Source organism: Cupressus sempervirens, chromosome 5 (assembly GCF_028749045.1).
Source record: "Cupressus sempervirens isolate cs-2001-9-10 chromosome 5, ASM2874904v1, whole genome shotgun sequence".
NCBI classification, from domain to species: Eukaryota; Viridiplantae; Streptophyta; class Pinopsida; order Cupressales; family Cupressaceae; genus Cupressus; species Cupressus sempervirens.
Genome location: NC_143122.1, coordinates 1,038,121,080 through 1,038,265,258, shown reverse-complemented (window position 1 = coordinate 1,038,265,258; position 144,179 = coordinate 1,038,121,080). Strand labels below are relative to the sequence as shown.

The window sequence follows — 144,179 nt, the reverse complement described above, 5'->3', positions numbered from 1 at the left end:
AATGGAAAAATGAATTTGAAACACCTACCTAATCAAAACTTTAAAATACCAAAATGATACAAAAATACCTAAATTCAAACCTCTAACTATCCATGAAACAAATAAATCCCAATCAATTCATTAACATTGGATGTTAGGTTAAACCAAATAGACTAAAATTGGAAATGCTTTAAAATTATGTGATTGCTCTAACTCAAATTCATACAATTTGAACAAAAACCCTTCTCATGGTCATGTGATGGTGTTATATAGTTTTTTTACACATGTCGCAACCTCTTATATGGACTCAATAACTAAAAATTGCAAGTTCATTCAGTTTCGGAAAAAGTTGATGCAACTTTTGCAAAATTGCTTGTTCAACTTTTGCAACTTTTTCCTCTGACCATGTATGGATCCAAAAACATTAAATATGGGTTCCATATGGTTCAAAACTCATTTATAAATTTTTTCTCAACATTAGATTTTTCGGTCAACCCTTGACCTATGCAAGCCACTATAAGCAATATTGGAAACCCTAAGACTCCTTGTTCATCAATCTATCTACCTACCCCTAATGAGACTATTGAGGCTTTATATTTATCCCTTATACATTGATGGTTGGCTAGAACCATCTACAATATAAAATATTTTAGGACCTTAACCTAATTCCTAGGTGCTCCTGCACCACTTTCTCATCATGGTGTGGGGATTTTTGAGCATTAATTACATAATTGTTGATTATAAATTTCACACTAATACAGACATTCCATCCATGTTTTATGTATGAGGGTTGTAGTTTGGTGACATTTGGTTACCAATTAAGAGAGATAGGAGTGGAGGCAAAGTCTTGATATCATCCTTCAATATACAAAACTAGGAAGAGGTTTTAATAATAAGTAGGGACTAGATATTGTCTCTAGGTATCCTCCATTCTTACATCTCATTCTTCTTTGATAGGATGGGGTGAAAAGAGAAGTGTGAAAGGTTGGCTCTTTAAATATGTGGAAAGTGATTCATGATTACAATACTAATTGGGAAAGGAGCATTCAATCAGGTTTTTAAAAAAAATTAATTTGATGTATCAATGTGTTGAAATTCAATTTGGTCAATTATTAGAGGGGGTTAATCCTCAAAAATTAAGGTGATTAGGGTGGTGGTGATGATGAAGGCCATAATATTGGTCAAGAGGTACAAAGGATAAGGTTTTGATGAAAATGTTAAGGAAGACCATGGATAAATACCATGGGTGGTGGACAAGATGGTGGGAGTAGAGCTAGGTGACAGACCATAGATTATGGGTGCGGTGGTGGAAGTTGAGATAATACAGAAAAAGAAACAATGTTGTACACAAGTAAAAGGGTGGTAGATCATAGAGTTTTGTCCAACTTTATATTGATATGAATATTCTTGGTGTGATTTCTCCACATTGTTATCATGATAAAAAAAATCTTCAAAACTGTAAAAAAAAATTATGAATACCCTAATTTATTTAGAGTTTAATTTTATGATTCTTATATGAATAGAGAAGTATTTGGATATGGGAGGTATCTTTTGGTCCTACCATAGGTCAGTATATGGGAGGGTGAATTATTATATTCACTAGATTCAAATTTTCACTCTCTACCATACTTCACACTTGTCTATGATTTTATGCTAGCTATAACTTAACTGATCAAGATTAAGAAAAAAAAAGGGACATGAAAATAGCAACACATCACATAGTATTTATCTCATGTAAAATTGGCTAGGGTAAAAACCATGGTGTATGATTCAAACCTCACAAATATTGCACTCTCCTAAAGTCAGTCCAGTCAAGAGTGTATCTATGTTAAAATTTTACAAAGACACTATTAGGTGTCACCCAATTAAGGGATTTTGAAAAGATATGTTAAAGTCTTGCCCTATTAGGAGAATCCTACTTTAAGGTAAATCATAGAAAAATTTAATGTGTTACCCTATTAGGGAATTTAGTACAAAGAACCTATTAGCCTGTCCACCCTCGATGAGATTTACTAATATTGATAAGTAGGAGGTAGTTTTCCACAACAAGTCAAATTGTGGCATTGCTATAAGGATTTAACTATGTAGTTTCTAAGTCAAACTCATTGGCCCATGTATCATGAGTATTGGTTCACACATGAATCAATCTCTCATGAGAATAAATGGAACACTTAGCACTCATTGTATCTAGCTGGTTCTCATAGAGGTGAAGCATTGAGACTTCCCAGGAGGTCACCCATCATGGTACTACTTCATCTTGAGCGTGCTTAACTATAAATTTTCCTCCATGGTTAAACCCACTATAATTGTAACCCCATTTTCAAAACCTTTACCAATTTTTGTTCCTTATGAACCATTCCTTATAAATCCCCTTAATCTCATCAATTGATGAGTAGGAGGTATTTTCCACAACAAGTCAAATTATGATATTTTTATCAAGGTTTAACTATGTAGTTTTCTAATCAAACTCATTGACCCATGTATCATGAGTAGTGATTCAAAATTTAATCCATATCTTATGATAATAAATGGAACACTTAGCACTCATTAGATCTAGGTGATTCTCACATAGGTGAAGCATCAAGACTTCCCAAGAGGTCACCCATCCTAGTACTACTCCATCTCAAGTGCACTTTACTACATAGTTTCCTCCATGGTTAAATCTACTCTTCTTGCAACCCTATTTGAAAAATATTCAAAAATTATTATACCTTATTAACCATTCATTATAAATCCCCTTAATCTCATCAATTGATAAGTAGGAGGTCATTTCCACAACAAGTCAAATTGTCATATTACTATTAGGAATTAATTGTATTTTTTTTGAGTTAACTCAATGACCCATGTATCATGAGTAGTGATTCACACATGAATCCATATCTCATTAGAATAAATAGAACACTTAGAAATCATTGGATCTAGGTGATGGTCTCAAAGATGAAGCACCAAGACTTTCTAAGAGGTCACTCATCCCAGTACAACTCTAGCTCGAGCATGCTTACCACTCTATTTGCAACCCCATTTGGAAAACCTTCACAAATTTTTTTACCTTGTGACATATTACAAAGATTAGTAAACAATACGCAATGATATAACAATGTATCTACTACACTTATCTTGAAATAGATCCTTCTTTTCTCTTCTGACGCATCTAGAACTATGCTCTACCTCCTCTTGGCTCTACAACTTTAGACTTTGATCACTTGTGTTCTTGTCTTTTCTTTCTCTTGCACATTATTATTATTATGATGTTTGGATTTATTGGCTTCTACAAAAAAAATCATTAAATCTTTGGTAGTGACTTCTCTTTGTAACTCTCCTTAACCTTGAGATTACACTTAGCTCAACTCATTTGGCTCTCTGGTTAATCACTTAGTAATCTAACATTTTCTCTTTCAACTCTATTTCCTTTTATAGTTCCTTCTTTCTTCTCTTATAATATCTAATATACAAATTCAAAATTTGAATTCTCACCCCTACTTCTAGCTCAACTTCCCATTGCAGTAATGTGTCGCTCTTGTCAGATGTAGCATGTTTGTAAAGAATTTCTAAATTTCACATATCCTTGATGGATTTATCTTGTTGGAAATAATTCAAATTTTAATTACTTTGATTGTTCCTCAATAATTTAAGCCATTACTATTAGCTTAAAATATGAATGCACTCTTACTCTCTTCATGACATGATAGGCACGGGTATCCTACTCCATGTTTTCCTTACTGACTTGGCCAAGCACTCTTGTATGGAAACTAGTCAATATGCTTTCCATTATTCTTGGAAACCACCTTCTCACACAAACTTCACTTGGAATTATTTTATATAAGTGAATCACCTCTTTCATTTCTTGTAATGGTCCCACACTTTTTCTCTTCTCTAATCACCCTTATGAGCTAGAGTCACACATCAATGTTCCTTGCTGGATTTTTATCCCTACTAGTGATAGCTCCTTCTTGTTTTTGAAATCAATGACATCTTTAATAACTAATTCCACATGTTCAAGAGAGTTATGCCAACAATCTCCCCCTTTGGCATTGATGGAAACACTTAGACATTTTATCATTGTTTTGGTTCCTTTCCTTCTCTCTATTTTCTACTTTCAACATCTCCTCCTAAGATGATGCATCTACATGATTTGATCATTCTTTGGCTCTGCTCATCTTCTTTCTTGTGCCTTCTTACACTTTCTTTTATTGTCTCCTTTTGTTTGGCTCACCCTTTGGTTTCATGCTCCCCATTTATGTCTCTTATTCTTCCCTTCTCAACTTCTCCCCCTTTGGTTCTATGCTCCACCTTTCTTTCTCTTCTTCTGCCTTTCTCAACTTATTTTCCTTTGATAGTAATGCTAAAGGTGACTATCTTCTTTCTTCTTTTCTCTTGACTTCTCCCCCTATGGATAAGTCATTTTCTCTCATCAATCCACCATTAGACTTCTCAGTTTCTTGATCATGGATTAATGTCTTCCTGTTTGATCTTAGTCCAAGATAGATAGGGGTAAGACCCATAAATTTTCTCTCAAATACTCAAAAGTATCCTTTTGAAGAGGATTTTTGAAAATTTCAACTAGTTTCTCCTCAGTTGGTGCATATTCCAACCTAAACTCTTTTTCTTGCTCTTGTTCTCTCATAAAATGGTACTTAATTGAGATGTTGATTGCATCACTAGCTTTTGGGATATGTTGATTGCACTATTATAATCATAGTTGATAGCTACCAGTTCCTCCACTTTATCTCAAATTCCTTCAAGTAGTTATTTGATCCAAAAAAACTTGAGTGCAATTAATTGTTGCAGCAACATATTATGCTTCAGCTCTTGACTGTGATGTGCATTTATACTTCTTGTTGTCCCATGCAACCAATCTTCCTCCAAGAAAGAATGTACCAAGAGTTGTTCTCTTTCCATCGTCTTTTTTCCCCGCCAAGTTAGCATCATTAAAAATGATAATCTCAAAGTTTCCCTTGTGAGGATCCCATAGGCCATACTCTTCATTACCCTTTAGATATCTAAAGACCCTCTTCATATCTACCAAGAGTGATTCTTTTGGGTTGACAAAAAAGCTAACAACTATTCCAACTACCAGTGCTATGTCTGTTCTATTATGCAAAACATATTGCTTTTGACCAATCATAGATTGGTAAAGTGTTTCATTCAATTTGGGGTTTTCATCTTCCTTTGAGAGCTTCCAACTGATCACCATTGGAGTTCACATCAAAAAAAATTCCTCCATACCAAACATCTTCAATATTTCCTTCACTTTTCTCTATGAAGATCCATCCTTTTGGTTGGGATACTTGAAGTCTAATAAAGAACTTGATTTCTCTGATCAAGGATATTTCAAATTCTTTCTCCATGGCTTTAACAAACTTAGCACTTAGCTTATCATCTCCTCTAGAGATAATATCATCCACAAAGATTTTTTCAATCAGTAAACTTGTTTAAGTTTCCTACTTCATGTATAGACTGCAATAGTCACCTGATCTTATGAACCCAATCTTTATCAAGTATGAGTGTAGTCTCTCATACCATGCTCTTAATGCCTTTTTCACTCCATATAGGCCTTTTCTCAGTCTATGTACTTTATTTTTTCTATGTTCATTCTCAAACCCCTTGAATTGCTCAATATACACTACCTCTTCTATAACTTTGTTTAGGAATATAGACTTTACATCCATTTAATACACTTTGGAGTTCTTGTAGGATGCAAATTCTAGGAGTATTTTGACTCACTTCCAATCTAGCTACTAATGTGAAGGTTTATCTATAGTCTATGCCTTCTTCTTGTGCATAGCCTTTATAAACCAGTCTGGCCTTGTTTTTGACTAGCTCTTCGTCCTTGTTCATCTTGTTTTGAAACACCCATTTTATACCAATGACATTCTTGACTTCTAGTGATGCAAGAGCATCATAGGTGTAAGATAAATCTTGCATCACCCAAAACTATTTTATTTTCAGTCTTTTCTATTTTAATAGGGACTAGTAGACAGGGTGGTTACTTTTTATGGGAACTTTCTATTTGTAGTAAGTTTGTCAATGAGCTCAAAATTTTCTCATTTTATATAGGAAGATTCATTTTAGAGTTATAAGCCGACCATAAAAATCTCATTGCTCAAGCTTAAGTATCAGAGAAGTTATTTCAAATTTTCAGTGAAAAATTTTATAGAAAAATCTGTAGGCTCGCCGTTGAAGGCCTTAGAGTGCCTAGATGAGGTTTGAGAACTCGATGGAAGGGTGCTAGCACCATTCTGAGCTTGTAGATCAAGAGTTGGTGTTTCTGAAAAAGTGGTTATAATAACCAATCGAAGCAACAGTTCATGAGTTATGGCCTTTCAAAGTTGGGCTACCTAAAATATCTAAAACAATTGTCAAAGATGTATTTGGCTGACTCTATATGTATTGTTAGGGTCTTCTAGCCCTAGGTATTAAGATTCAATGTCTAGAACCTTCCTAGGTAGCATAAAATTGCCTATTTAAGAAAGGCTTGAACATTGCTTAGAACAACTCTGGGTGATAGTTTGCAACTTAGTCTTGTAGATTACTATAATGAAGGTGCCCATGTGGGTTAGCATATTGTACTTGTGAATTCTGTAGTTCCACATTTGTGGCACAAATAAGAAATCCATATTTTGTTCTTGCATTTGATGTTGTTTCTTTATTTTTGTTATGTGTTTATGGTATAAAAGGGAGTACCCTTCATCAAGTGGTATCAAAGTCAAGTTCTTGAGTGTGTGGACAAATCACTGACTATGAGGCAATTTGCACTAGGACTATGGTTTGGGTTGAGTGTGTAGACAGATCACTAATTGTGAGGCATTTTGCACTAGGGTTTCAATAGAGGCGTGAAAATGCCTCCATGAAGAGAGCGTGGTGGAAGAGCTATAGGTGTTACACTTGAGGGCTTCCTAGACCTCCAAAGACAAATGCAAGCATTGGAAGAACAAATACACAGAGGAATAAATCTTCTCATAAGAGATGAAAGCGAGGATGAGGACGAAGTAGAAGAAAATGTCAAAGTGGAGGTAGTTCTAAACCCAGAGGAAGAGAGGCTTTTCAGAGCCATCTCCAAGATTGGAAAAAGACCTAAGTTTAAAGTTCCCACATTTTTGGAAAATCTTAATCTAGAGGAGCTAATCAATTGGATCAATGAACTAGAGGAGTACTTTGAGTATGAAGATATTGAGGATCTTGATAGGGTCAAGTTTGTGAAGGCAAAACTGAAGGGACATGTGAAGATCTGGTATCAAGAGGTTCAGTTGGAGTGAAATAGAAAGAGAAAGGACAAAATCACTAGATGGGAATGGATGGTTAGCTAAAATGAAGTGACAATTCATTCCTATGGATTATGAGCTTGATATATTGAAGAAAATGCAAGGATTGAAGCAAGCAGGAAAATATGTTCAAGAGTATACCGAAGAGTTCTACCAAGTTCTCATTAGAACCCGCCATGCAGAAGCTAATAAGGAGAAAGTGGCTCCTTATCTTTATGCATTAAGGCCAAGCATTTAGGATGAGTTGAGTCTGGTTTGAATGAATAGTATTGAGGAGGCACACCAATTTTCCCTAAAATTTGAGGAGAAACTAAGCAAGAATTTTGACAACAAGAATAGTAGAAGAGGTTGCAATGAAAGATCTAGCGGACGATCTTATGGAGGCCATAATGATGATCAAAAGAACAAGGATGAGGCTAGAAGTAGAAATTAGAACCAAAGGGGAAAAAATTCCAATCATTTCCATGATTAGAATAATAGAGATCAGAGAGGAAGAGGCAAAGGACAAGGATCTGGAAGAGAAGGCTTCCGTGAGAAATGTTTTCACTGCAAAGAAGAAGGGCATAGAGCATTTGAATGTTCTCAGCACCAAGGAAGGATAGATCAAAGAATAAAAGGCTAGGCCAAAGTTGCACATGTTGATGAAGATGCCAGATCATCACATTCTAAAGATGTTGAAAGAGGAGAACTCCTAGTTAATAGAAGAGTCCTACTAAGTGGTGAGAATGAACCTGATCAAAGAAGGAGCTTGTTTTGCACAAGGTGTAGATGTGAAGATAAGTGTTGTGATGTGATCATTGATGGTGGAAGTATGAACAATATGGTGTTAGAAACGATGGTCAAAAAGTTGAAGTTGAAGAGACAAAAACACCTACATCTATACCATATTTCTTGGGTACAAGATGACCACAAGTTCATGGTCAATGAGCAGTGCTCAATGAAGTTCAAGATTGGAAGCTATAGATGAGGTACTATGTGATATCATACCTATGGACATATGTCATATGTTGTTGGGTAGGTTGTGGCAGTTTAACAGGCATGTTGTACATGATGGACGAGAAAATACCTACACTCTAACCAAGGATGGAGTGAAACATAAGTTGAAACCATTGAAGGATAAAGAAGAAAAGGTATGTAGTGTTGCCAAAATATGTTTTGTTTATGGAAAAGAGTTTCTCAAAGGTATGACGCGTAAGCATGTGTTTTTTGCTATAATTTCAAACGATAGTAAAGAAGAAATAGAGGATGTACCTGGAGAAGTTGTAGATATGTTGGGAGAGTTTTTTGATATTTTATCAGATAATGTACCTGATGGATTGTCCCTAATGAGGAAGATCAATCACCAAATGGATTTGGTTCTAGGAGCTAGTTTTCCAAACAAGACAATACACAGAATGCCACTAGTAGAAAGTGAAGAGTTGAATAGGCAAGTTCATGAGTTGTTGCAGAAGGGGTTGATTCAAGAGAGTTTGAGTCCATATGTTGTACCAACATTATTAGCAACAAAGAAGAATGGAGAATGGAGGATGTGCACAGATTCTCACACTATGAACAAGATCAAAATCAAGTATAGATTTCCATTGCCAAGGATGGATGATATTATGGACTACTTGAGTGGAGCTATGTATTTCGCAAAGATAGATCTGAAGAGTGGGTACCATTAGATTTGTATCAGAGAAGATGATGAGTAGAAGACTACTTTCAAGACAAAAGAAGGACTATTTGAGTGGTTAGTCATGCCTTTTGGGCTAACCAATACACTAAGCACTTTCATGTGGCTCATGAATGAGGTAGTGAAGGATTTTATGGGTAAGTGTGTTATTGTTTACCTAGATGATATTTTGATCTTTAGCAAGACATTGGAGGAGCATTTGATCCATATTTGCAAGGTGTTTGATAAGTTAAGGGAAGAAAAATTGCTGATAAACCTAAAGAAGAGAAGTTATATAAAAAAGGAGTTGGTGTACATGGGATTTGTAGATTTAGTAGAAGGTCTAGAAATGGACCCAAAGAAAGTGAAGGCTATCCTTGAATGGCCTACTCCAAGGAGTACGATAGAGGTAAGATCTTTTCATGGACTAGCTAGTTTTTACAGAAAGTTCATAAGAGTTTTTAGCACTATTTGTGGACCCTTGACTAAAATAATGAGAGGGGATAGGAAAGAATTTAAGTAGGAGCAAATAAGAGTTTTAATCTGTTGAAATAGAAAGTTACTAAGTAGCCTATTTTAGCACTTCCTAATTTTAACAAGGTGTTTCAAGTAGATTTTGATGCTAGTGGTACTACAATAGGAGTTGTTATGAGAAAGAAGGTAGACTTGTTGCTTACTTTAGTCAGAAATTGAATGGTGCCAAAAGAAAATATATTGTTTATGATCAGGAATTTTATGCTATAGTTCAAGCATTGAAGAAGTGGAGACACTATTTCCTTCATAAGGAGTTTGTTTTGTACACTGATCATCAAGCTTTGCAATATTTGAATAGTCAAGGAAAATTGAACCAAAGGCATTTGAAGTGGGTTGAGTTTTTGCAGATTCATACATTTTTTTTGAAACACATGAATGAGAAGTCTAATAGAGTTGTAGATGCTCTTAGTAGAAGACAACTTTTGCTAACAAAAATGCAGATAGAGGTGGTTGGGTTCATAGAACTCAGTACTTTGTATCCAAATGATCCTGATTTTGGTGAAGCATGGAAGGCTTGTATAGAACCTGTTACACTTGATAGGACACAGTGGTTGGATTTCATGATCCAAGATAGTATGTTGTTCAAAGGAAGCTAGTCGTGCATTCCAAGAAGTTCAAGAAGAGAGAATCTCATCAAGGAGAAGCATAGTGGAGGATTAGCTAGAAATTTTGGTAGAGATAAGACCATTGCTTTGGTTGTTGAGAATTATTATTGGCCATAGTTATAGCAAGATGTGAAGAAGTTTGTATAGAGTTTCATAGTATGTCAGATGGCGAAAGGAGTGAAGTAGAATACAGGGTTCTATTAGCCATTACTTGTACCAGAGAAGTCATGGGAGGATGTCAGCATGGATTTTGTTCTTGGATTACCAAGCACCCAGCGTGTGCATGATTCTATTTTTATGGTGGTTGATAGGTTTTCAAAGAAGGCACATTTTATTCCTTACAAGAAAACTAGTGATGTTGTTCATGTAGTAGAATTGTTTTTCAGAGAAGTGGTGAGACTACATGGTCTTCCAAAGAGTATAGTTTCAAATTGAGATACCAAATTTGTTGGGTATTTCTAGCGTACATTATGGAAGAAGTTGAAGATAGATTTGAAGTTCAGTTCATCACATCATCCATAGACTGATGGATAGATAGAAGTTATGAATCACAGTTTGGGAAAACTTGTTGAGATGTTTGGTTGGAGGCAAGTCAAAAGGATGGGATATGATTTTACCATAGGCAAAATTTGCATATAATAATTCTATCAATAGGAGTACTGGTAAATCACCATTCTAGATTGTATATGAGAGTAGTCCCAAAAATGCTTCTGAATTAAGGCAGTTGGATAAAGGAGAGATAAGTAGTGTTGAAGCAGAAGAATTTGTTAAACATTTGAAGAACATCCATGAGGAGGTGAGGAAACACATCATAAAGAATAATACATAGTATAAAGCTAAGGAAAATGTAAAAAGGACGTGTAAGGAATTTCATATTGGGGATGAAGTCATGGTTCATTTGAGAAAAGAGTATTTTCTAGTGTGAACATATAATAAGTTGTACATGAAGAAGTTCGGACCATGCAAGATAGTGAAAAGGCATGATTCTAGAAATGCTTATGAAGTGGAATTTCTTGTTGAATTGAATATTTCACCAATATTTAATATTTCAAATTTGAAAAAGTATTATGGAGGTGATGGAGATGAAGTTATAGAAGCACAATGGAGTATTTCAGCAGCTAGTTCAACTACAAAGGAGACTGAGGAGATACTGGACAGTCATGTTGGTAAAAGTACAAGGAACAGAACTTATGAGAAATACCTGGTCAAATGGAAAGGGAGGCCAATAGAAGATTCATCATGGTTAGTAAGGGAGGAGGTTAACTGTCTTGGTTTTCCTTTGAACACTTGAGACGTGATGGAGTCACTTCTCAAATTACCCTGGGTGTCTGATGTAGAAGCATCCTGGGTGTAAGAGAAATCTTGCATCACCCAAAAATATTTTATTTTCAGTCTTTTCTATTTTAATAAGAACTAGTAGATAGGGTGGTTACTATTTATGGGAACTTGCTATTTTTAGTAAGTTTTCCATATGAGCTCATAATGTTCTCATTTCCTATAGGAAGGTTCATTCTGGAGTTATAAGCCTACCATACAAATCTCATTGCTCAAGCTTAAGTATTGGAGAAGTTATTACGGATTTTTGATGGAAAATTTTGTAAAAAATCTGTAGGCTCACTATTGGAGGCCTTAGAGTGCCTAGATGAGGTTGAAAAACTCGATGGAAGGGCACTTGCACTGTTTTGAGCCTGTAGATCAAGAACTGACATTTCTGAGAAGTGGTTATAACAGCCAATTGGAGCAACGATTCATGAGTTATGGCCTTTCAAAGTTGGGCTACCTAAAATATCTAAAATAATTGTCAAAGATGTATTTGGCTAACTCTATATGTATTGTTAGGGTGTGTTGGCCCTAGGTATTAAGTTTTAATGTCTATAACCTTCCTGGGTGGCATAAAATTGCCTATTTAAGAAAGGCCCAAACATTATCTAGAACAGCTCTGGGTGGTAGTTTGCAGCTTAGTCTTGCAGATTACTATAATGAAGGCAACCATGTGGGTTAGCATATTGTACTTGTGAATTTTGTAATTTCGCATTTGTGGTGCAAATAAGGATTCCATATTTTGTTCTTGCATTTGTTGTTGTTTCTTTGTTTTTGTTATGTGTTCATGGTATTAAGGGGAGCACCCTTCATCATCTACTCAAATGACTAAGGTCCATTTATCATTCTTCAATATTTGATCAATTTCCTACTCCATGGCCTTTCTATTTTCTTCATCTTTTAGAGCTTCCTCTATAACCTTGGGCTCCATGTGTGAGATAAGACAAACTATCTCTCTCAACTTTCTCCTAGTCATCACTCCAGCATCATTTTTTCTAATTATTTGTTCAGTTGAGTGGTGCCTTCTCGCATAATTTTCTAGCACTTACTTCCCCTTTAGGTGCTTTTGTTATGTGTTCTTCATGTTGAGATCCTTCTACTTGAGCTAGTACAACTTCTTGTACAGGTTCCTACTCTATTCATACTCTCTCCATTATATCACTTGGTGGGATGTATTAGGATTGCATGTAGTTTTTCACTTCTTTCTTTCTATCTGTTAGAATCTGAAAAGATTAATAACCCAAAAAACTAGTGCAAAGAGTAAATATCTAAACTATGAATGCAAATGATACAAAATCAAAATAGCATCATAGAGTTAGTCTCCAAGACAGTAATGCAAATGCTGGAAACAAAATAGCATTAAGAGGGTGCAAAAACAAGAGATGCAAATACAAGCCAGGTAGCATGCTTATATAGGCTAGGAAGAGGGAGGAGGTGGCAACACCAACCAATGAGGAGCAACCATCTATTGAACTAAAGATAGCAAAGTATCTTCCCAAGATAGCTAATGGATGCTCACATGTAGGAAGGTGAAACCTCACAACCATTCACCTAATAAGACATGCTTTATTAACCTAAGCGAGATTATTAAAAGTGTAGGAAAAACCTAGCAAAATAGGAAAAATAAAAAACTACACTAACACCTCCCCATAAGCGAAGCTTAGGTGGATGTAGAAATGGGTCCCGGCAAGTCAAGCCTGATGAGGTACCCATGTATATAAAATTCCCCCAAAAGAGAGAGAAAAGAGACTCCCCAAAGAAAATTAGGACTCCAAGTGAGAGGAAGCAGCCCCCCCAAAAGATGAAGCATCCCATACCCCCAGCAAAGCTTGCAAATTCTTTCTAGTAGATCCACTTACATCAAACAATTTTTATTCCCTTAGAAAAAGGGACAAGATCCCAAGTGTGGTTCCTCATCAAGGAACTATACTCTTCCTGCATAGTTGTATCCCACTCAGAAATGCCAGAAGCCTCATGAAAGGACTGTGGATTTGAGGTAGTAGCAATGAAGATATATAGAGCATCCTGGAATTCTGAACGAGTCTTCTTGGTGTCTGATGGATCCCCAACCCAATCACCTACAAACTGCAAGGTCTGTCTAGCCCAAAGTGGACCAGAAGATGGAGAATCTAGAGGAGAATCATCAACCTGTGAATGATGACTAGGAGAGGAAGGAGGTGAGTCCTCTGAATCACTCTCTACATCAAAAGTGGAGGTAGAAGACTGCTCAAGTGAATCTGACCCATTAGAAGATCTATCATGTATTCTAAGTGACTCCAATGTCAAAGTAGAAGGCAACCCTGTGACCATGCTCTGATGGTTAAGCTAATGCAAGTAGTGGAAGTTAAGATGGCCAAACTGCTCATGCCATAATCTGCTCACATTATTAGAGTGAGTGAGTGAAATAGTCAAAGGAGGATCAGGAACAAATTGAGAAAACATATAGAGTCGTGACTGATGATCTGCTCTCCCAACTGCAACTGTAGAATCATTGTGCAACTCACATATCTCCACTGAATTAGGAGTGAACTCAACCCACTTGCCTAAACTTGTGTGAGTGATCTGATATACCGATAGGAGATTAGTTGAAAATGAGGGTACACAAGGAACATCATGGAATGTCCCATCCCCCACATCAACAGACCCTCTCCCACACACCTCAACAAGAGTGTTATCACCCATCAACATAGAAGGCATAGTACATGGCTCCAAGGATGCAATTTCTTCCTTAGATGAAGCCATGTGGTGTGAAGTATCTGAATCAAGAACCCAAGTGGATGGTGAGGAAGCAACTGCAAAAAGAGCCTTGCCCTTTCCTTTCCCCTTGTTATTTTCTTTTTCTTTGTTAGACCCTTCATTAGAACTTTGTTTGATAGACTCAGGAACATTGATATTATTCTTCTCAAGAATGTATGTCAAGTGATCAAGTTGTTTCTGCAAACATTTATGTTCATCATGACCAGGTCTTTTACAATAGACACATTTGACCTTTTCTTTCTTAGGCTTATCACCCTTGGAAGATGGTGTATCAATAGTTTCTTTTGAAGAAACTGACATCTGATCCTTCTTCTCCTCGCTATTTTTTTGTTTCTTGTCCTTACTATTGTTGTTACTACTTTGTCCTTGTTGTTCTTTTGTGCCTTGGTTGGCAGCCAAGGCATGTGACTTAGAGGACTTAAGAATGCCCATCTGGATTAGCTTGTCATGTTCTCGAGTGAGATTGACAACAAAATCATCTAAAGATGGCATGGTGAATTGAATACCAAGTACACCCTTAGTAGCATAGAAGGTAGAGACAAACACAGAATATTCTAAACTTAGCTTAGAGAGAATACTAAGAATTAGTTGTTCATCTTTCTTTTCAATTCCACATTTTTTTAACTGCAGCCTTAGTGATTTCAATTTGGTGAAGAAATCTTGGATTGTGTTGAAATTGCTTGGACTCAAACTAATTAATTCATTTTCTAACATATGACCCCTCATTGAATCTTGTGTGCCAAATAGTGTTTCTAGCTTTGTCCATACTTCATTTGGCGTATCCAAACACTCAATGGGAAATAGCAAGTCAGGAGAAACAGACAAACACAATGTTCCAAATGCCTCATCGCATTTGTTAAACCACTTAGGCTTATCTTCATCTTTAGCAGGTTTAGTTTCAAGTCCCATAGTTATCCTATTTAATCCATCTTTCCTTAAGTGAATTTTTATGCGTGATTTCCACTCAAAGTAATTGTATGGAGTTAGGATGGGCATATTTGTTTGATCCATGATGAAGAAATGCAGAGAAGAAATGCTAGAAAGAAGAGAACCCAGCCACGACAATGCCCCCCCCAAAGAAATATGATTTGGCACTTTATTTTAGTGCATTTACAACTACCACTAGAAAAAAATACTCAGTGGTCTTGATTTCAATGCATTACAAACCCTCATGAAGAGCATATGCTAAAAGTGAAACTTGGGCACAATAATCAAGGAAAAAATAGCACCACTGCGATCTACTCAAAAAATTATGCACTTTCAAAAAAAGAATCGCCTCGATACAAGGTCGTATGAGAAAGTTATGATCCTCTGAAGTTTCCAAAACGAGAACTGTGCATAGTCATGACTGAGAATCTGCAATTTCTGAAGAATTCATGCATGAAAATCAAAAAACAACTCCACTAGTGGATAGAGCACAAAAAAATAGCCAAATTCATAACAAGAATCATCAAAATCGGAGTCCATATGAGCAAGAACGAGACATTTGAAAACTGCATTCAAATCTGCGACTGCCAATGGAGAGGGGTATGGCTATAGCTTTGCATGCTCGATTCTGCAAAATATATAGCCTGCATGCAAAATCTAAAAGATACCCAGATGGTTTTTCGGGGCTGCAAACAAAACTTTAGAAAGCGTTTTTCTTTCTAATGTACAGAAGATGTTGCTGTAGTGTAAATTAGATGCCTTTAACAGTAAAAAATGGCTCCAAAAATCAAAAAATGACTCCAGCAACCAAAATATGACATGCAAATGTTGGATCAACTTCCTAAGTCCATCAATGGCATGTTGGAACCTGCAATACTGATTGAAAACTCCAAATATGCAAGTTGGTTGTCAAATTTGAGATTGAAACCCCAGAGGAAAACCATTTTTGTCAAAACTTTTCTGATTCTCAGGATCATCCAAAGATGCAAGAGAAGAGCATACTTCATTTTTCAAAAAACTACAATAAATTTTATTTGCCCCCCCCCCCCCCCCCCCCCCCGAATCTCTCAAATAAGGAAACTAAAATCTACTCTTGCACATAGAAAAGCTCTGATACCATGTTAGAATCTGAAAAGATTAATAACCCAGAAAACTAGTGCAAAGAGTAAATATCTAAACTATGAATGCAAATGATACAAAATCAAAATAGCATCATAGAGTTAGTCTCCAAGAGAGTAATGCAAATGATGGAAGCAAAATAGCATTAAGAGGGTGCAAAAACAAGAGATGCAAATACAAGCCAGGTAGCATGCTTATATAGGCTAGGAAGGGGGAGGAGGTGGCAACACCAACCAATGAGGAGCAACCATCTATCGGACTAAAGATAGCAAAGTATCTTCCCAAGATAGCTAATGGATGCTCACATGTAGGAAGGTGACACCTCACAACCATTCACCTAATAAGACATGCTTTATTAACCTAAGCGAGATTATTAAAAGTGTAGGAAAAACCTAGCAAAATAGGACTATCTTCCTTTTTCTTGTTTGAGAATTCGCCCACCTTCACATTGGCAGATTTTACAATCTTGTTTGTCCAGAGGTTCAAACATCTAGATGCTCTAATTTTAGCATAGTATCCCATAAAGATATCCCCATCACTCTTAGGCTTAAACTTTCCTTGGTATTCATCTATCTTTATGTATCATTTTCTTTTGAATACCTTGATATAATTGACGAATGGTGTGTGACCAAACCACAGCTCACAGGGAATCTTCTTTGTTCCCTTCTTCACTTGTATTGTGTTCAATAGTTGTGCTTATAGCTTCACTCTAGCAGATCTGTGCAACATTATTTTGAATCATCACTATTCTAGGATGATCTATGATGGTTATATTTCTTCTTTTAGAAACATTATTCTGATAAGGTGTCTTGGGAGCTAACATTTATATTTTGATTCCATGTTTCTCATAGTATTTTTTAAACTCTTGTAAGGCGAACTCACCTCCTCAATTTGATCTCAACAACTTCAATGCTCTACTAATTTCCCTTTCCACTTTTTCCTTATAGAATTTCAACATGTACAAGGCTTTTGACTCTCTTTTTTAAGTAGACAATGTACATCATTCTCTTCTTTGTTCTCCTATAGCTAAGAGTTTTCCTTGTCTTGTCAAATATTATGCAAGACCCTTTATTAAATTCAAACTTATAACCTTTTTCCATCAACTGGGCCATAATCAATAGGTTATATTTCAATCCTTCTACTAGATACACATCATTAAAAGTATTGGATTCATTTAGGGCCACAATACCCTTACCTATCACTATGCATGGTGAGTTATTTCCAAACTTCACTATCCCTCTATCGTAGGCCTCAACCTTGTGGAACTTGCTTCTATCACTAGACATGTGGTATGAGAAACCATTATGTATTATCCAATTCTTGTGGATATTGAAATGGTCATCAGGGCTCTCTCTACCCTTTCTTCTATGATAGCAACAAAGGATACTGCATCCTTATCCTTGTCATCATGATTGGTTGACTCTTCATTGATCACACTTTCTTTGACAATGTAGCACCTTTTGTTCTCCTTCCCTTTGAGGCTTTTGCACCTTTTTTTGGTCTCCTTATTCACATTCTTAGGACATTTATCATCATAATGTTCTACCTTTTTGCAATTAAATCATTTTAAAGGAAGCTTATCTTTGTAGTTCCATTTTCTTATGACCATTCTCTTCACAAATAGAGTGTCCAGCTCTTCTTGTTCGACCTCTTCATCATATAGGCTCTCTAGTTCTCTTTTGTATCTGGATGTGCTTACCTCCCCCTTCTTTTTTGTGTTGCATCTAATACAACTGAGGCTTTGAATAAAGTTTCAACATTGGGTAGTTAACTATTGTCGAAGTTGCTAAGCTCAAATGTAGTGAGTTTTCCTACCAAGGCATCAAGAGATACCTCCATCTTATCTATTGTTCTAAGTTCTTGAATGGATGAGACCCTTATGACATATTTTGGTTGCAAGGTTCTCATTATCTTTCTCACACACTCATCTTCTTGTAGTACCACTCCAAGTTCTCTGATGGCTAGCATTATTAGGGTAATTTTCATTTATGCTTATTAATTAAATCATATTGATTTAAATACATAAGTTTCTATTACTCTAGTTACTAAAGCTTCATTTAGGTGCATTATTAATTAATTATTAATTATTAATGTGCAACCTAGTTTTTTTAGTTTAGGGTTTCTATCTCATCTTTATAAGGTTGAGCCTTGTACTTTTCTCATTATCTCTTATGCATTTTCCCATTTGAGAGCAACTTTTCTTCTGTCTCCATTATTCTTCTCTTGTGACAGGTTATTGGCTAACAAGTTCTTCTTGGGTTGTGTAGAATTGACATTAATCAATTCTTTCAAGCATTACTTCCTTCACCTGCTTTTGATAGGCCTCCATATCTTCGATTCCTCTCAAGCTTTTAGCTTTAGCATTCATGACATGCTTATTGCCACCATAGACAATTTTGAGCTTCTCCCACATCTCATATGTTGTTTCTAGGTCTTCAACATCTTTGTATTTAGAGTGGTTGTGTGTATTTCTTTCTCCTTTAACTAGTTTGGATTGAGTTGGCCAACATGTTCAACATATTTAACCTCTACATGGGTCTAGTAAGCATCCCCAAGAGTTCTTGCTAGAGAAATAATAATGTATTATTGGTTTGATTATTTTCCTACACCATGAACTATAGTTTTCCTTGAAAATATTTGATGCATCTCTCTTAAACATATCCATCTTTTCCTCAAGTTGTTAAACTCTCTACTTCAAAGGACCTAGGCTCTGATACTAGTTGTTGGTCCTACCATAAGTCAATATTCCAAGAGAGGGGAAAAATCAGTATACTCACTAGATTTAACTTTTCTCTCTACCACACTTCACACTTGTCTACGGGTTTGTGCTAGCTATAACTTAACCAAATAGGATTAAGGAAAAATAAGGAACATGAAAATAACAACACATAACACATTATTTATCTCATGGAAACTCAGCAAGGAAAAAAACCATGGTGTGTGAGTTAATCCTCACAAAGCTTTCACTTTGGTGAAGTGTGCCCAGTCAAGAGCTTATCTCAATTAAAAGATTAAAAAGAAATGGTTAGGTGTCACTCAATTAAGGGATTTTGAAAAGACCTTTTAAAGTCTTTCCCTATTCGAAGTAGCCTAGTTAAAGGACTTTTGAACACAATTTAATGTGTTAACATGTTAGGGGATTTTGTACAAAGAACCTATTAGGGCCCACCCTTGACAAGATTTACTATTGCAAAGATTAGTAAATGATAGGAAATGATCTAACAATGTAGCTACTAAACTTATCTTGAAATAGATCCTTCTTTGACTCTTCTGACCCATCTAGAACTATGATTTGCCTCCACTTGGCTCTACAACTTTAGACTTTGATCACTTGTGTGCTTGGCTCTCCTTGCTCTTGCACATGATTATGCCTGTGATGTTCAGGTTTACTAGCTCCTTCATAGCACAATCATTAACACTTTGACAATGATTTCTCTCTATCAATCTCCTTCACCTTGAGATTACACTTAGCTCAACTCTTCTCAATCTCTCAATAATCACTCAACAATATAACCTTTTCTCTTCTAACTATGTCTCCTTTTATATTTCCTTCTTGCTTTACTTAGAAGCCCTAATCTATGAATTCAAAATTTGAATTCTTTCCCCTACTTCTAGCTCAACTTCTCATTTGAGTAGTGTTTTAGTCTTGTTAGTTGTAGCATATTCATACAGGAGTCACAAGTACCATGTGTCCTTGATGGCTTGCTCTTGTTAGAAAGAACTCAAATTTAAATTATAATTATTCCTTTATAATACAACCCATCATCATTAAGTGCAACAATGAGTCCACTCATACTCTCTTCTTTCTCATGGTGGTCACACGTATCTTGCTCCATGATTTCCTTGCTAACTTGACCAAACCATCTTGTATGGCCAACTATCTGATCTTCTTTCCTTTATGCTTGGTATCCTTCTTCTCACACAAACTTCACTTAAAATGCTTTTATGTAAGTGGATCACCTCTTTCATCGCCTCTGTTGAGCCCACATTTCTTCTCTTCTCTAATCACCCTTGTAAACTAGAGTCACACACATCAATGTACCTTGTTAGTTTTTGTTCCCTACCAGTCTTAGCTCCTTCTTGTGTTTGACATCAATGATAAAATCTTTGATGATTGAGTCCATTGTTTAGTCTACTAGGCAATCTTCAAGGTTCAAGATGGTTATGCCAATAGTATCACCATAGTTTATAAAATTGCAATTATTCATGATCGACTATTAGATTTTGCTAGGATGGGGAAGCATGGATACTTGTAAGATTTTCTTGCAAGTTTCATGAAAAATTGGGATGCTTGAATTTCACAAACTATTTTTGAAATATTAAGCAGCCAAAACAAGGGGGTTGGCCCTTACAAAACAAGTTGGCAAACTACCAACAGATTACTAACCACACAAAAAATCACTCCCTAACATAGCTTAACACACCAAAAATAACATATAAAAGGGCATAAAAACTACTAGGCATCCTACTATGGTAACCTGTAACCACACTACTTAAAAAGTAAAGAGTTTTTAAATGAAGGCAACATTGTCGTAAAATTGACCAAGTCTAAAATTCACCAAAAAAACCAAAAATACATAACCAGAAAGGAGCAAAGCACTAATTAGGCTTTCCATCATCTTTCCCTTTAAGAAGGATATTCGCCAAGTCTTATGCCAGGAACCCGAACAACAACTTGGAGTCCTCCTGATTTAGATCTTCATCCTAGTTATCCGTCAGCAAATGCAGGATAGTAGCTGCCACATGAGTCACCTTAATAGTGAACTTTGATAAAAGACCCAACCTTTCCTCCAAGACCTGTATTTTCTCCCTCAGCTCCTTTACCCCCAAACATCGAGACTCCACAGTTTCCTCTAGATTGCCACTCGACTTTCCCTTCTCCATGTCCACGTTGTCTACCTACAAAACTAGTGAGTTGGAAATAACTTTTCCTATAGGAATCACCCAAGCTAGGGAGGATACCGTCATAGGAGAGGGGGCCTTATCCACCATGTCTAGGAACTGATTTTGCATGAGGTCCATTGTATTCATCATAAGTGACATAGAGACATGAGTCACCTCCTTACTCTCCTTTTCCTCCCCTCTTGAACCTGACGTAGAGGAATTTGGAACTTCCACCTCCATATCCATATTGTCCTCCTTTCCTGCTCTATAATTCAATGTCTTATGTTTCATTGTTTGCTTTGGGGGGGGGGAGGCATTTCATTAGAATCTGACTCATCCTCCTCCTACGAGGCAATGATTCTCATTTTCCTTTTATTTCTAGTTCTCACAAAATGTTGATACTATGTAAAATCATGTTATAATATTAATTCAATTTACAATTTATAGAACAAAAAAAAACATTTTAGGGTGTATTTTCATTCAAGTTTGTAATAGTGTGATCTAGGCATGAGTAGTGAAAAATAGCCATGGGTTATTTGGAGATCAAATATAAAAATATAGTACACATAACATCTACCATGTGAAATTTTATGTGTATTTTTTATACTCTTATTTAAGATATTCAAAAAAATATAGTTAGATTAATGAGCATGGAGGCCACATCAAATACATGAAATGATTAATTAGAATCATCAAGAACAAAAGTGTCTTATTAATAACTTAGGGCTCGTTTGGCTGCAGGAATATAAAAATGGAAATAGGAATACTTATTCTTGAATAGAAAATGGGGCTATGTATTCCTATTCTTGTTTGTTTCTCCCAGAATTTGATACAGAATTCACACACAAAAATTTATGTTTTCTAAAATAAAATACAAATTGGAATAGGAATAGGAATACATATTCCAATTCCACCTATTTAGGTGGAATAGAAAATGCTTATTTTTGGGCCAAAATTGGAATATGTATTCCAATTTTGATTTGGTGCATCCAAACAGAGAATTCAAAATTTTAAGAATATACATATGCATATTCCAATTGTATTTCCATTGCCAAACAGGCCCTTGCTCTTTCAACCATTTACCTAAAAGAATTAACTATGATAGCTTGATAGTGCATCTACTAAAGAGATGTTTCTCGTTGAACCAATAAGTATAAAACAAGTAGCTATACCATTAATACAATTAGTATTTACTTTTACGTTAAACTAATTTTGTAATAGTGTATAACATGTTATATTCATTCATCAATTCATGTTAAATCAATTCTCTTATTATAAATTTTTTTTAGAGAGAACTTTAAGTTTTTATGTTCTTTTGTAAATATGTTTCTATTCACCATACTATGTTAAATTATTTTATAATTTTCATAGAAATATTTTAATGATATTTTATAGCTCTTTATTTATTTGTATTTTGCTCCCTACTTTATATCAAAAAACAAAGTTACTCCAAATATTTTAACAACTTAATAACGTATAATATTTTTCTTCATTACATTTTATCATTTTTTTCTTCCTTATTACACTTACGCTAAATTACCACTAATGAGCATCAATATAATTACTATATTTTGTTTTAAAACATCCACTTCTAGCTCCTACTCTTTGCCAAAGTACATTTTTACCATAGATTTACATGCACAAATGCAGTTTAATCATCAACTTGTTGGCATTTTTATATCCCATAAAATCACATTTTAAAAAAAAAGGAAAGGTTTCATGATTGAGATGCCTTTGCAAAAAAGGTATTAAGATCTTAATAATGGTCCACTTTGAACATGCCTTATTTTCCTCCAAGATTCTCTCCACAATCACCCAATTAACATCATAACTCATTATAATAAACTATTAATACCTTGGATTGAGTTGTGAAGGTTGTAATCAATCTATACACTTGATATTATTTGCATATAAATTAAGCTACGTTGAGTGTCCTTTTCTCATACCTAATCAAGATGTGTTTGAATATTAAGTTCACAAAACAATGTAATATTATTTAAACAAGATGGGCTTTACATGAATCATCTTTATACACCAAGCAAAATATCCATTTTTGTCCTAAAGTAACATATCTAATATAAAATAAAATAATTTGGTTGCTTAAACAACAATTCGATTCAACATGAATCAAATGAAAATCCATTTAATCACGTGACAATTGCACCCATTTATCGTATCAAAGTTTTTCCATTGACTTCTAAGTGACTTATATTTATCGAACATCGATGAAGATTTGAGAAGATTAAATATTGTATTTGTATTTGAAAAAGTTTAAGGTAGCTGTTGGAGAGAATCGCTCTTTTATAAAAGTAGAGATTGACTAAAATCTTAAGAATTTAAATAAACTTAAAAGCCTAAAGTTGGGCCATTCATTAGATACCAAGAATCTATAATTACACAATTATTTTAGGATTACCAGAGGATAGGTATAGATTTTAATAATTTAAAAAGTTAAGAATATATAATAAAAAATTAGTTGAAAATATGATGTAGATAGATTGTGATACATTGTTGTAGATGATTTTTTAATATTTAAGAATATAAAATTACAATTAAGTGAATATCTTAAAATTTTAAAATTTATTTTTTTGTTATTAGAAGTCTTTTTTATAACTACGATATTGGTTACACATCATACACAATTGATTTGACCTAGTGGGCATATCTAATCTCTATACAAAATTGATGTTTGTTCTTAATTCATTTTGATTCTTGTATCTTGTTATCCGTGAAAATGAAGCTATGAGTGGTTGGGAGTTTGCATATGACAAAATATGTCTCTCAGTCAAACTCATTAGATATTGAATCAATGTCTTTTGGAAATGATTAAAGAGGACAAGCAAGAATGCAATAGATGCCTACCATGAAAGTTGTATATCAAAGAAAAAATTAAATATACAATATAAAAAAATATTTATTGTAATAATTATATAGAATAACGCATATAAAATATGTCCACCTAAATCAAGATAAAATCAATATGCTATTTAGTATCATCACCCATTTAGATAAAATGGTGAATCAAAGGAAGAGTTGTTAAACAATAAAAAATAACTAAATCATTCTCTTTTCTTATATTATAAAAACTCAAGAAATGTAATCTAATGTACATATTTGCAAATTAAAATTGTCTCAAGAGGAATGATTTTTTTAATATTAATGAGCCTATTTTTTTTATGAATAGACCTTTTCCATTAATTAAAATTTAAAGATACATATTCACAAAAAAAGGGGTTGGGAGATATTAGATCACCCCGCAAGTTCAAATGGCCCAAGGCCGAAGATCAGTTATTCATCAAAAAAACATATATAAGCAAAATTATAAAACTTCAGGCTGCAAGAGAAGTGCCTACCGAAGGAGGGTCTTTATCATCAAATCCCCAGAAATCCTCGAGGTTATTGGTTGGTTCAGGAGGAGCCCAACCGTCAACAGCAACATCATCCTTATCAGCATCCTTGTCTTTACCTTCCTCATCCCTAGGAGGAGAAATGGCTAAATCCAGCCTAGGGAAAGCCCACTTGGCGTCACGGTGGGCAAATGGTCAACCTGCATCGGCAGTAGTAGGGAGAGCCACTAGGGACCAGTCTGAGCCCAGCCTCCAAGGAGGCGAGGCTAAGCGGTGGCGGCCATGAAAGCCACCACGGGGAGAGTTGTGACAAGGCTACAACCTGGGGGTCTGCGAGCGATGAGTAGAACTACTCTAGCCCCACCAACGACCACGAGGAGTAAATAGAAGACAACACAAGTGCCACTCAATGGCTTGTATTTGCCAATACATTAATCTAGAGCCAATTTGTTTAGTAGTAATGATAATATAATTATAATTCGATTAATATTTTTCATACTATTCTAGATGAAACTTTAACATAAAAATTATAATATTCAATTTAAAAGATTAAAAAACATCTTCATTCTATATTTATTAATTATTTCATATTCAAATAATATAAAAATAAAATAATTAAAAATGATTTCTAACTCATAATATAAATGTAATGGTATTGAAATTGGATTCAAAGAACAATAATTTGAAATTGCATTCAACATTCTATACTTTGGTTATTTTTGTAGGGTGCATAAGTCTATTAGAGAGTGTAAAGGATAATAGAGAAGAAAAATAAAGGATGAGGCTTTTTTGGTTTGATTAATTCTATATATTTATGATTTATTTTGATAGTATGTTGGTATAATTAGGAATAAAATGTTGGTATAATTAGGAATAGGTTACATTATGTTTTAAAAATTCTAATGTTTAGCTAAATCAATTAATACACCCCTAGAAAAGAAATTGATAAACTTTTGTGTTATTAAATGAAATTATAAGTTACCTATTTGTTTACTCAATGTAGTAACTTCTAACAGGTGTTTGTATTTATTTTAAAATTAGATCTATGAAAAGTAAAAATAATAAATGTAATATAAAAGTTGTGATATCACTATCAGGATTTAACTGTGTGATTTTGAGTCAAACTCATTGACCCATGTTTCATGAGTAGTGATTCAACATGAATCCATCCCTCATGAGAATAAATGGAACACTTAGCACTCATTGGATCTAGGTGATGCTAATAGGTGTGAAGCACCAGGAGGTCACCCATCCTAGTACTACTCCAGCCTGAGTGTGCTTAACTACGAAGTTTCCTCCATGGTTAAACCCAAAGCTTGCAACCCCATTTGCAAAACCTTCACCAAGTGTTATGCCTTATGCACCATTCATTATAAAGCCCCTTAAGCGCATCAATTGATAAGTAGGTTCATAAAACACAACACTTGGTGAAGGTTTTGCAAATGGGGTTGCAAGCTTTGGGTTTAACCATGGAGGAAACTTTGTAGTTAAGCATGCTTAGGCTGGAGTAGTACTGGGATGGGTGACCTCTCGAGAAGTCCCAATGCTTAAAAAAATAGGAAATTTATAAATATTCATATGAGAATACAAATAAAATATGTTTATATACATTATAGAACCTTAACATATAACATTTGTGTTAAATCATTCAAATTAAGAGTTCGCATGAGAGTGAAAGTCAAACAAATTATCTAAATTCAAATATTAATATTATGGGACAATAGAGGGACTAGTTTATAAAAGTTATGGGGTTTCAGAGATACTTAAAATTAAAGTTACTTACAAAAGTAAATTTTCTCGTCAAAAGAAATATATTTGTAAATTAAAATTAAAATTTACATGTTTATACATATCTATAATAATGAAATAATTTAAAGATAGTCAATGGGCCCTTGGTCTACTGGTGAAGTTGAAAGGTTCTTAAAGAGCCTAACGGAAATATAAGAAATATTTATGTGTTGTAATGATTAAATTGTGACGTCCTCATTCTTCTTATCAAAGTTCAAATTCGATAAAATTTTACCATTCAATGTTTTAATAAAAATAAATTTTCCTATAATTTGACTTTAAATTATCAATTTTTAAAATCAAACACATACAAACTTGTGTATAAGCTACAATGAGAGGAAAATTCAAAGCATAATAAATAAATAAAGCTTTAAGAGCAAGAATAGCATAAAGACAAATAGGATAAAGAATCTCAAATACCAATTATCAAATTTCCCCAAACCTGCCTATTAATAGGGACCGTGATCCCTCATAATATGTACCCTTCCCTAATATAGTGGAAGAAGGAATCTCATACGTAGGTAGAAGAAACCTAAACTAAGTATGAAAGGGTGCTAGAAGAAACCTAAACTAAGGAATAAATAAGCTTGGGTCCCTACCCCATGTGTACGAATTCATCTCCCAAGTACTATTGGGATTGCTTTAACTCCTCGAACTTAAAATGTGTCTCCACCATAAAATGAAATCAAACAAGTTAGGAAATAAAAGAAATAGCTAAGTGTACTCACATTAATCACATAAGTTGTGGCAAACCCAAAAGGAATGTTTGTTTATTAAGTACCATATAATGTCTTCCTTCCTTTGCAAGTGAAATAGATAAGGTTGGCATGGATAAAGCTCTAAAGTCTAGGAGGAACATAACATATTCGTTTGGAGCCACTTGTGGAAGATAAGATTGAATGTAGCTCACATGACATGGCAATATGGGAAGCTCTCAACTCTAGGAGAAACATAAACATATTCATGTGAACACACTTTTGGGAGATAAGATTGATTCTAGGGCACATGACATGGCAATATGGGAAGCTCTGAACTCAATGAAAGACCAAAGTGTGGGGAGATTAAAGTGTAAGACACAGATGACAATGGGGAGCATGCCCATCAGTTGGCTTGTGGAACCCCACATTTGGAGGGTCCCAGTGAATTGAAAATGTCTGGAACCACCATTGACAAAAGCTTTTGTAAAGGGCAACCATGTTAATATAAAAGGTTTGGAGTAATGGGAAGTTTGAAGCTCCCATCAAAGACAACTGTATATCCCCAAGGGGGGCTAGGGCAATTGCTCCATGTTCCCAAGTCAAGAAGAATCTCCATCCATGTCAATGTCCCTTTTGCAATGCAAGCTAAGATGTTGTTTTCAAATTTCCTAGGTATGAGTTATGGCTTACATTATTGAGGCAGCCCAAAAACAAACGGTAGGAGGCATCAAATTCAATTCATGACTTCAATATTTAATAAAAATTTCATAACAAGACAAGGAAACGAAGAATCTAAAGATACAAGGCGGGACCCACTCAACCGGCAGGTCAAATCAAGGCCTTTATCTAACCACAGAAAAAATAAATCAGATCGATGGAGCCGTCACCATCAAACGGAATCTTATTGGAACACGCGTCCACTTCTCATTCCCTGCAGGCCTTCTGCCAAATCACGCGTGTCAGAGTTCCTAAACCGCCGGTCTCGGATCTGAAATTCCGGTCCATTGAATACGCGTCATTATCTGGTTGGCCCTACATTTCCCGCCAATATGGATGACTGGGCCCACCGGTTTTTTTCCTAAATTTAATTTAATTGCACGTTTAAGTTCGTGAGATAAGCCTCGACCCTTAAATATATACATTTAACTGAATCAGGTTTTTTTTAAAATATTTATTTAGTTTTAAATGGTTTTTTATTCGGAAATTGATTTTTCATTTTTAAATTGTGGGGCCCACTTCTTATGCAGTGCATGTGAGGCCACGTGGCGGCCTTAAATCTCACTTTCAATTTGCTATGCACGTTCCTCATTCTTCTTTGGTCTGCTTCCTTGGACTTTGCAGTGTTGGAAATTTCTTATTATTATTTTATTAAAATTCCCCTGCCATGATCTACTTAGTTTTGCGTATAATGTGTTCCTCATTAATTCTTTTATTATTATTATTATTGTTATTGTGATCTCACAACATTACAACAATCAAGTTGCAGACAATGCACGATTCTCTATCTTTGTCCCCCCATTTCTTTTTAATGTTTTGAAAGATTGGCATTGACTCTAATGCTACACATTCGTAATTGGTTTTCAATTTGTTTATTCAAATTTCAGTCGGTGAGGTTTGGTAATCTAATGGTTTCAATATTATATTCATTTTTACAATAAATCAATCCAAGCTTACAAATAGTAGAGCTAATATTTTATATATTTGGAAAGCAAAAATGGTAGTATTGGAGATGAGAACACTAGCTCACAAATGCAGAGGTGGAAAACTCACTAAGAGCAATAGAGTACTAGTTGTTTAATGAGTTAGAATGACATTACATCACGCGATTTATGAGAACATTTAGAGCTACTATACACCTATTCTAAAAGTCGAAACTATATATTTTGTTCCACGAGGAAGGATTTGTAAAGATGACGTATTACCCATCCAAAAAAATTGATCAGTTTTTTAATGATCATTATGTCGTCCTCGATTCTACTAAAAAAACAATTGCTCGATTTTTACTTCCAAAATTTATTTGTTGATTTGTTATCAATTTCAAGTCCCATAAACTATTTGATCTCTTAGATGTCATTTTAAGGATCTTCCATCCTCCTATCATTCACTTGCATATTTACCATTTACTAAGCAGCAATTGGGGGCATGAAAAAGGTGGTACTTTTTAGTCCAAGTCTAAATGCACGAATGTGGGGATGCTTGGAAACTTGACCCACCAAAAAATGCATGAGCACTAATTAGGTAGGGTAAGAAGTGTTATAATAATGTATTAAAAGAAACAAGTGGAGGTTCCAAGACAATAAAGTGCATCTTCTCATGTGAGAATATTTGGAAATCCCAACTCAGTAGTGTAAAGGGCAATGATTTTCTATGATCACAAATGTCTAAACCATTCAAAACTAATAATATTATTTATTACCATCAAATCTTACATCCTCCAATCATTGATAGCATGTTTAAAGATCCGTAGCCTATCTTTGTAAAAGTGCATGGGTAGTGTAAAGAGTCAAATCTTGGATAACTATAAATAAATTAACATATTACTGCTGCTCTTTCATTCTCAATGGTTGAAACATTAAATTGCTGCAAAAGAATATATTTGAATTCCACTCACAACCACCTTTCTAAATCTGACACACCATAAAACATTAGTTGGCAAATATGTGGTATAATAGATATTAGAGTCTATCCTTCCAAATGCAAATATTTTTTGTATATGGCATTGACTTATTGTCCCACCATGTGCAACCTGCCTCTTTAATTTTCTAGTGTGACATCTAAAGTGACTTGTGATCCAACTAATCTTAGATTGAAATTGTCTTATTATGTGAAGTCACTATAAAATCAAATTTTCAATCCATTTTTATTAGTGAATGCCTAGGCAAAAATCAGTCTATAACTTATAGTTAATTGTTTTTTATAATAATTAAAAAGCCAAAAACTAGGGACTGGTCCATTAACAAAAATAATTAAGTTAATTGTTGTTTTCTTGTTCTTTTTTTCCCCTCTCTTTTTAATACTCTTTTTCTTCTTTTAAAAAATTTGTATGATGTATATGTTAGTAACAATAATTAAAAATATACGAAGAGAGTAAAGTTCTAAAGTGGTAACAAGTTGATAATAGTTAAAATATTAATGAAAGTTGATATAAGTAAATAATAGTTAAAATATTAATGAAAGTTGGGACAATAATACTATGGATTATAGTTATGTAGGAATAAAAAATTTGAAACAAATATGCAATTTAGTGCCTATATAAGGATTTTGAGATTAAGATATATCAAGATTTTATTGTACATATGAGGATCTTATGAAAGAGAAATATAAAGTTTTTTGTATAAATGTTGCATAGATTGACAGTTGATTACAACTATATGATTGGATATAGGACATTATATCTTTTATCTAGTTATTCATTAAGCTCTTTAAAAGGGCTCTCTCTCTCTCTCTATCTCTCTCACACACACACATGAGCTAGAATGCTTTTGGTAAAAAAATTGTGATTTTTACATTATTATTTTGTTTATAAATATAATACCATAGTTGTGTGAGAGTTTTTGCATAAATATTTTGTTCGTAGTTGGTTGATTTTTTTGAGTCATGGACAATGTTGATTTGTTCCAACATTGAATAATTATTCTTTATTCTATTTCTTCCTACACAACTTTCTTTGAGTTGCATTCTTTTTTATTCTATTGTAATTATGCCAACTTAAGTTAATAATAGAAAAATAAAATTAAGATGAGAAAAATAAATTTGTCATTTAATATATGTAAACATACTTTTTCTTCTTATTTTTAGACTCCTTAAAGATGCTAATATGAAGTTTCCTTGGGTAAGGACGAGTGATCTATAATATTGTGATACAAAATAATAAACTTGTTTGAACAAATCAAGTTTAATGAATAAATATAATCAAATTAACTTAATTTAGAGTTGTGACAAATTCTGTTATAAAATTTGTAAATATAAAAATAACTTGTAAAAAAATATTTAGTACTTTAGTTCTTTAGTTCTTTTTGGGATTGATTTAGAATAAATCTTATTGGCAAAGTTTAGTTGATGAAATTTGTAAACATTTTACAATAAATACTAGTTCAACTCTATTATACATAGTGCACAAAATTCTTCATTTTCTTGTCCAAGAATTGCTTATATGCTCTTTATTTTTTTAATTTATATTTCTTCTTGACATCTATTTCATTTAGACAAGTATTTGTTTGTTGTAGTATTGTAAAATTAATTTAAATAAAAATTTATTTTTTGTATTTTGATATGCTTCAAACAAAAATGATAAAACTCAGCAATTTGAGTTGACATGATGATAAAGATGGAAACAGATACAATATCCCTCCCCCTTCCCGCCAAGAGCTAGAGCCACCTATGATACAAAATTTTGAGAGAACCATAATGTTGAATATGAAAGGCAAAGATTGCAAGCCTAAGCGTTCTAGTGAGGCAACTCAAGTCAAGGGTCAGTTAGACCCCAACATATCATCATATTATCAATGTTTACCAAGGAAGGGGCTTCCTCCCTTAGAAATTGAAGACATTTTTATGTTGGTCATCAATTAAGGAGGCTTCCTCCACCTTCTCTTGTATAGACAATATCATATCATTTCACTTTCTAATTGCATTAATTAACACCAGAAGTACTAATTGTGAGTATCAAGTATCCAAATTGTTGACTACATCCAAGGCTTCCACCAAATAAGCCTTGGAATTGACACCAATTTTGGGCTCATCCAAAATCCTTGAACCAACTCTTTCTAACGATTGTTCATTTTATCAATTGGAATATAGGGCTCGATCATTTTGTTCAAATTTGAATTGGGAATGTCAATTTATTTTATCACTCCTACTATCCTCCCCAACCTTAGTAGCCAAAAATTTAGGAATTGGCATTTTTTATTTTTTCTCTAGAAAGATTTAGTTCTACCCTCAATTTTGCATTCATCTTCAAAGTATGATCAAGCCTTGCATTGAATACATAATTGCTTATCATCCTCAAATTTGATCAGTTGGCTCCATTTAACCCAATTGACTATAAGCTCATTTGATGATGGAATAGTATTGATTGCAACAACCTGAAAGAGAAATTTTCCCAAGTCATCATCAAAAGAGGATGTGTCCAAATCAATGAAGGTTCTTAATTGATGCAACTCAATTTTAATCATAAACTAGATTTATAAGAAGATTAAAAGAAAAAATACTATAATATTTTAGAATTCACAATTCTTCTTCATTATAATTCGAACGTTTATGTTGCTACAATGAGAGAAAACACTAATTAAAGTACAAATCCAAAATTACCATTTTTTTGTATTTTTTCATAAAACATTTTTTCCCATTTTTGGTAATTTTTAAAACAACTCATAAAAAGTTTTTTTTCTTTTTTTTCTTTTTTTTTCTTTTTTTTCTCTGTGAACCTTCCTAAAATAAGGTAAGATGAACAACCAATTAACATTCAAAATTAGAAATATGATTTCAAAGTTATTAATAAAAACCACTTTCTAAAAAAAACTAAGAAAACAATTGAAATCTTAAACAACCACAAAAAGCTTCTCATTCTCCTCTAGTTGAATCTCTGCAATTTGTTTTTTGAACAGATTTTTATTTATCTAATCCTTCCTATTGTACAAGATATAAATTTCATTAAACCGGAGAAAAGGAAATTCAAGTCTTCTTGATGTATATTTCTCCTCCTTCGTGGTCTTCCAATTTTTTGAGAATTTGTCCTCCATCTCTGCAACTGTCCCTAGATCCCTCTTCCTCTTTTTTTCTTTAATCCACATGTTATTCAATATCCTCTAGCCTTTAGATTCTAAAATCTCATTTATCTTGTATATACCTCTGTAGCATCATCATTTATCTCTTCAGCATACAATATATCAACATATTCTCCATTGCTACAATTTGCATAGTACTCTTGCAAACATGCATATACCTCATTAGCAAACAAAACTAAAACATCTTCATTAGCAATCATTTTATTAGCGAGTGTTTCCACTTTTTATGTTTGAACTTTAGATTAAGTAATTCAAAATGTCAGGAAGACTCGTCTGGAATTATGTTTACTTTGTGTTCTTCAATGCTTGGTGTCAAAAGAGTTATAGGTATATTTACCTTTTCCTCTATTGTTTCTACCCTTTCTTGCCCCTTCCTCTTTTAAATAATCTTTCAAACGAGCCATTTGATATTCTTCTTAACTAGTAGGTGTCATTTTTGCATTTCTAGTTCTCTTGGCTTTCATATTTGCCTATGTTCTTCCTTTATTTCTCTAATTTTTATCTCAGTATCTACTAGCCTCGTCTTTTTACCTTTTATTTTCCTCTCTTTATCTTCTTATTTTTTCTCATTTCTTCTTTGATGAATCCTCGTCCTACAAATACCTCTTCAACAAATCTATATGTTCAAGCAAGTCCCATTAACCTTGCTTTCACTTTGTATTTGTCTTGCCTAGGTCTTTTCTCCTCTCTATCTAATCTCTTGGAAACTAACTTCTCTCATGGTTTGGACACGATGGCACCCTTTTTCTTAGGTTTCTCTCACTGGTTGATCGACTACAAGCTCTCAGGGCAAAGAAGAAGCTCTTCCTTCTTCCCACAAAGATATTTCTTGATGAGGACCTCACAAAATCACAGGTAGCTGAACTAAAGCACTCTAGGAGTCTTGTGGTAGAAGTAAGGAGTAACGGGAAATGGGCAGTAATAAGGAATCTAAAGGCAGTTATTCGTGACTCACCTCCCAAGGGTTGGGATGAGAGACATACCCAAGCCAAATGACACTCTGAGCACCAATACTTTGGCAAGTCTAAGCCCTTCATTGGCTCTTTGCTTGTCAACTGTTGGAATGGCAATGGTTCCCTGTGGTCTTTGCCAGGCTTACTTCATGATGCAGTTGGGGATGCTGATTTGTTAGCTGTTACCGAGACTCATGAGAGTCCTGCTCGGCCCCTTCCAGGTTACACAGGGTATCAGTGGCTTTCAGTTTGCAGAGAGGAGGTCTGAGCTTCAGATGGTGTGCGTGGTTCCGGTGGAGTTGCTTGTTTGATTAGAGATTATTTGTTCAGTACTACCACATTGGTTCTTTCTGACACTTATGCCAGATTTATGTGGATCCGAGTTGGAGGTACCAGTCACCGTCAGAAAGATATCTTCATTGTTGTTTGTTACTTCCCACCGACTACCTCACCTTACGCCATTCATAGTGTTGAGGATGGGAACCCTTTTTCAGACCTATTTGAGAGCATCTCCAAGTTTGGGGCTATGGGCGACATCATCATCTTAGGAGATTTTAATGCATAGACTAAAGATCTCCAGACCCCCCAATATGACCGTGGGTCCGATTTCATTTGTACTACTGAGAGGGATCTTACAAGTATGGGGCTTCAGCATTTATCTGAGGATCACAGTGGACCTCTAACTTGTTATGGTCGCCACCTTCTCCAGCTCTGTGAGTCCTCCAACTTGGTGATTCTGAATGGCCTCTCTTGTTTTTCGGGTTCTGAGCTTTTTACGTGTTGGCCTCATAGTGGGGGTGCGAGTGTGGTGGATTACATCCTCGTTGTTACTTCCTTCCTCCCCTCCATCAAAAATTTTACTATCTCTCGTCTTCCCTTGGCTGATCATGCCCTTCTTAGCCTTTCGGTATGTGTTTCTTCCCACCCTTTACCACCCATCTCTACTCACCCTGCTTGGTTCTGCCCCCACACTCGTTTCTGTTTTGAGGATAGTGATCAATACCTCTTCATTTTCCATTTGAGAAGATTTCTCTGCCCAACTAGCTTCACGGATCACAATCAAGTGTCCGCCATGTTTCACTCACTTGCTACCGCGATTTAGGATTCGGCTCTCCTCTCTATCCCTCACCGCTCCATTTCCAGCACTCATAGATTAGCTCAACGAAATACTTGTCCCATGAATCAGTGGTTTGATGATGATTGTAAAACTTTCCACCGCTCCTTGCGCTTGGATTTTGATACTCATTCCCCCACTTTCACCAATTTACGGCTCTCTTACAAACGCTTTCTTCGCCATAAGAAGCGATTATTTATTGCTTCACAGGGTAGATCCCTCCGAGACACGCTTATTCAGTATCCCAAGTTGTTTTGGCGCATCATGTTCCCCAGGCGTAGCCAACCCCAATCCACCCCCGACCTTCATCTCCTTGCTTCCCATATCTCCACGTTGTATGACATCTCGGGTCAGTTCACCCCCCTTCCCAGCCCGCTCCCCCATTGTCACTTATTCTCCACCTCCAGCATTTACGAGGCCATCAGACTTATGAGATGCAACAAGGCAGCTGATGAGGAGGGTTTTCAGGCAGAACTCTTCAAACTCGGTACCATGATCTTGGGCCCTTATCTCTCTACGCTCTTTAATAGAGTGGTTTGTTTTGGTTTTCCGGACTCTTGGTCGAGACACATTATTCACCTGATCCATAAGTCTGGGCTGACCTCTGATCCCGAAAACTACAGGACCATCATGATTGGACATACATTTGCCAAACTTTATGCTACAGCTTTGAATACTATTTTATCCAGTGAACTTGATAAGAGGAATTGCAGGGCTAAGGGTCAAGCAGGATTCAGGACAGATTACCAGACCATAGATCATATCTTTACACTACGAGCTATTATAGAGGAGGCTCAATATCACTCGAAGAAAGTCTACTATTGTTTTGTGGATTTTCGTAAGGCTTTTGATTCCATCCCTAGGGCAGCCCTTTTTTAGAGACTGAGAGATATTGGTATTTCTGAGATCTTATTGACGGCTATTATGAGGTTATATGAGATCGTGATTGGTAGACTCAGGACCACAGAGGGCCTCTCTGATCCTATCTAGAGCACCATTGGGGTGAAGCAGGGTTGCCCTCTCTCACCTACCTTGTTCGGGATCTACATTGATGAACTCGAAGCTTTTCTTAGTGACTCCTCGCTTCCAGGTGATGGTTGTCATCTACACCAGGTATTGATCTCCATCCTTCTCTTCGCTAATGATGTGGTTATTCTTGCTTCCTCTCCTGAGGGTCTTCAGAGGCTTTTAGATAGACTTTCATCTTTTTGTGATATGAGATAGTTGGTTGTGAACCTTGAGAAGACTCGAGTCATGCTCTTCAACGGTCTGAAGACTTCACATCTCCATTTTCACTTCCAGGGTCGGGAAGTTGAGATTACATCATCTTACACATACCTTGGGGTTAAGTTTTCTGGATCTCGTTTCAGCTTGAGATCAGCTATTCAGCCTCGGATCAGTAAAGGGTTGGGTTCCCTTCCCATGCTTGAGAGACAGTGCTTCAGACACCACTTTCAGGATACATCGTCTAAGCTATCCCTCTTGGATTCCTTAGTAAGACCCACAATGCTCTATGGTTCGATGGTTTGGGGGTCCTTCTCTTTTAGACTCGGATTGGGCCAAGATCGAGAGTACCCAGATTATGCTCCTCCGTCGGATTATCAGATGTCACGGTTCTACCCCCCACAGCATTATTTTGGCCGAGTTCGGTGCTCACCCATTCAGACTTGCAGCCATTTTTTATTTGATCTGGTTTCTCCACCATCTTCGTGGCTTTGCTGACTCGAAGGAAGGCCAACACATATACCCTCATTTAGCATATTGCTCTTCAATTGCTATTGCTAACTTCGATCCTGCCACTAGAGCCCGCGATTGGTATGCTCAAGCTACTATCCTACTGAGTTCAGTGGGGATCGACATTGATCATCTTCCTCCCTACCAGTTCTCATTGGATGCCCCTGCTCATCTACTCCCTTCTCGGCAGGAGTTGAATGGGCATGTCAGACTTGACATTTACAGGAAGTATATCACACGGACCTGGGTGGATCCTCTAGGGGGACTACGTCCAAGGATGGCTTTCTACGCTAAGCACTTCTTAGTTATCCGAGATGGGATTATTGTACGCCCTAAGTACTTACATAGATATTGGACTCACGCCCTGCGTATCTCCCTTGGCTCCTTTAGGGTGGGCTCGCACAAACTTCGAATTCAAGTCGATCACCATATTGCTAGAGAGGATCGGGTGTGTACACTTTGTACCTTAGCAGAGGCAGAATCTGAGATTCATTTTCTTTTCAGATGCCCCATATACTACGAGATTAGAGGGAGATTTTACTGTATGTTTAGAGATTGCAGATCCCTCTCAGATTTTTTCAGGTACACAGATCAGCGTTGCATTGCACTCTATCTCCGCGAGTCCTTACAGCTTCGTGACCATACTTTACAGCTTTCATTTCCTAGGAGTCAGACCCAGGCACAGCTTATTACGACCTTCTTCTCACCCTTAACTCCAGCTCAAGGTGTGAAGCGACTGTACAGTTTCCCTAGCACAAGCGGTTCCAGATCGGTGAGACCCCGCAGGGGACCTTTTTGCCAGCGACACTCCTCTCGTAGCACTCAACTTCATCACAGGGCTTCTGGTAGCCGCACAGATCAGTCACTGTTGGACTTTTTCCCTATGAAGACGGATACCTAATCTTTTCTGTGATGTTTCCTGCTTTCTTCTTTTGTTGTGCTTGTTCTTTCTTTTTTTGGACACGTTTGGTGTTTCGTTTGTCTGCTTTTTCCTTGTTGTAAGCTTCCAGTCCCATAGACCCACGTTGTGGTCTTTTGTTGGACATTAATAAATTTATCTTATCTTATCTTCAACCTACACAAACTCAACTACAAAAACATAAACTCCCATGCCTAGACCTTCTAAGCTTTGATACCGAATAATGCAGCCCAAGTTTAATCATAAACAAGAGTCTAGTATCCCTCCATAGGAAGGAAAGGAGGAGACATGATATCCCCTATAATGAAGTGTATTTGTAAACAAAGGATAATCCAATGCTTCCAACCAACATATCTCCCCTTAGGAAGAAACAAATACATCAAATGATGAAGAATCCAATCCTTTCCCAAAGGGTAGAATGAGGATGAAAGTATCCATGTATGCATCTTTGAAGATTGAAGAGGTGTCTCCAAGCGCAAAGAATCCATCACATCATCATGATGAACAGTGAAATGTAATAAACAAAGTGAACAAGAAGAATAAAGAATGCTAATCTCCAAAGAAGTTGAAGAACTATCTCCAACTCCAACTGTGATGAAACTATCATCAAAGAGATGAGAAACCCCCTCAAGTATGTCTCCCAAATTTGTGCTATGAGACTCAAGAAACAATGTTGAAATGGCATCTAAGTAGTGGCATCCCACACTGCAAGATCTAAAGCACTTTGATTTTCCTATTGAATAGTATAACTCAACTCCAAAGGGGTAGGAGATAGAGGCATAGGATGCTCAACACTTGTTTCAAGAACAAAATGATTTTAAGTGTCCAAAGTTCTCCTTACATACATATAATTCACCTTTGGTAAAAGGGTGGATACATCATGAACATCATCAAAAACAACAACAAAATGAGAAAGGGTATATAATCCTAAAGAATGATCAAAAACTCCCATAGATATGACATTGTTGGTCTCCATGTCCCTACAGTGGACAAAATCAAGAGTGAAATCAACAATTTTACCTTGTGCCCCTTGAGTAATTTGGTAAATAGAAAGGCTATTGGCGGTCAAGGATGATACACAAATAACATCATTAAATGTCCCCTCTCCCATAGGAATAGAACCCTTTCAACAAACCTTCATTTATGTGTTATTAGCCCTCAATATATTAGGATAATTACAAAGCTCAAAAAAGAAAACATATCCATAGAAGATGGCATATGATGGGAAGCACCTGAATCCATAAGTCATTTACCTTTCTTAGGATGTGTGGAAACAATGAATGCTTGACCTTTACCTTTATCCTTGGTTGACAGTGTAGATGAAAAAGTTGTCAGATGTGTAGGAGTGGACACTAAAGAGGGCAATCTTATATTGTTCCTGTGAAGAATTTGAGTGAGCTCATCAATCTTCTTATGAAATCATTTATGTTCATGATGTCCCTTTTTTAACAATATGCACTTTTTACCCTCTGTCTTCTAGATGATTCCTCTCATGAAGAGAACTTGGGTCCAGAGGTATATTGAGGAGAATCATCACCTTTCTCATGAGGCTTGGGATTCTTGTGTTGCTTCTTTCCTTTAACATTGGAAACATTTTGTCATTTGCAAGAAGTGCTTGATGCTTTGAAGGATTCAATTAACCTATTTGTGTCAACTTTACTTGTTCCCTTATAGTCAAGCTACAATTTCATCAAGAGAAAGAATTTTGTATGCATGACCAAGAGCATCCATAGTAGCATGGAATGTAGAACCAAAATTTGAATATTTAAGACCTAGATTAGAAAGAATAGATAAGGTTAATTGTTCATCCTCTTTAGTAATGTTACAATTAGAAAGATCAAATTTAATAAAATTGAGGAAAAGTCTTAAATGTTGTCAAATCTGCTAGGATCTAAACCTATTAGCTCATACTCTAATTTGAATTGCCTCATTCTTTCAAATTTACCAAAGAGACCCCCCATAGTTGTCCAAGTATCGTGAGCATGTGTGCAAGATGCAATATGATATAGAAAACTAGGAGTTGAATGATTTGAGAGAGCCAAATGCTTAATACCTTCAATAAAGCATTTTCTCCTTTTTGCAACACGTGGCTCACTATGGATCCTTCCCAAAACTAATTCTATGCAAGCCAACATGTAACAACTAATTAGCCATATTTTTTTCCATTCATCATAATTTTATGGAGTGAGGGGTTTTGACTTTTGAAAAATCCTTTATACAACCAAAGAATGATAGAAAACAATTGATAGGTAGCTCCTTCAAATCACTAATGCAATCAAAAAACTAATATCAACCAATTGCTTATATAGCGTCCAAATGGCCTATTTCATAAAGTGGTATTTCCACTCTAAATCACTACAAAATGATACCAGGTCTAGGAAGTAGACAAAGAATTATGCACTTTCAAAAATAATTGAATCTAAAAATGTTAAACAAAGCCCTTTAAGTTGCAAATGTAGGATTACACAGGTATAGTCATGAAAATCTATAGTTTCTTATCAATCTGGCTACCAAAATTAGAAATCACCTTCCCTGCCATATGTCATCCTTTTATTTATTGTAGACATGTTGATGTAGCAAACATGGTGTGGTAGTCTTCTATTGGCCAATGTGTTGAGATGGCAATGTTGCCTTATGGCATCTTCTTGTTGGCTCTAAAGAATGATGTGGCAATGTAGTTGATGTGGAAATTTTTGCTGCATCATTGCGACCACCTCTATGATTTGTCTATATGGACCAATAATTTTCCTCAATATAGGATGGGATGGACAGTCTGGAAGGAGGCGTTGCTTATAAAGGTGTTGCGGGACTATGTATTAGTTCCTCGTTGTGGGTTGATTGTATTCAATGTTATTTTTATAAAGTATTGGGCGGAGACAAATAGCCGCTTTATGGCCCCAAATCTCATGGTCAATGAAACCTCAAGTAATTTGATAGCAAATATTGTTTGTTATTGAGGTACTAGGAAAATGCTAAGTCGCTAGAAAATGTTTTTTGCCTTGTTGTTTTATGTATGTGATCTACCTTAGGACCTTTGTCCCATATACCCCATGGGATAACATTGTGCCTTTTTTATATGTAGATGCACTGAGAGTATTTTTTAAAAAAACCACAAGTGACAGTTCCTAGTTGGAAGTTAATAACACAAAATGGGGGTAAAATGCACATGGGCCTTACTAAGTATTACAATATTCATTGTCCCACAAAAATAGAGAATATTTTTTGTTGCCCTTTGTAAACACTGAAAAACCACCATAGATAGGGGATCAACCCCCAAAATCTAATTAAAAAATACAAAACATAAATTGGGATAGTTCACAAAAAAAAAAAATTAATAAAATCATACAGTAGAGGGGCGGATCATACAACTCAATGTACAATTTGTTTTGCCTCGATTGTTGTCTAAGATGTGGACATGTCCATTCTTGTGGATTGAATATCATTCAATGTACCCTGTCATCACCTTACATTATCATATTCCAACCCCATAACTCAAATAAACGTGTTATCCCATCACAAACTAGTCTTTCAAAATCAAGCAAGCTTCCTCCAACGTTAACTTAAAACCCCTATTATTTCACTCATCGACCTTACTAACTGTTAAAAAGTAAGAATTGACCTTATAATCATATTTTTGAAATCGCAAAGAATAGGCTGAAATTATAAGATGAACTTCTAATTAGAAAATCAATAATATTCCATATCCATATGATCTACTCCACTTGATTCCTATTCTATATGGAACCAGAGAAAAGACCAACTAAATTGAACAACATATTACAATCTAATCCCCTACATGTGAATAGGGTATGCTTGAGGGAACTCTAGTGTACGACCCCTATATTCCCACTAGAGTTCCCACTGCACCATGTCTGATGGTTTTTATGTATCTGTCAAGTCTATTCATTTCTTTGTCAATCATGTCTTCATGAGCAACATTTACTAAGAAAAATTAACTGGCAAAAGCATGACTTCATTCCATAAGCAACAAAATGCATCCAATTTGTTTCTCCTCCTTCACCAAGCCAATCAAAGACGAAGCTATAATTTGTTAGCAATGACTCGTCAAAGGATGAAGTTGAACATGAGAGGTGACAGATAAATACATCTTCCTTGAAATAAATATGTAATCAAAGCAACATTTAGAAATCCCTTAAAATTGTAAAATATCTTGAAATCAAAACTTCAATATAAAAACATTTTCTAAAATCTGAAAGGATTTTAAAAATTAAGAGTTCCCAAAATTTTAAAAATCAAAAATATTTTCCAAGTCCAAAAAAAAAAATTGTTTATGACTAAAAGAAAACAGGTTTTGAGGAGGGCCTCAAACCTAATTCAAGGAAGGTTTTAAACAAAGGGACCTGAAACCCATATCGAAAAATATGCAATAAACTCCACAAAGAAAGGACAGAACAAAGATAGAACAGGACAAAGACAAAGAAGGGGGAACCAAACAACTCACATCCCCACAAACACTAGCTGGAGGTCAAGAAAAGTAAATACAATCAATCATCAGACCACCCAAAAAAAGAAAAAACAACAAGATTAGTATTGCCCCTTAGCTTCGATCTTGTGGGATCTAAGGGTCATTTTGAAAGGAGACGGTTTTTTGTAATGTTTTCCTTTGACTTTAATCCATCCTTCTTCAACTTTGGTCACCTCAGAATGCCAAGCCAACAAATACACGGAACTATGAGAGTCAATAGAAATAGGCACCTAAACTACCATCTAAAGTAAGCACCGAAGGAGAGAATAAGAGTCCAGTCGCTCATTATTCCCCCACACTCAAGCCCACTGCAGGGCCACACACAAGCATCGCCACATCCCTAGCCTCAACAATCGAAGCCAAGGGAATAGCCTCCTTAGGGCTTACATCAAAGCAAGCAACATTCACCATTGTAGAACCTATTGTAGCATGCAAGCAAGGCACATTGTCAAAGCCTGCAAAACACAAATCACCAGCAAAAATCATAGATGCACAAACGCACTCAAGAGCCCCAAAAGCATTCAAATTTGGATGGGTGGGAATAGCAGCAGTACCCGTCGTAGCGTACTTGTTGGCTTAAGTGATGCTATTGAGAAGTTTTATCAACAAAAAAAAATGTTACTAAAAATCCTTACATATATATATCAAGTAAAAAAAAGTTTACAAAATCAAAATATATTCAAAGTTCCAAAAACATCAAATATATGTTTCACGAAATCGCAACACTACATCAAAACCTTGAACTCAACAAATCACGAACCATCAAACAACCTATCAAGCTAGCCTAAGCAACATCAGAAATCTCTATCAACTATCATTTAATTGTGCAAGTTAATAGCAGATCCTTTAGGTGGCTTCTTCCCTGGGATGCAAGAATTTGATTGTTGAAGAGGGATCTCAAGCTAAGTGTTGTATGAAGGACTCAACAAAACCATTTTGGAAATATATCTTCTATAATCTTCTAGGAAAGATGTACAAACTAGTTTTACAACTTCGTAACTAACACCCATGTCACACAGTAGATGAGATGTATGAAATTATGTAGTTTTACCTAAATTTAATTGCAAAATTTTTGATACAAAACTTGGGAGCTAAAACTCATGAGTACTGGTTCACATGAATTACTATTTTATTAGTGATTCAACAAATCTCGCAAGAGTGAAGCATCAGGATTTCAAACTATTTTTCAGTGAGCGCGAACTATATTTTCCACAAATTATACCTCAGCATTGGATCTCCGTCTATATGGAAATGCAATTCTTCCTGTATTGTTTTTATCAAAACTGATTGTGTTGCTTACTTGCATAGCACGACTCGGCTAAAAAGAAAATACAACTGCCTTGCAAGCAAAAGCATTCGCTGATGACATTTATCGTCTTAATTTCCATTTCTGCATACCACTGTTTGTTCATGCAGAAATAAATATTCGAATTGAAGGACAACAGATAGCTGTAGGAGGGAGTTTTGCTTCAAAGATACTCCTCCCAGATTGATTTATTTTTAATGGGCTTGTATTGTGTTAAATGCTAAAAGCTCAAATTATTTTTCTCATTGTCAAAAATAATAATAGTTGAAGTCTCCAATTTTTTAATTATTTAGAGATTGATAGAGGATGAGCCATATTCAACCATACTATACATAAAAAAATATGCATAGATCTTAAACTTCAATTTCTGATTTAAGTCAACATAATATTAGAAAAGTACGTGCTTTACAAAACCAGAACCCTGTATTATTTAGAACAGAGGGTTTGGTAATTATCTTTGACCGGCAACGTTAATACAAGGCTCCAACAATTAACTATCATTTACTTTTAATACTTGTCCACTAGTCCTGTTACATTAACCTTATCTGTAAAATCCTCCAAGCAAGCCAGTTAAAAAATCCACATCTGGTGATATGCTGTAATCTCCCCTTAATTCGCCATGTGTTCCAGCAACCAAATGGTTCTATTTTCATACTTGAGAGATCAAAAATCAAAAACCTGCACGAGGTACGATTCCTCATATTGTCTATGTAAAAGACAATTAAAATATATATTTGAATCTTCATCACATAGCTCACATGCATCTCCTTACATCTGTTTGCACTGAGAATTGACTCAATGTCTATGAATCGCTAATCAAATTAGGCAGTTGGACTTTCAAGTTTTAGAAAATTACAAGGGTAAGAAAGATAGAGAACAGAGAGTACCAAAACTAATGTTGAAAGTCTCAAAGTAATCATGTGAAAATTTTGAATACCCAATATTCCAAGAGCTTTGGAAAGCAACTTCAGTCTTGTATCAAACTGTATTTCATGCCAGCACTCAAGGAACTGCTGAAGGTGAAGAACTAGAACCTAGGAGTAGAAAATTTCCGATTGTGTGTTGGTAACCCACACTGACTGCTCAAATAATGTTAGTGTTGATGCGACTGAACAGCATTCAGGAAGTCACTGTTTCCTCTAGGGTGACCTTCTTCAAGCCCGCCATGTATGTAAGATACACTGTCCATATAAATGCAAATGAATTGCTTACTAGAGGCTGCATAAAACATGTCCACAAGTTTAAGCTTCAGTAATATAAAAAACAATAACAATAATCCACAGCCTTATCATCAAAATGAAAGAAGTCATAACACAAATTTTGTATGTTCTAAAGAAACTTAAGATCAATTTACACCTATGATACTCCAGCAATTCAGAAACAGACTGCAAACATGAAGGGCTAATTAATCAACAAAACATCATTTTAAGAATACTACAGGTGTTGCTATTGCTTAAAAATATTCTAAGAAACACCATTTTGAAATACAATACCAGTAACAGGAGTATCCTAAATCCCTATCATAAGAATAATTCTGATGTGTCCTCACGACACATTACCAAGCCTTCAGAAAAACCTATTACATAAATCAACCAGTGAAGAAGTTGCATAGTTTAAAATTTAAATCCTCCTTCAAAAGCCATGTCCATTACACTGGATATCATACGTTAATGCAACCATACTTCTGATTTCCAGTTCTTGTCATCAAGCAATGCCATTTTGATTGTAAGGCAGAGAATATACTGTACTCCTAGTAGTGACACACATGAAATTGGCAACAAATTCTTTGTCTTGCTATCTTAAATAAAAACTAAATTTATTAATCGTCAAAGAGAATTGTTGCTTTTCAGTCATAGTTTAATAATAAATTTCTCCCATCTTCTATTCATTTACAGCTTCCCTCATCATCATTTGACTTCAATTCAAAGCATTAGCATTTTCTGTATATTTTTTCTATTTTTGTGGATTGTTCCTCGAATGAAGGTCCCAGATATACAAAAAAATAACAAAAGATCACAATAAGTTCTCATCCCAACAGCATTTCCAATTTATTTGGATAGAGAAATTACAAAAACCTAGGTAATTCCTAATTATTTAAATTCAAACTCATTGTTTTAGCGTGGACTTGTAAATCAATTTGATTTGAAGTTCTCCAAAGCAAATGTGTCCAGGAAGGACTTCATAATGTTTTTATCAGTTGTGGAGCTAATTATTTTGACAGTTAATTTGTCAGCTTCAGTTTAGGTGTTTTTATTTGTAATGGTTCCCACCAGCTTTGTTCTACCCAAAACCATAGGTTTCCTTTAAATTGAATAGTCGTAAACAAGTATGTCTAATTTTGGCTTGGGCTTTTCTGATCTACATGTATATACACAAACTGTATTTGATAAATTCTTTTGTGTTATTATTATATTGCTCTATCTGGTATGCTTTATTAGTTTCTACTACAGTATGCAACTGATCGTGTATCCAAATGCAAGTAAATGTTAACACCATTGCCTACATTAAGTGGGGTCAATACCAATTGACAACTCTATTGACAAAATTAATGCCGTTATGCCCAATAAAAGGCAGCAAAAAGAACAAGACCCAAGGTGAAAGCCCAAGCATGTCAAAGACATATTCAAGAAAGATGTCATGACATCCGACTGACTGCAAACACAAAGAATGGATCAAGGTTGCTAGACAAATTTCCCTACCTTGGGAGGGTTGCTGATCTCATAGGTCAAATTTAACAAGTCAACATAGCCACCTCAGTCTGAGGAATCTTTGTCCTATGATGCAGTCGGATGATGACATCATGAAAGGACAGACAAAAGCAACACTCATGATATCAAAAGGAGTATGTCAAAAGGATTAGAATGGAGAAAAGTGAACTTGAGGCTAATATGAACAGGCAGCACTAAAATCTCTGGTAGAGTTGAGGATTCTCACATGTTCAAAAGTGTTAGTTGCTGATTCGGGCACGTGAATTGGATTTGTGGATTCGTGATTTTTTATTTTTCCCATTATGATTCATGAGGATTCATGTGTGTGTGTGTGTACATTATATATATTTATTCCAAATTTGGCTTGTGGGTCCTTGGGGATTCATGATGGATTCGTGTGGATTTGTGTTGGATATGCGTGGATTCATGAAAGATTTGTGCAGGGTTCAGATTTGACCCTGTGGATTCGTCCAAATTCAAGGTGCGCGGATCCAGATGGATTCATAGTCCAAAACAAGGATCCAGACCTGGACCTGGACCCGGACTCAGACCTCCCAGGCATGAATCCAGTAACTTGGGTGTTAGGAGCACCAGAACATTCAAATCAAATGTTTCTTGAGGAGAAAGTTCTAAACACTAACTTTTGCATGGACATGCCATTGTGACTCCACAAGTGACCCCAACTGTTGAGTGGCAGAAACCACCCAAGTTCATGGTGGATGGATTTAAAAATGCAGTAAGGCATCTGCAAAACTTGTGAAATCGTTTGGGCAGCAAGTAGGGTATAATAATCAAACTTGTTGGCTGTGACCATTCCCAACCACCCTTAAAAATATGGCAATTGACTGGTACATTGAATTGTGCAAGAATTATGAAAAGCCTTCCATCAGGAATTCAGATTTCTCTGAGAATATATTCGTTATGAATATGTACCATCTCCATAAAGGCAAACATAAGAATGAGGGAGCTCATAATCAAAGGCTCACAGTCGAATAATAGACCATCCAAGGAACTTGAAAAGAAAGAGAACATAAATCTTCGTTATGCCCAGAGAGCAGTCTATCTCATCCAATGAACCACTAATGCTGCAAAACAGCAAAAATGCATCTCCTAGGAGCTACTGAAATCCAGAAAGCAATAATAATACATTCAATAGCAATAACATTAGTGAGGGAAATAGGACGGTCTCATGTAGCGTATTGCTAAACTTGAAGTTGGTAATTGACCACAAAAAGTATGGGGAGGTAGGATTCAAATGCAATATGATTCCAAATTCATCCTATCATACAGTGTTGAGTGCAATGAATGGGGCCATTTGCAAAGTATTGTCCAAGAAATCGAAGCTGAACAGAAATGCTTTGTAAATGGTGTGGATTTGAAGACTGTGATTCTGTTGGGTGCCTAAAGTAGATGACAGCATCAATATGATTGGTGTAGTGAGAATGGAAAGAAAATTATTATATTAATATCAATGAATAGCCAAAAGTAGGTTAATGGTACTCAAAAGTAAAGAACTTTACAATAGCAAGATCCATAAAGAGAAACCTACGAAGGTCCCACCAAAAGGAAAGAAGTACGAAACAAAGAAACCGGTACAAATGACCAAGAAAGGGGAACAATAACCCCAAAACAACTGTTAAGAAAAACTAGAGATTATCAAGTATCACTATCTAGATTAGGAATGGTGAAATCAGTAATACCATCATTGATCACTATGAAGGGAGTGATACAAGGTCCTATATGCTTATTAAGGTGTGTTGAGAAATGGAGGTCAGTCAAGGTTCTCCCCCGAGGATCTCATCTAACATCCAATGAGAGGGTAACTATCATAGTGGTGAAAAAAGCTTGTGACATGTACCTACCATCGTGGCAAGGGGGTGCCTAAGGAGGAGATCCATTCCAACAAGAAGATGAACTATGAACTCTAGTCAAAAAAAGACCACGATACTAAGGACAAATATGTTGAGGTAGATGATGTGAAAAACATTGTCTTATAAGTCTACCTATATCTATAAAAGTAGCAAAATCCAAAGCCTATTTAGAGCGACCAATCTTACTGATGTGCAAGAAAAAGGAGATGCATGACCAAAGGGCTCTTAAACCCCATTTGAACTCAAGTACGGATTTGTGCCAAAGGATTATTTCCTCCTAAAGATAAAAGGAAACATTGTAGTCTAGGAAAAACAAGAAAACGATAAGGGAAAATGTGTTGAGGTAGAAATTGTGAAAAACATTGTCTTACAAGTCTACCTATGTCTATAAAAGTCATAGTTGCATGGAGACGGGGGTACAGGGGTACTTTGGGTACAGGCACGGGTACGGGTATGCAATTTTTCAAAACAGGGGACGGGGGTATGGGTACATCAGTATTGTTATTATAAATTTAATATTTTATAGGAAACCTAAAAATATGAGTCATGAAATTTAGAGTTTTCAAGAACAGTGTTATGTTTGCAGATGTGTAAGTTTTCACTGTTTCAGTTTTAAATTTGCAATATGTTTGAAAGAATATATATGCTATCTGAAAATATAAAAATTGGAAATCTTATATGTTTTGAATCTCAATGCATAACAGTGAAGGAAGACTTTAAATATGAACAGCAAGATCATAAATCATTTAACAACATATTGTAAATGATAAATATTAAACTTCTAACCTGAATAGTGATAAAGTTTAGCAGTTTACTCTCCAGTGCTAATCAATTGACAATATTGTGTCATAGTTTGAAACTGATTACATATTAAATTATGCTTCATAAGCAGCAAGCCGCGAAACAAACAAAAATCCGGCATGGACAAAATTTTACTATTTTGCCCACAAAAAAATTAACGAGTGTTGACATGGCGTTCTCCCATGCAGGTTAGTACCACAGCAAGTACCCGGTATGGGAAACATGTCCCAATACCCAGTACGTGTACTAGGGGTCTGGGTACGTGCACCCGTGCAACTATGATAAAAGTAGCAAAATTCAAAGCACGTTTTGAGCGACCAATCTCCTTGATGTGCAAGAAAAAGGAGATGCATGACCAAAGGGCTCTTGAACCCCAAGTGAACTCAAGTAAGGATTTGTGCCGAAGGATTATGCCCTCCTAAAGATAAAAGCCAATCATTGTTCATCTAGATATCTTAATAAAGTTAGAGAGATGGTTATCCATGTGCCCACAAAGGTAGTAGTATCTCCCCTTGATCTCGTAGCAAATGAGGCATCTAAAGATGAAATGTTCCTTGACCTCCAAGATCTGACCAAAGCAAGTAAATGATGCAAAAGCATCCCAATGCAGCTTACCACATTTCACAACATAATCTCATTTCAGCTGCAGCAAGGAACCAAAGTTCTATAACAGCTCACACACATCATATCCAATTTTTTAGAGCTTTGAATCAATTATTGAACAGCTATCATCACCAAAAGCAACTAGGGGTTCTGAATTTTAGTGTGTCTAATTTGGGGGGCCTTCCAGTAACTTGTGAAGATCAAATAAACATTCACAAGGTAGTATAGGACCAGAGGCATCCAACTGGAAATGCATAAGATTTCATTAACTCTTTTAGCCTCATCATCTAATTTATGCCAGTCTAACACATTTCAAAAAACATCAAGAATTGGAACATTTTGCGACCAAAAAAAACATTTCCTAAAACCTAGAACATATATACAGATATCTTTTGGATTCATTCAAGCAGTTAAGTTAGAATCAAAGTTTTAAACCCTAAGCTTAGAATTCAGCATAAGAATTAGAATTAAATTAGAGGTAGAACATTTAAGATGTTCCCAATCGCTATCTCTACATCATATAAATCATAGTGAGCATGTGGAAAACCATGTACTATCATTCTGTGACATTGGATCAATAAGAAGTTGCTTGCTATTGTGTAATAAATTCATTGTGTTGAATCTAAGCTACATGACGAGTCAATCCTTTCTCTACACTCTCCATTCATGATTGCATTAAAATATGGTGATTTGTCTGAACCAATACCTAGTGGAAACACGCCATCGTTTAGCCAAGGAGAAACCTCAATGCATGCAGCCAATGATGTTGAATGTAGTTAGAAAAACATAAAATTCCTTCTCCACCTGTAAGCAATACTTAACATTAAAGAAAGCTTCGAACCATAGTAACACAAGGACACGTCCCCCCCTTTTGCCCCACGTCCCAAAGACGGGGACGCATTGGGGACTTGGGGACTTTGTTCCCCCATCCCCAGCGGCACCACCAAATTCCGCCACCTCCACCGAGGATGGGGGTCTTCCCAACGTTGACTATTTGCTGATTTTACAATTTATGTTCAATGTTTAATGTTCCAATTCAAGGCAATGTTCAAGTATTTACTCTTACATCTTTATATCATCTATTGCAATACATCTTTTCATAACTAGCATTTTAAGCATAGTTCCAAAAATCGCCATGAAATCGCCGAAATCGCCGAAATCGCGATAAGATTCATGGCTCCCGATTTTTTTGGAATCGGAAATCGCTGGTGGCGATTTTTTCGTGTGAATCGCCTGAATCGCCAAAATCGGCGATTCATGGCAAAAATCGCCAAAATCGCCATCGTGAATCTCCAAAAATCGGCCGCGGCAGCAAGGATAGAAAGTTCAATTTTTAAAAAAAAACACATGTTTTATTTGCTTTCTAAGTTGACTTTCCTCTTTGTTATAACCCTAAAGAGCCTTCTATTTGCTTAGTATGAGTAGAAGAGAGGAAGAGTGAGAGAGAAGAAGAGAAAAGAGAATCCATAGGTTTCCAACCGGCAAGAAGGAAGAGCACCAAAGAGATCAGAAGTCCATTTGGGGAGGCCATAAATTGCATTGGGAGCATTAAGGAGTCAATATCAACACTCCTCAACTCATTTGCAAGAGGTAAGTGTTGGTTTTTTTTTTACATGTTAGTGTAGTATGCATTTTTTGTTAAATTTTTTTAGTGTTCATTTGCAAATCTTGAATGTTTTTTATTTTTAGTTTTACTAAATTGCAAACTAGGGTTTGTTGTTTTGTAGTTTTTGTTTATTAGTTGCAAACTTTGATTTTTTACATGAATTTTTTTATTGCAGCAGCCCTTTGCTTTCATTTTCCAATTTCCACAATGGGTAAAAAAGATGAATGCTGGAAATATAATGAAGAGTTTCCTGGGAGAACCAAATATCAAACAAAATGTATATTTTGCAAAGAAAAAATAAATTCGGGAGGTATCTATAGATTGAAATACCACATTGCTGGCATACCTGGCCATGATGTCACAGTTTGCACTCAACAAACCGCTGAGGCAAAACGCTCTTGTTTAGTGGCATTAGAAAAAATTGAACAAGACAAGTTGACTAAGAAAATGCAACTTGAAGGGTTAAGAGGTATTGGCTCCCGTGCTCCCACATCCGCAACCGCATCTACATCTGCAAGTGCATCTGCATCAGCTTCCGCATCCGTAGGTTGTGTTGGGGAGGGTTCTTCTAGGCCTCCTTTTCATCCTAGTGCTAGTGCTCATGTGAGTGTTAGTGGTAGTCGGTCTCATACTGAGACAGAGTCCAACACCAACCTATTGCGGCCTAGAGTGCGGAAAAGCAGAATGGATAGTTACTTTGTGCCCCGCACTACTCCTAGCTCCCAACCCACGCTTGAGGGCATGGGTTTGAACAAGGAGATTCATGATGCTGCCAGAAAAGAGATTTGCAAATTATGGTACTTTTGCAACATTCCATTTATTGCAGCCAGGTAATTGATTCTTTTTTCTTTGTTATCTTCAAAGTTAAAGTTAAAAGTAAAAGTAAAACTTTAATTATATCTACTTGTTTTATGATTTTAGTTTTTGACATCTAAATTTCTAATCAATATCATTATCTATTTGTGACAGGACTCCTTATTGGCAGAACATGATAGATGCAGTTGCCATTTGTGGTCCGGGGTTTAAAGCCCCAACTGAGGCTGAGTTGAGTGGATACCTCCTGGAGGAAATGGTTGAGGATATGAGGCATGAGCTTGAGGACAACCGAAAGGAGTGGATCGAAAAGGGTTGCACCATCATGACTGATGGTTGGATAGATAGGAGGGGAAGAACACTCCTCAATTTTCTTGTATCCTGTGGAGGTGATTGATCATTCTACTTTCCTACATACATAATTTTGAATCGTGATTGACTATTTCAAATTTTGATTTGTTGATTGCTAATAGTAATTATAATTCGTTGTTTTGTTACTTGTAGGATATACCATGTTCCTCAAATCCATTGATGCTTCTGCTCATGTAAAAAACGCCACATACTTATGTGAGGTTATTGAGGAAGTTATAGCAGAGGTGGGGGAACAACATGTGGTGCAAGTGGTGACGGATAATGCAGCAAGTTATGTTGCTGCAGGTAAACTTTTAACTTTTTAAGTTTTGAAAATAAATTTATTTGAATTTTGAACTTTTTCTAATTCTAACTTAGAATTTCTAAGTTTCCTAAGTTCTAAGTTCTAACATGTTTGAAATTTGAATTTCTAATTATCTTAAAATTGTTGTAGGCAAACTTTTGATGGAGAGGCACCCCACCATATTTTGGTCCCCTTGTGCAGCACACTGCCTTGACCTCATGTTGGAGGAAATTGGCAAACTTGAGTGGGTCAAGTCATGTGTGGAAAGGGCAAAAAACATATGTAAGTTTATTTATAATCATTCATTTGTCCTTAGCACAATGAGGAAGTACACAAGAGACAAAGAGTTAGCTCGTCCAGGGATCACGAGGTTTGCCTCGAATTTCATCACCTTGCAGTCCTTGTTGACATCAAGGGATGATTTGAGGAGCATGTTTGTTGGGCGGGAGTGGATTTCATCTTCCTATGCTACGACCACTGCAGGGATAGATGTGGTGGATTGTATATTTGATGATGATGGTTTTTGGAAACCTGCTAGAGAAATACTTAAGGTAATTTTATTGCAATTTAACATTTAATATTTTACAGTTTACTATGCTAATTGTTTAATGATTTAGTTTTACCTTATATTATTGAATTATTCTATGTTTAAGTTTTGACTCAAATTTTTGTTTTACTTTATATGTAGGCCACTGAGCCTCTTGTATCTCTCCTACGAACTGCTGATGGGGAGAAGCCCTCTATGGGCTACATATATGAGGGCATGGATAGGGCCAAGGAGGCCATTAGAGCTCAGTATGCAGGAGTGCAGGAGAAGTATGCCCCTATTTGGGACATCATTGATAGGAGATGGCAGAATCAGCTCCACAGACCCATCCATGCAGCAGCTTACTTTTTGAATTCGGCATTTCGTTTCCGTCCTGACTTCAAGGCGGATGAGGAGGTTCTCACCGGATTATATACAGTGATCCAGAGGTTGAGTACTAATGAGGATAGCAGTGCTGCAATTATTGAGCTTGATAAGTTCAATAATAAAGAAGGGCCACTTTTCTCTAGCAGGGTAGCCATAGATGCTCGGGAAACGATACAGCCAGGTAAAAATTAAATAATATATTCAATGTTCATGAATCTAGATTCTAAACTTAAAGTTGATTATGTAATTTTAGAGTTAACTTGTAATTTGTAATTTGTAAATGAGACTAATTATTTTTATTTTCCCTTATTTCAGATAGATGGTGGCAAATGTTTGGGGCCACAACCCCAAAACTTCAAAAAATTGCCATTCGTATTCTGAGTCAGCCAAGCAGCGCTTCTGGATGTGAGCGCAGTTGGTCCATGTTCGAGCACATCCACTCGAAGAGGAGAAACAGGTTGACAGTGCAGAGGTTGAATGATCTTGTCTTCGTTCATTACAACCTCCGTCTTAGGATCAGACAGATTTTGGGCACTGACTCCTCTCCGATCATTCTGGAGGAGATTGATCCAGAATCAGAGTGGCTCACAGAGGTTGTAGATCCAGTCTTCACTGAGGAAGACCGTGCGTGGATTGACCAGGTGGATATAGAGGCTAAGGCAGCTAGAGCACGTTCTTCAGGCATTGGTAGACGCACACGTGCACGCACAGACACAGGCCCTAGCGACATTCGTGAGCCCATCTTATATGCGGGAGATATGGCTCGACAGTCCTCTAGGACCTACATTAGACGCCTTGCTACTAGGCAAACTGGATACTCAGAAGGCTAAGGCTGAGGCTGTAGCCGAGCTTGAGGATGATGTTGAGGATGATGATGACTATGAGCCTGAGGCTTGAGCTGGAGCCTTGTTTTTATATTTTGTTTACAGATATTGATACTGAATCATTGATAAGACATATGTTTCAAAGTTTCAAACTTTCATGGATCTTCATCTTAGATTCTTACATAAATTTATGATTTGATGTCTTATGGGTCATCTTACATACATTCTATGATTTAAATCATTATGATCATTTGATTTCTATTTACGTCAGCTAGCCTACAATTTACATTTTAGAATCTTAGATAACATAGTTACGTATGTGATGGATTTTATGTTTCATGTTTATGTATGTTAAGTTTTAACTTCTATTTGATGATGTTATAGTGTGCTTAAGTTATATTCAATAAAGGGTGAATGAAATAAGTTTTAAATTGTTAAAATCTTTAAATTTAAAGGGTTTTTTCAAATTTGTCGATTCATCGCCGATTCATTGCCGATTCATTGCCGATTCACGATTCGATTCGGCCTTGCCGATTCCGATCCGATTCCGATTCACGTTTCTTTGATTTTAAGTACCATATGTACAATATATAAAACCCCCCTTGGTCCCCTACCACCATCCCCAAATTAAGGCTCCTTTGTCCCCGTCCCGAAAACTAGTCCCCTCGTCCCCTAGGGCGGTGGAACTATGCTTTGAACTATGTGGTACACGAAAAAAAAGGAGCTAAGGTGCATCCAAGGAATACATGTAAGGAGGTAGTCTATCGCTTAAGATGCCAATGGAAAAAAAAGCAAGCCAATATAAGAGTACCAACAACAATTACATGGGCATTGCAGCAATCATCTCAAAAAGAATGACATTAAGTAAGCCAAAATATAGTCTGAAGGCTTACCAATTGGGTTGCAAACTCAACCTAGACAATGTTTTGAGGTGCAATATACTTATACGGTTAAACCTAATAATGAACTGCAACATGAGAATTTGAACCCTCTCAATCTAAGTCTAATCAGAAAACCCCAAGGTGAGTCCCCAAACATCATAACCATAACTATAGAAAACTATAGGCTTGATGATGGTATCAAGGAACATATTTGAAGGGATATCTTGGAAGTTGATTTGGAAACAAAGGCATTCCAAGATAAACAAAGTGGCATATCCCTTGCAAACTCATGAATGTGAAGCAAGCTCCACTCTATAGGATATCCAAAAATTGGACCCCAAGTATGCACAAGTAGATGCGATCTCCAAAGCTTCCCCTTGGTAATGGAACTAGATTGAAGAAAGAAGACTTATAGGGATGTTGAAATCATTCAGTTTGAGAGCAAATGCCCACTACAGGCACCAACCCCTCATTCAATTCATAAGCACTAACCCACTACAGGTACCAACCCTCCATTCAATTCATAAGCACTCACCCACTACATGCACCAATGCCTCATTCAAGTTGTTTTCACATGAACTATAATTCTCTTCTTCAATCTACTCTATTCTCTTCATGAAACTTACTATAAATCTGTCACAAATTCTCACAAAAGTCTCTCCAATATGCTTCATAATTCTTCTCCAAAAACTTCATCTTTGCAGATACCCTTTATACAAGTCTCATAAAGTCTTCACAATCAGGAATCTGCTTATATAGTCTAAATTGTTGTCCATATATAATGAATACACATTGCATTACTTTAAAACATTTCACAAATCTCTTTTTATAGATTCACAGAGGAAGCAAAGACACATCTATTGATTAAGACTTGTTACTTTTTCTGTTCACGTGTAACCATTTGTGACTAATTCAAATAAAATCTCTGGCATGTTATCCTCCTTAATCCAAATAATATCAGATATATTTAATTACATTAAGGAATACATACTACACTCTTCTCTCATAAATCTGCAAATGATATTCTCAAAAAAAGTTGGTCTTGAAACTGTTTAATATATTATATTTTATTGTCTTCTTACACACAACACAACACATTTCTTTGTTTTCAATCTCTGTATGTATATTTACCAACGTATACATTTCCCTTTGAAAAAGGCATATGGACAAGCCCTGAACAGCAAGACTTCTTTGAAACAGATTATTTATTTCTAGTAATCGCACCTTTTGGATAAACTATTTCCTTTAAAAGAACAAAATAAATTTTTATTTTTGTTTTTAATCAAATCGCACCTCTTCATTGGTTATGGTTTTGCCTCAACAAATCAGCTAGCATTCTTTGCAAATGAAGTCATTGAACTCCAATGTTTATTAACATAATCATATTAACCTTGTTTCTTCTCTCAATGAATTGCTGCTTCATCAGTTTGTGTGTCTTTAATGGTTTTCTGACTTTACCACAGTTGCCAAAGTTCACTGCAAACTCTGACAGACGGACCCCGGAGGATTTTGGAAGAATTCGCAGCGAATTTGATGTGAAGCAGACAACCTGGGCCGAATTTAGTCCAAAAACAATTTTTTTGACTTTTTACAAAGATTTTTGTTTTGCCTAATTTTGAAATATTTGACCCTCCAACCCTAAAAATGACCACTAAAGAGGCTAAAAAGGTTATTTTATATGTCATTTGTACATTTGTGAATAAGAAAAGAAAACTTCTTGCCTCCATTGCTAAACTTTCTTGTTTGGTTGCCATTGCTCAATGAGTTCTGATAGGTGATTGTTGCATATGCTCTAACCTTGTTAGTGAGCTATTCCTACTTGGTTTGCGAATTTGGACAACTCCTAAAATTTAAAAGACATTGAAAAAGAAGATTTTTTCAACAAAATGTAGGGTTTTGCTCATTTTGTTTGTTTTTAATATTTTTTTGAATTATTTTTACAAGATGAATTAAACTCACAGCAATTACTCAGTAAACCAAAAGACAAAAGATTCTTCAATTTATCTATAAATTGGATTAAAAATGGTTACGGATAGGTTTTTTTCCTTAATTTTGCAGCAATTAAATCCTAGAAACTGAATTTTTTTTACTGAAAAACTACACTTTTACTGCTGATTATTTGCTATTGACAAATCAATTGGACCAATCATATGCAGAATTTCACAATTTTAATGAACAAAAATCATAGACGGGGCAACAGAAAATGAATCACAACTTACTGCACATTTTAAAAGATTTACGATTTCATGTTAATGCTTTACCTTGTCATTGTCAGGACACCTGGAATGAAAGTATTTGGGAACATTTAGTGACAAAACCTTGATGTACTTTATAATCTGACAATGAATTATCTATCTTTTGGTCATATCACCTGCAATGATTTGTTATTAATTCTATTTAGCTGTGGCAGTAGTTGGTTTTTGGTTAGCTTTCCTACCTATTGCTTTGACACAATGTGTCAAACTAGGATGCGTACATAGATACCTAGCAGAGGATAACTATCCATAAATTAGAAAATGTGTACTTGAAAATTTGTTTTGCTAGCTATTGGAATGCAGTAAATTTTAAAGTTTGTATTTAAATATTCAACAAGTTATATTTATTACTTTTTTTCAAATTTGTAATCAAGTTAATAAAATTGTATGTATTTTAGAACTCAGATATTAATTCTATATTTTAATTCAGTAATTGTCTCGCATTCCAGAAAATGCAAATGGTTTTTTCTTTCCCATTATCGAACTTCCCTGAAACTCAGAGAAACACTGATAAATACTCAGCTTGAGGCTGATACAAATGAAAATCGATTATGGCTGGTGACCTTTGGATGTTATCTGTAAATTTGTGCTCATACAAGAATGTAACTCGTGAAAACCTTGAAAGCCAACCCCATTTAATAAGAAACACAATGATCAATACACAATGAGCAACTTCAATTTCAAACTGCGCTAAATACACATATGTTCAGTACAGAACATGAATTGTATCCCCACTCTTACCAATGAAAAAAATCTAAGAATTACCTGAAGATGCACAGGGACATATCTATAAGTAATGAAATCACACAGAGGCCAATACATGGCACCACTTTTAATTGTAGGAAGAAAATCCCGTTTCAATCTTGCAAAGATTTCACTCCCATTCTCACCTGCATTTAGAGTCAGAGAAAGGTCAACTAACTAATTAAAAAAATGTTGAGCACATTCAACAGCAAAAAGCTATCTGAACCACTAGCATGTAGCACATACTGTCTCAAGTTACCTTTGCAATAAGTGAAATACACTATGGCAAAACATGATTGAGTTTGGCCCATTTTAAAAGATTGAAGTATGCATCCATGTTACTCCAAAGGTAAAATTATTTACAACAGATACTTAAAGGACAGATGTTCCCTAAATTGGAGAAGGAAAAAAGGAACATGGACCTGCATCTTAATTGAAAAAGAATTCAACATGTTTAAAAATATCCAAGCCAAGCTTAAACAAACAAAAACCAACTCTTTCTAATGTTTGCATATTTACTGAGCAGAAATATATCTTCTAGAAATATATTCTACTCAACAAAGATAACCCATTTTCCTAAAATAGTTTAAATTTAAACCACCGTTAGAAATGCATTAGAAACAGCCTCTACGTAAAAAAAAACCTTGTTTACGAGACGGGGACGTCCCTAGGACAGGGGAACAGGTATGGGACATCCCCCAGCCGTCCCCAAAATATCCAAATAAGCAGGGGGCGTCTCCGAAACTTGGGGACGCCTAGGCAAGATGGTATGGAAAGGGGACACCTAGACATCCTTCAACCGTACCGGGGATGGACAGCCGTCCCCAATTTTTTGCATGCATAAAATACAAAGGTCAACATTAAAACAAAAATTTAAGGCTCCCTCTCCCAACTTGGTCACCCAGGTGGGCCCCACCCCTCCAAATGCCCTAAAAGGTTAAAAGAGACCACATTTTGGTTGTTTTGTCATTTGTTTGGTTCTGCTAGTGAAGGTTGGAGTGTGTTGCAGCTGGCTAGTGTTTTCATTTTGCAAGGAAGAGGAGGTGATTTTTTTGCTTCCAAGAGCGTGACCAAGGGTTTGAGCTTCCATTTTGTGCACCAAAAGTATGGAACTCTTTATGCTTCCATTTTTCATTTTTAAATAGATTTGTTGCTTGAAAAGTCTGATTTAAAAAAAAAAAATCATTGTTTCAGCTCATATTTCCATTGCATATTTAAATCTCAAAACAAAGCACAATGAGTAGTAGTGGGAGTACTATTAGTAGTCATGATGAGGAAGAAAATGTGGTTGAGGGTGATGTTGCTAGTAGTGGGACTAGAAAAAGAGCTGATCCTAAATTTGATTTGTTTAAATGCCCTTCCACCATTATGAAGGATTTTGCAAAAGGTCATTTCAAAAGGAAAAAACCTCTTCTCCAACATGTCACACCTAGGCCAAAAGATAAAAAGAATTCAGGAGGGACTAGGGTGTGGGATTGTCATATTTGTCTTGATGATTTTAGGGGCAGCTATACAAGGGTGTAATCACACTTTTTAGCTGTTGCATGTCATGGAGTCAAAACTTGTCCTAACTTGACTGATGAACGAAAATTAGAATGCAAAGATTGCACTCAGAGGCGTAAATGGAGGGGCAAAATTTTACAATGGCATCACCATCTATTCTGTCACAATCATCTAAGCATATGTCATTCGCCATTAGTACTAGTGGCAGCCCTAATGAGTCTAGACGGAAGAGAAAGATGAGTAGTGGTGAGAAGGGATCGGTGGAAAGTATGTTTAATGCACAAGCAAAGGAAAAGTGTGAGGCATCCATTGGTAGATTCTAATTGTATCCCATATCATGTAGCCAGTTCCACTTATTTTCAACAAAAGGTAAAAAGTATATTGAATATCAATCCCTCATTTATACCCCCTGTTGAGCATAAGGTACAAACCACCATCCTAGATGAAGAGTACTCAAAGGTTGCTTTTTTGTTTGAATATATGAAACGAACTTGGGTTAGGACAGGGCTACTCTATTGTGATGGATGAATGGACCGATGTTAGACATCAACCACTTATCAATATCATTATCACATCCCCTGTTGGCTCTTATTTTTTGAAAGTCATAAATTGCTCAATAAAGAAGGATGCAGAATTCCAATTCACCTTTCTGAGAGATGCCATAAAGGAGGTTGGGTCATCTAGTATTGTATAGGTTATCATAGATTTTGCACCTATGTGCAAATCAGCTGGTATGATGATAGAAGGTGCTTATAGGCACATATTTTGGACCCCTTGTTGTTTTCATTCCTTGAACAATGCATTGAAGGACACAGGGAAGATTGAATGAGTGAAACAGGCGGTGCTAAAAGCTAAAGAAGTGCAAATGTTTATTTGCAACCACCACACTTCACTTGCTCTATTTAGGTCCCTCTAAGGAGTTCCTCAAACCAGCCCAAACAAGGTATGTCAATTTAATTATAGTTTACATTTAGTTTGTTTTAAGTTATTTTTATTTATAAGTGTTACAAACTTACATGTGATGTTTTTAATCATTAATGTTTAACTTTATTAATATTTTAATTTATAATTGTCGCTATAGATATTGCACATATTTCATCTTCATGGAGAGGATGATTGAGGTGTATGAGGCCCTTCAATTCATGGTGGTAAGTCCAAAGTGAAGACGATGGTCCAATTCTAAGTCCTATGAAGGAAAAACAATGAAGCAAAGGATCTTTGATGAGAGTTGGTGGTCCACAATGAGGTAAGTTTTTTATTTTTAAATTTAATGTTAGTCTTTTGCTTGCTGATTTGCATACTACCACTAACAGTCTTAAAAAATTTAAATTTCTAATTTCTGATTTTAATTTTTGTTTGCATCTTACAGATATATTTGCTCTGTCTTAGCACCCATTGTAGATGTCATTAGATATGTTGATATTGATGCTCCTAGTTTAAGAGAGATATATAAGACTATTGACAACATGTTGGGGAAGATGGAGATAAATGTTGCATCAAAGGATCCTACATTGGGGTTTTATGAGGAGCATATTAGGCCTATTGTGACGCGAACGTGGAACATGATGAATACCCCGCTTCATATAGAAGCCTTTGTTCTAAATCCCAAATGGTATGCACAATTGAGTGGAAGGGGCCTCCCATGTGATGATCCCGAGGTGTTGGATGGCTTCGCAAGGGCCATTTATAAGATGTATTCAACTCAAGAGGCCTCTACTCTTCGTGTACAATTCCTTGACTTTACCAACCTTTGTGGCCCAAACTTGGGTAAGCCACAAGCAAGGTTGGATAGAGTTATTTTGGTACAAAAAGATTCTATTGGATGGTGGACTTGGCATGGGAGAGATACCCCTATGTTAAAAATACTTGCCACTCGCCTCCTCACACAAGTTGCTAGTTCCTCAGCTGCAGAGAGGAATTAGTCCACATATTCATTTATCCACTCCATCAAGAGTAACAGGCTTTCTCTAAAAGAGCAAAGAAGCCAATGACAGTGCATCATACTCTTCGACTTACGGATCGTCAAACTCCAGAGTATAGGCAGACACCAGCTTTGCAATGGGATGTTGAGCCTGAAGATGTGGCCCAAATAGATGAGGATGACACAACACCAGGATTGATTGGGGTTCCATTAGAGGAGACCACTTTTTGTGGAGGATGATAGTGAGGACTTTGATTTTGAACAATGCATCATGCTCTTTGACTTGCGCATCGTCAAACTCCAGAGTATAGGCAAACACCAGCTTTGCGGTGGGATGTTGAGCCTAAGGATGTGGCCCAGATAGATGAGGATGACACAGGACCAGGATTGGTTGGGGTTCCATTAGATGAGACCACACTTCCTATGGAGGATGATAGTGAGGACTCTGATTTTGATGCCATGGAGGCAGAGGCAGAATAGGAGCAGCAGTCTAATTTATTTGTCTATGTTGAACTTGAACATCATGATGATACATTGATAGGTTATGGCAGCCCTCTAGCCTTTGGACATATTTGGATTTTCAGATTTTTATGATATTGTTCACTGCTAAACTTATATTTCAATATTTTTGTTCACATATTGATATGCATATTGACAATTGAGTACTGAAATCGGTTTATTTCCTAGATGGCATTCAAATGTTGTATTTTAAGGTTCAATAATGGTTAAATGACATGCTTTGTGCTTAGTTTCACATGAATGACGTGTGTATTTCAAATTTCAGCATATATTTTAAAATTTCCATATATATATAACCATCCCCGTTTGTCATCCCCCCCGTCCTTAAAATCGCCAAAAAAAATTGTCATTCCTGAAACTCGAGAGAACATAGGCAACAACCCATGTGCTTGAAGAAAAAAGCAGGTAAGATAAATATGAATAAAGACCAAAAAGAAATGGCTCAAGGTCAAGATTGTTATGTGCTTACTTGCAAATATCTTGTCTAATGAAGATTCATAGCGCAAGTATGATAATGCAATGTCCCCTACATAAACTTTGTAACATACCAATTTTCTTAATCAAGTTTCAATCTAGAAATAAACTGATTTCCTAATTCACATGACTAAGATTCCAATGGCTGTTAGAACTGAATTAAAATCTATTTATAATGCTGAATTTACCAAGAATACATAATGAGAAGATAACAATTAATTAACTTAATCAGCTGGAAGTAAATATCAGATGTAATTATTCAACTACTTCTATTTATTCAACTGAAAATTAAATAACAGATGTTCTTGAAAAGAAATATCTAACTTAAGTAAAGTTATTTGTAAAAGCTAATTAAAAAGTAAATAACTTTCATCTTGAAATGAAATAACTAAACATTCAGAGGTGAAATGAACATACAATGAATATTGTGAAGCTTCTTCTATTGGTTGTCCAAGCCCTGGCTTTGGTGAGAGAAGAAGCATTGACATAGGCTTAACCTCCCAACCATGGACCATTACTTATCCCCACTTATTCTAATTTAATAGAATGACCCTCCCTACCTCGAGGTCGGGCTTGGGATGTTCATTAATCCAGCAATCAGAGTATCCAGGTGGGTTGAAGTCCCAATAGTTATTCGACAAAATAACTAAAGCGTCTAACAATCCACAAAGATCACTTGTTTCGGCAAATCTGCCTAATTCCACCCTGGCCAAGGATTTCAAAATGTGAGTCATCAAACCTGATCTCCACCACTCGGCTTGACAATATACTTTATGAATAGAACATGCATGAGCTAATGCATTATTTATTTGATTCTAATGTTATTCTTGTTTTACAGGTATCTCTACACCTCCTCACCAAATTCAAGCCATCAAGCCAATGATTCCTTGGTGCTTTCAGATTAACTTCACTTAGATACTTTACACCTTCACCATATTCTGGCATTTTGCCTGGTGAATTCTTTGGTGTTCTGGGTTCAATATCTCAATCTCAGTTATCTAATATTATATTAGGTTGTAAATGATTTTATCTGAGATGATAGCTTTCAAAAGAAAAATTCAGTGAGATTACATAGTCGGATATCTAAAAGAAAACAATAGACTTGAGTAAAAATCATTGCTATGTTATTACATATGGCAATCGGCAAACTTTCAAAGAACGTGACAAACTTTAAAAGGAAAATGGCAGTATTCAAGCTTTTATCACAGTCATATACTACAAAGGAAAAACGATAATCTTTGTAATGAAATACGATGGTCTTATATACAAATCGGGTTTTACTTTCACATATTAATATTAAGTGAAACTATGATCTGACTTGTCGGCTCAAGGATTAAACTCTACATTCGTAATATAAACGGGAAAGTATAAATGACTATACGAGTTGAATTTAGATTCCTTATGTGACTCTCTCTCTGTCACCAACTTCTGAGAAGGTTGCACTTGTATAACTCGCCTGTCTCGCTCAGTGACCCATGGAAGTTGGTATTGATGTGAAGCAAGGCAAAAATATTATCTAAACTAGGTTCAGTCACTATTGCTAACAGGGAAACTCGACTACTGAAGAAATAGGAAGGCCGATGGAATGTGAAAGAATGCAGATAGACCATAATAAAGATTTTAGCCTGTCTCTACAGCTACCTTCGGTTACAAGATTCAAATCGATAGTCACCAAATCGACTTAAAAGAAAAAGAAAGAAAAGACAGAAAGGTGAGAAAGAAAGAAGATGAAAGGTTTTCATAAATTATTATTATTTTATTTTCTCATCTATGCTTATATGTACGTAATGATAAGGTGGCATCATTGGATTATTATTAATAGTGTAATGGTGTCATTTTATTATTATTTACATATGACTATTGTTTACCGTATGGGGTAAATAGATTAATGCACATAGACAATAGACAAGAACAGCAGTACTCCTTTTATTATTCGCATATGCCAAAGAGATTACATAATGCTTCTGATGATGATTACAATCCATCTCGGATGGTGTATATATACTTCCCGAAGAATCTTCCCGAAGGGGTTCGTCGGCTACATAACAATTACCGAAGGGCCCGTCGACTACATAACAAGAACCTTCCTGAAGGGGCCCGTTGACTGTTTTACAACTTTACTGACAACATCATTCCCCCAAAAAAGAAAAGTCATCTTCGGACGACAATACAACAAAACTCAAAACAACTAAAGTACATTAATACATAAATACTAAACAGAGGGATGCGTCCTTGGCGTAGTGGTCGTCCGCGCTCTCAACTTGTTCAGCTCCGCCCATAGCTTGTAGACTTGCTCTTTCCTAACCTTCAGTTGTGCTTCTGCCTCCATCTGAAGCTCTAGAGCTGACTGCATCATTTCTACAATTTCCCTCAACTCTTTCTCCTTTCCTACTGCCACTTGTTCCTTTTTAGCTGCCAACTGTTCATTTTCTGCTGCCAACTTTTGTAGCTGACTTTGTCTGTCTAACAGGGCTACCCTCTCGGATTCCTAGGCCGCCCTCTCTGAGACCAACCTAACAGCTGACTCCTCCCGAGCCCTCTCAGCTGCTACCTAATCTGCCTAAATCCTCCTAAGAGTGTAATATGCCTCCCTATATAACTTCACGACTTCATGAATCAAAGCCTTTACTCAGCTCTCCATCCCAGAATCTCTCGTCATGGCCCAGTCCCGTTGCACCTCTACAGTCTCCACATCCGACCATCCCCGCTCCTCAAAACAAACTGTAAAGGCAGTTGGGCATCCTAATCTCATAAAAGATATGACTCCCTCCAGCTCCTTCACTACTATGTCCAACGCCTAAGTCTCCGCCAAAGCTAACACTTGGCAAGCCCGCGTCGCTAGAGCTGCTACATTAGCAAGAAATGCCTCTCTCATCCCTATCTCCCATGCTACTAGATGTTCCTGTTGCACACCCATAGCTGTCTCTACTGCTTCCACCATACGCTCAACAACACTATGCGACGGTCCCACATCCTGAACTGGCTCCGCTACCAATGCCTACTGAGTGTCTTCCTCCGAAATGTCGTCCCGTGTTGGTGTCTGCATATAGGCCATCCGAGGGACTAGAGCATGGTGGAACCGTGTACTCAACTAAGTACTCAACCTTTGAGTTCTACTCTCCCCATCACGCTCAAGTGATGCTAAGAGTGTTGCATCCACCATAACTATTGCATCCGACCCTACTACATCCAAGTGCACACCAGGCGTACTCTAGCTCTCTACTATCTCTGGTACTGGTAGGTCGAGTACTTCCATGGCAGTCTCCTCTTCCCCCTCTGGTACACTCTGTATTGAAGGAGCCACAGTTTCGGCTTCTGGTTGTGCTTCGATAGGTGCCACAGTTTCTACTACCAGAAGTGCTTCAGCAGGAGCTGGCATACTCGACTAACAGGTGCTGCCACCCATGCAAATCCCTCGGCAAACTCAACTGCTACTCGGATTGGGGGAGGCCTTACCCCGTGCTGCCAAGGTGCTAGGGTGCTGCAATCATCACTATCGGCTGTCGTGTCTATCCAAACCCTAGTATATGCGCCATGTGTAGACCCGCTAGAACCAAATAGGACGTGGCAGATAGTGTAGGGCGCGGAAATAACAAGGGAGTGGCTGTGACAATCTCAACCTCTTCGTCATCGTCTTCCCTTTCGTCCTCACCCACATTGTTCTCCTCGGAAGATATCTCCTGCTGTCTGCTGTCCTTATCACCTCCTGTATCAAGTCGAGGTCTCTTCTGTCCTACAGAGCCCTTTTGCCCAGTGGTTGAGTCTAAGTGTCTCCACTACATGATAGGAAGTTCCTCGGGAGCTAATGGTCCAGGTCTCGCCTCCAACCTATCCTTTGGAATCATCCGTGTTGTAGCATCGAGGAAGAAACCTATGGCATAATGTGGCATATAAAATGTCTTATGCTGGAGAGTCATAAATTCATGCATACATTCAACCAGCGCAGATGCCCAATCATACACCTTCCCATTCATTATGCCATTCATCATAGATACTTGCGGAAAGGAGATATCAAATGCCCTACTTGATCCCGTAAGTCTGCTCTTAACTAAATCCATCAAGCATCGCCATGGTCCCTCCTAGATGTCCATTTTCTTCAATCCCCTACCTTTTGATGTCTCAGCCAACGCTTCCTATTCTGCTTCAGCCATGTCTCCACATACCAGTCTGATCAAAAATATTTTTAACTCCTTGGAAATCTTCTTCGCTTGAACCTTCTTGCCCTGTGGCCCTAGTATACCAAGCACCCACGTGAAATCCGTTGCTTTGAATGAAACTACCAAGTCTTTTCCCAAGTACTGAAATGTGCTCTTCCGAGAGCCCTTGCCATAAGTCTCAATCATGACACGCAGGAAACCCTCGTATTCTCGAATGCAAAAAAAAGGCATTCGAATTGCCCATTCCACTTGTGCCCTTCTGATGCTGGCTTTTACTGGGTGACTGTCTTGAGTTTCCTACCACCACTTCCTACAATCCGTACCACTCAATCCTTCAAATGCTATATCCTGTGGTGTGATCTCAGTGGTTGCAGGTGCCTGAGCCTTATGTTTCTACTTGCTGTTGCTACTGGTGTCTTCATTCAAGTTACCTGCGGTCAACATTTTCATGCCCTTCTCAGTTGTAGATTCTTCCAATAGTTTTTCCCACTTTCTCTTGCTTACAAACTCCATTTATTCTTAGGTCAATTATTTCTCCACACAATTTCTTTTCCCTCGAGTCCATACGGCCCTTCCTCAAGCGTCCTTGATATAGACTCTAACTTGTTCAGGTTAGTTCATCTAACTGGCCGCACAGCCTTTCCTTTTGTACCCTTTCTCCAGAATTACTCAGACAGCCGTAGTAGCTTTTGCTTGACTGCAATTTATTATCTCCTTTGTTGTACAGGAAAAATATAAGTGCAATATGGCGTACAAACAATGTGAAGACATTTAGAAACTGCACTGATCATACACGAACCAGAATGCAAGGAATTACCATACGAATTGTTAAACCCAATACGCTATAGCTAGAGAAGGAGCCCAAATAGATGGTGGTGGTCGAACAAGAATCGAATCACACATTGGAGTGGTTGAATGAAGCCCTAAATTACTATGCCGCCATGATGTTGCAGAAGGGACCGTACTAGTATAGCACGGCTTAAACTTAGACACAGACTACGTGTATCGTACAATGCCCAACAAACAATATAAAATGACCCTGCATTTGGCTGTATGGTGAGTGTCGTATCCTCCACCCATGTTCGCCGTATGCTGGAAGTACTTGGATTACCGTACAGTGGTCTTGGAAAGAGATCGTACGATGCCTAAAAGATGCTACACTAACAGGGTCATACGGTGATTGCCAGCTGAAGTAGACTACGTCCTACCAATTTGTCGTACGATGGAGCACAAACAGGGTCATGCAATGTGTTGCTACTCCCCGACTATGTGTTTTGTACTGATATGAGGAGCTCTAAAAGGTCATATCTGTGATGCATGGATTGCCTTCCTACCGTACATCGTACGATTTTCTAAAATTTCCTCCTTGCCTTGTTTGCCATACAGTGCATCCCTCTTTAAATTGCATCTTGTTTCCTTGACCGTACGGTGCTTAGTACTTTGTTGTCTTTGTCGTACAGTAATCGTACGGTGTCTAAAAACTTTATTTTTTAAATTCAGAATTCTACTGCTCCTTGATCTTCGTCAACGACAGAACCGATCATGCCTGATATATTTTTAATTTCGAACCATTCACCGTTTCCAGAATTTCCTACCCGTCCAGTGTCCACAAACTTTATTGCTCCGTTATCACCTAATTCCCAAATCTGGTATGGCCTGACCCATTTGACTTTAAACTTGCTTGGTTTGATTTCATTCCATCCATCATACTTCAACACCAGCTATCCCGATTGGAACTTGTTCAATTTCAGGTGTTTATCATGCCAAGTGCGCTTGTTCTCCGTCACCTCCGTAGCCCATTGTGCCAATAGCCGCTTCTCTTCAAGTTTGTTCACATTATGCAACCTTTCCCTCAAGCTTTCCATATCGCCCAACTTATTCTCCAGCACAATCCTAAGACTCAGTATCATAAATTCTACTGGTACCACTACTTTCTATCCAAACATCAACTGGAACAGTGTATGACCCATTGTCACCTTGTATGTTGTGTCGTATGCCCATAGAACAAAGGGCAATTTTTCCTCCCAATCTTCACCTTCGACCGCATATGACTTGTAGATGATTGCTACCAAGATCTTGTTCGTAGCCTCAACCTATCTGTTTGCTTGTGGGTAATACGGGCTTGATAGAGAATGATATATTTTAAATTCTATTGTTAACAGTTTAATGATGTGATTGACAAAATGCCCTCCACGATCACTCGTTATCTGAAGTGGAATCCCATACCGAGTGATTATTTGTTCATATACAAATTTTGTCATACTAACCGCTGAGTTATCAGATAGGGCCCATGCTTCCACCCACTTCATTAAGTATTCCGTTGCTACCACTATATATCGGCATCGGTGCCTTCAGCTTGCTCGCAGGGGTCCCACGAAATCCAATCCCCATTGTTCGAATAATTCTTGCGCGTGTGAGGGGTGAAGTGGCATAAAGTCTCTCTTCAGTGGTTTTCCGCCCCTTTGGCAAGTGTCACACCCGACGACCCATTCATGTGCGTTGTTGTACACTGTTGGCCACCATAGTCCTGCAAGTAATATTTTCTACGTTGTGGTATCAAGTCCCATATGCCCTCCTACTGGACCCTCATGTGCTTCCTTCAACACCCTCGGTATTTCCTCTTCTAACACACACCGTCGCAAGATGTGATCAGGCCCCATTTTGTACAGTAATCCTTTAATCAATTGAAATGTACGACTCCTTATTACTAACTTCCGCCTTTCATTTTGTGACCTGTCCTTCAGTGGCTGTCCCATGGAAAGATATTTTTCAATACTCGTGTACCATTTTGGCAGTACTGCAAGTTGATCGGGGAAATCATCATTCACTCCGTCCGACGGTTCACCTATGTTAATTTGCGACAGAGGATCTACACTAACATGATGATTCTCGGGCTGTACAATGATCTTGAAGGTGAATTCCTGCAACAACAGCAGCCACCGGCTAATTCTTCCTTGGATGATAGGTTTACTCACCAAGTACAACAAAGCTTGATGGTCGACATAAAACACGAACGATGTCGCCAACAAGTAATGTCAAAACTTCTACACTGTGTAGACCATTCCTAAGGCCTCCTATTCTATTGTACTACAGTTTTGTTCTACTTTTGATAGTAGTTGGCTAGAAAAATATATCGGGTGATCCAGTCCGTGGTTGCCTATCTATGCCAAAGTTGCTCCGATTGCATAGTTGGATGCGTCCACATGAACATGAAATTCCTTGTTCCAATCTAAGTACGCCAATATAGGTGTTGTGGCCAACCGTACCTTCAACCCTTCAAATGACTCATCCTGTTCTTTCTCTCATTTGAACAGTTTCCCTTTGCATGTTAACCTGTCCAGTGGGTATGATACTTTGGCAAAGTTTTTGATGAATCTTCTATAATAGCCTGTGTCCCAAGAATGACTTTACCTCCGTTGCATTTGTAGATAGTTGCATTTCCATTATCACTCTTTGTCCAGATCTGTTTTCAACCCCTCCTTGCAAACTATATGTCCAAGTAATTTTCCCTGTGGGACCATGAATCTGCATTTCTTTGGATTTAAAGCGAGGCGCACCCTTTGACATCTATCCATGCATTCGCCCAACACCGCTAGATGTTTATCTTCAATGCTAAATATGGACCAGTCGTCCAAGAATGCTTTGAAATTCTCGACGGACATTTTGTCAAATGTGCAATACGATTCTTTGGAACGTCACCAGCGCATTGCACAAGACGAATGGCATTTGATTGTATGCATACACCCCACCTTCTACCACAAATGTCGTTTTCAGTTTGTCTTCTTCTGCTATGCAAATTTGATTGTATCTCGAAAACCCATCCATAAATGAATAAATCTCATGTCCAGCTAACTCCTCCAATATGTTGTCCACAAATGGTATCGAGAAGGGGTCCTTTATTGTTACCGCATTGAGGCATTTGAAATCGACACATATCCTAATTTGGGTGGTATCCTTCTTCAGGGATATGACTATGGTCGACACCCATTCACTAGTTTGAACCTTAAAAACAATACTAGCCTCCAACGTTCAGTTAATTTCTTATGTAACCTGCACTGCGTAGTTCCTATTCATCCTGTAAGGTCGCTTCTGTACAGGCACTGTACCTTCGATCAACGGAATGCGGTGAACACACAACTCCAGCAGAACTCCCTTCAAATCCTTATATGTCCACACGAATACATCTTTGTATTCCAAAGATATTTTAAATGCAGTTGTTTTCAGTACTGGATCCCAGTTATCCCCCACCAATATGCTTTTTGGTTCGGCCTCATCTCCCAAATTCATGGTTTGCATTGTGGCTTCGTTATATTTGATCGGCTTCCCCTCAACAAATACATAGGCGGGTGTTTCATCCAACGGTGCATCCCCTTCTTTTATTTCCCTGAACTCCTTTGGCAATCCATCTCCGTTGTGCCCTTTCTCTATCATTAGCATGATGCAGCTCAAGAATAGCTCATAATCCTCCATCTGCTAGTGAAATAATCCGTTTACCAAATCCATATCATCATTCATCGATCGACCTTCCAACCGTAGGACTCCCTCCTGATCTAGTTCCATTCGTTGCTTCCCTTCAACCTTGTCTTCAGAATCAGATGATAGAGCTTCTTCGCCCACCATTTGCGTGTGTAAATCAGTAATGAATTTTTGTCCTTTACTTTCCAGTGATAATGTGTTCTTCTTCCAGTCATGCTTAACCTTTGCTTGTATGAGCCATCCTCGGCCTAGAATGGCCTCGTATCCCCTCCTCTTCAGCGAGATGATGACAAAGTCAAGCAAGAATGGTTGTGTTCCGATAGTCACTAGTTGTGCCATCAGGACACCAAGAGGTTTAATGCCATGTTGATCTGTCGTTAGTAATTGTAACGTAGGTGGCCACAACGTCGGTTGTCCCAACCTCTTCCAAGTATCCTCCAATAACACATTCATACCTGACCCTCCTTCCACAATTGTGTCTGTCAAAACAATCCCTAGAATTCCCATCTCAACGACCATCAGATGTTGTCCAGATGTTAGGGCTAGCAGCATGGGGTCCTCTACACTTGCTCCGCTTTCCTTCTCCCTTCCATGTTCTCCCGATGGTTTGGTAATTGGAGCGATGTTTGTAAGTGCTGATCGGAGTTGAGGCATTGTAAGCAGCAGATCATTTATTTTGACTAGTACTTCAGCTTTTAGTATCTGTCATATAATGTTCTATTCCGCACCTCTGAGGTACCGGTGGTGTCCTTCAAGTGTGCTTTCTCCGCCTGTGTTGCTTTCTCAATTTCCATCCGTGCTTCCTCCAGTCTCTTCTTTTCTCCTATCGAGTCGGGGTACAATTTTGCTTGTTTCCATGTGATTGCTAGAACCTCCTCTTCGTCTATCCCGATGGTGATCAAATTGACTCCTGATTATAGGCACTTGGCATCTTCATGATCTCCCGGACTGCACCATTGGCATAACAACTTTGGTGTATTTGCGGATGTATAGTTTAGTGCAAAGTGGCCCCACAAATTGCATGCTCGGCATTGAACCATCAGTCGATTGTTCGCATCGTACTAAATTCGGCTACGGCCCCCATTGTTATTGTTGGTATTGTTGTTTTGCCCTCTTCTATTGGTTTTGTACCCACCCGAAGTGGCACCATCACTATTGGTGTTTCCGCTTCCTCCGGACGCAAAAGCCTCCTTTGTCAGGAGCACTTCTTGAGGTCCTCTCGTTTTCATATTGAAGGGGCATTCTTTTATGGAATGTCCCATAATTTGGCAGATCTCACAGAACTGATTCTTCGGACAGGATCCCTCCGTGTGACCTTTTGTCTTGCATTCGGTGCACCATAGCTCATTTCCTTTCATCTCTTTCTACATATTTTTTAATTCCTTCATTATTCAAATCATATCCTTCTGGAGAGCTCGGACCCTTTTCGTCATCACTGCTATCTTCTTTAGCAAACATGTCATCCGAGTCAAATGAGCTACCTTTCTTCTTCTTTTTCGTTTTCTATTCACTCTCTAAGTCCATCGCCCAATTGTATGCTTCGGTGTATGATGATGGCGGCACAATCTTCATTTTTTTCCTTAACTCCGAGCGTAGTCCCTCAATGAACCATCGTTTTTTCAGCCCATCTGTTGGCTTACTTTCCATTTTATTTATTAATTCTTTGAGCTTTCGGGCATGTACACGAACGGTTTCATTTTTCCCTTGCTTTGTGGTACTTGTGTACCTGCGTTGTTCTACACACCTATGTTGTTTTGCACACCAGCGTCGCTCTGAACACCTGCGTTGTTTTGAACACCCGCACTATTTCGGATAGTAGTTTTATTTCCAACAGTTGTCCTATTTGGTGAAGAAGGATTTTCGTCAAGTGAACCTGTCCGTTCCGAAAGTGTATCTCAGACGAAGAGTTCACTCCACGCTCATGCTCCCTCGGCACTCCGAGCCATACGAGTTAATCCCTTTCCGTCTAGATTCTCTTCCCTCGGCGTATGCCGGTTAAGAAATTCCTCCCTTGCTTCTTCCACAAAATCCAACCATTGTCGAGTCTCTTCTAGCAATTCTTTAGTGCTTTGGTGTCCGTCGGCAATTTGCTGAAACTTTCATCTGCATTCGACCTATTCAATAAAAATTAAATTCCTTTGTGCTGTGCGTCTTTCATCTTTTTCCTTCAGCTTATTCTTATTTTTGTTCAGCTGATTCGACATTAGTCTTCATTCCTCTGCCTTAATTATAGGTCCATGGGGCAACGGCACCAAATGTTTACCATATGGGGTAAATAGATTAATGCACACAGACAATAGACAAGAACAGCAGTACTCCTTTTATTATTCACATATGCCAAAGAGATTACATAATGCTTCTGATGATGATTACAACCCATCTCGGATGGTGTATATATACTTCCCAAAGAACCTTCCCGAAGGGGCCCATCAGCTGTTTTACAACTTTACCAACAACCATATTTTAGAATGTAAGATAATAATTAAATAATGTTAATAATTGATAATTCTTAAAGATAAGAATTTATGTTTATTTTACATTGTTTTATTATAATCTTTCACTTTATAGCTCATGCGGTTCCACCATGAAATATGTTGCCAAGTCCTAATAACCTTGCCAAGATAGTTTTAGGTCAAACCTGTCGATTCTAATGACTAAACCATTCGACCATCCCCTTCCGATGACCTTGTTTCACAATGCTTCCACTCTCTCTCTAGTCTTCATCCTGTAATCATTCAAAACAACATTCTCGCCAAGACATCAATTCAAGATTTATAAATTGCTAATTTAAAATCATCAAGTGACTATTAGGAATTTGACTGACTCAATTTCACATGATCTTGAATAGATCGATACAATGCCTGTAATTAACTGACTTATTTCCATATGATAATTCAATCGATATAACGACTAAAATTAACTAACTCAATTTCACATGATCATGAAGATATAAACAACGGCTATAATTAACTAACTCAATTTCACATTGTTATGAAGAAATAAACAACAACTATATTAACTAACTCATTTCACATGATCATGAAGAAATAATTGATTCAATGGCTATAATTAGTTTAAAATTTTAAAGCAAAATTTAGGATGTAACAAACTTGACACCTAGAACTAGTCGTTAGCTCAAATCATTTGCAATCCCAAGTGGGCTAAAGCCTAGAACTTAATGGGATCATGGAATTAGCTTGATACATTATATGACCAATTTAAAAACTAAAAAATTAATAAGTCGCACTATGTTCATTTATGCCCACTATGGTATATACTATGAACGATAATTCCAAATATGTCTTTAGTCCAAACTAATGTGGGAGGCCACAAATACTTTCAAGAATGTTTCTCCTATGTGTGTGGAAAAAAATTATAACAATGGATACGAATGGTCTAGCATTACAAAGATGAATAGGGGTTGCAAGCAGTATTTGGAAGGAGATGGGGAGATTATCAAAGGCATTGAATAGAATGAAAAAAAGAGAAGAAAACACAAGTACTAATGAGGAACGTTCATAATTGTACAATGCTTTGAAGGGCGCCATACCTATCGACATGTAATAGATGGCATTGTAACAATGTTGTCCCAAATGAAGCCAACAAGCCCATGCCTTTTGCTATGCTGAAACATAGTTCCTAAGATACCCTCCAACCATTTGTTCATAAATGTCCATCCATCTATGAGTAGTAGCTCATGCTTGGCAACAACTCTAATCCGGCCAACTAAAATAACTCCATCCAAAAAGGGCTAAAAAAACTATCACTCACTATGTTCCAAGGAAGACCATGCAAGGGCAATACCACACAAACGAACAACTCGCCCACTTGAGTTGCCTAGCATCTAGAGCAAATGGCAAAGAAATGAGCATATTTGGTCAAACAATCCACTACGACAAAGAAGCAATCATTTCCTTCTACTTTGGGAAGCTCTATAATGAAATTCATCAAGATGCTATCCCACTTCTAGTTGTTGATTGGTATTGGCTAAGGCATACCAGCATGTAAGGTGTGCTTGGATTTGTTCTTTTGGCAAGTGGAACATTTACGCACACATTGTAGTACGTAATTCTTAAGGCCATTCTGGGAAAAGCCTTCTCAAATTTGTTTGTAGTTCTTTTGGTATCCTTGGTGTCCGTCCAAGGGCAAGTCATGTGTTTCTTTTAGAGTCTTGTTCTTTACCTTGGACTCAGGTACCAAATAGATTCTACCCTTGTAATAAATGATGTCGTTGACCACCTTTTACCTATCATCTTGCACATGACCATCCATCAATTAGCACACAACTGTGTTCTTTGGACTATTCAATGAATACATGTACCTTCCAGTCCACTGAAATCTAGAACAAAGAGCATATGGCAGGTCTTCTTGACAAAGCACCAGCCACCACATTATTTTTGCCTTTCCCATACTCAATGTCAAAATCAAATCCTTGGATTTTACTTACCCACTTTTGTTGTCATTCATTCAGATCACTTTGCTCTAGGAAATGTCTCAAGTTGTTGTGGTTTGTTTGCACGACAAACTTGGCTCCAAAAAGAAACTATCAAAACTTCGCCAGTACTTGCATGATGGCAAGTATCTCCTTGTTGTAGATGAAGTACAATCGTTCAGATCTTAAGAGCTTTTGACACTTAAATGCAATGGGGTGGCAGTCCCACATCAACACTGCTCCAATGCCTTCTCCCAACAAGTTGCACTCCAAGATGAAGGGACAAGTGAAGTCTAGTAGTGCCAAAGCTGAATAGGTACTCATGACTCCCTCAGTTTTTCGAAGTGTGTTGTGCTTGCTCATCACAATCATACCTTCTTCGCCAGATCTATCAATAGTGCACTGAGCTGTGATAACCCCTTTACGAGCCTTCTCGTAGTAACTACGCAACCCAAAGAATCCACACACATCTGAGCGAGTTTCAGGAGGCGACCAATCCAAAATGGCTTGAATCTTCTCATATACTTGAACACCTCGGGCATTGATGATGTGTCCCTAGTACAATACCTTCATCAATCCATATTCACATTTGAACCTCTTGGAAAACAATGATTCTAACTCCATGATTCCAAAAACTTCATCCAAAATTCAAATGCCTCAAATGCTCCTCCTACATCTTGTTGTATATGAGCATGTCGTAAGAGAACACCAACAGGAACTTGTGCAGTTGCTTGTTGAACATGTGATTCATGAAAGACTGGAAGATGGTCAGAACATTGGTCAACTTAAACAGCATGACGAAGAACTCATATTGCTTGTAATGGCAATGGAAGGTTGTCTTCTCCACATCTTCCTCCCTCATATTGATCGAATAGCAGCCAAAATTGAACATCAATTTTGGAAAAATAGATTACGCCATGTAATTCATCCAACTCCTCATCAATTCTAGGGATGGGGTACCTGTTTTTTATTGTCTTCTTGTTCAACGCATGGTAGTCCACACACATCCAGAGGGATCCATCCTTCTTTACTAGCACTATAGATGACTAAAAGGGGCTAGAACTAAGCCGAATCCATCCTTTGTTGAGTTCCTAGATCATCTACTCTATCTCATCCTTGAACTTCTTAGGATGGCAATCAGGTGTGGTGATGACAGGCTTGACTCCCCCTTCCAACTTGATTATGTGCTCAAAGCCATGGTGCGGAAGTATACCTAGTGGAATGTCAAAGAAGTATGGGTATCCAATACTATCTGAAGCTCAAAAGCTCAACTACCTGATAGTAAATTTGATGCCCTTGAATTGGCTCTGTTGAAACCAAGCATTGTTTCACCCAAACAATAGCATCATGTCTATAGGTTGCCTCCCTCAATTGTGTCAAGATTTCTTTCGAATCGTCATTTGACATTCCCCTCAGTACTACCTTTTTTCGATCCACTTAGAAGGAGAATTGAATCCTCTTAAAGCTTTGAGTGTACCCATCAAGAGTTTCCATTCATTGTATGCCCAATATAACCTCCCTCTCATCCAGATCTAACACAAAGAAGTCATTTGTCATCATGTGGTTCCCCATGGTAATGCTCAGTTGTGGGGCCAGATGGGTACATGGCAAGAGATTTCCTCCTACCACCTTGACTTTGAACACTTGTTGTGCCTCCATATAAAACCCCTTCAATTTACAAGTGATGAGTTGATGGAGTTGAGTGTGGTCCCGTTGTCAAGCATAACCATGACTTGCTGCCCCTAGAGTGTACCCTATACTCGAAATACTGAGCACCTCAGAGTACCAACAAGTGCTAAGATGGTGCCTCCTAGCTGTACCAACATGGCAATCCTCTCTATGTGGTTTATGTTAACCTCTTTGGAGGTTTGTTGACCTTCTCCTTTGGGTCAAGGTCCCCATGCTCCTGGTCATTAGACATCCCCTAACTGTAAAGAATTTTTTCTTTGCCCAAGCATTGGTGGCCCAATTCACTTGGCTCCTTACACATAAAACAGAGATTTCTTCTCTTGAGCTCCTATTGGTGGCCTCATGTTACATCCCAATTTTTGACCTAGCTTGAAATACAGCCGTTGAGGTTCACATGAAGTCAGTTGGCAGTCTAATTTGATATAATCTAGCGAAATGGTAAGATAGTTGGTTGTTATGATTTCAAGTGAAGATGACATGTTAGTTGATCGTTAATCGTGAATTCATGGAATTAAGATGAAAGGTTAACTGTTATGATTATTTATGATTAAATAGTTTAATTACTAAGAAATTCTTGCAAGGAGCATGTCGAAGGGGTGGAAGCATTGTCAGAAAAGAATTAGGCAAGGCATCACCATCACTGGGCAGACGGGTAAAAGATCTAGCCATAATACATGTGCAGGACTTGCATGAGTTATTTAATAATTTAATAAAAAATAATTGAGATAAAATATAAAACGTATCTTAAAGGATTTTAATTTATCTTTCGTCGTACTATTTTAATAATGATTTATATTCATGCATTTAATAAATAAAATAATTTTTGACACTATTATAATTTAATAATTAATAAGTAATGTTACAAATAAGATTATAATAATGTTCGATTTGTAATAATTGTATTATTATAATTTTAAAATTATAATCTCCCAGTTCTTCTTTCCAAATTCTTATTTTTCTTTTGTTCTTTTCATAATCGATTTTATATTTGGTATCCAAATGGTCTTCTTGGGAATTCGAAGGGATTCTTGTAGCTATTTGGGAAGTCGATTCACATCCCACTAATACCAATTTGCAGATAAGTAATCGGAAGGAAAAGAAATCCGAAGCCCTAATTGATTGTATGACAGCTGGAACCTTAAATAATTCAGTGGTATTGGAAGCCCTAAATTGAATCTATGGTTGCGGAAGCCCTAAAATGAATCTCTGGTATTGGAAGCCCTAAGTGAGATAGCAGTATCAGAGGCCCTAAATAAATCGAAGGTAAACAATGCCCTAATTGATACAGTGGTAAGTGATGCCCTAATTTAAAATAATAGACATTTAATTTGATTTTAAGAAAACAATTTTTAGATGAAAGTTGTCATATGAAGTCGTTATAGTGTATTTGTGGACTAACTTGGGTGGTTGCAGAGGCATCCCTAGTTTGATTCAAACTCAGTTTTCCGAGGTATGTGGTTTTCACTTTCTGTACTAATTTCATTTGATGGTAATTGAAGTCTTTTTAGTTAAGAAAATTTTGTATAACTATTTTTAACGGTAAATCATATTCACATGAACATGAATGACATCACTGCCTTCTTATGAAATCGAAATTATATCTATATTCCTTGAGTATGTTAATTGTAAATTAGACGGCGGAAAACCGGTTGTTACACCTCATCCAATGATGACTTCTTTGGTTGGATTTACTTATCTTTTTCCTTTGGAATGAGGTGTGTAAATAACTCTTGGAGAAGACAAGGATGCCGCCATGTCACATGCCTTCTTAATTGCTTCGGTCAGCATGACAGAGTTGAATCCCTTCACCCACCCTTTCAGAGGCTCCATCAACCCGTCCATTAACAAAACACACCCAAACGCCTCTAAGAGATATCTATTACCAGCACAAAAAACCTCTGGAATATTGTAATGTAACTAATGACTAATCCATATTGCTTCAGTTGCGCCAACTCCTTGAAATTAAGTTATGGATCCATCCAATCGAAGCAGTCGATCAACCTCTCCGTGAACTCGACGTATGAAGTCACTTAATCATAGCTGAGAGTGACCATTCCATGATTCCACTATTCGTAAGCAACTCCTTCCCAAGTGAAGGGCTACAAATATAATGGCCTCATCTTAAGGATTCAAGTTCAATTGGAAGTAAGTATATGTTTTTTGTACCAAGGCTCAAGTCAATGTTGCTCGAGACCCATCAAAGGATGACAAATTAATCTTGGCAACTTTCTGTTTGATATCATCAGTGTAGTAGCCTTTCCCTTTGCCTCCTAAGTATTTCATTTAGAGCTCAACATAATCCCTGAAGGATCTATCTCCCTCAAGATTCACATTTCTCCAATCTGCTTCAGCAACACTTGCAACTCCTAAAAAGTGGGACTCTTGTTCTACACGAGGTGCTTTTGTTTTCTAAGGAAATGTTGGCATCAACAGTTGGAAGTATGAGCATTTGAGATTTGACCTCCCGAACACCAAATTATTTCTTTATTTGTTCGGATCTCCATTTGTTCTCTCCAAGGACAATTGTCGCAAAGTGTTTCAATGAGCTTTTGTCGTTGTTCTCTTCTAACCATAGTTCTGTTGAGTTGAGCTTGACTTGTGGTTCTTTTCTCAACAATACAATGACTTCACTGGTAGGGTCCTAGGGCTCCCCCATCTTGTCAACAAAATTGTATCTCCTTCTGGTGTATACTTTAAGCACCTTATGCATCCATGACCCAACAAGCTAGCAAATTCATCAGCTCTAATCCCATTGTAATGTACTAACATTGCCCTACACAATGGCATATTGTGTTTGCACGCAACTACCTGGCATGGTCCTCAAACACTGCAAATTTTACAACAATATACCAATATTGGTGTCTAGCTAGAGTCTCCAATGCAAAGCCAAAACATACCTATTCGATCACCCTATGAACAACTAGGCCCATGCCAAATGTTCTCTTCCCTCGCGTACAGAGCACACCCTTTCCTAACCGTCGTATAGTGCTATTTGGTAGATTTTGTATAGCAATGTAAGTTGAGAAACTGTACAGTGTGAAACATTTCCTTACGATGCCCAATTGCACACCATTACACAGCCCGTGTGACAGGAATAAGTGACCCTACAAAGTCTTGTTAACTGTACAATACCCTTCTAGACTTAGCGTACGAACTAAGAGTTGTGTGACATCAAATGGCCCCCGTATCTATGTTGTTTACGGATGTCAACTACCAGATTCAACTTGTTTGCATGTTACCCACCTTGCAACTTCAGCAAGAAATCGTCAAATTTACATACTATGGAACACATAGTTACTAATTCTACATACGAGAATTCCAATCAAAATATTTCAATAAAATAAGAAAGAAATTGATTCATACCAATACCAAAGTAGGTAAATGGAACTCAAAAGTACACTCAGATGAGAATCAAGGCATTAAGTACCTTCCCCTAGTCTGTATCTCTAAATTTGCAACAAATATTTGAGTATTAACCTTGCAAACTTGCTTTAGTTTTATGTACATCTAAAATTGTTCAACAGTGCCTATAGTTTTACAACTTTCTTTCAATTTGCATATAAATGGTATCAACTATTTAATACCCACGATAATTGCACACCTAATATGCACTACACCTACTTATTATTACAATTATAAAATAATGCTAGAGCATCTAAAGCAAATTGATTTAAACTTATTAAAATAATAGCACAGAATATTGTTTTTATTATTAGAAAAAAATGTATATAAAATTATCTCAATGACCCTAATGAAAAATACCAACAAACAAAATATTTGATACCTTGCAGGAGAGCATTCAATGAGAAGAAGACAACTGTGACTATGGGGCCGTAAAGAATCTGCCCAAGAACCATTTTCTTAACTGTACTTATAATATCGGTCTTTGGTAGAGTTCTTGACATGAAGTTAAACCACAAATGCAATGTAGGGCCTGACAGGACGAGTCCATATGCAGCCATACGCATGGTCCTTTGCACATCAATCTCCAATTTGTCTGAAACATGAAAAGCATCTGATGCAGCAAAAGAAATAACCTGATGAAACCCCATACATGCCAAAAGATTTGGCAAACAATAATTAATATTAAGTAGAGATTCTCCAAATATTATAGTATACTACAAACAATGGACATTTTAAAATATAATATAGAATGCTGAAAAAAAAGATAATGTTATTGGGAAAAACAACAAGCAAATACAATCAAACAATTCCAAAAAATATTGAGATGTGCATTCAATTTAAAACATGAATCTAAACCTAAAAGAAAAGGTGCAAATCAAGGTACCAACTAATTTTCCAGTATGGAATATCAATTTAATGTCCAAGAATAATTTCCTTCCAAGGATTACATTAGTTTGACTCGGATTTTTAGAAGGCAAAAAATAAAATATTCAATATGTGAACATTAAAAGTTAGGTTAGATGTCTATACAACTTGCAAGTCTTGAAAATATTTTAGTAGTTTAATCTGCAGTAATTTTGGGTCCTCATTGGACGGGCCATACTTGGAAGAATTCATGAATTGCATTGGATGAACCAACTTGTCAGTTGGAATGTTAAAATGGCATGTAAGTTACTTTGTAATAGAATGAGGAAGGATGTTACAAGTAGACATGTAAGAGAATCTATGACAAAGAACAACTTAAATATGTTGGAAGGATTCTTGGAGATGAAGAATCCTAACTTGAGCTGTCACCTAAGTGTTGAAAAGTGGATGATTAAACATGAAGCTCCTTTGTATATTGAGTGATAAAAACAACAAAAAGATAAGATTTTGTATGGGGAGAAGTGCCATAATGCTGTTGAAATCCCTTAGGGCCCGTTTGGCTGTTTGGCTGCAAGGATTGCCCAATGCTGCATTCATCTATGCTGGAATAAACTCTCTTCTGGTATTCATGCATTCTTAAAATAAGTTCTAGAATATCATTTGGGCTTGTTTGGTTGACCTAGAAGAGGAGTTGAAATATGCATATTCTATGTTTGGTTGCAACAATTGAAATAGGAATTGGAATAAGTTTTGTTCTAAAATTTTAATAATTAAATTATTATTTTTAGTTTGGTAATATTTTAAATAAACAAGAGATTTTATTTATAAAAACTATTTTTTTAATTTTTTTTTAAAAAGCTAAATTATTTTAATTAGCCTTTATTTTATTTTTTATTAATTGACTTTATAAGTGATCGATATACCACAACTTTTGAAATTCATCGAAATTCAAAGGACTATATTATAAATTTAATTCTAAATCAAATCAAATTATTTTAATTACTATAAGATCAAAACTAAAATCATTTTATTTTTAAATATATTAAAGAAAATATAAAATAAAATAAAATCTAAACGATCTTTCAACATAGTTTTAAATATAAGACTAAACACAAGATTTATGTGTAAAGATAATTTTATGAAGTTTAGAAAAGATGTCAAATCTGATATTAGTCTTTTTTGTCATTTTAAAAAATACGTATTAAATGTTGAATAATGTTGACTTAGTTTATATCTTATGATGAATGGAGAGAATAGTCCAAAAATGCATTTGAGTGACAAAATACAATCAAAGGGCAAAGTCACGGACCCTACAACCCATCAAATTGGGTTTATTAAAAACTAGAATAAGACTAAGCTATTCTTATACCATCTTTTGTTTTACGAATTCCGCTATGCTCATTTTGGGGTCAAATTAGGACAGGCAAATTCTAATTCCAATTTTGTATTTTGCAAACAAACGTCAAATTGGCAAATGCAGGTATTTAGATTTTCTTATTCCCGCCCAATTCCTGCAACCAAACGGGGCCTTAAAGTTTCGGATATAAGAGCATAACAAATGCATGTAAAAATCTCATCATATTTGTATTCTCTCTATTGAGTTAACATACAACTGGTATGGGTTTGAGGATAAGTATTCTACCCAAAAGTGTTTCACTGGGATACATTTTTGAGTTGAAATTCCATATTATTTTCTATTTTCCATCCATTGCTAATCTTTGCATTAATTAATTATTATGAAGTTTATTTTGGTTGTGTATTTCTGTATTTGATATCTGATTTTGAAAATAGAATGCATGAAGTAATTAATATTATATTAACGGTCATTCAAGTATTTAGTATATTATTAAGTTTTAGATAGTTTCTAATTTCTCAGTTAGTTCTTTTAGAAAGTTCTTATTTTTATCAACTTTGGATCCATTTTGTAATCACCCTCATCTTATGAATTGATAATAATTGTAATATGGTATCAAAGCTAAAAAACGTTGGTAGTTCTCTAAAATTCATGCTCTCTACTTGGAAGTTTCTTTTTCAGAATTTTTTTAATCATTTTTTCAAATGTTCTTTTCGAATTCAAATTGAGGGCAGCTTTTTTCCGAGATAGTGTAAGAGTTTGAGATTGTTAATTCAACCCGCAATTTTTTAGAGAATTGCATGGTTCTTCATTGTAGTTGTTCGTCTTCTTCATTTTAAGGAGGAACCCAATTCTTAATGCTCGCATAAGTTGTCTACGTTGCCTTTGTTTGAAGGTTTGGCCATTGTTTTTCAAAAGTTTCACGACCAGCTCGACATTATTATTATTTTTAATTTAGCAATATGCCATCTCTAAGTTGTGTGTGCCCTATACTAGTTTCTGAAGGGTATTTGGCATTATGTGCTTGTGTACGACCCCAAATCCATTTTGCCTCCCATGCAAAGGTGTTTTTATCCAAACAATGTTTTTTTCTAAACCTTTGCGGTGTCCACAAACATTCTTCCTACCCACAACAGCATTTTTTGGGCAGTATCTTGTGTTTTTTGGGTTGTGTTTTTGGGTGCTGCAAATGTTTTTCCCATCCGCTTTAGGAAAGGTATCTCAAATGTTTTTCCCATCCGCTTTAGGAAAGGTAACTGAATGGGTTCTATCCATTTATTTTTTGCAATTGTCATGCTATGCAATTTCTAATTTGTGTTTTACGATTCTGATTTTGTTTTTGGTTGTTATAGTTTTTTTGTGCTAGGGTTTCTCGATTTTCCAAACTAATTGTGCTTTTCTGCAAAATGGGAATCTAGGGTTTCTGATACAATTGGTGCACTCTTTATTCTTTAATGATTATTGTTTTTGACTAATTTGTCCAATAAATCAAGGATTTTTTGTTTTCTAAGAGCTGGTTCAAAGTTTGTTCCAGCTCTTCAATAAGGTTTTTGAATGGTTTTTTAGCCAAAAAAGTCAAAGTTTTTCTAAGCCCACGTCTACCTCGTTTTTTGTGTCTAGCAAAACAATACGGATGGCATTGTTGACCAACATAATAGCAGGAACTACAATATCTAGAAGCAGAGGATGCTCTCAATTTTTGTGGTGCCTAGGCCAGCTTAACCTGAGTAACTTTAGTCACCCTACAAGAACGAACAAAAATAAAAAATGTATGATGAATGTAAACGAAAAGCAATTACATTGCTGAAGTTATCTGCCCATGATGACATACTTCCAAAAGTGCCATCTGGCAAGTTTGTTGTGGAGATTTTGGTGCGCTTGAAAAGTCTCCATGAAATGTCGGATAAAAGGTGAGCTTTCTTTATCAAGAGAATGTTGTTTTCCCTTATGATGCATGAGAAGATGCTTTTGTAAAAGCATTTTGTGAAGATCCATGAAATCTCAATCAAAGAGGCCATTGGTCGAAAGATGGAAAAGGTCATGGTGGTGATTACGATAGAGAGTCTCCCATGGTCCTACGAACACTTTATTGAGACACTCAACATTACCTCCGCTTAATAATGAACACTTTATTGAGACACTCAACATTACCTCCACTTAATAATGAGTTGTGCAATAAGCCATTACAACAAGTTAGATGAAGACTTCCATGCAAAGCACCACTTATCAATATTGTGGGAAGCTTGGTCATATCCAAAGGTTCGCCAAAAAAGCAGTTGGCCAATTAGAAGACCAACGAAGGAGCCTCTCGCCAAAAAGCTCAAGTAGTAGAGGATTCTAAGGAGTTAGCCTTCTATGCGTTCATGGTTGAAAATTGTGCTTTTTGTCTGGGCAATTAGCAAAATGACCACTAAGGGGGTAATAGAGTAATTAATATTTATATTAATGGTCATTCGAGTATTTAGTTTATTATTTAGCCTTTTAGGTAGTTTCTGGTTTCTCAATTAGTTAATTTAGTCAATTTAGAAAGCTTCTATTGTGCTCTTGGCTATTTCTCTTTCTAGGGAGATTTCGCTCTATTTTGTAATCACTCTCATTTTATGAATAATAATATTTTGTAGCACGCCATTAATTTCTTATATTTGGTACACAAGCTTGATTTGTTAAAGAGGGCCTACTCTCTAACTAGACAATTTTATTTTTGAAGCAAGCTATTTGGAAAAATCAACAATTCTAATCAAATCAAAGAGAGTAAACATGTAGAACTTCTATGACAAAATTTAGAGCTCTAGATGATAAACTGGTCAGCAGTAATTGTTGTGCAATATTTTTCATCCAAAAAGAAACTAGTTATGAGCAAAAGATGGCATGCATGTTAGGAATTTGCTTTGACTCTATCTAGCAAATCGAGTTCTAACTCCTTCAAGAGTATACACCAATAAAAAAATTAATGAAGTTAGGAACTTTACATACCAAACAATGTCTAGCTGAATAAACAAACTCTCTAGGACAAATTATACTCTCCACAAACAGGAAATGGGGATCCTCCAAATGAACATTCAAACACCTTGATTGTTATCAGTCAGCTTGCTTCAATAGACATAAAGATGGGTGAAGCAAACTAGTCCATTACTTATCTTTTATCTATTGCCAAATTCATGGGAAAACTTGGTTACAAAAAATCAATATAACCACTTCAAAGTTCAAACTTGATAAAGTGGTTGTATCAAAGAAATGAGGAGAAAAACCTAAGATTCTATTAAGACTGCTTTGGTTGTCAATCTTAGATATGGCTCCTTGATTTTCGCACTTCTTTTCATATTAAGGAGTAGTTCACTGTGTACGAGGATCATCTTTGAAAACAATAGATCACACAAATTTATTGGACATGGAAACATCAAGTTTGTGCTTTCAGATGAGCAAGAGAAAATTCTACTTGGAGTGTTGCACCATTAGTACAAGGAGTATTGAGCTATTCAGATTGTTATTCTTTTATCAACTAATTCATATTAAGGACGTGATATATAATTATAGGCACTTTTGAGGGATTATTTTTATGTTATAAGTTTATAAATTCTTTAGAACTTTGTATATTGGTGTTTCATTGTTTGCTTAAAATTTGGGATTGTGTGTTGTGGCAGCACCTAAGCTACAACATGCCTACAATGTATCCAAGCCACTCTTCTTGCAGGAATGGAACTTGTTGGGAGGTTTACACACCACCACAACAGTGCAAATGAGAATGCCCTATTTTTGCCTTTGTTCGTGTAACTTTGTATTTGAGAGCAAATTTGGCATGACTTTTGGGTCAAATTGGGGGAGGTTTAGAGGTTGAATTATCAAGAGAGATCATGAAATCAGATTTTGAGAATGAAAATCAGAAAATAGGATCTGACTTTACAATGGCACAAATCAGATTGGAGGAAGCAAAGAAATTGCCATGAAAACAACTCAAAAGGCTAGTTGCAAGTGAAGGGGTCAAGATTGGCTTAAAATTAAACTAATGAGGTATGAATTCTACGGCAATCAAGTAATTCTCAAGAGTTGAGAAAATCTGCCTACCTCCTAAGATTCCTAATCCTTGGAGATCTCTAACTTCTGTCATCTAGAGAGAGCTGGGCACTTTGAGGTGAGGTTTGAGAACACCATGTCAAATGAACTTAATTATAGGGAAGTGGTCAAGTGAAACATAAAGTGAAGAGTTAAGCAAAGCAAATTTATGAGTTGAAAAAAAATTTAGAATGATTAGAAAATCCTCAAAGGGGTGGAATTTTTGCCAAGGGAGGAGGATGAAGTTGATAATGAACTCGCAAAGCAACGACTTGGAATAAACAAGTGAAGATGAAATGAAGAGGAAATGAAGGCAAGATCGACAAATAAATTGGCCACCAAATGCAAGACATGCGTGAACCTAAGTGAAAATGGTAAGAGAAATTCCTTGAGGGATGGCATATCCCACCATCTCCCAAGATTTCAAAAAGCTTTGACCCCTCTAATTTCCACCTTGAAAGGGGGTGGTGAAAGCACAAACAAGTCTCCTCCAATCTACATTATGAGCAACAGAATAGAAGGGTGAAGAGTATAGGAGATGCACAACTTTGAGAAGGTAAGAGTAAGGACTCAAAATCCTCAATTACACTTGAATTCCACCCTACCCAAAATGGGCAATTTCATGACTTGGTTAAAGGGAAAAATCAGTCGTCGGATAAGGCAAGTCAAAATGCATAATAACACGAAGACGCGTACCCCACTTTTTGCACCATGTCTCAGAGACAAGGATGCACCAAGGACCTGGAAACTTCGTCCTTAATGGCACCACCAAATTTTGCCACCTCCATCAAGATGGGGAGACATCCCAGCATTGACTATTTGTTGATTCGCCTATTTATGTTCAATGTTTGATGTTCCAATTCAATGCAATGTTCAAATATTTACTCTTTTATATCTTTATATCTTATATTGCAATACATCTTTTCATAACTAGCATTTCAAGTACCATATGTATAGTATATACATATGAACTCCACCCTACCCAAAATGGGCACTTTCATGACATGGTTGAAGGGAAAAATCAGTCCTTGGATAAGGCAAGTCAAAATGCATAGTAACACAGAGATGCGTAACCTAATTTTTGCACCACGTCTCAGAGACAAGGGCGCACCGAGGACTTGGAAACTTCATCCTCAATGACGCCACCAGATTTCGTCACCTCCCTCGAGATGGGAAGACATCCCAGCATTGACTATTTGTTGATTTGCCTATTTATGTTCAATGTTTGATGTTCCAATTCAATGCAACGTTCAAATATGTACTCTTTTACATCTTTATATCTTATACTGCAATACATCTTCTCATAAATAGCATTTCAAGTACCATATGTATAGTATATACAACCCCCCCCAAGTCCTCAAACTAGGGCCCCTCTATTCCCCTGAACTAGAAACTTGTCCCCCTGTTCCACAGTCCCACCATTCCCTAGGGTAGTGTAGCTATTTCAAAATGAGATAAAATTGGAGACAAAGGGGGATATGAGGGAACATGGTCTAAAGATACAAAAGAAAAAGGAAGAATCGTCTAGCTATGGTGGATTCTACCAACCTATGAGGATTTTGAAATCCTCTTACCACCTCAATTCCCACCCCAAGTGAAGGGAGATCAAGACAACCAAATCAAGATCTGCATTATAAAAAGTGAAATCCAATATTGGCAAAATCAAAGAGGAATATTTAGATCAAATAAAAAATGAAACACTCTTAAGGCAAGGTGGATTCTGCCAACATTGGCGGATTTCAAAATCCTCTCCCATTGCCAAAGTCCACCTAGAATTCATGACAAGTTCGAAACACAAAGGCTCCAAGTTGTGCAAAAATGAGAGGAAAGTAACTGAGATTAAGTTTGAACCCAAGTAGAAGATAAAAAATCCTCTCCCAATGAGAGAGACATGTATTTGTGTGATGAAAAAAATTCAATTTGATGTGGGATCAAGTGAGAAATTGAAGAAAACAATACCCGAGCAGCATGTTAACAAGCAAAGGACATTTTGATTTTTGAATCAAGCGAAATTGGAAAATCCGAGAAGGGTGGCAACTCTGCCACCCCCCAAGGAATTATGAATCCTTACACAAGCCTAATTGTTGCTTAGTTAGTGTGAAAATCTTTAAGACACTCCTGAATTTTGCCATTGGAAAGACAGAGCTTGATGAGTTACCTTTACCAACCAAGTGTGAAAAGGGTAGAATTAAGGATGAAAGGGGATGAAGTGTACTCCTAATGAAGTGGACAACAAGTTTGCAAATTCAAGAACCAAAATACTTGAACTATCCTAATTTCTACCTTAGATAGCTAATGTTTAAATTGGGCTTTAATCTTCAAGTTTGTGCGATGAGAAAAGAGGTGAGGTGGAATAAGGAAGTTTTGGCAAAACATGAAGATCAAGGTTGAAGTTCAAATTAAATGAAAGGGATTCCTCGAGGGATGATGGAAGGATAAAATCCTCTAAGATATGAAATTTCCACCCCCAAATAAGGCTTGAACAAACAACATATAGTGGCAATGATTTTACTAGGGAGCGTTAACCATTTAAAAAATTCTTCAATCCAAAACAATAGTTAGTATGAAGAGTTGAAATCAAATAATTTTTGGGTGAGAAAGGCCAAGTCGACCTACCCAAAAAGATGTGTCTCTTCAAGTTTGAATTGTCTCTAAAGGGAGGAGATATTCAATTCATTTGACACCAAATCATAAACAATTGTCTCTGCAAATAGACGGTGAATTACCCCTTACTAAGCAGCAAATGAATCCTCATAAGACCAATGAATTGTTTCATAAGGAGCAACAAATCAATGATAGGAGAGAGATAAAAATCTTTGGGAAGACAATAATTCCTAGGCAAGAGAGCAGGTTTGTCTTATAGTCTTGAGGTTTGGAGGTAAATAGGGCAACAAAATCTGAACATGCCATAATGTAAGAAATTAATTTGTTGTTTCAGATTTTAATATATTTCCATTCTACTTCAAGTACACAATGCAGGGGCAAAATTATGTAAGTTTCAAATTTCTTCATATTAAAATGTTCAACATTTTATAAGAAAGGATATCTAAATTGCAATTGAAGTTGATTAAAATGAAATAAAACCTGATGGAAATTCTAAGCCAAATATTTAGAAATCCAATTGTCAAGTCTTGAGATACACCGCAAGTCCCTTAGTAATCCAACAAAGCATATTATTTCACTGAGTGAGTATCGGCAATTGAAGGAACCTTGAAGTGATTTAGTGATCTTACTTTGCAATCTTGGCATATGAAGTGACCTTATTCAAGGGTGAATGCGTATTTAGTGTTTCACTTTGACACATTGGGTGTTTGATTCTGCATATACTACTGGAACAACTCAAATCAACAGAAATTGGCACTAGGAGGGCCTTGATTATAGCTTTCACTATTAGAATAATCTTTAATGCTCACTATTGTAGCTTATTGTAAATATTAGAATATTTCTAATATTCAGGTATACTCTAGAATAGAATGTTTCTATCCTATTCAACTCTCCTTTTGTATATATAGATCATTTTGATCTTTGTTTAATTAATGAAGTATTCTGCCATTTACGTTTGTAACATGGTATCAGAGCCAGTGTTTCAAAAAATCTCGAAAAAATTTATAATTTCTTCTTGAAATTATTTGTTTAAATTTTTTCAAAAAATTTTATGTCAATTTCTCAAAAACCCAAAGAATGTGGTGGAGATAGCATCTTGTATTGGTTTGTCAAATTTTTCTTCATATCTTGATTCTCTGGTGATATCTTGTATTTCACTGTTCAACTCGCCCACTTGATTATCTTCCTCTTTAAGGATATTTGAAACATCTTGCGACCCATCCTCAAGAGTCACCCCTTGAATTATGCATGAAGGCTCACCAAAGAATTCCTCTTCATCCACCTTTTGATATTCCATTTGTAGTTCTTCATGTGTCATCACATGTTGACCTTTACCTATCATCTTTTCTCTTCCTTGGATAAATTCAATTGTTTCCTCAATTTTCTTGTCAACCTCTCCACCTTGTGATATAATGGGTGAAGGTTCATCCACTCGGTTATATTGAACATTAGAATCAACCATATCATCTTGATACATCTTATCCTCTTCATTCTTTGGTGTCCAACTTAAAAGCTGAGAGCAATGTCTACCACCCCCCACTGTTATTTCCTCATACCAACCCAATTGAAACTTGACCAAGTCAATGGTATCTTGGCAAGATGAGCAAGTAGATTCTGAATATGAGTAACCGTGTATGCTGCACCAATATCTTCTTCCACATATGTTTTTTGGTTCCCTACTGATATCTTCTTTGAAAACAAGCAAATCTTCCTCTAAATTGACAAAGACAGCAGGCTCATGTATTTGTGAAAAAGAAAAAATTTTCTCTTAATGCCAAGTCTACTCTTAAGAGAAACACCAAACAATCCAGCTCCTCATGATCTGTAGTGCCATGTATCCTACACTTCCCTGATGCTGCAAGTTGAGACAAATTCAATGGAGGTAACCTTTTGTTCAAATCAAACCAATTGGGAGAACGTCCACTCGCCTATCCATTGAGAAACCTTCCTTTCTTCTTTTCTTCCTTTTTTTTTTGAATTTAAATTTTTTGATTTTTTGATTTTCACTTTAAAAGAGATCTCTTATCTCAAATCTAACTTCGAAAGCCCATTCCTTCTAAATCTCTGCTCTGAATTTCCAAGCTGATCCAAGAATGAAAATCATTCAGCCCTCCTTCTAGCGCCAGATAATGTTGATGCGAGTTTTTGTATCACTTACATAACATATTAGTAATTGAATATCCGATACGAAGTATCAAACATACAATTCCTCTCTTGAAAAGCTATTGCTCATGGGATATGAGAATAACTCCAATGTTCCTTACTCTTGTGGATACTCGCTCAGTTTTATCAATGTGATTCACTGGTAATCACGTAGGCGGCCTTACGCTATTCATTCGAGGATGACTTGGACTTTGGTAGGATGAAGGTGATGGTGGTTTGGTTTGTGAAATATGCGGGGGCAGATAATGTTGGTGGTGATGATGGAGAATGTATCTGTCAATGATGATGTTGATGGGAAAGCAGTGGTGGTGATGGAAGGTGAATGGATGTGTTCTGATACTTGACTTACTTCTCTAACTTCCTTCTCTAAGCTTTGACTACCCAGCTACTCAATATTCTACTCTTACTCCTATGAATGGAAGGTTAGTAAATGGACGAGGATCGAATCTAATGAAGGCTAACCAACGGCCCCACCTCCATAGATGCAATGATTCTAAGGAAAATGAACTAGTTTACCACACAAGGCTTCTCAACCAACCGCTAGGATGCTAGTGGTCTAGTATTGATCCCTATCAAACATCTACCAATGCTACCATACAACTATCCATCTACTTTAACCTCACTTAAACAACTTCAAATACAACCAACTTTAACAACTTGAAAAAAAATCTAACTATTTGGAAGTAGAAACCATGCAATAAAACCCAATGTTCTTAATCACCATGCAAGTCACAACAATGAAAAAGAGAGCGATTTTGGTATTATCTTAGCAACAATTTCTCCGACACTTTACAAATGAGAGCAAATGGCCTTATATAGGGGCCAAAAATACAACAGACAGTGGAGATCAAAACAAGATCAATGATCCAGATGAGATCCTCAAAACCCTAATTAGGGTTGCCACCCCATCAGCCAATGAGAAGCTGCCACCTCATCAATGGGCCAATGAAAAAAGTGCAAAAAGTGGCAACTAATGAGAAGGCACCAAAATGGTGGCCAATCAGAAATAGACACTTGTCCTATTCTAGAAGAAAGAGAAATTTTCCACTTGGGCTTACATCAAATGACCTTTTAATATAACTCTTCCCTTTTCTTTCATTTCCTTAGCTAAGGCAATGAACTTAGCTAGCCTTTCATTAACTTCTTCCATAGGAGGACAAGGTGTGTGCTTCGCCCTAAGTTCCGCTGACTTCACCACACCACTTGCTGCTTGTAGTATCCTTTCATGGTCCTTCTCATATTCCTTCGCAAATCCAATAAAAGCATTGAGAGAGGAAAGGGTGCCCAAATGTCTTTTCTTGATAGCAACCTTTCCTAACTCATCCAACCTCGATCCAAAATCTGTCTCATTGATATCCTCTTTGCCAAGGGAGATTGTCCTTCCTTTAGTCTGTCCTTCATCCGTATCATGTCCACTGCACCAATATTGGTGTCAGTTATTCGCTTCATTTTCGAGAAGAAGGGTGTTTTGGGCATCATATCCTTTGTCTTTCTTAGTGTTTGTCTGCTTGGGATTCTTGCACTAACATCCTCCATACTCGTCGCCCTATTACGAGATGGTAGAGTTGTGGACCAGAAGGCAAGTAGAACCAAGAGAAGCAATTCTTAGACTAGAACGAAAGAAGGATGTCAACTTAAGGACCCCTTTCAACTCTAAATGATTAAAATTCACCTTAACCAATAATCGTATAGCGACTTTTCGGAATTAGGACTAAACCTCAAGAACTTCAAATCCACTTGCAAATCAAAAATTTATCATGTAATTCACCTCTAAATAAAATTACCCAATCTAGGGCCCAAAATCACAGCTTCTTGCAAAAAATCAAAATTTTATCTTCCACAAATTTTGGCTCCCACAAAATTCGGCTCCCACAAATTTCGGCCCCCATAAAATTCAGCTCCCACAAAATTCGCCAAGCAAAAAGAGTGTAGATCTGCTCTTGCAAAATTGCCAACACCTTGAGAAGGAGAAGTGAGAAGTGAGGAGGAAATGGGAGAGAGGCCTCCTCTTATACCCAACTTTCTTACTCCCTCCAAGCTGGCCGACTTGGAACCTGGGAGCAAGAAAAACAATAATTTATGCAAAATTATGGCCCACAATTAAATACTTAACCAAAATTAATTTTGCCATGATGAAAATTGCCTTTTAAAATTGCCATTAGTTCTAAATTGCAAAAACAAATTAAATAGTGCCTTGGAGATGTTAAATATTTCCATTTAATGAGGATTTAGTAATTAATACGTCATTAAAATTGTATTTGTGGCTAGCCAAAAGCCATTTTTAAATATTAAATTACTAATTTCATTAAAGACTAAAAAGTTTTCAAGGCAATTTTAATCCAATTAAAGCCAAATTTTGCAATTTTAATTCTAATCGATTTAGCTAAGCAATTTTAGCATTTTAACACAAATAAATCATTTCTCTTAGAGCCTAAAAATCGATTTTGCAATTTGATTTCATCATCACAAAATTAATCTCTCTTCACCAAAAAATTGAAGATTTTCCAAAAGACCAGATTTAACAAAATTTTCATTTTTTGAAAATTATCCAAATTTATACAATTATATCCAAATTTTCAAAAAAAAATGTCTAAGTACAAAATTCACAACTTTATCCTACCAAGAGTTGTTCTTTAAAATTTGTTCAGCCTAAGGATAAAATTGGTGGCTTTGGAAAATCAAGTTGAAACCGGGTGAAAATAAATCTAACCCTCTCCCCACTGGCCCTGAAGGTGTCCAAGGCGTGAAATCTTCAAATTTGAAACCTCTAGACCGAAAAATTCCTAAGGCCGAAAAATTCCTAAGGCAATCGAAAAAAAGGGGGTCCCCAAATTTTTGGGGCGATAGAGTGAAAACCTCACAACAACTATCAATTAGTGGCATTTCAAAAATGGACCATTTGTGGATTGTAACCAATTCTGGAATTTGTGTATCCAAGAACATTTTATAGACTATAAATGCAACCAACCCACTAAATATTTATTAATCCTGATAACTATAATTCTGCATTGGCAAATAACTCTTAAAACATCATCATGTAACAAGCACAAAGACCTATATTTTCCCAAACAAGAACAATTAAATTCAAATACAATTTGAAACCTCTTTAAACTGATGCAAACAAAATTTGTTCTTTGAATAATCAATCCTTGGTTCGATAACATAACAGTAATGCTATGAGATAGATTAGGCTCTTGAGCCTACAACACAACAATAAAATTGTGAGCCTCTTATCTGGGAGGTCTTGGATTCGAATCTACTCTAGATTAATAAATAATAATAATAACTAATAACAACACACAATAATAATTAATCTTGGCTTCAACCTCTTACAAATCCAAAAAAAATACCATGAGATAGCATTAGTAAAACCGCCAAGATCATTCAAATACTGTAACTGATAACTTGAGGGAGAAACAATTAAAATAGATGCAAACAAAACCAATCACCAACAAAAAACTTGATTGCTTGCATGCAAATGAAATGACCGCAATTACATCTCTTCAGTTGCAATGGTTCTTTGTACTTTTCTATTTTATAAATTTAGCAAATGTTAATTTACTGCATAATACATAAGCTTTAGACATAGTCCATTAGTCCTGTTTTGAACTCATCACAACATTGGATATAATTAAATGGTAAAATTATTATATTGTCAAGGTGCTCCTGCACCAGTAGCTATGATGGATTGCAAATTATCACAAAATCGATCCTTATTTTCCAACAACCCCACTTTACACTTCAAAAAACTAAACATAAAGAATTCCAATGTATCATAACCTTGTTTTCTTTTAAAGCTCATCTCTAATTACAACTTTGGACAATATAAAAATCCATCGAGCTTCCTTGTTACCATAGTAACAAAATATCTACCAAGTTCGATTCTTGACTTCTAAATTCCACCTTCCTAAACTCACAATCACAAATTTCTCAAATTAATAGACAGCAATCCATGCCAAGTTGCTTCCACAATGCTGAATCAAGTTGTTGTTTAAGTATCTCCACCTTCCTAAACTCACAATCACAAATTTCTCAAATTAATAGACAGCAATCCATACCAAGTTGCTTCCACAATGCTGAATCAAGTTGTTGTTTAAGTATAGCATCAATTGAAGTGATATATTCATTACATTGAGTATTTGTATTCATCATTTATATGAATATTGTTTGTCTTATATTATTGATAAGAATTTTATATATATATATATATATATATATATATATATATATATATATATATATATATAAAGGTGAGTTATACGTATAGTTAACTAAAGATGATTAACTATGGGAACATGTCTCTTGTAGAGACATGTCTCCTCTTCTCATATTTATATGAGATCCAAATCTGCATTTGGAAATCATCAATCACATTGGCCATGTTAGTACTGTTGGGTGGATATTTTGCAACCAACAGTTTTGGGTAAAAATCCAGTCGCAAAATAGGATGACCGGCCACAGCGTGTGAGACAGTCTCTCCTACCTAAAAGGGAAGGCTCCCCCTTCTCACTATTTCTTGAATCAACTCAAGGTAAGCAAGAAGTCGAGAGATTTTATAAAATGGATGTTACCAATATTCATTCTTCTTATCTTTCAAAAAAGAATCCACTTACTCATGGAACGAGTAATGGGCAAGGTGAATCTCTAACTACACTTCTATCAAGAGAAGGAAACAGTGATACCGATAAACCTTCACTAACTCAAACGCTAGCTGAAAATGTACTAGTTTGGCTCTAAGTCCGGTCGTACTTCTATATGGAAAAGCTTTATAATTAGGCCACAAAGACTCCTAAAAATAAAAATAACTCAACTATTTTGCGAATTAAAACAGGAGTATGAGCTATAGACAAAGCTTCTAGCTATACACTTTCACAATTGCTCTTGGTCAAAGGTTTAGCTTCAATTGCTTCTTAACTATTTTCTATTCAATTCACGAGATACAAGTACCAATAAAACAAGATAACATGAATCAAAGACAACTTGGATGAATTATAGACAAAGCTTACAATTCATACAAATAACAATCTCACTTAATCAAAGTTAAGTCTCAAGTGCTCCTTTGTAGTCACTTTCTCTCAAAATAGTGCTTACACAAACAAAGTTCTGCTGGCAAAATTTTTCCAGAGCTCTCTTGCATAAAGATAATGATGATTTTACAATGGAGTACTCCTTTATATAAGCACGAGAGTTGAGAAAAAGGAGACAGAAAAAGTGGGAGCAACTCAACCAACTTTGACCTAGTCTAACTACAGAAGAAAATAAAGAATTACATGCAACTGCACATGCAACTCACATTACATATTTTACATAAACATGTAACTCGCATTACATGTAATTACACATCTTCATGCAATGCATCCTCTCCAACTACAAATATGAAAAAAGAAGAAAGAAGACAGAAGAGAAGGAAACAATTCTATGGATTGTTCTCAAGGGCCTTGTACTTGACGATGCAATCCCAAATGATAACAGGATTGGGAGTTCCTGTATTTTGTACCACTGCATTCACCTTGATAACCATAGTGTTACGTCTTTTGATAGATCGACTCTCTTTGCTGAATTGTCCGTTGTCATGTGGAAACTTGATGTGATCCATCTTTTCTTGCTCAAGTTGTCGTAAATTCTCCTTTGTAGATTGACACATTATGGATTCTTCGACACTTTGAAAACCTTCTTAACGATGTCTGGATGTAAACTCGGAACAACTTTCCATTAACACTTTTACCTCTCTTTTTTTTTAAAGTAAAGTGCTTGGCGCATGGGAATGCGTGCAAATGGAGATTGTTGATTTCCAAAATGTGACTTGGGCTTTCAAGATGTCATTGCACAAAAAATGGATTACATGTAATGAGGAATTTAAAGTGAGATGACATGCGAATGTGGATGGTGGACGAGCTTTTACATTTAAGTGCAAATGGAAGAGATGCCAAGCATGTAATGACATGGGAAGTGGAAACACATTTATCTACTCACGGAGGCGTGAATGCATATGGAGAGGCGAGTGAAAAGGGAAGTGGAAAATGGGATTACATGCATGTGCGGATGGTGAATGAGATGAAAAGCATGTAATCGCATTTGTCAGATGAGATGCGATGTGTTGTGATACGGAAAATGGAAGTGAAACGTGATGATGCTTTCGCATGAAGTGAAGCAAAAACAAGTTCTTGGGAAAGAACTTGCAACTTCTTCAAAGTGGAGAAAACCGACAAGCAAGCACAATGCACAAAAACAAGCAAAAAACAAACACATGCCTTTGGCAAAAGTCTCAAAACATGTCAAGATGCAATGCACTTCAACACTTAAATTCGAATTTGGAGTTTGGGAAAATTCCAAAAGTGTGAAAATGAGTGAAAATGAGAGTTTTCATCATTTTTAAAGGCAAAATGCACTTTTCATGGCATATATATGGACAAATGTGCAATTTCAAGCGAAAATATGCATGGAAATAGCAAGATAAGCACAAATTAAATAGCAAGAAAGAAAGAGTCCACTTACATGAAGATTAAGTGCCAAAAATGAAGGATAAAGAGCCAAAATAGCAAGTTTTATAGACTTGAACACCGATTCTCCTTCAAATCTGGATTTTCAAACAACTTTTTTGACTTTTTCCGCACTTGCATGTAATGGACATTCAATGGTCAAATTTGACATGAGAAGGCCAAAAACGTGGTCTCCAAAGACAAGAGCATGCATTAAAACTCAAAAGTGACCCCTCTTGATCCAAATGTATGGGCTAAAATGCCATTTTTTGAGTTGGTTGAACAAAAACAAGACTTTTTTATGCAAAAATCTCAGCCGTTTTTGCAAAATGTGGCCAAAAAAATGCATGTTTTAAAGTCATTTTTGACTTGTGAATGCAAAAACGACTTCCCGAAACAGATATACATGGATCCAAATGCAAAATAGTGACTCCAAAATGCAAAAAAGTGGATAAAAACCCCAAGTTTCTGAGCATTTTTAGCAAAAACGTAATTCATAAAAGACATGAAATGAATTCATTTTTGGCTTCTAAGTGCAAAAATGTCAGCCAAGATGTATTACAAATGATTGAAGATGTCAAAACTCCTCTTTTCCTTGCAAAAACGTGATTTAAATCACTCAAAATGGATTTATTTGAAGATTTTTTCCAAAAACGTGCCCTTGGAGGGAGTTTGGAAAAACATTTTTTAGCAAGATAAATTCATTTTTGATATTAGAAAATCCATTGCCAAGCAAAAACGACCCTATTGGAGAAAATCTCATGCAAATCCATTGAGTAAAACTCAAGTTATGAGCAAAAATGAAGGTATTTGGAGTTTTTCTTTAAAAACGTGCCCTAGGATTGATCTCCAAAAACAATTTTCAGCATGCTAAATCCATTCTTGATGCAAAGAAAATCATTGCCAAGGAAAAGCGTCTTGAATGGAGAAGATTTCATACAATTCCACCAAAAAAATCTCAAGTTATGGGCAAAATCAAGTTCTTGGAGGTCAAATGCATGCTTTCCTCTCAAAATCGGACTTTCTGGGATGCATAGCATATTTTAAAACATGCTTCCCTTCCAAATCGGACCTTTTTAAGTGCAATGCATGTTTTAAAATATGCATCAAATGAAAATAGGACCTTTATGGGCGCAATGCATATTTTAAAATGTGCTTCCAAGTGAAATTCGGACCTTTTGGAGGGGAATGCATATTATTAAATGCATCTCACTTTCTAGATGCATAAGCATGAAAACTTCACTTTTCATGTCATAGCATCAAAAAGGTCCACTCATGGTAAACTTTTGATGTAATGACATCAAAAATGTCCACCAAAGTAAACTTTATATGCAATAGCATGTAAAAAGTCCAATTCTAATGGATTTTTCAAGCATTTACATATAAAATGTCCACTTATGAAGACTTTAAGTTATTTAATTCACTTAAAATTATAAAAATGTTACAAAATGGGTTATAAACAATATTTATTTATCATATTATGAAATATAATACATAAACATCATTTTTAAAGTAACATTTAAATAAGCATTTGATTTTTAAAATCAAAAATTTAAAATGAAACTATATAGTTATATAGTTACTTTAAGTGAAAAATTAAAAAGTAACTCAACTTAAAATTATAACATAAAGTGCACGATAGTCACTTTAAGTTATAAATTTAAAATAAAAGTAACTTGAAAACATAAAAAAAAAAGTGAATATAATATTATTATTTTCAAAAAGTGAATGTCAAATTGAAAATATAACATCATATTTTTAATTTGTGTTGTTGCATCTAAAATGTCCACTTTTGAAGCACTTAAATGGACATATCTTTTGACTGAGAACTCCGACTGACCTCTAGTTAGACCGAATCGAAGAGAAAAACAGAAGGCATGACATGAGCAAAACCAAAGGACTAAAAACAAGCAAACACAAACTCAAAAGCAAAGAAAAAAACGATGAAGGCCTCAAAAATCAAACATAGGTTCGACAAACAAAAAATCAAAAAAGACTTGACAAAGGCCTTTAGTAAAAGGATTCATTATATCAATTGGTACCGATTGGTTGATCAATACTAACCAATTAAGTAATGAACTAAACTCAGAGAAATGTGAAACTAAGCTTGAAAAAGTTTCATACTGTTACGAAAATTTTGTGGTGACAAAATGCAAGACAACAAGTACATTTGCAGAAAAGATCCATGTTACTTAACAGTTGTCTCATGAACTTGGTAAGGGTATAATACCCACAATCGACAAACTCCCAAGACATTTGGACAGACATCCATATTGATATTATGGTGTTCCTAAATTCAATTGTGTGAGTTTTTTTGCATAGATGCCTCAAATCACACTCCATCATCCATTATCAAGATGGCAAAAAACGTAAGAAAAGTGAAAAAAGTGTACAATGTTACACAAGTAATTGGTAAAATATTGGATGAATTAATGCATGAATGAAATGTACATTTATAGTCTACAAAGAGAATGTTTCTATTACAAAAGAAACATTGGCATTAGAGACATTCTTACAATGAAAGAATCATTAGAATTTGAAAGATGCTAATATTTACAAGATTTAAAATATTGACCATTAAACAATAATAAACAAATTATTACAGGGCTATTATTCTAATATCCTCCCCTAATAGACAACCTGTCAATTACACCAAGGGGCCCCCTAGACTTAACAAACTTCTCTAGAAGTAGGAACTTGGTGACAATATATGCAATCCGATCCACTGTCAAAAAAAATTGCAAATCCATGGATTCATCTTCAACTAGTTGGTGGATGAAGTGGCAATGAAGGTCAATATGCTTGGTCTGCTCATGGAAGACTAAATTTTTGGCAAGTTTGAGCACCCCTTGATTGTTGCAAAAAAGGGGTGAAGACCTTTGCTTGGGACATTTGAATGTTTGTAAGCATCCTTCAAAGTCAAACTGCCCAAAAAGATGCTTTGACTAATCCTTGATATTCAACTTTGTCAGGGTAAATTGAAGACCAAACTAGAGAAGTGGACATTTTGTCATCTCTAAAGCCTCCCCAAAAAGAATGTGTACCCGATGAGTCTAGGATCTTTGGTTCGTCCATAAAGGATATCAAAGTTTGATGTGCCCCTAAAGAGCAACTATTATTAAGCGGGATATGTAACTCACTGAAAAAGCTCAAATTAGGTCTAGTGGCGGTGAGCTACTTTAAACTCCCCACTAGTTACCTAAATGTTGTTTCATTCTCAACTTGAGAACCAAATTTAGCTAGTAACTTTAGACCAAATTTCATAGGTGTAGACATAAGTTTGCAATCCTACATTCTGATTTTGTCTAGTTGAGCCTGCGCATATTACTAAGAGATGCAAATGCTATGAGACTAATGCCAAACCTCGAAACCTAGGCAGCAGTGCAGAAGCCAAAGGTCGTTCATGTCAAAAGATTGGCATGAATTTTGTTTGATTCCCTAAATCAAAGATGTCAAACTTTCAATGATTAATCATCAAAATATACAACCAAAATGATGATATCATTGCTAGTAGTCTTGACAAACAGATTTGAGCCTCAATGACTCCTCTACAAACTCTGATTTGTGAGGACTAAAAGCTTATCAATTTTCATGTACCATGCCTAAGGAGCCTATTTTAGGCCATTGAGTGCTTTCACCAATTTGACTATCTAGTGTTCTTTACCAACAAAATTGAATCCAAGAGGTTGTGTCATGTAGACCTCTTCCTATAAATCACCATTTAGGGCAACAATCTTGATGTCCATTCATGGATTGTCTATCCGCACTAAGCTTGTTACATCCCAATTTTTTCATAGTTTAAAATTGTTCACATAGCCATTGAGTTTTCATGTGAAGTCAATTGACAGGTAAAATTAGTTATGATCATGTGAAAAGGTAAAATGGTTAATCGTTATAATTTCATGTGAAGGTGATATGTTAGTTAATCATTATGATGTTAGTATATTATTCTCATGAAATCTTGGAAAGTTGGTTATTCATTCATGGGAAGTGAAATGGTAGTTAGTCGTTACGATGTTTTATGAACAATAACTCGTTCTAGTAATTATGATTATTTGAGGAATATGATATTATCATGGAGAATTTCTTTTCTTGCAAGAGCACGTTGAAGGGGAGAAGCATTGCTAAAGAGGAATTGGGCAAGGGACGCCACTTCACCTAAGAATCGACAGGTATGAATTCTAACCAACAACGCTAAGGGGTAAACAGCTAGGTAAGCAGGAGGATACTATTGACTACCATGAGCTACCTGGTCAAAAATATTGTATTATTAAAAAGATCTTTGAACTTTTAATTAAAATTTGTTACCTTATGAATTGGATGATCTCAGAGCTACATGTGATTTTGCCATTCCTTAATACAATAATACCATAGTATCTACATAGGTTTGCATATATATTATACACATATATGTATGTATGTGTGAATTAGAATAAGATGTATGTACATGCCCACTTGATATAAGACGTATGTGCTAGGTACGTTGTTATAATATCACGCATATATACATATCTATATGTGTGTACATACATACACAAGTATAGATAGGTGGGGTATGATATTATTAAATTAATGTACTAGCATGGGGTAATTTTATTCTTTGGCAATAGTTTTAATGTTCAACTTGAGCGGCCATATTTCTATACTTCAGTGGCCACTTTTATATTAATGCCACATCGAGCTAATGGCCTTCTATCTTGTAACTCCTTGCCATCTTCACAATCTTGCTCGTAACTGAGCATGCAGCCGAGAAGGCAAAGCTTATGGTATGAAAGCTCACATAGAATAGAACATTCTTACTTTTGGCAGCAAACACACCACCTGAGATCAGAATTTCTTCTCATTCTTGCTTCACATTTATCTCTACGAGTTCCATACATTTATCTAACATATCACCATTCTACATTTAGATATAGCCTTCTTCAAGTGTTGACTCGATCATAATCAGAATTTCGGTGTCGAGTTTCCTGCACCAGAACAGCAATAGTTGACAGATACCTTCCTTGTTTTTCATAAGCATTCAATGATCGGGCTTTCCAGCATTGTTTCAAGAATTATCCAAGCCCGTGCAAGGACGACCTCCATGAAGAGCACACGAATATATTGAGGGGTTGAATCAGTATATTAACAATTTTGCCAATTTAAAACTTTTATCCAAACAATTAACTTTAAATGCTGAAATGAACAATTATGCATATAACACAATAACACAAGATTTGTGTGGAAACCCAATGCGGGAGAAAACAACAGCAATAAATGCTTTTATATGAACTTTGTTCTTTTACAATGTATTGTAGCCTCTAACCTACTAGAGGCTACAAGCTCTATGTTTATGAGCACCGACTCACTAGAAGCTCCAACTCCCACACTTCACAGGCACCAAACCCTACTGCTTGTCTTCGTGAGCCCCAACCCACTGCATATAAACTTCTTATCCACCTCAATAATGTTGCTTACTCGGCTGGTGATGGAAATCTTTTATCTATGAGATGAAGAATGGTTACGAATGGAGACGAAACCTGGATAATCTTCAGATGTTCGAGAGGACATGCAAGAACCTAAACCAGGAGATTAAAAAGAGTATAAAGTCAAAAAAGGACCAGATCTTCATGCTTTCTCAAAACCAAGAACAAAAGAATATTGTGTGGATGGAAGGATCGTTAGGGCTGGGTTGACACCCATGATGGCCTCTTGCACTAGTGGTCTCCTATTTCTTCTTTTTGATTATCATTAGTTTGTACATTCCGATGTAGTTTCTTTTTTGGTGGACCCGGGCCCCCTTTTGTGTAGTCTTCATTGAATCTAAACTGAACTGTTCTGGTTTCGTATTTTTTTTATCCTCTTATATTTTATTAAAAAAAATGGAAGCGATTGAAGAATATGAGAGAAGAAAAGCAGGGAAGGAAATATACATTCAGATTTATAATCCGATATACACAAATCCAAGCAAAAATGTATTAAGGAAGATATATTAGATATAAGAATATATAGAGCAGATCAGTGGAAGAGACAAGTGTAAAGATGAATACAAATTAATAGAGAAAGGTGTTAGGAAGAATATGAATATGAGTAGTACAGTAGATAAGTGTGTAAGAAGTGACAAAAGAAATATATGATTAAAGTACAGAAGATGTGTGAAGAGTAATCAAAAGAAGTGAAGCAAAATAAAAGTAGTGAGTGTGTAATAAAGAATAATATATGTGATTAGATTTTTAATCTAATTTATATATTTATATATATCAAAGATTGATAGAAAGCGTAAAGTGGAAGAAATATTTATATGCATATATAGAAACATATAAAAGGCTAACTTCGAGAAGAGTGTGTACAAAAATCAAAGATCTATACAGATATTAGAAGAAGATTTGGTTTTTGACTTTATACTCTTTTTAATCTCCTGGTGTAGCTTCTTGCAGGTCCTCTCGAACATCTGAAGATTATCTAGGTTTCATCTCCATTTGTAACCATTCTTCATCGCATAGATAAAAAAAGGTGGCATGTCCCTCTTGCAGCCCTCTTAATCATCGTAGTAGTGTGGACCTGTGAAAAGATTTTGAAATGAGTGAGTTTTTGAAAAGACTCAGTAAGAACTCTAGGGTTGTTCTATAACCTTTCTTCCTTCCTGCATTTCCAAATCTGCCAAAGAATATTACAAGAAATAAGATTCCAAAAAAGATTAGAATCATTTTTAATACCATTAATGTTACCAATAATAATTTCAAGAATATTCACTTGCATAGGGTAAGTGATACCAAACATGCCCTAGATCTCTTTAGCAAAAATACAGTCAAAAAGGATATGTCTACCAGTTTTCAAGAGTCTGCAGAGGCTGCAAAGATCATTAGTTGAAACATCTTTTCTTATAGTAAGTCTATCAAGTAAAGCCAACCATTTAAAGCATTTAATTTTAGGTTCAATAGAACATTTCCAAAGAATATTAAAGTATTTCCTCCAAAGACTGATATCAAGAGTACCACATTGAATTGACATGCTCAATTATAGACTCATTATGCCCAATAATATTGTATATGTTTTTAGCTTTGATTTTGGACAAAATGATCCCATCGGGCCATTTACATTTAAGATATCTATGAGAATCCACATGATAGGCCGTAGGCAGATCCTTGGAGGCCTTAAGAATCATATTGTAGGTATTCTTCTGAGAAGTAGGGATATCATATCTGCTTCTAAGCAAATCCCTGTTAATAAGCTTATCCTAATCAAAAAGGCCAGCCAATTGAGTGATGCCCAACTTAGACCATTGCCGAGTAGAGCAACCTTGGGAGAGGGCCAGGGGATTCCCATAGAGGTGCAAGTTCCACCAAATGGATCTTTTACCATATAGGTGCTTAGCATCGTGGAAGTCCTTGTTGGTGATATACATCCTGACATGTTCTCAGGCTTTCCATATGGATATACAAACAACAGAGCCTTAAACAACAAAGGGGAAGTTACCTAAGATCAAGTCATTGAAACGAAGGTTCTTCCAAGATTTGGCATTTTATGGGAAGCCCTTTTCAATGTTACGTCGAACAAGGACCTTCCAAGGATTTTTGCCCTCCATAGAGTAAAAAAATCCATTTGGCAAAGAGAGCAGTACCTTGGTTTTAAGATCTTTCAACCCCAAACCCCCAAGGAGCTTATTAATGTTGTACCAATCCCATTTGACAGCATGCATCTTCTTATTCCCTTTACCGTCGAACCATAAAAAATGTTTGATAGCTTTTTGAATTTTCAAAATTTGGTAGTTACTGAACATTCAGGCAGAGGAGTAAGAGATGTTGTAATAGGAGAGAATCTTTTGGCAAACTTGCAATCTGTCGGCTAAAGATAAAGATCTATTATGCAATTTATTCAACTTCATGGTAATTTTATCCTTAATCCAAATCCACGTGTCTTTGAGGGAGGGCTCAACAGAAAAGGGGATGCCAAGATATCTAACTTTTTAATGAATAAGCATAACTCTTCCTTTATATGTGATGGCTCTTCATAAGTAATTTTAGGAATAATAATAATAACAATGAGCGCTTTTGTTTTAATTAACAAAACATTTTAATTTGCCAATATGATATCGCTGCCTAGTAGATCATTTAAATAATATGTTTATTATTCAATATTGTTAATCATTGGAGTCTCCTGACAACATAAGTTGATAGCTTTCTATTTAGACTTGGCAACATATTCTGGATAGCATTCAACAAATGAAATCACTTAATAAAATATCCAAACGCGAGGTATATCTATGTATGTTTCTTTGACTATGTCATCAATATTCTTGGTCTAGATACTTGATACCAATGCATGTCTCAGTCTTGTCATAGTCCTTCTTTCGTCCATTATATATTGTTATTCCATTCTTTTATTCAAAGTGACACCTCTACATAGGATCACATAGGTATATACTTTGCCAATGAATATTCAAATATTCTAACTTGCCAACAATGCCAATGAACATATCCAGATATTTCTGCCATAGTCAAAATTACTGCATGTTGTGAGGTTCTCACACCATCGCCCCAAAATTTTGGGGACCCCTTTTTTTTTATCACCTTAGTGAATTTTTCAGAGTTGTCCAAAAGAAAAAAATCTTGAATTTGGAAATTTTACACTTTGGAAATCTTTGGGCCAGGAGGAATGTGGTTCGATTTGTTTTTTCACCCGATCTTGATATGATTTTCTGGAACGAGTAATTTTATCCTTAGGCCGAACAAATTTCAAAGAACAACACTTGGCATGATAAATTTACAAATTTTGGGACTTAGACGATTTTATTTTGAAAATTAGATGTAATTATATCATCTGTAGCATTTTAAAAATGAAATTTTTAGATTTAATTGTTTCCGAAATTTTTTTATTTTTTTGGGTGAAAAGGAAAATTTTGCGATAGTGAAATTAAATTTGAAGAGTCGATTTTGAATGCTAGAAAATGGTTTATTTAAAAATAAATTAAATTAAATTAAAATTGCATTGCAAAATCGAAAATGGATTAAATTGCAAAATTTTGCATTAAATTAGAAAAATTGCCTTAAAGATTTAAAATATATATATTAAAAATGATTGGTAAATTAAAATTGAAAAAATGATTTTAGCTTACTAAATCCGATTTTAAATGATATTTTAATTACTAAAACATCATTAAATGAAAATTTTTAACATCTCCAAGGCTTTCTTAATTTTATTTTGCAATTTTGGTCCTAACCAGCAATTAAATGTGCAAATTTCACTATAGGCAAAATTAATTTTTAGCTTGGCATTTAATTGGGACCATTAATGAAATGCTAATTTAATCTATTTCTCCTATAGGTGCTAGTCGGCCAGCTTAGAGGAGTGAGTGGAATGTGGTATAAGAGGGCTCATCCCTCTCCCATTTCTCCATTTCATCACAACCTTCTTCTCTTTGGCGAATTTTTTCCCCTTGGAGCAGCCTTCATGCTTGGCGATTTTCTCTTAAAGGAGAAAATTTTCTATGCTTTAGTGATTTTGCAAGGGCAGATTTTGGTGCTTAGCAATTTTCTGGGCAGATTTCAAGTGTTTGGCGATTTTCCAGAAGAGAGCCGTTCTGAATATTTTTTGCCCTAGGCGATTTTTTGGAGCAAATTCAAATTTTTTCTTGCTTGGGCGAATTTTGTGGAGGCCTAATTTTCTCTAGAAGGGCTGTGAATTTTGCACCACATCTGGGTCATTTTATTTGGCGGAGGATATGTGATAAAAAGTCTAATTTTTGGCAAAGTGTGGGCAATTTCAAAGAGATTAAAATTCTGATTTTTTTTGCAAGAGGCTTGATTTTCTAAAGTTTGATCTGAATTCAAAGAAAGCCTGGCTATTGGTAGAGGTAAAATTCAATTCATTTTAGAGTTGAAGTTTGGTTTAAAAGTGGATTCCACTCCTTGTTCTTGCTTGGTTTTGTTTCCTTTATGTTCTTCTTGCATTCATCATCCACCACTTCATCATCCCACCTATAGGTTGAAGTTTGGAGAGATAAGTGTAGATTCCATGATAGGACACTTAGTGAGGCAGAAATAAGCTAGACCACCCTAGGAATGAAGTTGGGAGATATAAGTGTAGTCCATCCTAAGCTAACGAAGAGACAGAAATAAGTGGTAGTCCCACCCTTAAGTTGAAGATTGGAGATTGATATATGTAGTGATAGGACTTAGCGAGGCAGACATAAGTTAGAATCCATCAATAGAAAGAAGGTTGGAGATCGATAAGGGTAGTCCATATCACTTAAAACAAAGGAGTAGAAATAAGTGTTTAGGATGGTAGATGTTAGTGCAAGCAAGAACCCTAAGGGAATGAATACTAAAAAAGACAAGGAAGACATGATGCCTAAGACCACCTTTTTCTCGAAAGTGAGGCGAATAACCGATACCAATATCAGTACAATGAACATGATAAAGCTAAAAGACAGACTGAAGGAAGGACAATCCCTCGAAGATTTACAAAAGTGGAATTGTACACACAGCGACCTTCCCTCCTGCCTTGCCTTGTCCAGAATTGGTCATGGAATGTGCATTCAAGTTTGATTTGGTTAGTAAATCTACCATTTTCGATGAAGGGAAGAGAGTGTTGGCCAACATCGACGGACAAGTGATCAAAGAAGCATTTAACATCCCTCAATACAAAAGCATGACAGTAGTAATGATGGATCAGGTGGCCAAGTCATTTCAAGATAACCACGAAACTTATTTCATTCATCTAAAGCAAGATTGGCTACACGAAGGCAAGAAGGGAGTTACCAAACCATTAAGGCTCACCATGTCAAACTTCAAATCGGAGTATGGCGACCTCATTATGCTTCTCAGTCGGCTCATGGGCCTGGCTCAAGGTATGCAATTTGAAAACTAGTTGTACTTCTTTATCGATAAAATTGAAAAATGAAAAAGAAGATTTGATTGGGCTAGGATCATAAGCGAGAATCTAGAATTGCAACTTAGGACCATGCAAAATCAAAAACAATTCTATATGGCATCCTATCTATTCTATTTGATTGCGAGGTTGTATGAAAATCTGGGACTTAAGGCCTTAGGAGTAATTGGTAATGGGTTGGGGCAATGTTTGGTGCATGAATGCTATCCACAACTTCACTTGCACAACAACAAAGACTAAGATATTTTGTAATGCCTTTTCCATGAAAACGATAAGGATATTGCAAGGGACACCTGCTAAGAGACTCTCCGTGGAAGCAGAAGCAAAAGTTAAGAAGTATGGGAGTTGGTTCATCCAATTTCCGCAATTCACTTATATTAGAGTAGCAAGAAGCATAGTATGTCCCAAGAGACTTCCAAGGTACTCACCCAACAAGGTAGTTTTGATGGAATTGGCTAGGCAACTTGAGCATTATGACAAAATGATAAAACTCAAAGGTGAGACAGGCATTACCTTCTCATTTGGAATTGGCAATGATAGTTGCCCCAATCCTATCGCCTTTGCAATTGTGGAGAAAGAATTAGAATGGTATCATCTAGCATGGTATAGAGCAAGGCAAGGATTTGATCCTAATGGTCTTATCAAGGCATCTCATGGAAATACATTCAAACATGTTCCTACCATAGAAGATTTTTGGGCCAATGCACAAGATGACTTTCACGTGAGGAAGCTAGCTTTCTCAAGATTGTCAATGAACATGATGAAGGCAATCAGATGGAGAGGCCTTGATATTCCCGATTAACTGGAGGATGATAAAAATGTGTTGAGAGAAGATTATGATATAGTGGAGGAAACAGAGTTGAATCCAATGGATTGGAATGATCACCAGGATCCTTCCTTGGAGGCAACTACAAGAGCAATTGATTTGCACACCGAGTCGTGGTACAATGGGAAGTTGAGGAAATTACAAAGTCAAAGAGTACACCTTACTTATGAGAAGATGAAGCCAAAGGAAGGTCCAACGGAATCAGTCGACCAATGGAGTGAAGGAGGTAGCCAGCAACAAGGAACAATTAGAAGCAAGAAGAGAGGTTTCGAGGGTGAAAAGGGTAAAGAACATCAAGAACCTCCAGCAAAGAGACAAAATGCAGCGCATCAAGGGGAAGTATAATTGAGGCTAGAGGTCAAGAAGATAACACAAGTAAAAAAGAGACCACGGTAGAGGTGAGCTCTGATTCAGAATCAAGTGGTTACAGTGATAGCATCAAGTACTCCCCTCTCTCAGAGAACCAACATGGAGAAGATATGATAGTCACTAGTGAAGAAGAAGATAGGCCAATTGATATTGAGGAAATAAGCTAGGCGCCCGAAGCCGTTGGCGATGCTTTGCTAGTTGAACCGAATCCAAATTTGGGGAGATGCACTGCACCACTATGGTTAAGGCAAATGCTTATGCCAAGAGGCGAGGTAGTGATTGTCTGAACAATTGAAGACATCCAAGGATTAGTAGAAAAGGGTGATAGCAAGAACCAGAGACAAATTGCAAAAGCAATGGCAAAGGTGATTGGGAGCGACAGCAATGGTCACTAAAAGGTTTAGATTGTTATACCAACAGTTAACAAGACATTAGATGAAATTGCGGCTCGGGAATACGAGATAGTAGAGCATAACTTGGGAAGAAACACAGATAACATGGAATGTGAGGAGATCCAAGAGGGCATAGTGTCAATTAGAGAAAGGTTGAAAAAGGAAAATGAAAAGATCATAAAGTTGGAGGCCAAGAACGAGTATTGGAGAGATTGCCAACCTATCCAATAGTTGCACCAGGCAACCCTTCCTCAAGACAGTGGAAGCAACATAGAAGAGATATCGGCTCAGCTGCGTGAAGTCAAGGATTGGATCCATAATACAATCCAAGAAGGGTGAAACTTCTTGCCTTCCTTTGTCTCAACATTCAAGTCATTAGTGACTATTAGAGATAAATTCAGAACATTTGAAGGTGAATTTAGCCATTCCCAGACTACAGGCATTCATTGAGCTACCAGAGAAATATTTGGAAAGAGCCAAGTTGGTAGATGAAGGAGGATTGAGTACGGTGGAGTCTTGGTTTGTTGCCTTAACTATCAGATTGAGAATACTTGAAGAGGTACAGAGCGAGATTGCACAGCATAGCCTAGACGTTGACACTTCCATTTCAACTATGATGAGCGATGTTGGGGCTGCACTTGATTTTGAAGATATCAAAGAGGAGAACATCAATGAGACAGATTTCCGATCGAGATTGGATGAGTTGGGGAAGGTTGCCATCAAGAAGAAACAGTTGGGCACCCTTGCCTCCCTCAATGCCTTTATCGAATATACAAAATAGTATGAGAAGGACCATGAGAAGACACTGCAAGCAGCAAGCAACATGATTAATTCAGTTGAGCTCAAGATGAAACACACACCTTGTCCTCCCATGAAGGAAGTTAACGACAAGCTAGCCAAGTTCATTACTTTGGCTAAAAAGATGAAAGAAAAGGGTAGAACTATATTAGAAGATCATTTGATGCAAGCCCAAGTGGCAATTTCTCTTTCTTCTTGGATAGGACAAGTGTCTAATTCTGATTGGCTACCATTTTGGTGCCTTCTCATTGGTTGTCACTTTCTTTCTTTTTTTCATTGGTCCATTGATGAGGTGACGTCTTCTCATTGGCCAATGGGGTAGCAACCCTAATTAGGGTTTCTAGAATCCAATCTGGATCATTGGTTTTGCCTCTTAATCTCTATCGTTGGTTGTAATTTTGACCTCTATATAAGGCCATTTGCTCTCATTTGTAAAGGGTTGATGAAAATTGTTGCTCAAGATAATACCAAAATCGTTTTTCTTTCTCATTGTTGTGACTTGCATGGTGATTAAGAACTTTTGGTGTTGTTGCATGGTTTCTACTTCCAATAGTTAGAATAAGATTTTCTTTGAAGTTGCTAAAGTAGATTTCATCTCAAGAAGGTTGTTAAGTAGAGAGAAAAGTAGATGGATAGTTGCATGGTAGTATTAGTTGATGTTTGATAGGGACCTATAACTAGGCCACTAGCATTCTAGCAGCTTGTTGGAAAGCCTTGTGTGGTAAACTAGTTCCTTTCCCTTGAATCATTGCATCTATGGAGGTAAAGCCGCTAGTAAACTTTCATTAGATTCGATCCCCGTCCATTCACTAATCTTTCCATTCATAGGAGTAGGAGTAGAATAGTGAGTAGTTGAGTAGTCGAATTTCATTCTAGAAAGTTAGAAAGGTAAAAGTCATCAGAAGCATTATTGCCTCCTAACACAATCAACATTTTCTGGCACTACACCCACCGTCACCATCACCATCTCCATCAACATCATTCAAAACCCATACAAAACCATCGTCACCACCATCCCACCAAAAGTCCAAGTTGTCCTCGAACAAATAGCATAAGGGCGCCTACGTGATTACCAGCAAATCACATCGATATACCAAGTTAGTATCCACAGGTGTAAGGAACATTGGAGTTTTACTTATGTCTTCGTGAGTATTAACTTTTCAAGAGAGGAATTGACGATTTGATATTCCATATCAAGTGTTCAATTGCTATATGTTATGTAGTGGTAAAAAACTGACATCAACATTGCACAATATGGTTGCTTCAAACATGACTCTGTATTTGGTGGCTATTTGAAAATAATCTATGCTCATTCGAATGCTGGTTCAAATTTTCTGAGCATGAACTGTCATCTACCTTCCACTCAAATTATGAGCATTTCATTGTAAAACTAGCCTGAATTAATCACTCAGCCTTCTTATTTCCTGATGTGGCCACTGCCAGTTTGACTTGCATGTTGTGAGAGTTTTTTTTGTTTATCACTTCATAATCATTGAAGTCACTGTCTTTCATATCTGACCTGACTTATCATATCATTCGTTCTGAAATCTTTAACTACAATCTTCAAAACAACACTCCATGTTTTGCTCTCATCCACACTATGGAAAGAACAAGACATATATATTGTTGCATACTTTGTCTTTAACGATGATGTGGCAGGTTTCATTTCATAATAATTTGGCAAGTTTCATACACATAATATTGTGTATTCTCTGCAACAATTTATCAACTTCCCAAAACAATGGCATCTCTATGTATTTGGCGCTGAGAGTCATTAACATCTCCTTTGTTGTTCTCATTTTTCGATCATCCACCATGTTTGTATACTAGTTGCCTTGCAAATACTCACTTGCATGTTTTAGTTGTTGTTTGTAATAGGTATTGATGTTTACTCCTCCAATGTCTCCATTCTCTTCAATTTAGGGGCATCATCTGTCTATCCAATGCGGCTATAGAAGATATATGCCTTTATATTTAAGAGGACATCAAACAATGCTGACTGGCCTGTTAATATGCTGACTACATTATTTTTGATTGCTGACCATATTTCTTATAGTAGTTAAACATTATTGTCATATAGCTCGATACTTTCACAAGGGATTGGACACTGTACATTTCTTTAATACATAGATTCCCAATTTCTCTTCTTGATATCAATATCCCGTCGTGTAACCTTCTAAGTATTAATACTCTTGTAGTCATTGTCTAATCATATACATAATGCTGTGCTATTTGCATCTCCTCTCATACATGCTGATAGTATATGTCTCTATTATGCTGAACATAGCCGAGCATTTATCTCTGCCATTTTAACTTATTTTTCTTTAATTACAGAGACTCTTGAATCTATTAGATTTATTTTATTGACTTCAATATATGTCTCATATATATGCATTTCTTTCATGCCTTAGTTATCTCTCATGTATTAATTATTGAAGTCAATATATAGGCCTCTTTTAATATAATCTCCTACATATCTATATATTTCAATGTCTTGATCAAAATAAGATAAGAAGCCCTTTTCTTGTGTCTTTCTTGTTCTTCACTATTACTTATTGCTTTGTTGACATCAATGACAATTTAAGTCAATATCATTTTATCTTTGACTTCAATGACAATTTTCCATCACTCCAGTCAGGTCATGGAATCCCCAGTGCTTAACTTTATGTTTTATTTACAAAATGATATAGTGTAGCATAGCCGAAACCGCTTTAAAAGTTTGAGTAATGTTGTTAGAACCGATCAAGATATGATCCAATGTTCTCTCTCTATGTTTGTATCACAAGAATGCTTCAAAACTATGGCTTTTACTCATATAAGAAATTCTCTTTTCAGAATCATGAGTGACTAGACTGCAACTTATACAGGGATATCAAAAATATATTTCCTAAGATAAGAAACCACACCTTGTGAATCAAGAATAGATTTTCCAGAATTCAAATTATCTTTTATAATGCCAAGGCCAGATCGGCCATTGGCTGTAAATATAAATGCTTAAACATTCAAATTATCTTTTATAATGCCAAGGCCAAATCGGCAAATGCATTGGCTGTGATTTCAAATTCTTATACACCCACCCAATGATTCATCCACAAAGATCAGCATGGTCAAGATGAAGGGTGTGAAATGGCAATCATTGAACTATGGTGCCTACATGATAAAAGAAAAGAACCATCAGTAACTTAAGCAAGTAATATAAGATGTTTAAAATCCGTGTCAGCTCATGATAGTCCTTGTCAGCTCATGATAGTCCTTAGTATAGTCTTGCTGTCAAGTCAAGCAGTGGGTGATCGAGTACATAGTGCCCTCACAAATTCTTGGCCAATGTAGGTTAGTGGCATGCTTGTTGCTATGATCACTAGAGATTAGGATTGCTAGCAAGTAGGCATATAGGTGTATGGAAGGTATCCTAAACCTAGCTAGTTGTTTATCCGACACTCTAACACCAGGATACTCAGTGGTTGGACAGTGGTGCCCCAAGCCTAATCCCAGGGTAGGGATCATTAAGGGTCAGAGATTATGTGGGGATCATTAAGTGTCTATGGTTGGGAGGTTAAGTCCTTGGCAATGCTTATCCTCTCCTCTCGTAGCCAAGGCTTGCACAACTAAAGGTCAAAGTCAATTTGCAAGACGTCTAAAATTCCAATAGCTTGCTTTATATTTATGTTTTACATTTTCAGTTATGTATTGTAGTTAGATGATATGGTTCAGATTAGGACTCCTTTATTTGATTAAGAAGCAATTAAATCAGTTATTTCTTTACTTGAATATGTATAAATTGAAATGAAATGATAACCACGCCTAGATGATACTCAGGAAGTTATAATTGTCTTTCTTGTTACCTTGAACGAAAATGTTATTTCTGGTTATTTCCAATTTATTAAATTAGTATTAAAATTTAGCATGTTACAAAGTTGCTATGGCTAAGACTAATTTGATGGTGCTCATCTTTGTTGTTGAAGCAAAAATTTCCTCATAATCAATTCCTAAGAGAAGCCTCTAGCAACGAGAAGAGCCTTGTGCTTAGCTAGAGTACCATCAACATGGTATTTAACCCTATACACCCATTTGCATTCAATGGGTTTCTTCCCTAGAGGAAGATTTGACAGAACCCAAGAGTTATTCTTTACCAAGTTGTGGTGCTCAATGTCCATAGCTTGTTTTCACGCACGTCTCTTTTGCCTTTGTGGATGTTTGAGGCTCATACACACTTAGTGTTTACAATAAGAGCAAAATTTACAAAATCAGAGGGTTCTCTTCTTCCAAGTAGTTCTACTCTTGATGAGCTTATCATCATAAAACTTGATAAGCATCTTAGACCACCATTTAGGTCTGACAGTATAAGTGCCAGCATCATATGCAAGAGGTACAACGTGATCTAGTTCATTAAACAAAAGATCAAATGAATCCTGAGGAAAATCCGGTGGTGCAACTACATGTCTATGTGATCCCGCAGGAGAAAGAACTGGTGAAGGTGTAGGATTTGGAACAACTAAAGCCCTCCCATTAGGTGGAACTCATACCATAGGTTGATGCATCAAGGTCGAAGGGTAACTAAGAAATAATAGTGCTAAGGGATGGGAATTGGAGGAAGTATAAACAAGGAAGCCTAAAGGGGAGCCGTAGTAAAAAACAACAAGGTTCAGAGTTCAAGGTTATTTCATGACGAGTACCTGAGGAAGGGAAATCTAAAAGGTTGACAAATCAAAGGGAATCAAAATTGGGCAAGGTGGAATAATAGGACATAGCTTTAAGGGAATTGAAGTTAGGCAGAGTAGATTGATAGGTTAAGAAAATTGAATTGTCAATTGCACTACATGCTACATTAATACCTAGTTCAACTCGGACATTTGAAACAAGATCTAGAAACCAATTACAAAATACAAAATGCACTAACAAAATACAAGAGCATCTTAATATCATTATTTCTTGATGTTTTCTAAGTTTTGGCAATGATTTCCTCTTGTTTGTCCTCTTTTTAATGGTTTTGTTTTGCTGATTGGAGTGTTGGATTGGATTTTATTTTAGTTTGCTTCTATGTCAGACCATATCTTCTACTTGTATCTCTCTTTGGGGCCTTTAGGCTAGCAGAGTGACTCGGCCTTCATTTGTTATTTTGGTCAATTAGGTGCTCACTTGCTATTTGACATAAACAATTGACTAGTTGACTATTATTTTGAGGCAAAGATTTATTTCCTCTAATTTCTAACTGATAAAGTGCAACTAAACCTACACCTACTTTTTATCAATAAAGTTCAAATCAGTCATGCCTTTTGGGCTAACTAATGCGCTGAGAATATCTAATTGGCTCATTAATGAGGTACTGAACAAATTTTTGGGTAAGTTTGTCACTATTTACCTAGATGATAATTTGATCTTCAATAAGACATTGGAAGCATATAATGCATATTTATAGGGTCTTTGAGAGGCTAAGGAAAGAAAAAATGTTGATTAGACTGAAGAAGTGCAATTGTGTGGAGTTAGTGTATATGGGATTTGTAGTTTCAGCAGTTTGAAACTAGACCTGAAAAAGGTGGACTACCCTCGAAAGACCTACTCCAAGGAGTGCTAGTGAGGTAAGATATTTTCATGGTTTGGCTAGTTTTTACAAATAGTTTATCAAGAGTTATAGTAGTGTTTGTGGACCCTTAACTAAAACAATGAGAGAGGATAGGAAAGAGTTTAACAGGACTAAAGGAGCAAACAAGAGTTTTGAATTATTGAAACATAAAGGAAAGAGTTTAACTAGACTAAAGGAGCAAACAAGAGTTTTGAATTATTGAAACAGAAAGTTACAGAATAGCCTATTTAGATAAGGTGTTTCAGGTAGACTGTGATGCTAATAGTAATGTCATTAGACCCTATTTTGAACCAAGAAGGTAGACCTGATGCTTACTTCAGTGAAAAGTTAAATGATGTCAAAAAAAAAAATTGTTTATGATCATGAGTTTTATGCTATAGTTTAGGCATTGAAGAATTGGTAAGACTATATGGTCTATTAAAGAGCATGTTTCAAATCGAGACACCAAGTTTGATGAGTACTTTTTGGCAAACATTGTGGAAGAAGTTAAAGACAAATTTGAAGTTCAACTCATCATATCATCCACAAACTAAAGTGGTACATAGGAGTTTGGAAAATTTGCTGAGATGTTTGGTTGGACATAAGTCAAAGGGATGGGATTTGATTTTACCATAGGCACAATTTGCATAAAATAATTATGTCAATAGAAGCGCTAGTAAATCACCATTACAGATAGATGATGGAAGTAGTCCCAGAAATACTTCTAAATTAAGAAACTTCGACAAAAGGGTAAGGAACTTCGACAAAAGGGTGACAAGTAGTGTTGAAGTTGAATATTTTGCAGAACACTTGATGAACATTCATGAGGCGAGGAAGAACGTTACCAAAATGAATACACAACACAAAGCTAAGGCAGATGAGAAAAGAAGACATAACAAATCTCAAATTCGAGATGAAGTCATGATTCATTTGAGGAAGAAGAGATTTCTAGTGGGAACATATAATAAGTTGGCGATGAAAAAGTTTAGACCATGCAAGATATTGAAAAAGCATGATTTGGGAAATGCCTACTAAGTAAAGTTGCCAAGTGAACTGAATGTTTCACCAATGTCCATTTCAAATCTGATAAAGTATCATGAAGGTGTCAAAGATGAGGTTGCGGAAGGACAGTGAAGTATTCTAGCAACTACTTCAGCTATAGAGGAGATAGAAGGAAACTTATACAATCATGTTGGCAGAAGCACAAGAAATAGGACATATGAAGAATATCTGGTCAAATGCAAAGGACGACTTGTTGAAGATTCATAATGGCTGACAAGGGAGGAGGTTAACCATCTTGGTTTTCCTCTGAACACTTAAAACGTGATAGGGTGACTTCTCAAATTACCCAGGGTGTCTGATATAGGACCATCCCCGGTGTAAGGGCAATCTTGCATCACCTAAAATTATTTATGTTTTGTCTTTTTGGGTTATTTGAGTGCAAAGTTACTATTTCTAGAGGCTTAATATATTATTAAGTTGGTTGTTTGAACTCAGAATGTTCTGATTTCATCCCTCGAGGTTCATATTATATCAGCTTGCAAGTAAAGTTTCATTACAATATCAAGTCTATTTGTGAAGTTATTGAATATTTTCAGTATTAGCAACAAGGTGTAAAAACTTTGAACTCAAATTTGAAGGCTTTAGAGGCTCTGAAAAGGGTCAAACCAAGACTAACAAGAGCTTGCACAATAAAGCATTGTAGATCAAGTCATGGCATTTTCAAAATGGAGTTATAATAGTCAATCAAAGCAATTGGCAATGAGTTTGGTCTTCGAAAGTCATGCCACCTAAAATGAGCAAACTGAAATTTCTTCAAAAAAAAAAAAGAGTTCCAAAAGTTGTTGGGGCCTACTCGAATGTAATAAAATATGAAAAATAATAATAATTTAGGGTTGGTCATGTAATAACCCCAACTGGCTCTATCCTTAACAATCATCAATTTTCCTTTGCTAATCAATAGTCTAACATTTCGTCCAACATGTGCCAGTCTTTACTATTATTGTTGCAAATTTGATAATTTAATTTTCGAAATTACACTAGAGAATGTGATTGGGCACTTACAATTTCAGATTCAGTAAATATTAATAAGTTTGCATGAATATCAACATTAATTCATAATTTTGCCCTACAAACTATGCAATTATATAATTATGAAAGATGAAGGACTTGCTGCAGCTTTAATTTATTACCAACAATGTTTCAAACAAATCGTAGCAGCAATAATATTTTAAAATGCCAAGAACCTGGAAATATGGATTGATTTTGACTTTTAATTTTAGTCCAATGTGACCTACAGCAGCCCCAATAATATCTATTGTAGGCCATATAATTGAACCCAACTCTTGAAAATTGTAACACGGCCCCTCAAGAATGTCACACAAACCCTTCCTAGGCAAACATGATCCTGCAATTGATAAATTGCTGCCCTATAGTGAAACGGCAAGCTCTCTAACACTCAAATTGAACTCCCAACCAGGAGTTAAAAACATAAAATTAATAATTCAACCTTCAATTCATTCTCCAAAATCCAGTCTTCAGCACTTGTTCAATCAACTTTTCAATAACAATAGATATAGCAGAGAAGCAATTACAATTTGCTTACCTCAACAGCAAATTGCACAAGATAAACGTAGAATCTAACCCTTATACTTCAGCAAGGGCACAAACCACAAACTCAAAACTATCACAAAGACAACAAGCAAAGAGATAAACAAATAATCGAATGCTTTTCTCATCAAATGTTCTCATATTTATAATCTCCAAATCGCACTAGTTTCCCAAATGAACTCCACTTAAGAACCTTCCTCTACACAACATTAAAATATAATAAAGTGCCATTAATATAATTTATTAATTGATTTTGGCTCCAAAAATGACCTTTTCCACCATAACTTAATATTTTGACAGGCAAGGCCACTGTTTCTTGTTCCCACAATTTAAAACTCTTTTGTCCCGATTTCAACAAGCTATGATACTGAGGTGACCAACCAACGACACCAACAAAAAAAATAACCAACAATAATAATAATTCACCCGTCTTGCAAAAATAACTAACGAAGCATCAGAATCGAAATCTAAAAACACTAAAGTGATCCTAATGATGAAAGACAATGAATGAATCTAACAAGGTGACTTACTATAAATAGACGCTCTCTCCAAGATTCTTGTAGCCCAAACCGGACGCCCAAAATAAAAACTGCGAGCATCACCCATCTCTAACTCAACTGAGCTCATCAAAACCAACAATTCGACATACTATAAACAGTAAGTCCCTCAAATGGAGCCAAAACACACTATAGTCTGCTGAAAAGTCTATAACGCCACAACTGAGACCCTCAAATCCCATTGTCAACTCACAAGGGTCACAATGGTGAACTGACCAAGCCAACTGTAGGAACGTACTAAAAATGGGGACATTACAATCCTCCCTCCCTAAGATTGCTTGTCCCCAAGCAATCCTAGAGCAAAATGAACATCACAGTCCACATGGATCCCATGGGTAGAATTGCGTACTATCCATGTTGTGTACAAGCGACTTCTATAGCACCAATACCCAAATAACGAACATCACCATTAGAATCCTCTGAAAACTGACCCTAGGCGCTAATGAAGGCAATAACTCATCAAAACTCAACCCAACTGAAATACCAACTCTGTCCATACCTAAGTCCCCATCAAACTGACACTCACACCCAACTACACTATGGAGATGGTAACAACCATAAGTACCTGAATAACTATCATCAACTCCAAACACTGTTAAAGTGTCCTGGGTGTGTGAATCCTGCAAGTGGTCTAACTTGCAACTGTTGATCCCATCTGCAGAAGATGGAGCTAACCCATCCCATAACGGACGGTATGAAACTGAAGCCAACCCACAACAACGCAAAACTAAATGCTCTACCTGTGGCTCAAACGAAAAGTCCGATTGGGCAAGATCTTGGGCAATCCTCTCAAGAAACCCAACCTCAAAATCCCTGTCGGGAAGCATAATAGACAGAGTCTCTACAATCTTTCCCACCAACCTCTAAATAGCACGAGAGCCTAGGATGAGAGTACTGTCAGACACTTTGTATGAATCCTCCTGCACATCCAAACTCTCCAAAGGATACTCCATGAAAGACTCTGTGCAGTAGAAATTATACGTGGAAGCATCAACCTGCTCCTCTACAACCCACAATTGATTGGCACCACCAACTATCCAATGTTATCAACTGTATGAGATGAAGAAATAGATTAGCTTCCAACAAAAGGAAGCAAATCATCATAAGAGTTCCACTCCACTGATACTGTTACCTCATACGTACTTACTGCACCCATATCCTGGACAAATTTGTCGACCACATCATTGTGTCCCTCATCCCCAAATGTGAAAGCGAACTCACCACCAACCACAATATGTAATTGAACAGGGTCTGGGGCAGGTATCGATTGTACCCGCTCTAACTCCACAATAACCTTATCCAACTGTGACTGTGACTCCTGAAGAGCCAACTAAGTATAGTGAAGAGAATCCACAATCACCTCAAGCTCCTGGGTGAGCTCAATCAGCTCCTCTTTCCCTAACAATGTCTCATAAAAGGTGTTGCCCCACTCTAGAAGGTAATCCCTGTCAGCAACTAACTGAGAGTAACTATGTTTCAAGATCCTGACAACCTCTCGGAGCGCATGAACCTCTACTAGAGATAGACTACTATCAATGTGCTCATCTGACACAAGAGCACCCCAACCTGATGTAGCTAGCATTTGACAGACCCCATCATAATGCTCAAAAGCTGAAGAGATGTCACTTTCACTCACCTTTAGTTGACTGGTCACATGATGCCCCTGTAACCCATGCCTCCTACAAGCTCTCTGTCTCATTTAACTGCAGTGGGAAAGAAAACTAAATCCGAACTGTCCACCACAAGATCGCTCATATGTGTGCTATCATCCTTGCACAACTCTGCATCCAAGATACAACTACTATGTACCTCAACCAACTCCTCATTCGAAGAAATGGAAGCCCTCGCATTTCTTAACTTCCACTTCAATAGTAAGATCTTGTAAACATCAATCCTGGGACCCATCCAAAACCTCCTCGAAGTCATCACCCAATATCTGACAAGGGGTGTCATACCCACTGCAGCTCATAGGATCATCAAATAAACATCAACTTTGTCCATACTATTTGCAACCACATCTCCCAATAAAGCCTCAACTGCTAACACCTGACTCTGCATACATGACTCAGCGTCAGGGTGTGAATCAATAATACTAGAGCAAGAACCCACATCTACTGACTCTAATGTAACACCCAGATCACCAACATTACAACTGGGTGACTCCATATGTGCCTCAGTCCCACCTAAGGAAGCAACTGCCTCCTACACTGGAGCAACACTACAATAGATGACATATAAGTCTCCAATAACAACTCCCTCCTCGAGAGAGTCTGAACAGTCAGTGATAACTACAGCATCAACTACCTTTGAACTAACCATAGCAACTACTCTAGAAGCCTCAACCTATTGAAGCTCAGTGTTGTCCTCCAAGGGCACTAACACATCCACATGTCCCTGTGAAATAAGTCCATCATCAACAGTGTAGATAGGACTAACAGATGTCGTACTAAATATAGGTACATCTGCGTCATCAGAGCATTCATTTTCATGCTAACTTCATCATTACTCCACCAGCTTCTAGAACTACCAATCCTGTGTTTGTCCATGGTGCTAGAAAATGCTAGAGTGTTGGTCACTCCAAATGCAACAACAAATCTGAAAATAAAATAACTTTCCTACCCCACAGAATGGCAAGAAATGGTTCTGATAACCCTATAATAACCCCAACTAGTTATATCCTTAACAATCGTCAATTTTCCTTTGCTAATCAATAGTCTAAGATTTCCTCAAACATTTGGTAGTCTTTACTGTTATTGTTGCAAATTTGATAATCTGATTTTGAAATTACACTAGAGAATGCGATTGGGCACTTACAATTTTAGATCAATTAAATATTAAGAAGTTTGTATGAATGTCAACATTAATTCATAATTCTGCCCTACGCACTGTGCAATTATATACTTATGAAAGACAAAGGATTTGCTGCAACTTTAATTCATTACCAACAATGTTTCAAACAAATAGTAGCAGCAATTAAATTTAAAAATGCCAAGAACCTAGAAATATAGATTGGCTTTGACTTTTAAGTTGCAGTCCAATGTGAATCTACAATAGCCCCAATAGTATATATCGCAAGCCATATAATTAACACAGCTCCTGAATATTGTAACACGGCCCCTCAGAAATGTCACACAAACCCTCCTTAGATGAACATGACCCTGCAATTGATAAACTGCTTCCCTATGGTGAAACAACAGCTCTCTAACACTCAAATTGAACTCCCAACCAAGATGTACAAGCATAAAATTAATAACTCAGCCTTCAATTCATTCTCCAGGATCCAATCTTCAACACTTGTTCAATCAACTTCTCAATAACAATAGATAGAATAGAGAAGCAATTACAATTTGCTTTACCTAAGCAACAAATTACAATATAAACTTAGAATCTAACTCTTATACTTCAGCAAGAGCACAAAACCACAAACTCAGAATTGTCACAAAGACAACAAACAAAGAGATAAACAAATAATCAAATGTTTTTCTCATCAAATGTCATATTTATTATCTCCAAATGGCACCAATTTCCCAAAAAAGCTACACTTAAGAAGCTTCCTCTACACAACATTAAAATATAATAAAGTGTCATTAATATAATTTATTAATTTCTTTTGGCTCCAAAAATGATTGTTTCCACCATAACTTAATATTTTGACACACAAGGCCATTGTTTCTTGTTCCCCATGATTTTAAAACTTTTTGTCCCAGTTCCAACGAGCTATGATATTAAGATGACCAACCAACAACAACAACAAAAATAACAACCTCAGTGTATTTAGATGAATTATAATAACTCACCCGTCTTGCGAAAACAACTAAAGAAGCATTAAAATCGAAATCTAACAAAACCAAAGTGATCCTAATGATGAAAGGCGATGAATGAACTTGACGGCATGACTTACTATAAGTAGATGCTCCCTCCAAGATTCTTGGAGCCCAAAATAAAAACCGAGAGCATCGCCCAACTCCTCTAACTCAACTGAGCTCATCAAAACCAACAATTTGACATATTATAAATAGTAAGTCCCTCAAATGAAGCCAAAACACACCATAGGTTGTTGAAAAGCCTATAACCCCACAACTGAGACCCTAAAATCCCACTATCAGCTCACAAGGGTCGCGATGGTGAACTGACCAAGCCAACTGTAAGAACCTGCTAAAAATGGGGACATTATAGGTTAGCCTAAAAGTCTAGGGTTAAATTTCTAGAACCTTAATAGATGGGGGAAAATTGCCTAAATAAAGAAGGCCCAAAAGGTTGTCTAGAACAATTCTACGATGTTGATAGTGGCTCCAGCTTTCAGAATATTGTAAGGAAAATGCCTATGTGGCTTTGCATGTATTTCTGAAATTGGTAAATCATAATAATATAATTCCATACTTTTGGAGATAATAATAAGCCAACTTTCTATTCTTACTTCTTGTTATTTTTCTATTTTTTTTATGTGTTTGTGTTGTGAATAGAAGTACCCTCCATCAAGAGTCCACATTTCAATAGTAATGGTGTACAATCTTATCTACTTGCATTCACTATTTATGCAAGTAGGAGGAAAAACATCGGTTGTTTCTCTTTGATTTTCTACATTTTTAGGTTTCCAGTTTCTTTATCTTTTGGTTCACCAAGATATCCCCAAGTAATATATTTACTTTTATGATTGAAGCCATTCAGATTGACAAGTTTAGTTGAAACGTTGTGAAAATCTACAATTGCTACAAAATCAGCCCATAAGTTCACTCAAAATATAAGACTATGACATATCAAATAGGGAGTACATTTAAAATGGCCCATATCTACACTTATTTAAAACATACAACAACATTGCAGTGCAATTCATTTAAGAATGCTCTGAGCATCCCACAACATTGGAAAAAAATAAAGAAATACAAAGCTGCAAACAGTTTTCAAAGACATGCAGACTGGCAATCTACCACTGAAATTTTTGTCGAAACAGACAAATACAAAATTCACTGATTCTAACATTACAAATTTCAAGGATATTGGAAATTATTGGACATATTGCAACGGTTAGAACCTACTCCACATTAATATGAATTGTCCGCACACATTCTCCAGTTTTTAGTAGGGTTGTACAGTAGATTTCTTTTAGTTCATTTCTTCGTAAACAAAAAATCATCTGTGTTATATCTCCTTCCATATCAATCAAACACAGTTAACTGCAGATATATGTCTGGGGAAATATTTACGTTTTAACATTTATAGCACATCAATTCCCGTGAGATAGAAAAACTGTGAAATGTATATTTATAGCCAACTGCGTGCAAATATGCATTTTCTTACTTCTAAATTTATAACATGTAGAGCATGCCAACTAAGATCCATCAAAAAATTACAAGCTGTAAAATTTGTTGGACTCTTCTAGAGTCAAGTGTGGGTTGAAATTTCTATTCATCTGTGTTAGTTCCATCTTAAGATAGGAGAAGATTAACACAAATATCTGTATGCAGGAATCAAGAAGAATCCAAACGTTGACACACTGTCTTCAATCTGCCCATCCATCAAGATGGAATCAACCGAGAGACCAAAATGTTGTACATAATTCCCAATTGTAATTACTTCCAGAACTACCAAACTAAGCTTATTTATATACAAGGCAAATTAACTTCACGTCTAAAGGAATAAGGTGCATTCTCATTTCCAAGCTAGAAATCAAACCTTTGAAGCTTCATATATACAAGTTATGCTGGCAAGCATAAGTTCATATAATTTTTTATGAAATATTTGCACCAAAAAACACCATAGCTTTTTAACTGGTAATAAAGTATTCAAATTCGCGAAAACTACCTGCGAAGTGAGGTCTGCAGATGTGTAAATAGAGGCAGCTGTCACACTCTTGGTCAAAACGGGATGCTTCTCAATCATTTGCAGATACCATCTTATAAATGCATTGGTCGACGCAAAACTTGCTCCCGCAGTCGTCACCTCAGAGCTTCTTAAAACACGAGAAGACGTAAAAGACCTCGAATGTTGCCTCACGGAGTTTATAAACATACTTAGGCAACCGTATGCAGGCGCCAGGGTTTTACCAGGGGTTTTAGAAACCACAAAATCTTGGGCATTTGATGCAAAATTTCGCCGGGACTTCAACAGCTGCTGCCATATCGGTGAAGCGGCGCCAAATCTAGACGCTAAGACGCGCTTCATTCCAGGAGAAAAATATGAATTTTGCAGACGCCAAGCTGCTTGGCGAAGGCAGAGAGTATATAGGAAAGCTCCCGAATATTCGATAGCCTGGAGTATCTTTAATTTGAAAAATATTCAGGGCGAAATAGTTTGCCCTAGTAAAGTGCTCTGCTTTATACATAATATTTTATTGATCACGTGTATAATAAGTAAGGGCTGACGTGGCCCTCGTGGGGACCATTGAAGTTCAGTCACTTCCCGTTGTCTTGCATGCTGGGGAGTGTGTTACGGAATATGACATCTTTTTAAATTACTTACGATGTGAAAGAAGTCAAAAGTAGAGCTGATTTCGTGAGGGTGATCATCTAGTATAAGATTTGTCAAGTTGAGGTGTCCATAAATGTTTATTTAATTAATATCTAGGCTAGCTCTTGAACCTTAAGAGGTTCAAGGGACAAGTCGATGAAGTGTTGTAACATTGCTATTGATGAAAGTTGATGGATTGGATTCACAATAATAATTAAACACAAAATAAACAGTACACGCATTTATAGAAATTACAAAATGATTTCATTGTCTTATATTTGTCTACATTTCCATTAGCTTTAAACTTAGTCTTATAAACCCATTTTACACCAATGCAATCTTTGTTCTTAGGCAAATCAACTATTTCTCATGTATCATTTCTCTCAATAGGTTATATTTCATCATTCATTGCATTAATCCACTGCGTTTCCTTAATTGTGTCTTCAAAATATATAAGATCTTGAGCAAATAAAGCAATATTTGATTGCAAATCTATTCTACTTCCTTGATCATAAATCTCACTCAAGCTTCTAGTTTTCTTGCTTGTAATCCTTGATCTCAATTGTGCAAGTATAGAGTTTGAATCATTACTTACTTGTGAATTCGAAGATTCTCCATGTTCAACTTTATTTTCTAAGTGATCTCCTTGTGGACTTCATGGTGGAGTTCCTTCTTGGTCACTTGGTTGATCCTCTTAATCTTCATGATCTTTTTTATCCTTCTCACCATATGGTATTGTTGCGGCACTTATAACTATTTTATCTATATTTCCATCCAAGATTCATTCTCTATAAATACAACATCCCTACTCACAATGAGTCTTTTGGTGATAGGATTAAACAACCTATATGCCTTAGATTGCTCGTCATAGCCAACAAAAATGCATTTCTCACTCTTATCATCTAAATTACTTCTAGTTTTTTTAGGAATATGTGCATATGCAATACAACCAAATACTTTGAGATGAGAAACACTATGAATCTTACCACTCCATGCTTGTTGTGGAATCATGTCCCTCACAATCTTTATTGGACTCCTATTCAAGATATAAACAGCACAAGAAACTGCCTCAGCCCAATACTCATTAGGAATATTCTTACCATTCAACATGATCCTTGCCATCTCCATTATTGTCCTATTCTTTCTCTCTACAACACCATTTTGTTGTGGTGTGTAACTGGTAGTAAATTACTTATTGATTCCATGATCCTTACAATAATCTAAAAACTCATTTGACTTGTACTCTCCTCCTCTATCAAATCTCAATACTTTGATCACTTTGTTTCTTAGCAAAAGCCTTGAATTCTTTAAATTTGCCAAAAGTTTCATATTGTATTTAAGAAAGTAAACTCATGTCTTTCTACTAAAGTCATTAATAAATGTTAAAAAATAAATGCTCCACGCTAATGATGGTGTTTTCATTGGACCACATATATCTGAATCCACAATTTCTAATGGTACCCTTGCTCTATATGACATCACTTTTGGAAAACTCTCTCTATGATGTTTGGCCAAAATACAATTTTCACATGGACTTAATGATGCTTCAATTGGGGGTAAGCCTCTTATAGTTTCCTTTCTTTGCAATAACGATAATCCTTTGAAATTTAGATGTTCATACCTTAAGTGCCATATTCATGCATGATCTTGACTTGTTGCCTTGAAACTTGTTGCAAATTCATCAACCATACTGCTCTTCATCTGAAGTGGAAACATTATGTTATTTGTCATTTCTACCCTTCCAATCACCAAGTTACCAAGAGGCATATAAAATATAGTGCCCACATTTTTCTCAAAAATAACTCTATAACCTTTTTGACTAAGTTGCCCCACACTTATAAGATTGTGTTTCAACCCAGGTACAAAGTATACATTAGAAATAGATTTCTTACTATGTTTTGTTATGACATTAATTGTACCTTGTCCACTTACTTTCACTATCTCATTATTTCCCAACTTCACTTCTGATTCAATTGATCTATCCAGCATTTCAAAAAAAACTTTGTTTCTTGTCATATGATTGCTGCAACCACTATCTAGAAACCAAAAATCATTTGAACTCTCTTGGGCTACAAAAAGGTAATGAACAACGTCTCAGAACTACTCTCAGAAAAAATTGCATTTTGCTTATTCATACTGGCTTGTTTCTTTTTACACTTATTTGCAAAATATCCAAACTTTTTGCAGTAATAACATTGAACATTTATTTTATCATACCTTTGTGATGTCTAATTGTTATTGCATCCCCTTGAGTTGAAGTATTGATTTCTCCTTCCTCCTTGATCTAGACTCTTTCCTTCTTCCCTTTGAAAAGTATATCTGCCTCTTCCTCTTCCTCTGCCTCTACCAAATGTCATTTGTGCTTTAAATGCATTCTCCAATGAATTACCATTATGCTTGTTCAACCTGTCTTCATGATTATACAAGGATCCAAACACCTTATCTATGGATAATGTTGTTAAAACCTTAGATTCTTCAATTGCAACCACAATATTATCAAATTTAGGAGGCAAACTTCTTAAAATCTTTTCTACAACTCTCTAGTCAATAAGCTCATCACCATTCATCCTTACTTGATTAACCACATTCATAACACGATTTTAAAATTGCTCTATAGAATCAGAATCCTTCATTTGTAAATTCTCAAATTCTCTTTTAAGTGCTTGCAATTTAACAATATTTACCTTACTTGTGCTTTGATATGCAGTCTCAAGAATGTCCCAAGCTTGCTTGGCTATAACAGTTGGCTTAATTTTTCCAAGAACTGAGTCATCCAAAGCTTGTTTAATAATCTGCAAAGCTTTTTTATTATTATGCCTATTTTCATCAAGCTTTTTCTTTTGATTAGCATTTAAAGTAGACTCATCTACAGGTTCATCATAACCATTTAAGATTATATCTAATAACTCGTAGGAATCAAATATAAGCTTCATTCTAAAAGCCCAATCATCATAGTTCTTTTCAAAAAACATTAGAATTGAAACCTCAAAACTCCTTGAAGCCATGCCTGATAGAAACTCATAAACAAAATTCACAGATATAACAAACCCTGAATAGGGCAACAAAAATACTTACAAATCTCACAATAACTTTCTATCCCCTTTATCTATTGTAGTCTTCCTTACGCACAATCCTTCAAACTCCTTTTCTTAACCTTGCTCTGATACCAATCTGATAGATGGGTAGAGCCATGGGAAACGAGCAAAACACCAAACACAATGTGTTGTGGCACAATAAAAATATATCGTATTCCATTCACCGTGATTTCAAATGAATACATAGTGTCTTTTTATAGGCAAGTGTACAATGTTCTAGAGAAATCTAGCATTAGTGGACAAGACAAAATATCTACAAATTTTTGGAAAATACTACAGTCGACTAAACCTAAACCTAAACCTAATAATGTAGAAACATCTAATGATGGACGATTAATTCTTCGTAGAAATTACTATTTCTAACAACTATTTGGATTTAACTGAGTAGTTTTTTTAAGTCAAACTCATTGAGTCATGTTTCATGAGTAGTGATTCACACAAATTCAAGTAGAAAAAATAGTGCCAAAAAGTGTCCAAGCAAAAAAATGGCCCAAAGAAGGGTGTTATTTCCCACATAGGTGACTGCAGGCACAATCTTGTATGTGGGACTAGTAGCTTTGTAGAGTCAGTTATGTATAGCCCCACTTCCACTCCTCTCACTTAGTGTCTAGATCTTTATGTGCAAGAATTATTAATGGCTAAGGAGAGGCTTGAACACTTAGAGGTTAAAATGCAAGAGAGAGACCTCAAAATGCATGCTTTGATTGCAACAAATAAATCTCTGACTGAACATAGCAATGTTTTAAAAGAACAAGTCTTGTTATTGCAAGAAACACTCTTAGCTGGAAAGCTTGAATGGCAAAACATGAAGGACGAATGGCCAAAAATCAAGGAAGAATGGCAAAACTCAAAAGTTTTAGTAGTAGCAAATGCTAAGACATCTTACAATAAGGGGAAATCAATATATCATGTTGGTTTGTTGGGAAATAAAGAGGTTGAAGAGGGGAGAAAGAGTTTCTCTAGTGTTACTAAAAGATGGGATAAAAATAGCAAATATACATATTGGGCAGGTATAGAAGAAAATAGGCACATAAATAATGCACATGACAGGGAAGTCAAGGAAAGGCAAGTTAGAGCACTCAACATATTATCAAAGGAGTAGAGGGCTATGGTGAAGGGGAACACACTTTGGAGTTAATAAGTGGCTTCTTAAAGGAAGTGTTACTTTGGCAAGACCAAATTTGCCAAGCTTGGAGGGTTGGAAAGTTATTAGATGAAAGAGATAGACCTATTAAGGTAGTTATGCCTAATATTTATGACAAACAAAATCTTTTGAGCAAAAAACAACTCTTTAGGGGTTCTCACTTCTTTCTAGAGGAGGATCTAACTATGAGACAACAAGAAGAGAGAAGGATGGAAGTAGCAAAAATCAAAATAGCTAGAGATGAAGACAACATAGCATGGTTGTACAAGGGAAGAGCAGTTATTGCTCGATTTGGTCATTTTTATAATGTAGAGCAACAAGGAAGCCACAAAAACTTGGTAGAGATCGACATACATGTCTAGGGATAAAAACCTAATCTTGAATTTTTCATATCAAAATAAATAGCAATCAAGTTTAGTCCAAGCCTCTCTAAGTGTAGTTTGTTGGAATTATAGGGGTTATCGATGGAGGCATTAACTTGGGATGGGACCTATTACAAAAGGGAATGATATTATTTGTCTCACAGAGATAATGAACACGAAGGATGTAAGACTCCATTGTTTGTAGGCTACTGGAAGGCAACAATGTGGAATGAGGTAACAAGTAATGGTAAGGGTCATGGAGGCATAATGGTTCTAGTAAAAGAAAAGAAAGGGTGTACCATTCAATTGGAAAAGGAAGATATTAACAAATAGATCATATGGTTCAAAATCATGGAAAACATTAGTCTTATTAGGATCGCAGCTTATGACTTTGCTCCACAGGTTTCTAAAATCTATAAGAAGTTTGGTTTAGATCACAAAGAGCTCTATGCTGCTCTAAAGAAGGATGTTGTTGTTTTTTCACAATGTGGGGATATTCTTCTTGTTGGAGATTTCAATGCTAGAACAACAAATGGGCAAGCTAGCATTTTCAGCCACAATGCAAACCAAAATCCTCTTTGGCTCAGAGAAAAGAGTAATCATTAGTGGGAAAGAGTATCAGATGATGCCAAAGGCTACAATCATTTTGGGGATGAATTGATTACCTTATGTGGTACCTATGATTTAATAATTTGCAATGGTGTGGCAAAATGGACAAAATTGTGTAGTTTTACCTACAATACTTACAACAGTACAAATGTGGTGGATTGTATAATATGTTCACAAAATTTGTGTGAGAGAATCGAGGAAGTTATGATTGGGGAGCACTTATGGGATCTTAAATCAGACCATAGATTGTTTCACGTAAAATTGTTGTGGGCAAACAAAAGGCAGCTTGCGATAGAAGGGACATCTTTAGGACTACACTTGAGAGACTATATGAGGAGGAGTGTACACACATGCATGATGTCAATAGCCATGTATTATCTAGTCTCATTCACAAGGCACTTTCCAAGTGCAAAAGATCAAAACATAGAAAATTTGAAACAAATTATTTTCCAGCTAATGTATGGTTTGACAAGGAGTGCGCATTGGCCAGGAGAAAGCTAAGAGAGTTTAATAAGACAAGCATCAACACTAAAATGTATCAGCAAATCCTAAAGAAGAAAAAATCTAATTTTATGATCACAAGGAGGGAAGAACTTATCTCTCTTGGTAAAAATAACCCCAAGCTCTTTTGGAGAGAGCTACAACCAAGGAAGAAACAAACTGAATAAATTATTACAACCACTCAATGGTTAGAGTATGCTAGAAAACTTTATGAAAAAGAAGACAAGATGGATCTGCCATCCTTGGTCAACAATATGAAAGATATTTTCACTACGGAGGAGGTTGAGATGGGTATTAGGAAGTTGGGTACTAATAAGGCAAAAGACTTGGTGGAACTTCAAGTAGAGTCTCTTAAGTGGGGCATGAAAACCCTCGCACCACTCATTACAAGAATATTTAATAATATCAGTCAACACAGGTTCCCTAGAGATTGGACTATTAGTCTTGTTATACCCCTTTATAAGAGTGGTGATGTCAATAATCCCTCCAACTATAGGACTATAATGATCAATCCTCTACTCATAAAACTTTTTGGCACATGATAGAAAATAGAATCAACAAATGGGCCAAGGAAAAACATAAGCATGCAAAAAGACAAGCTAGTTTTACGCCAAAACACTTGACTGTTGACCATTGTATCACCTTAACGCACATTATCAAAAAAGCCTAGCAGATAAATGATGAGGTTTTTTTTGCTTTGTTGACTTAAAAAAGGCTTTTGACACTATGCCTAGAGATAAGCTTTGGCTCAAGATGGAAGAATTGGGGATCCCTACAAATCTCAAAGTTGTTGTCCATTGGATGTATGAGGAGGTGAAAGTCAAAATCAGAACTTCATATGGCATTTCATAAGTTTTAGGAGTGACATAGGGGTCAAACAGGGTTGTCCTCTTTCTCCTACCCTGTTTGGCATATATATCGACAAATTTGAAGAATGGTTAGACATGCAAAATGTCGAGGGTATCCAGTTAGGTGAATTTCTAATTAGGTTGCTTATGTATGTGGATGATCACATTTTGGTTGCCCAATCTTCCTATGGATTGTAGGAACATCTACTCTCACTTGAGTGCTTTTACAAAATGGTAGGCATGCAAGTCAATATAAGTCGGACTAAAATCATGATTTTTTTCTAAAATAGAAAACAACATTAGCATAAGTTCTATTTTGTGGACAACGTTCTTAATGAAGTTATGGAGTATAAATACCTTGGGATTGACTTCAACAAAAGTCTAAACTGGGAAGGTTGCAGAAAGAAAAAGAGTTTTAGGAGGGTGGAAGGCTCTTTATGCACTCTGAAACAAGTGTTGTGATGCGAAGGTTTGGGATTGGAAAACTACTCAAGCTTTGTTTGGGCTTCTTGTGTTACCAGTAATTCTTTATGGATGTGTAATATGGGCCAGCAACACTTCAGCCTTACAATGGAAACAAATTGAGGGGATTCAAAAATGTTGGATCACAAGAAAGTTCAAGATCAAAAACACTATCTCACATGATTTCATGCTTAGTGAAGTGAGAGTTGCCCCTATCGAAGTTCTGGCTATGGTTTGCATCATTAGCTATCTTAAAAGAATTGAAAAAATGTGTGCAAGTAAGTGGCCTAAAGTGGTCATTGATGATATTTTGTGCACATGTAAAAAGACATGGATGTAATAAAACATCAAGTGGATGAAGAAATGGAGAAACTATATAAGAGTAATTGGAGAAAGGGACTTGGAAGGAAAAATACTTATTACATCAGCGAGTTCAACCCTTCATTCAATTAGCTCCGAAAGGCATACATAGAGGCTAACATTTCTTGGAGAGCTAAAACTCTTATTGGTCGGCTTAGAACCAACTCTCATCAACTCTTATGTGAGACTAGACAATGGAAGAGGCCAAAAGAGCCTTAGGAAGAGAGAGTATGCATGTTTTGTAATTTTGGGAAGGTGGAAACTAGACATCACTTTATTTTAGAATGCGATGCACATAGGGACAACAAGGTTGAATTTGTGGATATTATATCTAATAGCTCTTGGAATGACTTATTTAGTAAGGAGAACATTGAATAATTAGGTGGGCTCATCATCAACTTACACAGAAAAAGAACTGAATTACTTAAGTTGGTTTAGTGGAAAGGTTGTCCCATACGCTATGCTTAGCCTCATGGACGTTAAATTTGTATCTATCTATCTCATGACAATAAATGGAATGCTTAGCACTCATTGGATCTAGGTGATGCTCATAGAGGTGTAGCATTGGGACTTCCTAGAAGATCACTTGTTGGATCTAGGTGATGCTCACAAATCTGAAGCAGCGAGACTTCTTAGGAGGTCACCCATCCCAATACTACTCTAGCTCAAGCATGCTTAACTGTGGAGTTTCCTCCATGGTTAAACCCACTTTTCTTGCAACCCCATTTGCAAAACCTTCACCAAGTATTGTGCCTTATGAACCATTCACTGGAAAGCCCCTTAAGGTCATCAATTAAGTAGGAGATATTTTTCCACAGCAAGTCAAATTGTGATATTACTACCAAGATTAAACTGTGTAGTTTTTAATTTAAACTCATTGACTCATCTTTCATGAGCAATGATTCACATGAATCCATCTCTCATGACAATAAATGGAACACTTAACACTCATTGGATCTAGGTGATGCTCGCAGAGGTGAAGCACCAACACTTCCCGAGAGTTCACCTATCCTAGTACTACAACTCGAGTGCATTTAACTACAAAGTTTCCTCCGTGGTTAAACCCACTCTACTCATAACCCCATTTGCAAAATCTTCACCAAGTATTGTGCCTTATGAACCATTCATTAGAAAAGCCCCTTAAGCTTATAAATTGATAAGTAGGAGATATGTTTCCACAACAAGTCAAATTGTAATATTGCTATCAAGATTTAACCATGTAGTTTTTAAGCCAAACTCATTGATTCGTGCTTCATGAGCAGTGATTCACATGAATCCATGTCTCATAACAATAAATGGAACACTTAGCACTCATTGGATCTAGTTGATGCTCATAGAGGTGATGCATCAAAACTTCCCAGGAGGTAAGGTCACCCATCCCAATACTACTCCATCTAGAGCACTTAAATCCTTATAGAAATATCACAATTTGACTTTTTGTGGAAAAATATATCCTACTTATCAAGTCGATAGAGTATTTTATGGATTGTATCTACCTATATAAGGAAGAGACTGTAATTCTTGAAAATCATTGTTTGAAATTGCATATATCACTAAAGGATTCAATATATTTTTACTATTATTTAGAGTATCTTTTTGCCGTGAAAAAATAATGACTAGGGTAGTCCCGAATTACTTCACAACAAAGATATTTTTCAACTCCTTGAGTTATTCAAGTTCAACTTCCCAAGTTACATTTTGATCACGTAAGAATTTTTAATCAATATTTTGGATTATATTTCATGATGAATTTTTTGTCAACATTTTGAAATATATGTCATACTCATGAGTGTATGATCTAGGTGAGTTTTTGACATGTTTTTGCAAGTGGTGTAATGTTATCAAATTTCTATTGTCCATTTTAATATTCTTGTTCAACTTATGATATGATTGTGTAAAATATTTTCCTAGCAATATTTTGAATTATGTTTTGCAATTCATTATCAGTGTGAAATATTTAAAAGAAGTTTAGAGTTACTTTTATGAACTTTTTCATCATGATGATGAATTACCCAATGCGATTCCAAATCATTAATTATATATAAAAAAATTGAAGTTACAATGTGCTAATGACTTGCACAATGTTTGTCTCTATGGCCTCAAAGGCCTTCAATTAAGGTTGTTGGTATGTTGACATAGGCTCCATCTCAAGCCACTCAACCTCAACATATATGATGGTCTAGAACATGCTAAAGGCACACCAAAATCCCTACAACGGATGTTATCTTAGCCTCCAATGAGTAGAAAGTTAGAACTACCATTAGTGTTTGGTAAATCTTGTAACTATATTATTGAATATCTTTAAACCCCTTATCTTTATAAATTTTTAATTTTTAATTTAGTTTTCAATTTTGGAAAACATTTTAATTATATAATATTTATTTTTTCTTATAAAGTATCAAGAGTAAACATTTATGTTGGTTGAATTTAGGATATTTTTGTCTGGAATAATTTTTGAAAATGAATATATTAAGTTATAAGGATATTGTTTAAAATTTTATTAGAGATGATTCTTATCTATTTCAATTAAATTAATACTATTTGTATAGTTTAAATCAAGTTTATATTTCAATCATTGAAAACATTTGTATTACTTGTATAAATAATAATAATTAATTTTTATTTTATTTTTAATATTGAAAAGTGTTGAACATTTCTCTTGGCCAATAGTCATTATTTTTATTATAGTTATAATTATTTTTTCATTTCTTTAAAATGTTATTATAATTTAATTGAACTCTAATTAGTTTCATTTTAATTTTATACATTATTGATAAAATTAATTAAAATTAATTTTTTTAAATTTTAATATATAAATCTAATATTATTATTTAGAACTAAACAAATTACATGTCATTATATGCCTTAATATATAAGAATTGTTTGGAGAAATAAACACTACATGAGTGAAATTAATTTGAACAAGGGCGCAAGCGCCAAAGTTCCTGCCATATGTGTAGTTGTTGAAGTGTTGTAGTTTGGGAAAATAAAGAATCAAAATGAAGGTGGAGAATATATCATTTGGAGATGTGAGAATATAGTTAAATAGTCATTGATCACAAGTGTGGGTGCATTGGAAGTACAAATAAAATAAATGAGAACTCTACACGCAAAGATTTACAAAATAGAAGAAAATTCTTCTTTAAATAAAGTAGTGGTTAAGTTAGGCACAAAGATACTAAAATAAAATAATGGAAATTCTGTGTAATGTTTAGAAGCTTGGAGTGTGAAGTTACCTTGTTGGTAATTGCTTTGATGAATTCTCCCTCATCTAGAATTGATACATTTAATAGATAGCAAACAATAAAATAGAGAAAACAATTTCTTGCGGTTTAATAGTTGGCACAAGTGTTTTTAACTTATTGTTGTTTTACTTATTATTGTTTCACTTCCGTATTGACTTCACCTTCTTGAACTCCCTTCTATCATATTCAACAAAAGACCCAAAACATCTGAAAATTGCTTTTAACTTAGTGTATTTTATACAAATACATATATTTTAAAATCTCTACATTCAAACCTATGTAAAATGAAGAACTAATTAAGTGCTTTAATGCATGAAACAATTTAGATAACTATACCCGATGAAATGAAATAATCAACTTATTTATTCACTATTTAATAGTTATAATATTTAAACTTACTAGCTACACAATTTTTTTAAATAGTTGATAGGGTAAACTTAACTAAGTCGATGACTTTAATATCATAAATACACAACATCACAATCCACTGAAAAATATTTGCATTAAAAAACAAAAAAAAACTCCCACATTAACAATAAAAACTAAGATATCCAAAAAGTATCTTATAAAAATATATCCTATAAATAATAATAATAATAGTTAAATTTTCTTTTCAATAAATTGTAATTAATTAATAAAACAGTAGAAGGCAAGAGCCTACAACACAACAATAACTAGTGAGCTTTTCATATTGGAGGCCTTGGGTTCAAATTTACTTGAGCTTGACACATAATAATAATTAATTATAATAAATAATAAAAATATTTAATCTAAGCTTCAACCCATTATCGATAAATTAATTAATTAATAAAACAATAGAACCTATTTTAATTATTCATAAGACAACTCATTATATCCCTATCTTAATATCTAAGCAACTAATAATTTACATGATTTATAAATTAGATAAGACACCAAGAACAAATTGTCTTCGATTTTAATTTTATTAATTTTTTTGAAAATGAAATTTAATTTTTTCATTGCCTTTTTTACTCATAACCAATATAATTATAAATAAATGGGATTATTCAAACTTTAAATATAAGTTAATATTATAAAACTTTATAAAAGATAAGTAAAATTCAAAAATCTACCAATATGATTGGTTCTCCAAAAAAAATTGGCATCTCATGATCCTAATAGTTACGCCAGGAACTAATATTCAAACATCAAATTATAATGTTAATAATATGAAATCACACAAATAATAATGTAAAACAAAAAATAAAACAAATTGCTTACAACTTTTCATGGCTCAACTTCGAATCCGTCAAACTTTTATGAAAAAAAGATTCATTATTTGTTTTGTTAGTATGTGTTTACTTTATCTCTGCAAAATTGTCCCAATTTGGCATAGGTTTTAGAAATTTTGGTTTACAATTGTTAACTACATTCCCTTTAATCTTTTCAAAGTCTCACTCAAGAAATCTGCATTTCTTTTAGCCATCTTTTGAGATAGTTGGCGTGCTCTATCTATGCATGGAGTTTTGCACAAATGTCTAGAAACATGCAATTACAAAGATGCTTGAAGTTTTTCTTTGACACGTTTCTATTATAGAGAAAATAAAACAATAGTAGATATTGTATTTTCATCCAACTTTAGAAGGTAGCAATGAGATTGAGAGCTTTTCAAGCTTGTGCAATAATTCACAACTCGTAGTATATGTATTTGTATGTCCTAAGGGGATCAAGAAACTATTTTAAAAGAGATTTCCATCTTAAGCCCATTGTGGGGCAAGAAGGGAGGATGTTAGCACAGTTTTTGGATGGTGATGCTACCCGTGGCAATTGCATTTTCTTCAAAGCTTCTCTCATATTTGTAAGTGCAGTACAAATTTTGTAAGTACTTCCTACTTTTCATCTACAAGCACCATTATGCATATGTCTGACTCTCTAACTTCTGCATTTTTTAAGAATGCATCTTAGTTTTTGAAGCATAGTTTGGGTTGTCCTATAGCAACTTTATTTTTCTATAAATTTTAGAGTAATTTGCAGTGCTTTCTACTTGAGAAATGGAAATAGGATTGCATTTAAGCTCTCTATCTTTTTCTATGTATTTTTTGATCTCTACACTATAGTCTAAAATATAAGTTGAATTATAGAAACAATGAAAAAGCACAAAATACATTTTTTCTTTGATGATTTTATTTATTCCATCAACACACACTTTAATTGTAGGAAGTCTAATTTCACGGTACGAACATTGTAAATTTAATTACATACAGTTACAATTATGATATACTACAGGATAATTATGACAAGTGGACACATTTGTATCTTTACAAATTTATTGTTTTTTTTCAAACAAAATTTATTTTTTTCATTGCCTTTTTTCCTCATAGAGAATAAGATTCTCAAAAAGTAGTATTTTGTAAATTTAAAAATATGTTAAAATTATTAGACTTTAGTGAATATAAGTAGACTTCAAAAATTTGCAAATATGATTGGTGCCTTCAAAAATTTATTGGATCTAACGAATCCAATAGTTACATGCCTACGGTAGGAACTAATAAGAGTATAAAACTTACTGGCTGACTGTAGTGGCTTCCATACGGTTATTTAGCCAGTGTATTGTAGACATCTAGGGCTTCGATTTCAATGATGAAAACATCATTGATAGTGTTGAGATAAGAAGTTGCCTCATCCCATGGTGAAAACATCACTAATAGCATTGAGATAAGAAGTTGTTTCATTTGATGCCACTTCCTGAGATGAATTCATGTCCCACCACAAAAATAATTCTTCTGCAAAAGCCAACATTTCTTCCAAAACCAATTGTTTTGTGTGAGACGTGGTTTTACCATGAGACAATAAATCATATGTATAGTATGCAACTTGCTCCAGAGGGAAATTTTATCAACTTAATTAAAGTTCTATAAAAATGATTGATTTTTTTATAGTCTAATATATAGGTGTATGTGAGTAAATATTTGTGTGTGTTTGGCTTATAGTAATGGGGGACTTTATAATATAAAATTATTTGTATTTCTTACACAAGTATTCAAATGTGTTATAAATGAGGTATACATATCTTACTTCCACTGTTATTTGAAATTTGGGTATGTTTGGTTCACTTAGAATTCATGATGAGAAAGTATATTTTGTATGTTTGATTGCATATTATAGATTTAAAATTAGAACACATTTACAACTCTTTCAAATTGAATCTAATCGGTAGCTTAACAAATTTTTATTTTACTAATTTTTTTTATATTTACAACTCTTCAGCTTAAATGGGGTATATTCTTTGCGAAGTTGCAAGTTATACTTTGTAAAATAATTCCATAATCCTCTAAATATTTTAATAAATGATCTGCAATAGAAAAGAATCTCCTAAGAGATTTTTCTTAGATTGGATGTCATCTCATAGCATCAAAAGTTATCATAAGTGATGAACAGTCATGAATTTGATTTAGAAGATAATATAAACATCTATCTTATGCTTTTCTCCATACAAAGTATTACTTAATCTCTCTAGCATGGGGAATATTACCCATCTTTTTCTCTCAAGCCTTCCTACGCAGGCATATTAAAGATCTAAGGCAAATAGTGTGATCTATAGACCGCCCATCTTAGCCACATTAGTGGGTGATTCATTACCACTGAAGGGTGAATTAGTTGTCTATTTACCTGAGTGACTTGGTAAAAATAGTGACACATTGGACAAGTGGCATCCTAGCCCCAACATTGAGCACAAAGACTCGATCACAAATCGAAGGCATTCAACACTTTGTATCGAGCAATAAAGATTGATGGTCACACCAAACATCATCAGACATTGACATTGATCAGCATGCAAGTCTCCCAACCCAAGCTCAACATTGAACATGAGCTCCAATGTAGGCATTAGATCCCTAAGATGGTTTTATTTTCCCCACATAGAGACTTCATTTTGTTGAGTACCCACCCACAACCAAACACACCCATAAGTAAGGCAGATGTGAATTTTTTTATTTAAATTAATCATTTGATGTTCATTTTGTCAAATTGGAATTAGGAATGAGAATTTGATCAATTTCATCTATTTAGATGGAAGATAAAATTTTAATTTTGGGGGTAAATGGGGATACCAAATTTTAGTTTATCTAAATTGTAATTCATTATTCGTGAACCCAAACATCAGATTAGAAATCTTCTAGAGTTACTAATACCAATTCTTGTTAAATTCTCGTAACCATCAAGCCCTTATGGCCTCTCTTCCAAATGCACAAGTTCTCAACCACTAGGCTAACTTTTGTGTATCATGATTGTTTCTTTTTCTCACCATTTTAGTTGTTCAAATGATAAATACTCTCTTTCCATAAGATCATTTGATGTTTTTAATCTACCTCTCACACACCAGAGGTGATGAGAATTACTCATTAACTAAGCTATGGGAATTTTTTATATAATTAGATAAATGATAGTTGTTTTCTATTTAGTTGTGTCTATTTTATATAAATGTTAAGGGGGCACAATTGTCTTGGATGTTGGACTTGTTCATTTGCTTCTATTTATTCATAAAAATATGTTAACTATCATTATGATGCATTTGTTCTATCCATGCATTTTAGTTTGGTGCCTGATTGCATATTTTGCATTTATACATTTAATTTGAGTGGGTGGATAGTCAACTCTTGGTTTTAATAGTTATATGGACTGAGGTACAAAGAAAAATATAGTAAATATGTGGGTAAGGTCAAAAAACACCAAACAAAGTGTGTGGTGTCAGGAGAATAACTACATAGTAATATGAGTATATTGATGGATAAAAGATACTAAATAAGCCCAAATTTGCATGATATTGAGTCATTTTCAAATGTATTAACACATTTCCTCAAAATGAACATTAAATTAAATGGGAAATGACTTTCACACACTTCTTGACATTTCTTATAAAACTAAATTCAAATTTTCACCAATTGATCTTTATCATTTTCCCACATCAAGCCATCTTAGTACACATTTGGTCCAATGATATTTGTTGGTATTTAAAGCCATTAAATGCATGCATTTTATCACATTGTGGATGCACAAGTCATCTCTCATTTTATAATATTATAAGAGCAATCAATAATGACATAATTTAATTTGGTGCTTAAAAAGGACTAATAAATCCGAATACAATATATTAGGATACTCGTTTCTTGCCTTCCAACTTTGTGTTAGAGTAAATAATTAATTATTTATTAATCATTTATTCTATTTACTTAAGCTTACTTAGGTTAATGCATTTATTTAATATTTAGTATTTAGTGATTAGTTGTTGACAACACGGGAGTTTGTTTCCTTCTAGCATGTTCCACCTTTTTGTGGAAGAGTGCTTGGTTGTCAACCTTATCTTCTACCTCCTTCCAGCTTGTTCTACAAGCTTCCATGAGGCCTTTATAAGTGGTCTCTCCCTCATTGCATTTCACAACATAACACATTCTCATTGTAAATACATATTTTCTTGTGTTTGCATATTTTCTCTCTCATGTCTGTTTAGGGTTTTTCCCTTGCTCCATGCTCTTCCTTCCTTAGCTTCCCTTTGACAGGTTCTTGCATGCAGGTGATCTTGGGCATTTTTGGAGTTGAATTTCATCAACTCCAACATGGTACCAAAGCCTCCCTATTGCTGCTTCGTTGAAGATTGTTTGAAGCCGTGATTTGAAGTCACAAACCCTAGTTTGTTTGTGCTTTTTTCTTCAAATCAGGGGAACAATGAATTTTTGAAGCACATTGGGCCCAAATGAATGCTGCCATTAGATCCAAAAGGCCATTTGCAGTTAGGATTCATATAAAACTTTTCAATTTTGGAGATAGAGCTCTGGGAGGCAAAAAAATTTTAGGGGCAGGCTACCGTATGGACTGTACAAAATTTCGGCATCAAAAAAAAAAAAAAGGTGGGTGCCACTGTCGTGCCACCACTGTGCCACTCGTGTGTAACCCGCAGCAGCCGTAGCAAGCAGTGCCACCTCAGGCTCCTCCTCTGCTAGGTTCTGCTTCTGCTCTGCCGGCGGCGAACCTCCATCCCGCCACTCCGCCCATGTTTCCAATCGACGCGCCACCAGTCTGTGCACTGCTAGTATGCCCACCACTGGTGATTTGTTCCCTCTGCACCCCTTAACATGTGGATAGCTCCGTCAACGTTGGTTCATCTATACACCCTGCACAGTTATTTGTATACCTCACACAGTCAGTATGCATAGTTAGCACATCCGCTGACATCATCCCTACATAATTGCTTACATCACTTTTTTGATTGCTGACATCATCAAACTAGCAGCTGACGTCACTTTTTGGCGACCAATTTTTTTTTGACGACGGCTTGTGATGGCTGTACGAGCATCAAATTTAAGCTCGTGTCTGTAATTTTCTAGTGAGGGTGTCATTTGGAGCAGCAATCAATTTTTTGGCTATAACTTGAGCATACAAAGGTCTTTTTCCAATCCGAAAGAAGCATTAGAAAGCTGACTCAGAGACAAAGACATTAGTGCTAGTTTCATCAGATTCTGAGTCCGTTTGAGCTCATATTTTTGGTATCAAAGTAGAGGCTTGTGTTTCCTCATATTTTGCATCAACAAATCCATGTTCTTTTCTAGTTTTTTTGCTTTCCATAGTTGTTTTCTTCTGGTATTTGAGGGATATACTTGTATGTTTGTGGGGGGGGGGGGTGTCTTTCTTTTCTATAATTTACTTCAGTTAAGATCCTTCTACTTCCATCTTTTTCTTTCTCTCAATGGTGGATCCATCTGTGACCCGTCTTACTCCAGACAACTATCACACCTAGAAGGCACAAATGACTAGGCTTATCAGGTCAAGAGGTCTATAGTCTTGTCTAGATGAGAATCAACCTACACTCACATGCCCTTTTGAGGTGCTACAACACAAGAACAAAATGGATGAAGCCATGGGATTGATTGCACTCAACATTTTCGACAGTCTGTTGTTTCACTTGGATGGTTTGAACACTCCACAAGCTTATTAGCAAAAATTTCAGCCTTTTTTTGGTCAGTGAATGAGTTTCGAGCACTTCAGTTGGATGCAGAGTTGACATCTTTGACACCTATAGATTTTCCTACCATTGAGGACTTCTTGATGAAGTTCAAATATCTGCATACACTTTTGCAGGGATGTGGGAAAAAGACTAATGATGAGTGTATCTTTTTAATACTCTCCAAGTTGCGAGGCCAATATCAAATCTTCTCTTCTACTTTTTGCTCCACTATGG

The 144,179-nt window shown here is 36.0% G+C and overlaps 3 protein-coding genes across 5 annotated transcripts; 2 read left to right on the top strand and 1 right to left on the bottom strand.

The window, feature by feature from the left end:
* Positions 1 to 43,498: 43,498 nt before the first annotated feature.
* Positions 43,499 to 126,105, bottom strand: LOC149559484 (uncharacterized). 2 transcript variants are annotated; one of them, XR_016365165.1, is made up of 5 exons: positions 125,717 to 126,105; positions 80,799 to 81,051; positions 57,865 to 57,989; positions 44,057 to 44,387; positions 43,499 to 43,847 (listed from the first exon to the last, which is right to left on the bottom strand). XR_016365165.1 is itself a non-coding variant. In XM_089833406.1 (4 exons), exons 1-4 carry the CDS (start codon positions 126,074 to 126,076, stop codon positions 44,289 to 44,291), a joined length of 837 nt encoding a protein of 278 aa, XP_089689532.1. In that variant the 5' UTR covers positions 126,077 to 126,105; the 3' UTR covers positions 43,499 to 44,288. The 2 variants fall into 2 exon arrangements, 1 of the variants encoding a protein (XP_089689532.1); XM_089833406.1 differs by having other exon boundaries at positions 43,499 to 44,387.
* Positions 50,368 to 51,592, top strand: LOC149559486 (uncharacterized). 2 transcript variants are annotated; one of them, XM_089833405.1, is made up of 2 exons: positions 50,368 to 50,742; positions 50,937 to 51,592. In XM_089833405.1, exon 2 carries the CDS (start codon positions 50,966 to 50,968, stop codon positions 51,590 to 51,592), a length of 627 nt encoding a protein of 208 aa, XP_089689531.1. In that variant the 5' UTR covers positions 50,368 to 50,742; positions 50,937 to 50,965. The 2 variants fall into 2 exon arrangements, with proteins under 2 accessions (XP_089689531.1, XP_089689530.1); XM_089833404.1 differs by having other exon boundaries at positions 50,376 to 50,742; positions 50,934 to 51,592.
* On the top strand, positions 51,746 to 52,820 carry LOC149559485 (uncharacterized). The gene is made up of 3 exons (XM_089833403.1): positions 51,746 to 51,960; positions 52,076 to 52,228; positions 52,377 to 52,820. Exons 1-3 carry the CDS (start codon positions 51,747 to 51,749, stop codon positions 52,802 to 52,804), a joined length of 795 nt encoding a protein of 264 aa, XP_089689529.1. The 5' UTR covers position 51,746; the 3' UTR covers positions 52,805 to 52,820.
* Positions 126,106 to 144,179: the final 18,074 nt, after the last annotated feature.

Bases quoted from the DNA above. Each gene is read 5' to 3' on its own strand.
- LOC149559485 (XM_089833403.1), top strand. From the start codon at position 51,747: ATGATAGATGCAGTTGCCATTTGTGGTCCGGGGTTTAAAGCCCCAACT. The intron at 51,961-52,075 runs GTGATTGATCAT...TGTTACTTGTAG, and splicing joins TTTTCTTGTATCCTGTGGAG to GATATACCATGTTCCTCAAA. The intron at 52,229-52,376 runs GTAAACTTTTAA...AAATTGTTGTAG, and splicing joins AGCAAGTTATGTTGCTGCAG to GCAAACTTTTGATGGAGAGG.
- LOC149559486 (XM_089833405.1), top strand. From the start codon at position 50,966: ATGGGTAAAAAAGATGAATGCTGGAAATATAATGAAGAGTTTCCTGGG.
- LOC149559484 (XM_089833406.1), bottom strand. From the start codon at position 126,076: ATGAAGCGCGTCTTAGCGTCTAGATTTGGCGCCGCTTCACCGATATGG. The intron at 81,052-125,716 runs GTAGTTTTCGCG...GGGTTTCATCAG, and splicing joins CTGCAGACCTCACTTCGCAG to GTTATTTCTTTTGCTGCATC. The intron at 44,388-57,864 runs GTAATTCTTAGA...TGTTTTATGCAG, and splicing joins ATGTCCCTGTGCATCTTCAG to CCTCTAGTAAGCAATTCATT.